Source organism: Pelobates fuscus, chromosome 12 (genome assembly GCF_036172605.1).
Source record: "Pelobates fuscus isolate aPelFus1 chromosome 12, aPelFus1.pri, whole genome shotgun sequence".
In the NCBI taxonomy this organism is placed as follows: domain Eukaryota; kingdom Metazoa; phylum Chordata; class Amphibia; order Anura; family Pelobatidae; genus Pelobates; species Pelobates fuscus.
Window position 1 is genome coordinate 120,041,522 of NC_086328.1, and position 144,179 is coordinate 120,185,700.

A 144,179-nucleotide genomic window follows, 5' to 3' on the forward strand; every position below is an offset into this window, starting at 1 on the left:
TACAAAAATTCCCTTAGCCATTAACGGTGACTTCTGTAGATAAATCATTTGAAACATTTTTATAATTTTCTGTAATCATGTGAAAAGCTTACTCAAAATAATTAAATCAAGGCCTGAATTTCGATTTGGTGTTTACAGAATAAACCCTGATTGCTGAGTTTGCAGCGAGTGCCTGAATTTGTTGCCCTGATAGCAGCTGTTATTGGACTTTCCACAGAATTTTGTATGAAGTGACAATGCAGGCTGTACCGTAAATGTATCCCATGGGTTGTAGTTTAGCAGGTTTAGCTTTTTTACTGGGAGGTATAATCACCATGAACTCCTTAAGGACACATGACGGAAATGTTCTGTCACGCTGGCCATTTACTGAAGCTGTGTCTTTAAGGGGTTAATTAGTTAATTACAAATTGTGAAAGGCTTAATAGCTGATTGTACATTATACCACAATAAAATAGGAAGCTAATTCCCCTAAACTCTCTGGACATTACCCTTCCTTTGATTCAAATGATGCATATATGGATTATGGCTTTGCCCCAACAGAAAATTTGCATTAATATTTTTAAGGTTCCAAACCACCACAGTTGATACATTTTCGCCTCTTTGTTGTACTTTGCAATTATGAAAAAGAGAGTTTTGGAGATTTAAGGTGGAATGTTTAGAGATCATCTCCTGTGGTGGTTGTGCCAAGTCTTACTTTTGATGACAGCTCAGCCAAACACTGAGAACTTTGAAATATGACATCAATGAGAGTCTTTGTTAAAAAGATAAATAAATAGCAAAGTAGTGAGTTATACATCCTTCTTAAAGAGGATGAATTTGTGCTTTAGCCTTGGCCAACAGTTTCAGATTTTTCTGAACCATTTGAGACATATTTATACACATAACAGTGGAATTGTATCATTAAAAAGGGAGAACCTGACGGGATAAAGTGATAACAATTGTTAAATTAGAAAATATTTTGACATGTTCCTAATAGTCAAGAAATTCATAGATCACTGGTATGCTTTCAAACTGTTATCCCCTCAACATTGCACTAGGGGTCAGCAGAGCACCAGAAATGCCATTCCCACCTAATTCCCTGAATATTTATGTTAACATTGTCTATCAGTGTAGTTTATTAAATTACTTAACAAGATTAGCGGAACCTTGTAGATTCTAATCGTGTCTCTCTCTCCGCCACATCAATATCAGAATAATTTTTGGCTAGGAATGTGTTTTGGTCCTTGACTGAGAGCTTGTTTCTCTGCTTGTCACAGTAAAGTACTGACAAACCAGTATTGCAATCCAGGAGAGAAAAGGTTAAATTAGATTAACTTCAAAATTATTTATTTTTAAAATAAATTAATTTGCTAAACAGTGAAAAGTCATGAGTTCACAACAGCTGAGCTGGGGATTTTTTCTTTACATACATTTTTCACATTGCTGATTGTAGTTATGGCACCATAACTACAATGATCTGATTGTAGTTATGGTGTCATTGGTGGCATTGGTTACTGGGTTACTCCAACCACCATAACCATAGCCGATCACTGTGTCACTGATCTTGGGAAAAACTCTGTAATCAAGGTGTCGGACCTGAAAGTAGTGCTGGGGAAATTCTACCGAGATGACGACCGAGAGGAGAAAAGCCAGCAGCATCTACGTGTCAGTAACTATGGCAACTGGGATTATAGATGCATAGAAGATGGGTACCAGTTATATTTCCCATAGGATGATCTGATTGTAGTTATGGTGTCATTGGTGGCATTGGTTACTGGGTTACTCCAACCACCATAACCATAGCCGCTCACTGTGTCACTGATCTTGGGAAAAACGTTGTAATCAAGGTGTCGGACCTGAAAGTAGTGCTGGGGAAATTCTACCGAGATGACGACCGAGAGGAGATAGGAATCAGTGTCTGCAGCGTTTTGGCGGCAAGGCTCATTTTCCTATCTGCCCGCCCACACCTCTCACGCCTTCCCACTTTGTCAGTCCCTACATTGGCTTCCAGTTAGATATAGGGCTCAATTTAAGATTCTGGTGCTTGTCTATAAGTCCCCACATAATGGTGCTCCAACTTACCTATCCTCCCTAATACACAAATACGTCCCGTCCAGGCCCCTGCGCTCTGCCGAAGGCCTACGTCTATCCTCCGTACTCCAACCTCTGATGCTCGCCTTCAAGACTTCTCCAGGGCTGCACCTTTTCTGTGGAACTCCCTTCCCTTCTCTGTTAGACTTTCACCCAGTCTCCACTCCTTCAAAAAAATCTTTGAAAACACACTTCTTCAGGAAAGCATAGAATTTAAACTGTTAGTGGGTTTTCATTCTCCCCGCGCCCCCCCATGACTCCTCTCCTGCAACTGTCAAAAATAACCTAAGTTCTCAGTGAATACCTATTTCATTACCCCTACTCATACCTTTTGTGTCCCTATACCTAATTCCCTCTAGCATGTAAGTTCATTGAGCAGGGCCCTTAACCCCTCTGTTCCTGTGCGTCCGTTTGTCTGGTTACAATTACGTGTGCAAGCATATGCTCTGAGAAGCATTTGCTTGGATTACAGTGAGGACGTCCGTGATGCAGTGTGATGTTGGGACGGGATGTGGAAGATCTTCACCTAGGGCTGGATTCTAGGTAAGTTTAAAGCTAACTTTATTGTTTGGTTTTTTTAACTAATAAGGGAGGTCCTATTAAATAGTGCCCAACTGGACACCATAAAGAAGAAAAAAGTGTTTGCAAAAAAGAATGGAGTAATCATTCAATTGGCAGAAATTCAGAGTAAAAGCAAAGTCGGACTCAAATTACAGGGAACAGCAAGCAGAGCTGACTTGGGGAATCTATTTCAAGTTCGACTGATGTAACGTAAAATGGGAAATTCACAAAATAACGCTATTAGTTAGAATATTGATACACGAAAAAATATGCACGTTTTCCTATCAAGTTCTAATTAGATAATAGAGGTGTTATAATTAGCTGTTCAATGAAAATCACACAATGTAAGCAATATGTGATAAACAGCTGATCTAATCTGAATACCTGCCACGTAGACTTCCATCCATATCTGAGTTCAGGGTAATTAAAGGAACACTATGTACAAACATGTATTCTCTATGCTATAGTGTTCTACTCCATATGTAGATTCAGGCCCCGTAAATTTAATCAAATAAACCGTTTTACTTACCCTTACTCACTCAATTCAGCCACCCTCTCACGTCTTCTCGGACGCTGTCTCCTCTTCATCTTCTTGTCCAATGAGAAATGAGAGGCACATGCACTGCAAGACCAATGCTCGTCCAATCAAAGGCTTCTGACAGGCAAGAATTGAGTTCATTGTTGACACGGTTATAGCATTGGAAGTATCCTTCCTCACAGCATCTAGAGGTGTGTTTAGCCCTGCAATGAAAACATTGCTGAATCTGCCAAACTCCAATATTTTATATTGCAGGACTAAAAGAACAGGCCCACTGCACCCAGACCACTTCATTGAGATAAAACGGTCTTGGTGCCTATAGAGATCCCTTAAAGGAAAACTGTCACCATTGTTTATTATTACTGAAAATAAAAGATTACCTGTAATATAGCCTCCATGTGTGTTATTTTGGACTGCATACAGATACACAAATACTTGATTTAGTGCATCTCTCGGCTTACGTCTGCACTTTGTGGGCAACCATATTTAAGTTCTCTTTTATCAAAGTGTTGTGTTCTGAAAACTGGTGCAAGGTACAAAAGGTGGAACAATTCTTGTGGAAAATTTAATTGAAAAACGAAAAAGATAATAGAAGATATTTGGTTTTAATGTTTTATTTAAAAACTGGGGGAAAAATAGGAGGAAGTTAGAAAAAATCTCCATCCATTCCTGATAAGAAATTTATATTCATATGAGGTACAGTGGATATACAAAATACACTACATTAGTATACAAGAATAAATGATGACAAACAAGTTATGGTAAATGGAAAAAAGAGGTTAGTAGGGCCCTACCCAAAGGAGCTCACAATCTATACCTCATAAATAAAAATACAGAGATCCTTCTCTGGACAGCTAGAAAGATCACACAAACTCACTGTCATAAAACATTTTATTGCCAGTACAGATCATGCTGAGCCCCCCCCCCTCCCCCCCTAATATGTTCCACACCAGCTGGTGGCTACTCACAGATTCACACCTTTTGCAGTGAAATGCGTCGGACTTCTCCCAGCTATAGACAGGTCACTAGTATCAGTTAGCTTTGCAATGATATAACGATCGTGATGATGATTGAATCTTCAACTAGGATCGAGACATAAAGAGAGTGAGAGATAATTAATCAATTAAACATGTATATATTAATAGAGTGCTGTTGAAGTTATACACAATGTGGGGTATCAGGAAGGTGTCAGCACACATCATGTTCCTCAGTATTGTATAATGTGGGAATTATTATATTAAATGTAATTTTGGTAATTTCACCACAGCTTGAAAAAAAAAAATAGCAGATGCCTTTATATACTCAAAGAATACATATGGTCTACTTATGATGGGATTTGCTGTCTAAAAGTCGACTACACTGCTAGCAGTGGTTCTATAGTCAAAGTAACTGACATGACACCCCTTCCTTGTTTCTGGCCAAGAGTGTAATGTGGTTTTATGACTGAGCCTGACGGGAGTTGCTATTTTGAGGTTGGCCAAACGGCACTGCATTTGGAAATGCAGTCCAGCAGACACAGGGTTAATTCTTAGCTTACATGATGGCAGTCATAATTAGGCGCTGGCACCCCAATGTTTTTTTGGTAGGGGTTCTGCTCATAAATATCTGGGGTGCCATGGTTATCCCTCACTGCCCCGTGATGATTCTGCCTCAGATTTGCTGATCTCTTAGATTGCAAGCTCTTTAGAACAGGGCATTCTCTTCTGGCTTCTATTGACATTATTTATCTCAGTCACTCGCTTTAAAGTTCCTTTGTAAATATAAACAATCTTTCCCTATCCCAATTTTATATCTCAATAAATGGCAATGGAATTCATATCCTCCAGCATGTCAAGGGTTACAGAGAGCACAGCTACAGGGACACGATCTATTTTAACACAGAATCCCTCTTGCAACAAAGAGAAACCCTCCCTTCCCCCTCCCTACAACTCTATTCATAACCCTAATTCTAAACAATGCTGGCAGCACAGCCTTCTGGGTAATGTAGTTTAATATGCCCTGTGGTGCCAAGGATGGCCATTACTGCTATACAGAGTAACTGATTAATAAGATACAAATTGAGCAAACCCTAAAACATACATTTAGAATTACATTTCTTTTCTGTTTCGTTATTTTACACAAGCACTAGCAATTCTATTAAAATATTTATTTTTTATTATTATTACTTTGTTATTATTATTATTTATTATTATTATGTATTATTATGTATTATTATTTAAATGGAACAAATCAGTTATAATAATACATCTTGTGGTTATTATGTTTAGAGAAAAAAAACAAAAAACGGAAAAACAAAACAAAAAACAATGCACTGGAGGGGCTGCAGCAAATAAAGGGTTAACAGAATAGTGGGGGTATTTCTATGTGAACCCCCATTTCAGGGCAGAAATCACCAGTTCAGAGTCAGAGCTCTATCTCTCTCTCCCTCTATTCCCTCTATTCCATGTCTGCTCTTAGCCAGTGATGTCAGCCCTGCCTAAAATAGTGAGGGATAGACTGCAAATCCACAGCTAGAAGCCTAAAACCCTCCAATCCTGCTCCAGTCAGCCGCAGGTCAGCACACACACAGCTCCTACAACAGGACACAGCAAGGGATCAAAGGCTATCTGCAGGTTTGCCTCCCTGAGCCATCAGCCAGAGCCCAGTCTCCACCAGGGGTGGCACTGCTGGCCCTTCTCACTTCAGGACTGAGTGCTGGAGAAATCCTGAACTGGGAGCAGGTGCAGCATCTCATTCCACTCTCATTTTTTGGGGGGAGATCCTGGGGATTACTGGGGGAATTCTATGTCACAAGTGAAGGGCTTCCTTGGCATCAACTGAAGTGACCCAGACCCAGGCAGCTCGTGGAGGACTCCAACATGACATCCACTGAAGGGTAAAGCATTCCTACCTTATCCCAGCTAGCAATGCTTGTTCTGGCAATCACCATCTCTCTCATTGTATGTATGTATGTATGTATCTATCTATCTATCTATCTATCTATCTATCTATCTATCTATCTATCTATCTATCTATCTATCTATCTCCCTGTCTACATGTCTGTCTGTATGTGTGTCTGTCTGGCTATTCTATCCTTTATATCTATCATCTATCCATTTTATTCCATAAATTGAGAAGTGTTCCATTCACAGACAAGGTACCATATAAACAAAGAGATGCATGTGTTTGTTTATACTGCTTCTGTTATCTGGTAAATGGCAACATTGTATCTATTTCAGTTCATTCAGCTAATGCTTTCTCTCAGCTGGGGTGATGGGGTTCCCCTAAATGAGAAACTGCTCTGACTTGTGAGTTTCAGCAGATCACAAAGCCCATGGTACTAAAAGGGAGCAGGATGCTTATATGATTTTGTTATGGTTTTGGACAGCTGTTCAGCATCGTTTTTAACAACAGACAATAGCCTTCCAACAGTGCAGGGCTCAGTCCCTAGACCTGGCTCTCTGATCCTTGATCTCTCAGTCTGGATGCTGAGAATCCTGTTTGAGATTTTGGTCAGGTTTTTGAGCCAGTAGCGGATGCTTGTCACATTTTCTTTCCTGTATCAGTCTATGCCAGGACCACTTGGATGAATTCTAGCAATCTCCATCTTAATGCCCCTTTGTCTATTCTTTTGCTCTGACATCTAAGGGGTAAACAAGCTTTGTGCAAAAAAAATAATAAAAAAAGACATCTTCTGTTCCTCCATTCCAAAAAAAACAACCCTTTCAACATCAAGGACCATCAATTATTTTAAATAAGGAACTCTCAGAGGAAAACAAACAACCAAATCATGAATTTGATAACAGTAAAATAAATATATATATATTTTCATTTTGCTACGTCTTTTATCCTTCTGAATCACCCAGCGCAGATACATCATATAACCGTCTATACAAGAATTTGCAATCACTTAATGTTTTTTACAACCTATACCACTGGCATTGAAACTCATTCATTGTCACCGAGCAGAGATTCCTCTGGAGTATAACCCACATATTGTACTTAGATTAAACTTTACTATTAAAATGACAATGGTTCAATTACTTTTTTTTTTATCAACGGATTGAACTGATCCCAAGGAATTTTCCTCCAGCCATAGTGAAGGGCCAAAGATGATTTGATTTTAAAGATCGTTGATGAGACTAGGTGTGAATGCGTGTGATCTATTTATTTAATCACAACTCATTTCCAAGTCTATCAAGTGATTTGAAAGTCCATGGGGCGATTGGTCAGCACGAAATCTCTGCTACGAACGAAACATATGCACCCCTGACAATTGTGTGATGGAGAAAAATGCACTTATAGAAATATAACTGAATTGGCAACCAGAGGTGTTGAACTTTGAACATTCCAAATGCTGTTGGACTACAAGTCCCATGATTCTCTTGCAGTCTGGACATCCATTCATTATGGGACTTGTAGTCCAATAGAGATGCAAAGACAGACCCAATTTAGCTACAAAACAATAATAGTCTTAGGTTTGCAAGCATTGTCTGCAGATTTTGTTTGTTTTATAATATGTGGTAACCCCAATTATATGCAATGTTGTTCTATTTTTTTCATAGAAGTAGATTTAAAAAAAAAAAATCTATGTTATGTAAAAAATAAAGGATCTTATTCAGTAAATCAAGAATTGTGGTGAACTGAGAATGGGAATGCCAATTTTAGAGACAAAATAAATGTAAAAAATTCTAAATTGTGTTTCTGCTACCATTTTGAAAATGTTGGCCTATATTTTGGAAGTATCATGTCACTTCCCCACAGGTCCCGGTTACATATAATAATAAACCCCAATGTTTATTTCCCTTCAATATGTTCGGCTATATTATATACAGTATATATATCTATACCTGAGCCGAATTCTGTCCTTTGGAATCATATATTATGCAGTACCTTTGGCCAGAAGAAATTCTTCAGTTGCTATAGTAACAGCCTTGGAAATATCCAAAGTCCAACATCGTTACAGTTTATATTGTAAGATTGTTGCTTTATTGCATGGAATGTTCCATGTTGTGCGATTGTAGAAAGGAAAAAATATCCCAAATTCGGTGTTTTGGGGCCGAAAGATAAGAGAAAGGATTGTGTGTGTGTGTGAAGATCAGTCAGACCTAATGAGAAGATTATAAATAAATTCACTGTCAAACCTCATATTGAATGGAAATTCATCCCAAAATGCAATTAGAGGAACAGTCCGCGCACCATAACCACTACAGCCGCCTTTTAGTGTAAGTAGTCAAAACGTTTTGGAACAGTTGAACAACTTGCCTTGGGTCCGCCAATAAAATCTAAATTATACTTTAACTTACCTTTTTCTGACAGCAACCTACCTCCTACTATGAAGTCATTAAGTTTTGATGACTTTTGTTCAATTAAATGCTTTTTGCGGACACGCCGGACACCTACAGCTATATTGATGGTCCACCAGTCCGATGCTTCTGTGTGAGAAGCATTGAATCCATAGAGAAGCATTGGGGACACACAGAGTTGCAAGTTGCAAGTGAACGTCAGAAATTATTGAATCGTTTTTTAGTCCAAAGCCTCTATTGGATGCCTGATTGACTACCACTAGAAGTATGGGGATTATAAAAAGACAATAGTGCATTTTCTCAGAAGTGGCGCTATTTTCAAATGCTGCAAGACTGCTGGGGCAGGATCTGTATCCCAAAATCATTTAATTAAGAAGTGGTTGTGGTGTTTAGACTGTCCCTTTAATATTCAATAATATGAATTAATAATTTGTTGGCCTTCCAAAATTCTTACCTTAGCGGGAGCCAATATGTGGCCTACCTAATAATATACTAATATAGGAAGACTAGAGGAAACTCATTTTTAGTATGGTGTGTAGCTTTTATGCACATATTCTACTTTTTAAAGTCTCAGTGGCCATAACCACCATTTAGCTAAAAAGATAATGAGATTTCTAGCTCTGGTTTATTGTACTCCATCCAGTGCGAGCTGTGTATTAACTGAATATTCTTAAGACAGCAGTTGGTCTGTCTAACAGCTGGGAATGAAGGCAGTTGCTTAGAGAGGAGTTACTGACCTGCGCTCGGTGTTTGTGATGTCATCATAAATGGACGAGGGAATAAAAATACAACAGAGTTTAATCACTCAGTGGTGAATTGTGGTGAATTGAAAATTCCGACCAAAACAATCAATCTGTCAGTCTCGTCTAGAGTCGATGGTGTAAATCTATATTATTTCATGGTTTTTGTGGTGAAGAGGTGTTGCAGACATTGCTTGTGATTTTAGGATATATGTTCCAGAACTCTTGACCATTCCATGCAAAAGCCATGGAGGTGTTGGTCCTTGTCATTTTCTGGGTTATTCACTAAGGTGAGAATTCAAAGGGAATTTCAAACTTAAGGCCAAGGTAGCTGAATGACAGCATGGCTGACATGAGTTCAGCGATTATGGTCTTACATTTTTAATTCCCTTTGAATTTGCTTCAATAAAATTCATACATTGAATAGCCGTGTTTCAGTCAATATTGTGTCAATTTTCCTCAGTGCGGCATGCTTTTTGCTACCAGGAAAAGTCAGTGGAGGACCTCCATGCTTTTTTTGAACAATCTGCACCATTGGCGTAAGAAATCAGTGAAAAATGTGTGCAGAAGAAAATTGCAATCCCACTTATAGATATTCCATGACATGGAGACACCACTAACTCTACATACCATTTTGCACAGAAAAAGCATCCAACCAACTTTTGCACGTTTTTTTCTTGACCCATACGTTTTGTAACTGACTTTAAATTCTTTTAATAGATGCTAAAATAGCCAAGAAGTGACGATAGCTGAGCTGAAGATCTCCAAATTCACTATTTTAGCCTAAATGCAAGCCTCCCAACAGTCCCAAATTAGGCAGGACAGTCCCACTCCCTATGCCCTTTGTGGCTATGTTGGCATTTCTTAAATATTACTGGATATTTACATATAGTTATTTAATACAACAGTTAGTTATAACTATTTACCAGATAATATTACTGGAAGGCAACAGGCATTTCAACAGACATGTCCCGATTTTGGTGGGACAGTCTCTATTTCTGAGTCCTGTCCCTGTTATTTTTCAAAAGTAGCAATGCCCTCTGCTTGGTCAGCCCTTCATGGGATCGGTCTGTGTGATTGCCAGTCAGCTTGGCATGCATTTGGATAGTGCCAGTGACCCAGTGTGTTTATATTGTAAGAAAACATGTTACAGCTTGGCCATTATCAGGTCAGTTCTTCCTGTGGATACTCTCTAGTCTAGTTGTCCTATAGAGACTATGGGTTATACATAATTATGTTAGTATTAAAATTTAATATATATTATGACGTCACCGTTTTTTTATATTTGAAGCTGCAATCTTTTGATGTATGTGAATAAAATCAGTACAGCAGGATGAAAGGCACAGGATTTTTATACATGATGACAGGGGTAGCGTGAGATCCATTCTTTAAAACTCAATTAAAAAATAAATTGACATTAAAAAAAACTTTGAATTTATGCAGCTTTAAGTCTCAGAGTTATTCATTAATGTGTGAATTATTAAGGAATTCAAAGTGATTTTCACATTTAACACCAAAGTAGCGAATCTGAAAATGGGATGGGGACTAGGAGAATCTGTCTAATTTGGCTATGTTGGCCTACATTTTGAAATTCACTTTGAAATCCCACCAATTCTCACTTTAGTGAACAAGCCTGCAGGATGGCTGAACCCACCGATTAAAAGGAATTACCCTGTAAGGAAAGGTATGGGGCTTTGTATGAGGAATTCCATATTTTAAAATAGTAAATAGGTCCTGAATGTTACACAATGGCAGGCCTCCCAACTATCTCAATTTAGTTCCCTGGTCTCCCACTTTTGGCGACACAAGGGAACTGACCCAAACAAGCATGGCGTCAGTGTTCATGCTATATTCAGTGCACCAGGACCCTGCAGGGAGCACTGTTTAAGTGCTCCCTACAGGGCCTGCCCTCAGTGGGCTGACCTTAGATGATAGACAGGCCCTTGGTGGGCTTGCCTTAGATGATAGACAGGCCCATGGCGGGCTGGCCTTAGATGATAGACAGGCCCATGGTGGGCTGACCTTAGATGATAGACAGGCCCATGGTGGGCTTGCCTTAGATGATAGACAGGCCCATGGTGGGCTGGCCTTAGCTGATAGACAGGCCCTCAATGGGCTTGCCTTAGATAATAGACAGGTCCTCAGTGGACTGACCCTAGATGATAGACAGGCACTTGGTGGGCTGACCTTAGATGATAGACAGACCCTTGATGGGCTGACCTTAGATGATTGACAGGCCCTCGATGGGCTGGCCTTAGATGATAGACAGGCCCTCGTTGGGCTGGCTTTAGATGATAGACAGGCCCTCAGTGGGCTGGCTTTAGATAATAGACAGGCCCTCAGTGGGCTGGCCTTAGATGATAGACAGGCCCTCAGTGGGCTGGCCTTAGATGATAGACAGGCCCTCAGTGGGCTGGCCTTAGATGACAAATTCACACCAGGCTGACCTGCCAGTAATTTGGCATCCCCTTTCTGGGTGGGTCTGCAGATCATGTCCCCTTTACCCCCTTCCTACCAGCGTCCCACTTCTCTGTCAAATGCCATCCCAAAGCTGGAAAATACCAGCATTCTACAAGGTTGGGCAGGGCTGCTTGCTATCCTCTGTCCAGTCCTGTATATTGTAGTGGTTGTGTTTATGGTACTAAGAGGGTGAGTGTTGTCCCACAATTTTTTGTCCAAACTGTAGCTAATTAAAGAAAACTTTGGATTTTAATTTGCTGTGATTCAAAGTTGAGTGAAACATCAGTGCTGAAAAAGGACTGCTTGCTCATCAACTATTCAATGTCATCCACCACTCAATGAGCAGATTAACCGTCACCCCAGTCTGTCCATGGCTGAACCCCAAGTTACTTCCCCAGCAAGTCGTATTATTATTATTATTTATATGTATAAAGCACCAACAAATTCCGTAGCGCTTTACAATGGGTGGACAAACAGACATGTAGTTGTAACCAGACAAGTTGGACACACAGGAACAGAGGGGCTGAGAGCCCTGATCAATGAGGTTACATGCTAGAGGGAGTGGGGTAAAGTGACACAAAAGGTAAGGGAAGTATTAGGGAAGTAAATTGGTATAATAGTATTCAATGAAGACTTAGTGTGAGTTTAATTGATATGTTTTTGTGAAAAAGTGAGTTTCTAAGGATTTTTTGAAGGAGTGGAGACTGGGTGAGCGTCTAACAGAAAAGGGAAGGGAGTTCCACAGGAATGATGCAGCCCTAGAGATTATCCCACGTGTGTGCAAGCTGGTAATGCACATGTTAGAGCAATCGAGAGCTGCCATTAAATTATTCTTACCAGAGCAATGTCTGATCCCTGACCATGGTTCAAACTGTAGCCTTATTTTGATTGGCTGAAAACAACAAGCAATTAGAACTCATCTTTTATCATGCCTTTTCTAAAACAAAGATACTTTCATAGCAGTAAAGTACATAATAGACATGATCAATACGGTTTGCACACACTTTTAATGATAAAATTATATCATTATATTAATGCAGAACTGATCCTTTAAGGGAGTAATTCCACCAAGGTTATTCACTATAATGAGAATTGAAAGTGAATTCACAGTAAATTTCAAATTTAAGGCCAAAGTAGCTGAATTGGAAGAATAAGGGACTCCGGGACTTTTTTATTAACCAAAATGTCACATACAGACTATGTTCCTTTAGCATACCTAGGCAATTTGCAATATGGGGTTTCCCTGAACCTCATAATATTATTAACCCTGTGAGCAAGAACTAGCAACCTCAAACATTTTGTGGTTAATTTACAAAAATACTGAATTGTAGTGAATTAAAAACGGATATAAAAATTGAGACAGCAAAGGCTGATTTGGAAAAAAATATCCAACTCTGCTATGGTTGCTACTTAGCCCTATTAACTGAAATTTGACAAAATCGATTGAAACACCCTTACATCTGCAAACTATGACTTTAATAATGATCGGTTGGATAAGAAGGTGGATCAGCACCAAATGAGACATGACCTCTCAGCATATGTCCAATAAAAAGTGAAGTGTGTTGGGCTGACTCATAGAGTGCCTGAGTCAGCCAAACTTCAATGCGACAATAATGCCTGTTCTGTCAGAATTATCATTTATAAAGTAATTCTGAAGTAGAGGTGAAGGAGATACCTTTTCGAAATCACCCGGGTTCAACCAGGGATTTCCTGAGTTACCTGAAAAAAACTGACAGAGAAACTCCAATGTCATTCTATCACTGAGGAATATGAAGGAAGTGCTGGGTACGATGTGAATTTGCCCCCGTGGCATTGAATCCTGAGATTGGTAAGAAAGCACTGAGGGCCCTGCAAGATATTTAACATTTGTATATCAGTAGTTTTCTAATTTTTTTACAGGTTTGCTTGTTGTTTTTAAGTGTCAAAACACAACCACTTTATTTAGTTTTTTTTATTTTGTGTATGTACTGTGTCAATATCTTTCTTGTATATACTGTGTATTGTCTCTGTGTCTCTCTTGTGTGTGCATAATTGTCTAGTTTCTCCAAAGTTTATATGGTGGCAATGTCTTCCTATGTTGATACTTCAGTAAAGTAAAAAAGAAGAACAGTTTATGCAAGCCACATATCTTGCAAGAAGCAGGTATATGGGCTGCAAGGTGTCTGGAAATCGTTTAGTAGTCAAAAAAATAATAATAGTAATAATAATAAATGATAATGATATCCCCTTAGGTCAAAGAAATGATATCTTTAAGGATAGATAGAGTAAATACTAATTCTTCCCCAATAGTATCCGTATAGAGTCTATCTTAGTATATCGTATAACCAATAGGCTGAGCTTTATTGTGTCAGGCTCAAAGGAGGTCCTTACTAGATATACTGACTCATAAATTAAACAAGGAGGAAGAAATGATGCAAGTTTGCCACTTGTTCTAGAGTTGCCAGAGTATATACCTCTATATGTGGAAGCAGATGTATATGCAAGAATATATGCCTCTATGGTTAGCAATAAAGCCGATTAGGGCGTGCATAAACGGAGTGCATACATATGCTATATACGTTCCACCTTGGACCTAGAGTATTTTAGCTGTATATATAAAGAAAGCGTATAAAGTAACAGGATATTGTGGATATCGTGATGCTTAGAGTGCCCACGGCATATCCATATAAAGTATAGCAATACTAAAGAAAAAGATATATATACAGATATGGTCCCTTAGGTAGCAAAATTAATAATGCAAGATACTATTTACAAAGGCAACACATTCTCTAAAGTCTATGAGTCTGCTTAATCAGACATCCTCAAGTGGCCAAAGTTGCTAATATCTATCGATACCAAACATAAAAAGAGAAAAACATAAGTGCCAAAATTATAATATCATACTGTGAATCAGTGCAAAAGAAGTGTATACTGTCTATAGGTAAGACAGACAATATTTATTCTTGTTTATCAAGAATGACCAGGTTTCCCCCCTTGTCAGATGGGATATTTGATATATTTACCGAGGTCTCACTATATCCCCCTAGGTTCTTGTGTGTTTTTTTCACTGTCTGCTCACCCATAAAGTACATAATTACCCCTACTATATAGGCTGTGGTATGGATACATAGTTACTATTTTCCAGGTATAGTTGAAACATATGTAGTTATGACAAGTTTGTCAAACATAATAACTTTTCTATTGAATACATGAAGCTGGTTCAATACACATATACCTGGATGCAACTTGATACCCAGAACGGATTAAATTCGCTAATACCATAGATATATATATAAAAATACAGTTGCACCTCCCATATGCATACACAATCTAATCCACATCTCGGCAAATGCCAATAACGTGGTAGAAGACAGCCCATATTGGGCTACGATCACGGAGAAAAATGGGAGGGATTTACTGTATGGTATGTAATTTACATTCTCCGCCTCCCCTCTTTGTATTTCCCGCAATGATAGGGCAGCGCAATTCGCGCCGAAAAATGGTCATGCCCCATAATGATAGAGGAAATCCATTGGTTGGCGGCATACACACACAGGGTATATAATCGACATTTGGAGCAGCAGCTCATTTGCCTCTGACGAAGGTGCTTGCTACAGCACTGAAACGCGCGTCAGGCGTTTTGTCTGTCTTACCTATAGACAGTATACACTTCTTTTGCACTGATTCACAGTATGATATTATAATTTTGGCACTTATGTTTTTCTCTTTTTATGTTTGGTATCGATAGATATTAGCAACTTTGGCCACTTGAGGATGTCTGATTAAGCAGACTCATAGACTTTAGAGAATGTGTTGCCTTTGTAAATAGTATCTTGCATTATTAATTTTGCTACCTAAGGGACCATATCTGTATATATATCTTTTTCTTTAGTATTGCTATACTTTATATGGATATGCCGTGGGCACTCTAAGCATCACGATATCCACAATATCCTGTTACTTTATACGCTTTCTTTATATATACAGCTAAAATACTCTAGGTCCAAGGTGGAACGTATATAGCATATGTATGCACTCCGTTTATGCACGCCCTAATCGGCTTTATTGCTAACCATAGAGGCATATATTCTTGCATATACATCTGCTTCCACATATAGAGGTATATACTCTGGCAACTCTAGAACAAGTGGCAAACTTGCATCATTTCTTCCTCCTTGTTTAATTTATGAGTCAGTATATCTAGTAAGGACCTCCTTTGAGCCTGACACAATAAAGCTCAGCCTATTGGTTATACGATATACTAAGATAGACTCTATACGGATACTATTGGGGAAGAATTAGTATTTACTCTATCTATCCTTAAAGATATCATTTCTTTGACCTAAGGGGATATCATTATCATTTATTATTATTACTATTATTATTTTTTTGACTACTAAACGATTTCCAGACACCTTGCAGCCCATATACCTGCTTCTTGCAAGATATGTGGCTTGCATAAACTGTTCTTCTTTTTTGTCTACAATCCGGGGTTAAGCCCCTTGAGACCCCTGGAGTCTCCAATAGGTACTATACAAGTACACTAACACCGGTAGAGCCAATTTTGTTAGGCACTACATGGTAGAAGTTTACTTGTTACATATTTGTTACTTCAGTAAAGTGTCTTCTGTTTATATATGGTCAGTGTCTGTCCTGTCTATATAATGTATTAGTGTCGCCTGTCTATATACTGTGTCCATAGCTACGCACTGTCTTCTGTCTGTATACTGTGTCTTTACTGTCTATATACTGTGTCAGTTTATTTCCTGTCTTCATACTGTCATTGCAACTCCTGTATATATATTGTGTCAATGTCTTCTGTTTATACACTGTATCAGTGTATATCCTAACTTTATACCGTGTTTGTCTTTTATGTCTATACACTGTATCAGTGTCTATATATCGTGACAGTGTCTTCTTTTTATACTGTGTCAGTGTCACTCCTCCCTGTATACTGTGTCAGTGTCTCTCCTGTCTGTATATAGTGTCAGTGTCTCACCTGTTTATATACTGTATCAGTGTATAATGTCTATATGTAGTATGTTTGTCTTTCCTGTCTATATACAGTGCCGATGTCTCTCCTCTCTACATACTGTGCCAGTGTCTCTCGTGCCTACATACCGTGTCTGTGTCTTTACTGTCTACATGCTGTGTCAGTGTCTTCTGTCTATACTGTTGTGTCTTTTCCATCTATATACAGTGTCAGTGTCTCTCCTCTCTATATACTGTGCCAGTGTCTTTCCTGTCTGTATACTGCGTCAGTGTCTCTTCTGTATTTATATTGTGTCATTGTCTTTTCTGTCTGTATATAGTGTGAGTGTCTCCTCTGTATATATACTGTATCAGTGTCTAATGTCTGTATATGGTATGTCTGTCTTTCCTGTCTATATACAGTGTCGATGTCTCTCCTCTCTACATACTGTGCCAGTGTCTCTCCTGCCTATATACTGTGTCTGTGTCTTTACTGTCTATATACTGTGCCAGTGTCCCTCCTGTCTGTATACTCTTCTGTATTTTTTCTGTGTCAATGTCTTTCCTATCGATATACTGTGCCAGTGTCTCTCCTATCTGCATACTGTGTCAGTATCTCTGCTGTCTATGTACTGTGTCAGTCTCTCCTGTTTATGTACAGTGTCAATGTCTCTCCTATCTGTATACTGTGTCAGTGTCTCTCCTGTCTCTATACTGTGTCAGTGTATTTCATGTCTATATACTGTGTCACTGTCTCTCCTGTCTCTATACTGTGTCACTGTCTCTCCTGTCTCTATACTGTGTCACTGTCTATTCTCTATTTATACTGTGTCACTGTCTCTCCTGTCTATATACTGTGTCTGTGTATTTCCTGTCTATATACTGTCTGTGTATTTTGTCTATATACAGTGTAAATGTATTTCCTGTCTGTATACTGTGTCACTGTCTCTCCTGTCTATATACTGTGTCAGTGTATTACCTGTCTGTATACTGTGTCACTGTCTCTCCTGTCCATATACTGTGTCAGTGTATTTCCTGTCTGTATACTGTGTCACTGTCTCTCCTGTCTATATACTGTGTCAGTGTATTTCCTGTCTGTATACTGTGTCACTGTCTCTCCTGTCTATATACTGTCAGTGTATTTCATGTCTATATACTGTGTCAGTGTATTTTATGTCTATTTACTGTGTCAGCGTATTCTCTCTACATACTGTGTCACTGTCTCTTCTGTCTATATACTGTGTCAGTGTATTCTCTCTATATACTGTGTCAGTGTATTTCCTGTCTGTATACTGTGTCACTGTCTCTCCTGTCTATATACTGTGTCAGTGTATTTCCTGTCTGTATACTGTGTCACTGTCTCTCCTGTCTATATACTGTGTCAGTGTATTTTTCTGTCTTTCATGGACAACTGCTGTTTCAGTATGTGACCATCTAGGGATGTAACATATTTGTATGTGCCCTTCTGTCACTGTCCTCCCGGTCTGTACTCCTTCCTTCTGTCCCTGCCTTCTGGGTCCCTGTGCCTTCTGTTCATATCCCACCCAGGTCTTTCCGACACTTCTCCCTATTTCCCCACGCTTGCCGTCTGTTGCTCCTGTCTGTGCTCTCTCAGGCCACATAGCCGCTAACTGTGTGTTATCTGGATGTTCTAAGTATATCTATCACTGCTTCCCAGCCATGGCAAGGGCTAGTGCAAATTATTTATAGACCCAAGGATCTTTAACACCTGTCGATGAACCAAAAAACCTAATTCTTTTCATTTGGCATCACTAGAGTCCAGCTCCTCTTATGGAGATTTGGATATTTGTGAGGACAATCACAGCTGCGTCGTGTTATAAATATGTTTAACACAGGTGATTCAACCCAATATTCCATAACAATACCCCTCCCCGGGGCTGCCTATGACTGTCTGTTACTGCAGCCAGCCAATGAGAGATCTGCGGTAAAACGTCCGAAGTACCATATTCAATAAAGTTTTTGACATGTTGCATTGTTTTTTAATAGTGCTGAAAACAAGGTAGCAGAATTGTGTTGCATGAAAAACTCAACAATAAAAGTGATAATAAATGTTCCTTTTATTTAACAAGTGTGTTTCTCACATTTTTTTGGTTCCTATGTTTTGGGAGATCCATAAGTGTCATGCCTGGCCAAATGGACCTCCTGCCCCAAACATGTGACCTTAAGTAGGTTTAGCATCAACTGGGTAGAGATAGAAATATCTCTTACTTTAGTACTGGTTAATCTTGGCATGACAGTCCAGAGGCTCATGGGAAATGTAGTTTCCAGACATCTGCATTTCCAAGATCATCCGTCACTGGATTGTAAATTAAGTGGGACTGTCTTTTCTTCTATTTAAGAGTAACAATCCATAAGCCTGTAGTTGCCATTTTTGTTGTGTGCCATTTCTTCTGTCTCCATTGCTGACTCTCCGAGATGGATTCTGGGTATTTTTCAATGAAATCTGCTATTTACTACAACTCTCACAATGCTCTGTCAACACAAAAACAGCGGATGGGTGTGATGTGACCTTACCTCCTCAGTGCATATCTGATATGTTTCTGATTTCTAGTAAAACGTGTGTTCAGGGTTCTGGGGATGATATTTAAAAACAATGCAGAAGGACAAGTATTTATAAATGTCTTCAGAATACACACTTCGCCGATATGTATTTTTCATATTACATTATATTTAATGGTTAGAGATAGTGTGAGTGTTAAAGCAGCTCTGCCGTCCCCATGTCCAAAATGAATATTTCAGAAAATAAAATTCTTTATGAAATACCTGCACAGTCAAAGACCCACTACGACAAAGTAAGGTTTACTTGCTCAGTATTTTTCCAACGCTTGACAAGTTTAAAGGGACACTATAGTCACCAAACAACTTTAGCTTAAAGGAACACCATTGGATCAGGAACACAAACATGTATTCCTGACCCTATAGTGTTAAAACCACCATTTAGGTGTCTTGCCCCCCCTTAGCCCCTTAGAAAGCATTAAAACCCGATCCACCTCTTTGGCTGACATCATCAGAATTGATGATCTCAGCCAATTCAATGCTTTCCCATGGGGAAAGCATTGAATTGTCTGAGATCGCCAAGGTGGGGGCAGGGCCAAATGCCTGCCAGGCCAATCAGCATCTCCTCATGCAGAGGGGGGCGACACTGAATGTCAGTCACATTGTTCAGCACTGCCCTAGGAAGCACCTCCAGTGGCCATTTAAGGAGCTTTAATGTAAAAACTGCCTTTTCTCTGAAAAGAAAGTGTTTACTGCAAAAACCCTGAAGGGAATGATTATACTCACCAGAATAAATACAATAGACCATAGTTGTTCTGGTGACTATAGTGTCCTTTTAATGAAGTAATTTTAGTGTATAGATAATGCCCCTGCAGTCTCACTGCGCAATCATATGCAATTTAGGAGTTAAGTCCCTTTGTTTCTGTTTATGCAGCCCTAGCCACACCTCCCCTGGCTGTGACTCACAGAGCCTGCATGAAAACAAAATGGTTTCATTCTCAATCAGATGATTTTAAAAAGTTTTTATCTCCAGCTCTGTAAATTGAACTTTACTCACACACAATAGGCTCCTGCAATTTCTTGCAAGCTATTAACAGAGCAGAAAATAAGAAATTCTAAATTAAATTTGCCATACAGGAAGTATAAACATTAGATGTCTCTTTACAGGAAGTGTTTAGTAAGGCTGTGCAAGTTACGTGCAAGGAGGTGGGGCTGGGGCTGCATAAACAAGGTGATATAACTCCTAAATGGCAGCGAATTGAGCAGTGAGACTGCAGAGGCATTATCTATACACCAAAACCTCTCCATTAAGTTGTTTTAGTGAGTCTAATGTCCCTTTAACTAAAAGGGAAGTTAAGTTTTGTCAAGGTTTGTCATTTCCTACAGCTGTCATTAGTGACTACTGTAAGGAAAACAAGCTCATTCTATGGAGGAACTTGCGGTCTTCCGGGATCCGCCATAGACCTCAATGTTGTACTCTCATGTATGCACAAGCATACAGTGCTGAAGTTGGCTCCTGGCTGCTGAAGCGCTAGGAGCTGAAGAGGACCAATTATGGCGGCAACTGCAAGGGACAGGTTTAGGTCAGTATAACCTATCTTCACCCAGTTCCATGGCCACCAGACCCCCAGCAGCAATGTCACCGTCGAAGGGTCTTTAAGTTAAAGGAACACTATTCCCCCAAGTAAAAGTTTGGCTCATTTCAGTTGGCATGGGGCAAAGGTGTCGGGCGCCATCTTACAGTCAGGAGTTAAATCGTTTTGCAACGATTGATTGTTAAATGTAAGGGAGATTACTCACTCATCCCACAGAAAATTATAAAAAAACTAAAATGGAATTGAAATATTTAGGCCACCTCAGCCAAGCTGGAACAGTAGTTTCACTGGATACGTTTTTCTTAAAATTTGCAGTCTGACAATTCAGGATTCATTCAAACTTCTTGGGTGCATGATTTATTCCCAGCAGGGACAACTCAGTGGTTCACACTTACAAAGTCAATAAAATAAACAATACACAAGATCCAGCACACTCTCCTATCTACTAAACAGCAACTTCAATTTGACAGATTTTATTAGTTTTTTTTTTAAAGTTTTTTCTAAAGTTTTTTTTTTTTTTTTTAAACACCTAATCTAAGCACAAAAAAATGGTGATTTAGTTACATTATATGATCATACATTGCATAAGCCTGCCACAACGTCAATGTACCCCGTCTTTGGCAGGTCCTACTCTAACAGTCTAATGTCTGCTCTTATGTGAATAACTCACTTACTTGGGGAAAAGATCTGAGGCTCTCTGCAGTACAAGGTCAAATAGGGACCTGAGATGAGGCACCTGTAACAGGGAGGGGTGCAAAACCAAGGAGTTGACTAGACTCCCAAATATATATATATATATATGAAACATGGGGGGTGGTTGCACTCTTACAAAGTCAATAAAAGAAGCCCTACACCTACTTGAAAGTTAGTTTAATGTACAGTATGGTCCTGGTTAAATAATTAGATATTATTATTCCTTTTTCCATCAAAGAAACATTAATTTTCGTGTCCATAATGGTCACTTGGGCCAAAATTCTCTTAAAAGGTTTTGCAGAATTTTCCTTTGAAAAAAAGAATATTTATTGTATGGAAAGAAAAAATTCCCCACCATTTCTTAATTGGGCTTAACCAACCATTCTGTTATACAGGACCCCTGCCATTCACTAATCAATTATAATTTGTCTTAATAACACACGGGCACATTCTGGGATATCCAACAGAGGGCAGTGCATGCTAAAGTTTCTAAAACTTTGATAGTACAAATGCATCAATACTGTGTTTGTTGGTGCTGATAGCCTTACAGTGAAGGAGGATAATACATAATAAGACCGTCACAGTAAAATACATTCAAATGGTTTGTTACATTAGTTACCTTAAAAAAACTAAAAAACACACAGTTTATGGAAGTGAAGTGCTCTGTTGGTGTACGTAATAAAATAAATATTTAATTATTTTTATAACATGGAAAATATTGCAAACATGCCTTGATATAGTTTTTGCCTTAGAATGTAATGTGGTTCATAACCAAATTGTAAAAATTAGGCAATAATTGATCTGTGGTTATTCCCACAGTTTGGCTATTTTTATTTGTTTATTCTTTTAAATTATTTTTATGGATGCAGTTGCAAGCAGGTACATTCACATACTTCACCCATAAGAATAGCGTTAGGTTAGCATATGGTCAGACATACATTAGTGTGACAGTTAGAAAGATTCACTAGTAAACTGAGAACGAGTGGTTGGAGAGAAGCCAAATCCTCAGTCTAAATCTATATCAAATGTCCTGGCACGCTCAGTCTTGTTAAGTCGAGAAGGATAGATATCCCAATACTTGCTGTTACAGAAGAAGTCTCTGAAGAACACCACAGACTAGAGGAGTTGGTCACTGGGTGGCAACTTACTGCCAGTCCTAGACATTGCAATAATCATCACTATTAACATTTATATAGCACCAATTTATCACACAGCGCGTTACCATTATAGAAAGGGGATATTAGAGAAGTTTCCTGGTTCAAATGCTGTGATGTTAAAATTGCTCTAACTAGCCAATATATAGTATGCAAGTAAATTAGGCACATTTTAGGTCATGCTAAGTGTTGGAAGAGAGGACCATAAAGTGTGGGATCATGTCCAATATTGGCACCCCTAGGGGGTACAACTCTCATAAACCTGTATTCACTGGGAGTGGGCGCCTGGTGCCTTCTCCAGCTTCCCAGGTATTTGCTGGTATATTAGGTTTCCTTCTGGAGTATATTGTTGCCCAGAAGTTTGCAAACAGCCTCTGCAAGACTTAATCTAGGCTGTGCAATCATCAAGAAGTGGGTATGCAGTCTACTTCCTTCTCCATGACCAACAGGTGTCATCTGGAGTTGCCAAGCAAGAAGACTGACCACTTACCCTGACAAGTACTCTGTTCACACCATGACCATGGTAGACCTCAGATCAGCTTGCCCCTACTAGAAGCTCTTATGAAGCAGTGTAAGTGTAAGAAAGTAGACATGTTAGTTCTCTCCTAGGGTTTTGTTCAGTATTTACAGATGAAAATGAAGGAAAGGGACCTCTGTTAACAAAAAGGATAAATGAGTCATTTATTACACGTGAGTTTACAGAGGAAGAGGTTCTATTTCAACTGTCAAAAGTAAAGACAAATAAGTCAATGGGACCTGATGGAATACACCCAAAGCTATTAAAAGAGCTTAGTGGTGTACTAGCAAAACCATTAACAGATTTATTTAACCAATCATTGATAACAGGAGTAGTCCCAGAAGATTGGAAGTTAGCGAATGTTGTTCCCATTCACAAGAAAGGTAATAGGGAGGAGTCGGGCAACTATAGGCCAGTAAGCCTTACTTCAGTAGTGGGGAAAGTGATGGAAACCATGTTAAAGGATAGGATTGTTGAACATCTAAAAACACATGGATTTCAAGACCAGAGACAACATGGGTTTACTTCAGGGAGATCATGCCAAACTAATCTTATTGATTTTTTTGATTGGGTAACTAAAATTATAGATCAGGGTGGTGCAGTAGACATTGCTTACCTAGATTTCAGTAAGGCTTTTGACACTGTTGCACATAGAAGGCTTATCAATAAACTACAATCTTTGAGTTTGGATTCGAATATTGTTGAATGGGTAAGGCAGTGGCTGAGTGACAGGCAACAGAGGGTTGTAGTCAATGGAGTATATTCGAAGCTTGGGCTTGTCACCAGTGGGGTACCTCAGGGATCTGTACTTGGACCCATTCTCTTTAATATTTTTATTAGTGATATTGCAGAAGGTCTTGATGGTAAGGTGTGTCTTTTTGCAGATGATACTAAGATATGTAACAGGGTTGATGTTCCAGGAGGGATAAGCCAAATGGAAAATGATTTAGGTAAACTAGAAAAATGGTCAGAGTTGTGGCAACTGACATTTAATGTGGATAAGTGCAAGATAATGCATCTTGGACGTAAAAACCCAAGGGTAGAGTACAAAATATTTGATAGAGTCCTAACCTCAACATCTGAGGAAAGGGATTTAGGGGTGATTATTTCTGATGACTTAAAGGTAGGCAGACAATGTAATAGAGCAGCAGGAAATGCTAGCAGAATGCTTGGTTGTATAGGGAGAGGTATTAGCAGTAGAAAGAGGGAAGTGCTCATGCCATTGTACAGAACACTGGTGAGACCTCACTTGGAGTACTGTACACAGTACTGGAGACCCTATCTTCAGAAGGATATTGATACCTTAGAGAGAGTTCAAAGAAGGGCTACTAAACTGGTTCATGGATTGCAGGATAAAACTTACCAGGAAAGGTTGAAGGATCTTAACATGTATAGCTTGGAGGAAAGACGAGACAGGGGGGATATGATAGAAACATTTAAATACATAAAGGGAATCAACACAGTAAAGGAGGAGACTATATTTAAAAGAAGAAAAACTACCACAACAAGAGGACATAGTCTTAAATTAGAGGGACAAAGGTTTAAAAATAATACCAGGAAGTATTACTTTACTGAGAGGGTAGTGGATGCATGGAATAGCCTTCCAGCTGAAGTGGTAGAGGTTAACACAGTAAAGGAGTTTAAGCATGCGTGGGATAGGCATAAGGCTATCCTAACTATAAGATAAGGCCAGGGACTAATGAAAGTATTTAGAAAACTGGGCAGACTAGATGGGCCGAATGGTTCTTATCTGCCGTCACATTCTATGTTTCTATGTTTCTATGTTATCCACAGCATTACCTTGTCGATTGTGTACATTAGTTTAAGAAGCCACAAAGATATGTTTTTCAATTTGCAACACAAAATCTAAAGAGAGATGCATCTGTAAGGCTCGGCAGTCAATCCCTGCACCATGCTTTGGCCTAATTTTTGCTATTAAGGCCTCAGTTCTCTACCATTCATTATTTAGTTAATTATTTCATGTATAATCCGCAGACGGAGTTTAAAAAAACCATTAGCAAAAATTAATATATTAATTCTAAACTTTCATTTAAGGGAAGAAAAGTAGGCTGATCTGTATTATTATTTCATCAAGACTTCAAATCAATAAGAATAAATAAATAGAAAGAGCTGAATTTCTAACATTGTGATAAATGTTTATCACAAGTGATAACAAATGCATACCTCCCATGAAACATTGCTTGGGACAGTCTAAAGATGGACTTGCTTTGCAGTTATGGGACCTGTCCTGGTGTCCCCAAAAATAGCACACCAGAAAATAAACTAGAGACAGCAGAACAGGAGCTTAAATATAGGACTGACTTTCCAAATCTGGGACTGTTGGGAGCTATTATAATGTCTCCTTTCATTTTTCTCAGAATTTTAAGTAAGCATGTAAAGTAAAAATGAATCTTTAAAGTGTATTATCTTTGAAATCCTTGTTATTGTCAAGCACCAGAATTCCAACAGGGAGTGTGTTTTGCAGTACAATAATTTGCGTGAATTTTGTAGAGAGCGAGGGACAAGCTGAAATGTCAACCGTGATAAACGTTTTATTATTTGTACCAAGATTGTATGTTGAGGGAGGGGGGGACAAACTTTATATTTCATTTATTGGAGAGTCTTATCTTGCAATATCCAGTGCAATCTGACAGCTACATGACATGCCTGAAATAAAAAATACATCATTCGTGCATTCATCGAAGAGTACCAGACGCGTTTCACCCATTCAGCAGCTTTCAACACATTCAGACAGTCATTCTGAACTGGTCAGATCTTGTTAATAACAACTGGACGTTTCGAGAAGTGACACTTAGTTTCCTTGCAGTGTTTTTACTGACTGTGGGGACCAGACATATATTGTTTTATTTCTTTCTTTTTGCAATTCATTTTCCATAAAGAGGTTTATCTAAACAGACAAGATAAACTTAAGCAGTCAGTAATCATATTCTTTAAAAAAATAAATAAAAAAACATTCTAACTCTCAATACAGCTCTATGTTTTTATTCTTATTTAAAAAAAAAAAAAAAGGAAATGTAACTGTATTTAATCCTCGTAATTTAAATGGAAAGTTTAGTTTAAAAAAAATGTCCCCTATTTTTAATGCATTTTGTAAATAATGCGATAAAAATAAATAAATTAAAAAATAAAGAATTTAAGAAAGTGGTGCCTTTCAAATGTCCTAATGGACCCCGGTATTTATAGCATTGCACCTCTTAGGCTAATCAGTGCTTTTGAAAAGTCCTTTTCTGCTTGTAGAAAACGACCTTCTTAAATAACTCTAAAACCATTGGGATCAGTTCCCCAGTGACATGATTGCAGTTTGTCTGCAACCGTTCACCCATCTGCATTTCTTAAAGGGCAAGTTCCAATAAACTCTAAAACCAGAGAGGTCAACGATGAGAATATACGTTAATACAAATATCAGAACGCAATAACGGAAAAATAAATAGCCTACAAAAAAATTCTAGAGTCATGACATCATCAAAGAAACAGAGAGAAAAAAAAGAGAAAAAATGATATTTCAAACTCAAACTGCTGCTTGGAAAAAATTTCTCTTAATTGTAGCTGTTTTTTTTTTTTTTTTTAATTAAAGAATGTTTTGGCACAGGCTCAAAACAATAATAAAGCAGCCTAAGATATCATTTTTCATTTATGTTTTTGCCTTTTTAAAATTTGTTATAGTGTAAATAGTTCTAAAGATAGGATTTAAAAACAAAGTATTTTTTTTGTAGAGCGTTGCTTTTAATTTATTCAGAGAGATCACGTCTAATTCTCTCATTATGTCATCGAAAACTAAAATATTAATATTTGTTCGGCAGCATTTAGCAGGTTACCTGGGAAACCCATTAGCAGGGACAGGGACCCCGGGGTGAGTTCCTCTGTGATAAATAAGATCTCAGCCACTAATAATTTGTTCTCATGGAGAAATGTGTTTAGCCAAATCGTTACCTCAAGGTTTGGATTGCTTATTTAACCTTCTGACCTCAGGATGCGATATATTTGTAATAAATAAAAGCAGGCTCATAACTCAGGGAACTATTGAATAACAGTCACAAATGGGATATAGAGTGGATATTAGCAGGCCGTGTTCGATATAGCATGTTAAGAGCGTTCTGCTCCACACCTTGAGCAATAATAGTTAATGTTGTTTTGAACATGTGGTCATGGAGGCTGGATGTTACTGTGTTACTTCCCAAAGGAATCATATGTCAAATAAATTGCTAACAGTTTAAATCCGCATCTAGGGATCCAGACTAAAACTCAACCAGAATGTATCATTATTAAATAACTGCAGGTTTTAGTAACTATCAGATAAAATTTGCATGCCTTGAAATGAATGAAAATATGAAATATGTTATAAAGGGTTACTCCAAGCACCATAACCACTTTGGTGTTTTGAAGTGGTTAAAGGTGTACGGAGCATGTGCAGCCTTTTGCTTTGAAAAACCACACACACAGAGGGTTGTTATTGGGTTGTCATTAGCCGGAACAAGAGTTCCCGGGTTGGATAAGGTCAATTCTATACATATTTCTATTCATTTCGAAAATTGGGCAGACAAGATGGGCCGAATGGTTCTTATCTGAGGTCACATTCTATGTTTCATTGCCTGAGCTGTCAGCAACTGGGTCAGCATTCGGCTTCCGCAGCTCTTCAGAAGCCCGATGTACTTTACCATAGCTGGAATAATCAATGTTTACCTGCAAACATTGGAAAATTGTTTGCCCCATCACTAAGAATTAGGGCCAGGATACTCCTGGAAACATTACTACTGGTATTATTGTCACAATAATCTTGTGCCATCTCAATGGTGTGAAAGGATCAGAGGCGATACACCTGTCTTTTAAGGGTTGTGTACATTGGGCCTGACTCACAAACTAGTGCACGCAGTCTCATTGCACACTGTGAGCACAGTCTATATTTGAACAAATAATGAAGTATAACATTGTTGTTTTGACCAACCAGCGGAGTGGGTGGTCATTGGGTGCTGGAGAGTCATCTTTATTTGGCCAAACTGCTTGAAAATGGTTTGTTAAAAAAAAAAAACAGGAAAACGTATTGTGAACAGCTTGTAACAATGTAGAGAAAACATGGGTTTTGATGTCTCTTTCTCCAATGCAATGCGTGCCCTGGCTGTGCCAGGACTCAAGTGGATTGTAATTAATGGATTGGGATATTTGGATTGTGATATGTGGATTGGGATATTTGGATTGTGATATGTGGATCGTGAAAGCAAAAGAAAATGAAGCGTGACATGGAAAATAGGTTAACACAAGTTCTAGGTGATTTTCAATGTTTCATTTAATGATGTCATTTCCAGAAAGTCATAATTCCCCTTTAACCCTTGCCCTGCTAATTTGTTAGGCTATGGTGATATTAATTGAATTCCTTTCAGTGGTGAATGTAATAGACTTTCCATTAAATAATTGATACATCGCATGCACAACCTACCTTTCGCTCATTACTCTTAGTGAGACTTTTTTCGTTTTTATTTATTCTCATGTGTATTTTGCACTACAACCAGGCCCCCTTTAACCCTCGGAGGACTGGAGTAGATCAAACTGGAGACCATCAATTGGTGGGTAATAATAACATCTATTGCTATTACTATTCAGCTGCTGATTTGGGTAATTCCTAGAGAGTGTGTGCTGAAAAGCGCTTTGTGTCCCACTGGGAGAAAGGCACTATATAAATACTAGTTATTATTATTATTATTATTATAAATTACTCCTTATTATGACTTATAAAGCTATCGAAGTGTTTGCCGCGGGCAGTAGTGCATCATGTTAGCTTGGTCGGTTCCTATTGGATAAAGCAGCTCTCCTAGCAAGTGTGACTTGAGTGTGACTTGCTTTCCCCACTACCATACAGGACAAAATAACTGGAGCCATAATATCCCCAGAGACAATGAAACTTTCCAAAGCTTTTTTTGGAGAAAAAATGGCACAACATTTACAGGGTTATTCACTAAAGTGACAATTCAAAGTGAATTCAATAATAATTTCTAATTTAAAGGGACACTATAGTCACCAGAACATCTACAGCTTAATGTAGTTGTTCTAGTGAGTATAGTTGGTCCCTGCAGTGTTTTTGCTGTAAACACTGTTTCCTGTGGGAAAGTACTGGATTGGCTGAGATCATCAATTATGATGATGTCAGCCAAAGAGGGGCATCAGGGACAGGGTCAACACCACCAGACTGGAAATAAAGTACGTTTTCTTCCCTTTTAAAGGGGATAAAAGGGGACAAGTCACCTAAATGGTGCTTTTAACACTATGGGGTCAGGAATGCATGTTTGTGTTCCTGTCCCTATTGTGTTCCTTTAAGGCCACATTAGCCAAAATGAAAGCATAGCTGACTTAGATATGTTTTTACCTTAAATTACACATTAACTTTGAATTCTTACTTTAGTAAATAATCCTGTTACTTTTTCTTATTTTTCATTGGCAGCTTTACGAGACTTGTACACTTCTAGCCAATTTAACTTATTAGCTTTAATGAATTGCCTGATAAGAATCCCAATGCCATTACTGGTATTTATTTATTTAAAAAAGAATTTAAAAAAAGCAAAGGCCTGTATTTAAACTGTTACAGTCCTGACATGAGTACGTCTGTGGAACCTTCAGGTGGCCTGAAATCCACTGATCTCGACACATGAATGTATCTCCCTCCTGTGTCGACAGCTGGCAGAGAGTTCTGGGAATTGCAATCCAACAACAGCTGTGGGGACATGGCTGAACAAACCCAATATAGAGTAATACATCCTTTACAAAGAGGAGCTCATGCGAGCCGGGATTTCTTTATATTAATTAGACTCCTGTCTCTATAATTCAGATTTCAGTGATTTTACACAGACAGCTGGCAGTCTTTATGTGCTGAACCTCGATTGCCATGGAAACCCTGTGCTTTCATTTACACTTTGATGACACAACGTGTTGGAAATTATGTTATTTTATTATTGTTCATTATTAAAGCCATTAACAGAAGGTCCATTGCCATTAACCATCACAAAATGAGCACTAAATGCCCCGCAATACATTGTTTAATATTTTCGTCTTTTTAACCGTTTGAGAAAGGAATGTGTCCTTGGTGGGAGTCCACCGTACACAGGATGTGACTCCAAACTTGGAACAGTGAGAATTGCCCAGATGTGCTTACATTTTGATTGGCCGTCCAAAAAGGCCAATCAGGTTGAAGGAGAGGACACATCAGAATGGCCATTGCCTATAAGTGCTGATAATAAACTCTTTGAACCCAGTGACGAGCCACGGCTGTGCACGCTTGCGGTTAGCGATTGCCGATCTCTGCACTTGGCTCAGTCCACAAAACTTACCAAACTGTGTATAACTGCAGTGTGGCTCCTATCAGTTTATACAGTCATACCACTTATCCTGTGGCAACCAGAACCTTTGCTGTGGATAAACTACTTTTCTCGTAAAGACCAGAATTCGGGACTTGTGGAACCTCTTGGTGGGGAGGGAGGAGTCAGCCTGTAGACAATAGTTTATCTTAAGTATAATTTTTAAATAAAACTGAATTGTAAGACAATTTAAATGCAAACAACAGACCTGCTGTAGTGGTTATGGTACAAATAGTCCTCCTGACACCATCCCATAGTAAGTAGTCTAACTGTTTTACCAAAAATTTATGACCAAGTGATAACACAGAAAAAAGAGAGGAATACTATGGAGTGGATCAAGTCCAAACCTGGATTCCTAAGGGGTTACTGAGATATCACGGGGCATGAACCCCAAATTGGTACAGAGAAAAAGACTGAAGTGGAATAGTGGCACCAATAGAGATGACACAGTTTGGCGTCTATTCCACAGATTGATATCTCAAAATTTTAGTTAAAAATAATCATGGGATATACCCTTTATTTAGCCGCTTACGGACAAAACATACACACAGTGAAATAATGGTGAAACACGCGTGTAAACTAAAGGTGAATTAAAACCTGGGTGGATGCAGTTTGGATATTCCCCTGCAGTAGTGAGGGTGGTGTGAGGCTCTTGACAAAGGCGTGTGAGCACGCCGAAACGCGCGTCGAGCGTTTTTTGCCGTACTTTATTTTAATACTGGGGGATGCTTTAGGCTCTACTTGATTATGGGGGAAGTCTATTATTCAGTTTGAATCTCTTGAGTCAGCTAGGTAGCATATGAGACAGACATTACGCTAGGCTGCCGTGAAGCAGCAGTTTACCCACTCAATATTCTTAGGAGTCAGATCTAAGTGTGATACTATTGTGGTCAACTGGACTACCCTCCTGCACTAGAGAATGGAGGGCTACCTTGAATTTGCAGTTAAACTAAGCTCTAATAAGTGCATTTAGGGACTAGACCGGCTGATCTACACTCTCAGTCTCCTGTATTATATAATGGCAGGCTACCTTAGAGTAACAGTCTTATCTAAGCTCTATTAAGCATATACAGCAACTGGACCGGTTGATTCACACATTTATATCCGGTATTGTGTGTTGACCTCCTGGGGAGACTCTCTATACAGGTGTGCTACGTACAAGTTCTACAGATATTTCTTGTACCATCAGCTGCCTAGCAGGGTACAATAAACTACATCCTGACTAAATCAATTTTAAAGATTAGTCGGGATGAGGTTACCCTTACTCTCTGTAGGTTACTAGACTATGACTCAGAGACAGTGTTTACCTGGCAACACCTGGTGAAAACGACCCTATTTTCTATCCACTAAAGCTGTGTATAGATTAATGGATACTGACTTCTGCCCTTACTGACTGAACAGTTTCGCATGCACTACCACGATACTGTACATATTGCGTGACACTTTTTAGTGTACAATCTTTCCTAACCCACTATAGACTCCATATAATTTAACCGTAAGTCGGACGGACTATCTACGATTATATAGAGATTGAGTGCATTTTGTCCTTCACTATTCTAATTTAATTTAGAGTCTATAGAAAGGAATTGACACGTTCAACAGCCGGGATATGTACCAAGCCCTCTATACATGTTAGTTTTGGGTGCCCAGCAGATTAAATATAGACTATACTATATACCGTATTATATATATTAATACTTTTTCTCAGATATATACTCTGTCTCTACCACCCTCACTACTGCAGGGGAATATCCAAACTGCATCCACCCAGGTTTTAATTCACCTTTAGTTTACACGCGTGTTTCACCATTATTTCACTGTGTGTATGTTTTGTCCGTAAGCGGCTAAATAAAGGGTATATCCCATGATTATTTTTAACTAAAATTTTGAGATATCAATCTGTGGAATAGACGCCAAACTGTGTCATCTCTATTGGTACCACTATTCCACTTCAGTCTTTTTCAAGTGATAACACTTTAACCAGCTTTTTCCAGTTGATATTGGGAAATTACCATGAATTAATCTACTGACAAATAAAGCATTCGCTAGCACAAAAGGAAATGTTCCAATCAGATCTGAAATTATATTATATTAAAAATTAGATTATTTTTTTTAAATGCAGTTTCTATTCTACTATACTGATGGTTTGGGTAGTGATTCAATAAGGTTTCTTGTAGAACCTAACCCGCATAAAATTGGGTACAGCTTGTAACAGTGGCTCCCCTTGTGACAAAGCGTTTACGGTATATTTCTTAATGAGTTAGCAAGCGTGGCATTGTGATTGCTTGTCACGATGAGTGATTTTCCTTAATATGTCTTATTAGATTTACAGCTTCCATCCGTCCCATGAAGGAGATGAGTAAACCCCAACTTAATCATGTTGATCTGAATCCATCAGGGGGTACTTTGTTAGGACAGGGACAGGGGACCTGACACTTTGACATATATATCGTACAACCTGCAAGAGTTCATTATAGAACAAGCTAGGACCCCTTTCCCAAAGCAGCCATTCTAAGCATAGAGAACATGGCAACTAATTACTTATGTATGATAACTGTTATAAATCTAAAAAAATGACTGCGCCGCTGCATGGACAGAGATACACTATATTATCATTACTTTGTGTATATTCGAATAACAAACACCTAAAAGTTAACTTTTAAAACTTGATCCACTAACTTCAAAACTAAGTTGCATTTTTTTTATTATGTTTTTGAAAACTCAGATTTACTAAATAGGATGTCTTCTAATTATAATTGGTAAATTACATAGGTGAACCTCCTACATAAATACTTGCACACAATATAAGAATGACCTGGCCACGTTTATTGATTTGCCTTGAAATAACCTTGCTTTTCACATTAAACTTTTTTTTAAAAATAAATAAAGGTGCATTATGGGAAATATAGTCCACAACATTTGGAGTGCCAAAGGTTACCTACCCCTGCCTTAGAGGGTATACCCCAGAGTAAAGACACCTCCTGTGGCTACGTGTGGAATTGCAAGTGAAATAAAAAGAGCTACAGCTTGCTGATTATTTTGTCATATCAGAGCAGACGAAGGGCAAATGTCATTCGGTCTGTTCCTGAAAATAAAGGGATGTCTGACATCATGTCTTAAAGAAAACATAAAAAACACGTAACTGACATGGATAAGATGTCAAACATTGGAACACATTATGATGTCTGATTGTGCTGTTTTGGTAAACGTCACGTATTCTTAAGTACCCCGGTCCCTTTAAGTCACATTTATTCATCCTTTAGGAAATGCCATTCACAGACAGCGCAGACAGTACATGCAAAAACTAACAAAATAGATGTGACAATGAGCTTAAAGACACCCTGTTTATCCAGCGACAGGAGATCGTTTAGAATGAAATGTTACAAAACACCATTAACAGATGAAAGGAGTGAGAGGCCAGCCTTGTAAAACTCAATGAAGAGCGAATGTAAATGCCATACTGGCACTCCTCCAGGGACACCTGGCAAAGGTCTGGGCACCAAACGAGGGCTTTGCGGGAAACTAAAAATAAACAGAAAACTATTCTATTCTTGTTAACCTAAAACCAAGCAGAAAATAGTCATGGTAGTTTATGTTAAAGCATTATTGAACTGGGCGACAGACAACAAATCACACCATATTGCAGAGCACATTATTCCAATTATTTGTAGTAATACCCCTTAAGTGTATGCACATGCAAGACTTGCTTTAACTTGCTTCAGTCCTTTAACTTAACTTCCCTTCTCTCTGGCACTGTCCTTTCAGAGATTTTTCTGCTGAGATTAGATTTAGTCTCTCTGCACAAAGACTGTGTGTGCTGTCTATCCCTCTTTTACTGAACAGGAGCCTAAACGGCACATGTGCTACAGGGCTTCATTCCAGCTGCATGGTAGGAGTCAGAGGAGTGAGGAGATTTTTTTTTTTTTATTGTACATGTACAGGCGGCAGTAGCAATCTCTCGTTCAGGGGTAGGCAACTTTCAGCACTCCTTATGTCGTGGACTACATTTCCCATGATGCTGTTGCAGCCATAATGCTGGCAAAGCATCAGATTAAATGTAGTCCACAACATCTGGAGTATTGCATATATAGATGTCAGATGCTGGATTTTAGCAAATCAACAGTAGAAGCTGTATGCATTCATTATTCTCACACAAAGGCTTATATACTAAACTGAGAATTATTATTAAGGGGATTTTACATTTCCATGCCAAGATAAATTATCTGGAAAATATAGATATTCTCCAAGTTTGTCAATTTTTTTATTTTTTTTTATTATTCCCGTTTTTTGTTTTTTTTGCAATTTTTGCAATTTTGTCAATTTTAGAATTTAGACATCTGTAAATAAGATTTACGGAAACGCCGTGGGCATTTGTCCAGACACCCATAAAGTAGGAAATTATTGATTTTTATTTATAGACCAAAATAAAGGTGTTTGCTTACAGACTAATATCTTGGAATCTGTCTGATGTGTAGCAAAATAAAGGACACAGTATAATCTCTAAATTCTTTCCCCCAATATTTGTGTAAAAAAATTCAAGCATAAAGTATAACATTAAAATATGTGTATTGAACAAAATTAATTTGGTAAAGAAGGGGTTAAGCACCCTAACATTTCCTTCCCAGGACTGGAATTGCTAGCACCTACATTCAAAAATATCCTGAGACTCAACACTCCCGAGTGACTTCAATTCATTTTTTTTTTATTTTGTGTCCTTCTGAAATGGCTCATTGTTCCAAGGGTCTGTGTGTGTTCTTTTAGAGCTACGTAGATTTCCTGCTCTTTATGCTTGCCCGAAAATCAGCTTTTGGCACTGCGGATGCAGAGTAAACGTCCGCTTGGGTGCAAAAGAGTCTGGGTAAAAGTTTAATGTATATACCGTAACCTGAATTTAGGTTATCATAAATAGGCAGCAATTGTGTGGAAAATATAATATGTCCAAGTGGTTTTAAAGAAAGCAGTAAAACTAAGAATTTATTGTATTTAGGTATTGGTAGTATTTAGGGCATTTTTTTTTTTAGAAAATTGACACATTTAATATACAGATTATGTTGTTGTTAATATTATGTAATTAAAGTTTCCTCTGTCCATTCTACCATCTTGATTCTAAAAAAAAAATATTCCTGGTTACTGTTGCTGATCCGTCATATCACAAGTCTTTATCTGTCCCTCCATATCTGCAGTTATCGCCAATAACCCAGCTGTTTATGTCATCAGGAAGCTTAGTAAAGATTTATGGGAATTGTAGTTAAGCTAAATGTATAAATTAAAAGCCGAAAATTAAACTACCATATCCAGAAAAATGTAAGGAATAAAAAAAAGTCAGGGCCGGTGTATTGACTACACAGGTGTAGATGCACAGACGAGAGCTGTGCCCTCTCCTTCTGCCGATCAAACCGACTGTCGGACATTGTGCCCCCCAGGCTGGTGCGTCCTAAGGGGGCAGCCTGTGCCTGTATATATATGTATATATATTATGCACAAGAAAAGAATCGTACCTGGCATGTCCCTTTAATTTTCCAGAGTTGCTCTTTCATTGTCAGGCAGTTGACGTTGATACCATGTTGCATCATGCGTTTTATGTAACCGTGCCAGCCTAAATAATATGCAATTATATATAGAAACATTCTAATTACGTAAACTGACTGGATACATTTCCACTAGTTGGATGGCTAAGAAAACTAGCAGACATGTAGACTTTTCTTTTTTATTTTTACAATGCCATGCCCCCCCACCCGTTTTAACACTGCAGCTGAAAACATTGACGTTTTGCAGGAATGGCCACTAGAGGCGCTTGACCGGAATTAGCAGAGTACAACTTGTCTACTTCTATCAGATGGTCATAGAGAGACCATCTAATTGGTGCAGCGTGACGTTTTGCACAAACCTCCCAATGCTTTTCTTAGTTTGATACAGGAATTCCCAGCCTCCCTTGCGAATATATATATATATATAGTTAATACAATGTTAAACAAAAATCTGCACACCAGTCCAGCCATAAGACTTGCTTTTCCCACAGAAATCACAAATTTGCAGTGATGTTACTACCGCAAAGGATTCTGGGTGGGCATATGCAAATGAGTTTAACAAAGAATCACATTTTTGCCTCATTCCATTTTAAACATGGATTCCTTTGAGTCTGTGTTTGCTGTATACAACAGCTTTGAAACACAACTTAGGAAAAGATGCAAAGCCAGTGAACCACTCATGGACAGCTGTTTCATTGTTAAAGGGACACTCCAGGAACCCAGACCACTTCTGACCATTGGAGTGGTCTTGGTGCCAACTCCCACTACCCTTAACCCTGCAACTGTAACTAGAAAAGCTACAATTTCTGGGGAAACTGTGTGAAGTGTTCTTGCCTCCACCAGTAGTCTACAACTGGAGTGGGCGGAGTAACTGGGTGCAGTGGCTTGAGTAACTGTTGTGTGGTTGGAGAGGCTGGAGTAACTGTGGAAAGGTTGGACTGGGCAGAGTAACTGTGTGGAGTGTTTGGAGTGAGTAAAGATAGTAAACATTACACTAACCAATTGATTGATCAAATTTAAAGAGTGCACATGGCAAGCTTGATAGAGTGAGAAATGCATTTCAACTTTTATTTATTTATTTATTTATTTATTTAGCACATATTATTGCAACGTTGTTGCCCAAAGTGCTTCACAGTTACATTAAAACATACATTTATAAAAACATTAGCAGGTGTACAAAAGGCCCTGTCTATGACATCACTTGCTGCTCCAGCCTGGCACAGGTCAGAGTATTTTGGCGGTTGCCATCTTCAAACTGTCGTATTTTAAAAACTATAAATCCTACAGTGAAGAGCTTTATATTGTGAGAATCACAAGACCCAGACCTACATTTTGGTGGATAGTATGTCTCTGAAATATTAAAAATGAAGGCTCTGTAGCAGTTTAGATATTGCCCTTGAAATTTTAGGTGGCTAGAGTGGAGTTTCAATGAATGTCAATGGACAGCATGAGTTGCAAACAAATGGTCATATTGTGAAAACTATCAGGACTATGACTATAGCAGTGGACATGTTTAGTGGCAGCAGGAATAGCTGAACGTTTTGATATAAGATTTGTGTAGGTGGGCTTGAAAATGAGGGAGTGGTGGCAGTTTAGAAATCATGTCCTGATTTTTCAGCTTTTGCCAGCTCCCGCTCTAGTTTTGAAAATTTTGCCATTCATTCCTATGGGACCAATTTCACCACAAGAACGACGATATTCAGTGAACCATTCGGCGAAACGTTCCACAAAGTAAAAGCAATCCGATCGTGAACAATCCGCACGTTTCGGTATATTACTGTCTATGTAGTGTAAAAACTGTGGGAGGAGTTAGGGTGATAAATTTGGCTATATTAATAATAAGAATAATATATATGTGAGATAACAGTAAGTGATCTTGCTATGCAAAAACACTTAATTATTGCAGTTTTCATAAACTGCAATAATTACATTCTCAAAAACTACAAAAAATACAAAACTCCTCCTCTAGTGGCTGTCTACTAGACAGCCACTAGAGGGCACTTCCTGATTCATAGCACAGGTTTTCTGTGCTAGAACGTCGCTGGACGTCCTCACGCTGTGTGAGGACCTCCAACGTCGCTCAATTCCCCATAGGAAAGCATTGAAAAGCATTTTCAATGCTTTCCTATGGAGAGCTCTAATGCGCGTGCGCGGCATTGCCTCGCATGCGCATTAGGTCTCCTCAGCCGGCGGGCGGGATCAGTTTCCCCCGCCGGCTGACATGATGAAGGGGAGGAGCGGCGGCAACCCGAAACCACCGCCGAGAGACATCAGCGGGGGTCTCAGGTAAGTCACTGAAGGGGTTTTCACCCCTTCAGCAACCGGGGATGGGAGGTGAGAGGGAGAGGGGACCTGCAGTGCCAGGAAAACTGATTGTTTTCCTGGCACTGGAGAGTCCCTTTAATGCAAATTATCAGCATGAGGTTGGTTACTGGTTTGCTTTATGAAGATGCATTTTGATAAAGACTGCTAGACGGTCGAAACGTTGATCGAACTTATGCTATTGTAAATACAGTCATCTGAATTGAATTTTAAAAATCCACAGAGTGCTCTAATTTCTTGGTTAATACATCTCACGCTGGGACAGCACCTTATAGAATGTAAGCTTGTTTGAGCAGGGTCCTCTTCAACCTATCGTTCCTGTAAGTTTTTTGTAATTGTCCTATTTATAGTTAAATCCCCCCTCTCATAATATTGTAAAGCGCTACGGAATCTGTTGGCGCTATATAAATGGCAATAATAATAATAATAAAAAGGTATTATTTTGTTCATATGGAATGAGTGCCAGAAACAGCTATTTTTGTATATATATACTTATATTTTTTATAGTAGGAGCAGAGACTGGCCTATTCACTAAAGTGAGAATTCAAGGTGGATTCAAAGTAAATTTCAAATTTAAGGTAAAAATATCTAAACTGGAAAAATGATCGAAGTCAGCTACTCCGGCCTTAAATTTGAAATTAATTTTGGATTCACTTTCGATTTTCACTTTTGTAAATAAACCCTGAATGATAAATGCCCCTTGAAGCAGGCATTCTTAAAAATATTTGCAATAAACTTAAACCTATTCCCATTATATAAAAATGGACCCAGGTAGCCAAAACCATTATCAGCATCAGAGCTAACTGTGAAATGACAATGCAGGCCACATTTCAGAGCATTTTTGAAAATTCTGGGTAAAAGCTGTAATCGCAGTACGATTGTGTGATTGTGTGACACATGGGTCTAAATTCTGCTATTTGAAATATGTAGGCCAGTATAATTGCTGATTTATTGGGTTTTTTTTGGGACCAGTCTAAAAATTGTCCGGTTAATGTCTGGGAATGTATCACTGCGCAACATGTTTTTTAATATAAAATGAATAAATAAATTGTTCAGGACTAGATAACCATGCAGTTTCCCAACAACTTTGCCCCATGGAAATCAGATAGATCTGTCAGTCTACGCTAGACCATATATATGTAGCCTTTTAAAGCAGAAGATATATTGTCAACTCTTATTGACAACATGGACAGCAGATTCTATAAATTAACTTTTACAAAGTCTGGAAAGAGTTAACACCGTTGGGATTGGCCATGTAATGATAATATGATTTTTGTTATTTAACCAGGAAGGACATGTTGCTTTTGCTAGTTTCTAAGTATCTCAATGGAGCTGGATGATGTTACTCAACTCAATAGCACTCTTGTTATTGACCTTGGAATGATGAAAGGCAGCACAGACTGGAATAAAAGATGCTTTAAAAATAATATCAGGAAATATTACTTTACTGAGAGGGTAGTGGATGCATGGAATAGCCTTCCAGCTGAAATGGTAGAGATTAACACAGTGAGGGAGTTTAGGCATGTGTGGGATAGGCATAAGGCTATCCTAACTATAAGATAAGGCCAGGGACTAATGAAAGTATTTAGAAAATTGGGCAGACTAGATGGGCCGTATGGTTCTTATTTGCCGTCAAATTCTATGTTTCTATGTTACTATGCGGGGCACCGAGGAACTGAAGCAAGACAGCGGGACAGAATCCTAAAATCTGGACTGTCTCGCCAAACGCAAGGCTGTTGGGAGGTGCGTTATTACGATTTTATTTAGCCAAAAAAATACGGAGTGTCTCTTTAAATCATCTACAAAGTAGCATTTTCAATGAATGTAATTTTTGATTTATGTATTATTAATCATAATCTTATTCAGGCGAAGATCGACAAGGCATATATTTGGAAAATACAATAACTAAACTGGAATTTAGTTGTTAAAACTAGAGAATGGCATGAAAGAGGAATATTTCTAAATTCAGGCTAGCTGAGGGTGCTGAGAATTGTTGTTTGACAAGTTAATTCACGAAAATATCTGCTGAAGATAAGTCTTTTTGGTTGATTAGTGTTAAATGAATCTCCCCCAAGGTCTGTTTGCTGTCGTCTTCTTGGAGTGCTGATTGGGTTAAGACATCGAAGTCAAGCCTTTATTTCTCAGAGTAATAAATACACTTTTCTCTAATTAGTTCATCAGCCAAAATGCCAACAAGCCTGAAAGGATCTGTTTATCTTGGCTGTATTTTAACTTACAGATCTGAAACACACCCTCAGGGATCAACTCCTACTGCCTTGCTCAAGGTGTGGATAGATCTTAAACCTGCTGCTAAATTTTGACTTGTTGGGGAAGGAGATTATGTTACGAAAACCATTGTACAGGTCCGGGGTGTACTTTGTATAAATTGATTTAACTATTCGTCAGTACAAAGAGGAGCGAACACAGGGAGGCCTGTTTATGGTAAATTATGATATTTTGTTTCTTATTACTGGATATATTTGTCACCACTTACTCTTGGGCAGAATGTATCATTCAAATCGTGCAACGGAGAGAGAAGTAAAATCAAACAAGTCAAGGACTCACTCTAAATGAGCTGTCTAGATTAAATTAATCACTTTCCCTCCTGAGCATATGATCTATACATATTGCATGGTAACACTTTTCCTGTACTGCCCATCACTATGAAGAGGTGAAATACGCCTTAGAAAGCATGGAGGATCTGGAGACCTTAACCTCTTTTCTGTTTGTCATTGACTACCAAAACCCAATAAAACATCCTTTGACCCTACCTAGAATAACCGTGTATTCAGTTTATATATATTATTATTATTTTATATATATATATTAGTTTTGTTGAATGATGAGTGAGGTACATGGCATTTGAAATACATGTTTCACCAGGTGTTTCATGTGATCCGATCCAAGCAACCAGTTTCTGTTGGCGGAGGTACAGTGGTGCCCATCCATCATTCACTATAGCATAATACAAACAATCCAATCCAGAATAAGAGAAGACTCTGCTACACCCACAACAAATATGTGTCTCAACATCAGGTAAGAGCAAAGAATTCCCCAAGGGGGTAATTACAGAAGTAGAAGATCGCGTTTTCCCAAAAGAACTGAACATACCCCTAGGCGAAAGAAAAAAATAGATTACAAAACAAGACATACATACATACAGCTACAGCATCTTCGGAGGTGTGATTGCACACACAGTCAGCCAGACTCGGATGTGGAAAGAGGAACACAGTGGTCTACAAACTCAACCATTGTAGGTTGACAATCGATTAAAGGAAGTCAAAGTCCATGGTGGAGCTGGCAGAGTGATTGGACTTGATCTCAATCTTTAAATGTTTCCATAACATTTTCAGTTGTCTTTGGTATCATGAGGGAGAGCCAGGTCTACAGTTCCAGGTCAGTACCAGTCTCCTTACTCCCAGATCTATAGAAATGTTTAGTAATAGCGCACTTTTTGACGTCGGTGGCTTATATGGAGAATCATCGAGGAACAACAGTTCAACATAGACCATTAAGTTGTTTTCCCTGTGGTGTAAAACTTCAATTGCCGTCATGATTGGTAGACCTGTGGTTCTCATAACATCATGGGAGCTGTACTTTCAAATAAGTGGGAGAGCTAAGTGTTGTATATCCTCCTAAGAAGGATTGCCATATGGCCTGCATTGTTCATGAGCTCTTGATATGTAATCAATTAATAATCATGACTGCGATCTCAAAGGAATCACTGTGATTACTTTAAACGGAACTATTACATCTGTGATTGTGCACAATCTAAACTAAACTAAACTAAAAGTTTGCTATCATTTGTGATATTTTTATTTGCCTATAATCTTTTTTTTTTTCTTTTAAAAAAAAAAAAGGCATTGACACTTTTCAGGGTTCGTAATATTAAGTTTCCTTATTCCCAATGTTTAACACGTTAAAAAAAATGTATGGGGTCTAAATGTAAAAACCAACCCTGCTGTGTTTACCTCCATCTTGAGAGTGGGTGCCTCCATCTTGGCTTCCTGTCAGTCATTGTTATAAGCTCTGCCATTTGCACCTATCAGTCAGGCTAGGCCCTAGAGAGAGGAAGAGGAATTGGGGATTATATATAAAAAGTATTTCACTCATCTTTTATACTGTTTTTATTTATTCCATTATTTGTGCCAAACTATTCCTTCCTGTGCCTCCTCCTTCATTAATTGTTCCTGTTCCATTTTGACTCTTTTTTTTTTCTGTTTACAAATGTGTCATTCCCAATGTATGAAGAAGAGGTGTAAGAATGTATTTTTTTCTGATACATTTTCTGTCAAAGTGGTGATTTTTCTAGACAGTAACCTGCTCTCATTGTTTTCGTTCAAGGAATAAAAATAATCCTTCAGATTGCAAATAAGTATTTTTTTCCTAGTAATATTAACAATTTCTCTTATTTTATAAATGAAATCTGTAGTAAAATCATCTTGAAAAAATGAGCCCATAATCGAAAAGAGAAATAAAAAGTGTCAAAAAGCTTTATTATTTTGGCACATTACAGAAATGGCGGACTGACATTTTTATACATGCGAAAATGATGCGCGCGCAAAAAAATGGCCCAAACAGGAAAGCATGGCATACACAGATCTTACGGCCTGATTGGTGTGTGAAGATCTGTGTTTAACAAAGTATTGACTATCCACTGACTTCAGGTGGAACGGGTTTTCAATCACTTTTTCCCCCACCATAACTTTCGTGGATTGTGCTCCCCAAGTAACGCTAAACCTCAATAGCAAGCCAGTAACCAACCTCATGCTTCAACGAAAAAGCTTCCTGAGTTGTGTTTCAAAGCTGATGTATGCAGCAAACATAAACTCCAAGGAATTAATGTATAAAGTGGAATAAATCGGGCAAAAATATGATTCTTTGTTGAACTCGTTTGCATTTACCCAACCAGACTGTGAGATATTGCCGTGGGAAAAACAATATATATATACACACACACACACGCATGCACGCACACACACTATAGTGGATCAGTCCATAAAATGCTGCAATGGACCAGGTAGATATATTCTAAGTAATTGTTACCAGTTGTAATGTGTTATCATCAGCCATTTGTCGTCCGACTAAATGCTGAATCTGAAATCTAACTCTTTGGAAGTTTTTATCCCAGATTATTAAATGGAATAGAATGGAATATTGCTTAAACAATCACAGGTGATAAATATAACCAATCACCACTACTAAATATAAATCGTGGTACACGGCCACGTATTTAGGTTTTTTTCTAATCGGCTATTTTGGCCTAGGTTTTAAAATTAGGTCTTCAGTTCCCTATAGTTTGCTATCTATTTAAAAACCCTCCACGTTAAAGGACCACTCTGGGCTCCATAACAATTTAATCACAATTAAGTTGTTATGGTGCTCGGAGGTTCTGGCAGCCATCTTACCAGAAAAAGTTAAACCCATTCAGAACAAAAAAATGAAACAGATACGTACCCTTTTCACTCAGCTGTCTGAAAGGGGAGCTAGTGACAGATTCCGAGCCCTAGCTGATACGCACAGCCTATTAGTGGCGCCCGGTCCGATGCTTCCTGATTGAAGCCTTCGATCTCTGAAGGAAGTTGATGGGCAGGGCTTACAGGCGTTATCTAGGGTTAAACCACTTGTTAAAGCTTTATCCCCTTATGATGGTGTCCATGAACTCCTGGAACCATAACAACTTTACTGACATGAGGTTTATATTGTGCGTAGTGATGAGTCACTGCCAGGGGAGGTGTGGCAAGTGCTGAATAAACAAACAAACGTGATTTAACTCCTAAATGGGAGAGAATTGAGCAGCGAGATGGCAGGGGCGTGATCTATACACCAAAACTGCTTCATTAAGCTAAAGTTGTTTTGGTGACTATAGTGTCCCTTTAAAGACATATTCAGATGTTCAAAGCACTCTGTTTTAATACATGTTAGAATAATCTGGCAGTCAAACATATGAATGACTCAAAACTGGACATGAAAAAAAAAATATATATATTTTATTTTATTTTTTTGCGTAGGCTATATATTTGCAAAGGGAGTTGATTTGTGGTGTCATAATAAGTGATATAATTGGGTAATTCATTCATGATTTTTTTAGAGAATTAAGTCAATTAATAGTATTTAGGAACATATGCAAATCATGGTAAATCTGGCAATCTTAGAAACCACTTCTCTTAGCTGATGGTCAATTAACCAACTCTACTGTTTGTTCCATGATTAGGTAATAATTATGGTAGTGAGGAATGGTCTTAATAATGATCCTATCCGAGAGTGATTACGGTAACGGTAGATTATACATGTGGGCTAATGCATGCAGTAGAAAACCCTTGGGTTGCAAGTTTGATCCCCGGCATGGTTGACTCAGTCCTTCATCATTCCAAGGTAGATAAAATGAGTACCATTAAATTCGGTAACAGTAATAACCCCTGGATTTTGGGCTAAGGCAACATCCCAAGGATGTATGTGAAATCCTGAGTAATGAGGCACTGAATGTGCCTTTCCTGGTTAATTAAATACTTTGTTATTAACATTATGTTTATATATCCCTATTTTTAACAGATATGTGTTTGTGAGATGCAAAAAATAAAATGTAGGAATTCACACCTCTCTCCCTGTCAATCATATTCATAAAAAAACCCGAGATTAAACAAGTATCTGGGGCGCTATATAAATTCTTTAAAATATGGGGTACATTGATAAATATTCTACTTAGCAGCACTTTAGAGTGTATTAGCTCTAAAAGCACTAACGGATCAAACAACAGAAAAATGAAACTGTGTCTGCAAACGTTTGTGCATTGAGATTCAGATTAAGGTGCTTAATGTCAAACTAGTGCTTGTGGAGAAACAGCAATAATCTGTGCAAATGTAAGAAAATCCAAAGTACAGATTTCATTCACAAGTGTTCACAAAATCAAAGTGCTTATTGTTCCAATTTACACACTGTATAAAGTATTAAGACTTCTCTTGTAATACTTGACCAGTGACCACAGTACGTGATTCAACATGTAAAAGAAAAATATAAAAACATATAGTGTAATATTGCAAATACATCAAATTAAGAAGAACCAGAAATGTATAAAGCACTCACAAATGTTGAACAGGCAAGAGACTGCTTGGGCTATGTGCGCTTTTATATATATATATACATCCAATATCCAGCTCTTGCTAAAGCAAACGATGGACAGCCGAAGTATAGTTGTACAATCTTTATTCCAATTTTAAAAACAAAGAAACGTCAACAAAACCACTATGCCTCACCAGTCCCTTGGTTAAGCAGGATAACAAGACCTCGGTATTGCCAGTCGCAGTCCGTATGATGTAAACGCGTAATAGTGTAGTTACGAACGGCGTGATGGCGCGTTTCGCCTCTATTGGCTTCCCCTGAACACCATCTGAGGAAGTCAATATAGGCGAAACGCGTCATCATGTCGTTCGTAACTGTTTTTCTTTTACAAGTTGCATTACGTACTGCGATCAAGTATTACAAGAGAAGTATTTATACTTTATACAGTGTGTAAATTGGCACAATAAGCACTGACTTTGTGAACACGTATGAATGAAAGTTGCACTTTGGATTTGCAGTATATTTGCACAGATTGTTGCTATTTTTGCACCTTGATCTGAATCTAAATGCACAAAGGTTGGCAGACACAGTTTTAAAGGCACAGCACACTTTATTTTTCTGTTGAATCGTATTTATCAGCTCTGCTCTTATCAGCACACAGAAAGAATACAGTAGAGAGGAGAAATGTAACTTTGGTATTCTCCATGGTAACCTTCCACTCATAACAATGCTTCAATACTCCTATCCGATAACCATCCTTTAAACTTGGTGCGTAATTAGAAATACAGCGCCCTGTTGTCGGTGAAGAGCCCTCCTTCTTATCCCCAGTGTTGTGTGTGGAGAGGCTGAGTGAATGAGATATGAGTGTCTGGAACTGGCTGAGTGGAAGTAGCATGCAAATAGTTGGCTGGGTGTAATGTGTGATGGGTTGGCTGAGTGTGATGTGTGTTGAGTTTGGATGTTGGGGAGGTTTGTATAGGGAGGCAGGCAGCCCAGTTGAGAACATCATTAGAAGAGCGTGTGCGGTGCAGAAGGCACTAGGACATTGTCCTAAAGGCTGGAGAAGGCCAGGCAGGCTGCCAGTGGGGAGGCCTCCCCCATTTCTAGATATAGGTGTCGCTAGTGATGTGGGTCGCCACACTGGTGATGCCCTGTCAGGCCACCCTGTTCTGGTTTTCCCCTCCCAGTTGTTGTGATTTATGCATAAAGACCAAAGGCACCATGACCACTTTAAATCACTAATGTGGTCATGGTGCTTGGAGCTCCCTGCCTATTCAAGAACTTTAATACCAGACAACTGTCTGGAACTCAGTGAGGCAGTCCTAATCTATGACTACTTTGCTACCATCCCAGTTTGGTCCTGCCATGGAAACCTTACACATTGTTATTATTATTATTATTATTATTATTATTATTATTGGTATTATTTGCAATGTATTTTTACATTTGAAACCAATCTTTTTATTTGCATCCAAATTGCATTTACTTAATACCAAAAGTTTATCCTCCTTATATTGAATTTCACATTTTCGAGAAGGTTTTGGGCTTAGCTGAATGTTTGATTGATGAAGTTTATATTTCATTCTTGTCACTCACCATAATGTTTATAGTCATGCTATAAATGGCTTGGAATGTTTCCTACCTGGGAGAATGGAAAAGGTTCAATATAAATATGTCAGTACTGGGAAACAGAAAATGGAAGGAATGTTTAATTTTGCAGGAAAACAATCATACGTTTGGTTATTATTCACCCAGATATTAAGCCCTATAGATTGCCCTGAACAGACCCATATTTCTTCAGGGGAAGGAGGGAGGGAAGAGTGAGAGAGAGAGAGAGAGAGAGAGAGAGAGAGAGAGTGTGTGTGCGTGTGTGTGTGTTAAATGGTTATGTACTACCAGTCACAATTTTAAAAAATTGCCAAATATGTTTAATTTGTCTTGTTTGTGCTTTAATCGTCTTAAAGCAAGATTAAGAATACAATTGTGCTACTGTAAATAATAAAAAATGGACACAGTAAATATCACTTCTACAATACAGCGTGTTAAAAAAAACAAAAAAAAAAGCATTACTATGTCGTTTTAAAGGGGATCTGTCTGTCATGCCTGAAACCACTCATTGCTCTTTTGAAAGATGATGACATTTCATCTATACATTGTGCTAGGAAGTTTGCAGACAAATGTATAGATTGAGAGAAAAACCTGTTTAAAAATAGGTATTTATACACCACTTCTCAGTCAAATATTGGGCATGTACTCTATGGCGACCATTTGGCTGACAAGGAGAGGACAAAAGACCACCCACAGGTGGTCCTTCTGCCCTCCCAAGTATTGCAGTCACAGCGCAGAGGTTGCAATGGAAACTTCGTACATGATACATTACATGTATCTTTGATATACGGTATGTTGATTGTATTAGGGATGATTTAAAAATTGTATTTGCCTGCCTTCCCTCTTTCTCCCCCCCTAGCCCCCTCTCCACCGCCCTCCCCCTCTGCAGCGCAGAAAGGGTTAAAAAACTTTTTGTCATTTACCTGAATCCAGCGCCAATGTCCCTCACCCAGGGCACCTAGACCACTTCAATGAGCTAAAGTGGTCTGGGTGCCTCTAGTGTCCCTTTAAGCCAAGGTAAGTTGATTTTTCAAGTTCGCAATAATGCTTGGTTACTAATACGGTAAATAGTTTAAACTTAAAGAGTCATGAAAAGTACTAACAACTCAATTTTTTATTTTTAAAGGTACACTATAGTTACCTGAACAACTTCAGCTTAATGAGGTTGTTCAGGTGTGAACTAATTCGCAGGAGGCAGGAGGCACTGTGAACACGTATCCTGTATCCTGTAGTAACCCGGAGCCTGTCAGCAATCAGAGCTGACAGTGTGGGATCTCCTGCACACAATGTCGGCTTGGGCTGTCATACTGACAGGCTAAAGGCAGAAGGCAGGAGCAGGAGGATGCAGAGATCTACTGACTTTAAACAGTAAAATAAGTACACTTATTTTAAAACTTGTGAGTAAAACTAGTGAGTGAGAGAGTGTGAGTGAGAGAGAGTGAGTGTAAGTGTGAGAGTGAGTGAGAGAGTGAGTGAGTGAAGGAGAGATTGAGTGTGAGAGAGAGTGAGTGAGAGAGTGTGAGATTGAGAGAGTGTGTGTGTGTGTGTGTGTGTGTGTGAGAGTGTGTGTGTGTGTGTGTGTGTGTGTGAGAGTGAGTGAGATTGAGAGAGTGAGAGTGTGGGAGAGAGTGAGTGAGATTGAAATTGAGTGTGAGAGAGTGAGAGAAATAGATGGAAGTAGATAGAGATATAGATAGATAGATAGATAGATAGATAGATTGAAATAAATATAGATAGAGAGATATAGATATATAGAAATAGATAGATAATTAGATAGATAATTAGATAGGTAGAAATAGAAATAGAGAGATAGATAGATAGAAAGAGATAAAAATAGATAGAAAAAGATAAATATATATAAATAGATATATAAATGGATAGAGATAGAGTGTGTGTGTGTATGTTTAACAATATTTATTTAAAATCTGTGTGTTTTATTTATAGTGTTTGTATACTTACTTTGGGCTGGAGGGTTGCCGTAGGAGGGGGGCAGGCATAGACAGTGAGCTGAGCTGTCTGTCAGCTCGTGAACGCGCGTACTGCATACATGCGCGGTAGAGCACTCAGTTCCTTCATAGAGAGGCATTCAATGCATGAAGAACCTCTATGAAGAACCTAAATGGTGCAGCGCGAAACACGCACACGGCTATAAAAGTTTAAAACTCACCTTATTACCAGCACCGCACGGGTCCGCCTGTTCTGGCTCTGCTTCCTTTGTGACATCATCAAAATGGATGATTTTTAGCCAATCCAATGCTTTCCTATAGGAATTTAGATTGACTGGAGTCAAGGAGTGGCCACTTGGAGGTGTCCCTAGAGGCAATGTAAACACTGCATTTAAAAAGCCTATAGGGGAACTATTATACTCACCAGAAGAACTGCATTGAGTGTCCATTTAATAGATTTAAATATTGTTGTTTATGCAGGCAAGGGACGTAATTCTTGTCAATGTTTGTCTTCCTCATCTCTTTATAAATATTGTATGATGTTATATGAGTGCCTGTATGATCCACCATTTAATTATGGTTTATGTATTGTTTGTGAGGTAATGTGGATAGGGACTAGTCCTGAGTCTAAATAAGGTATTGCCTGCTGGTTCAATTGGGAACTGTGTGTCCTGCTTGGATTGTTCGAGCAGTCCGGTAGCTGCTTCCTGGCTGCACTATTCTCAGGTTAAGGGGACATGTTAAGAAAGAACTGAGAGCTGAAAAAAACATCTTTGTAATGATGGTGGCAAAAGCTCGGCCAGAGTGCCGCAAGTGTCTATTTAAAGGTGGTAGGTGGAGTCAGCACAAGGATAGAGTATAATACCTGCTGGGAGAAGGAAGGACTTGATACCTGCCTAGGGCGAACAAGCCCCTATGAAAGCCAGCCCAGCTGGGGTAGATATAGTCGCAGGCTTGTCCCCGGGCTCAGTTACGGTCTCTTTCTGTTAGTAGTCCCACATCTCTGGTGGCCATATGTCACATTTGGTTGGTACTTGCCAAAGGATGCACAGATAAAGGGGTTGATACCTGGGAGGACATGACTGGGGTAGATATAGCTGTGGCTTGACCCCGGTCTTGGAAAAGATATCTTTTCACTGGTAGACTTCACTGTGGTGCCCAGGGACAGTTTTCTGGTGTCCCCAGATACGGGACACTAGGGAACTTGAGCGGGGAGGCGGGACAGGATCCCGATCTCGAGACTGTCCCACTGAAACCAGGACCTTTTTACATGGAAATGTTGGTGACTAAATGTTATAGCTACTGTTTCCATTAAAGCCATGTGTTTGAGTCCTACAAAGGCTTATAACAGGTAGAGACTTACAGAAAACTGGAAGAAATGTGATATTTGTATACATTGCACGCATTCCAGACCTCACAAGTTACAGGTTCTCAACAGGGGACTTTGTGAGGTCTGGTAGGATGGGGAAAAACGAGTGGATGTAAGAAGTCAGTAGTATTTAGAAGACTTTTGTTTGGTTCTGGTGATAAAATAGCTGAGAACAGATTCTCTCTCCATCCTTAATTCCCAGCCGTGCTGTTCTTTATTTTTATTTTTACTCTGCTTTTCCCAAATGTTGGAGATGGATTGGGGTCTGTCTCTGACCTAGAGCAACTCATATATCTTCAGTTTTAATGCATTCCTATGGTGACATTTGTGTATTTTACTATTTGCAAAGGGAAACAGTGGAAGGTTTATTCAGAGAGAACAAGCAGAGATTTTATAGCTTTGCAGACACATCAAGAGAATGGGCCGTGTCTGCTTTAGAATGATTTAATCCTTCAAACCAAAGAATTGTGAAGGTTATGGGCATAGAAAACGGTGTATGAATGAAACTAAAGAAAACTTGATTTATAAAAAAAAATAAATCTTATTAATTCCTAATGAGTTGTGATTTTTAATCAGCAAACAAAACAAATCTGCTTAGCCTTGTGGATTTGGCAAATTTCAATTAAAGAGACACTCTAAGCACTAAGACTACTTCATCTGATTGAAGTGGTCTGGGTGCAGTGTCCCTGTCCACTTAACCCTGCAATGTAAAACTTTGCCGTTTTAGAGAAACTGAAATGTTTACATTGCAGGATTAAGACTGCCTCTAGCGGCTTTCTACCAGACAGGAATAATCATAAGGCTACACTAAGCGACCACCTATGGCCCCGAGGTCAGACAGGGGCCCAGGAACCATGGTTTTGCTTGGCCCCATTAACCATCCATTTATGATGATTGAAAAGGGGGTTCTTAAATGGGTGAGTTGCCTAAGTACCCATTGGATCCTATTTATTCCCTGGGTGGGCCACAGATAAGTTGTGAAACTATTCACAATTGCCAGGGCACTTCCAGAGGTTTGTAGTGGTTATGGTGCTCTGATGTTCCTGCAATGTTGATGGTGAATATTCCTTTAGTTCCCAGCCCGTAAGAATGTAATTATAAATATAACTACTCAAGCCCAAATGTCTTCATAAGAGTAATGTTTCAGGACATGCAAAATTTGGTCAGATGTCAGTTCGGCTCGGCCAAATGTCAATTTTGAAACTGAATCAGGAGACCAAACCAAAATGCACAAAAATGGGCCGATCAATGTGCTGCAAAATATATACATAATATAATAATATGTACAGAGTGGCAAAAACTCAGAGTACGGTTTGAGGAGTCAATAACTTTTTACTAAATGAACCAATTTCAAATATATCACATACAATGCATGCTTAATGTGTGGGGATTTGTTTGACTAGGTACGGAAGATGACCTCTTTTAAATGACCTCCATTTGCCACCTCGCAAAGTCAGGCTCTATCGATTCCATTGATCTTCGCATTAGTTAATGTTTGAGTCTCTAGCCCTTAAATTCCTTCCTGTAAGGTAACCCCACAACAGACTGTTAATTTGGTAGGGTGCAATTGTCGCTGAAGAGTTATCCGTGGATTTTCTGTACCCCAGGCCCAGAAATGATAGTTTTGTTTATTGATGTAACCACTTAAATGAAAATTAGATTTGTCAGATATGAGTTGTCGAATTAATTCTTTTGTTTTCTTTGGCTAATTCGTCAAAATGACCCATGATGAGTCTCCTAAGACTCAGTTATAATATGTACATGCAACAAAAATGTTTAACTACTTACAAATAAGTTATTTACCTGTCAAATCCTACTCTGAACTTTGACCCAACCTTTATAAATTCACAGTGCACTGATTTAATTTCCCCACCATTTGGTGAGATAAATTAAACATTAGAGGGAGTGTGTATGTATGTGTGTGTACGTGTGTATCTGTCAGTGAGTGTGTTTGTGTGTCTATCAGTGAGTGTGTGTGTGTCTGTCAGTGAGTGTGTGTGTGTCTGTCAGTGAGTGTGTGTGTGTGTATCTGTCAGTGAGTGTGTGTGTGTCTATCCGTGACTGTTTGCATGCGTGTCTGTCAGTGAATGTGTAGCTGTCAGTGTGGGAGTGAAAGTGTGTGTGTCTGTAAGTGTGTCAAATCAGTGAAGATGTGTGTGTCAGTGTGTGTCAAAACAGTAAGTGTGTCTGTCAGTGAATGTGTGTCAAAACAGTAAGTGTGTCTGTCAGTGTATGTGTATCTGAGAGTGTCTGTCTGTCAGTGAGTGGGTGTGTCAGTGTGTGCCTGTCAGTGAAAGTGTGTGTTGGTTAAACACTGTGTGCGCGCCAATGATTGTGTATCTGTCCGTGAGTGTATGTCAGTGCATCTATCAAAGAGGGCGTGTGTCTTTCAGTCAAAAAAGTGCATGTTAGTCTTAATCAGGAAGAGATGCAGCCTTGAGAGGATTGGGTGGGACACATTTAGATTGGGGGTGCCAAGTTTAGTCATGCCTAGGGCAGCACAAATCCAAAATACACCACTGCTCCCTACACTTCAGATTGACAAAGAAGGACACTTTAATTTTAGGAGTGTGAATGGGGGTGTGGCCAGATGTTCTGAGAAATTTTAGGCGACTTACTAATAACAATTTATGCAACTAATATGTAATTTAGAACAATAACAATGTATCTTATATACACAGACTGATTTCTAAATACATTTAATGTAGTTTAAAGACATTACTGGGATAGAAAACAGGGACAGAGGGATTTAGCCCAAAATAGGGACTGTCTCTCTGTAATAGGGACACTTGGGAGGTATGCTATTGTTAAAACTTTGCTATATTAACCTGGCGTTTACAATTCGGTTTCCAACTCTTTACTATTCAGTGTTTATCAAAAAAACACCTTGTGTACGTAGTCTTAGGGTAAGTCTTGCATTACTAGCAAAAGGCTAAATTTTTTACCTTCCTTTATATATATATATATATATATATATATATATATATATATATATATATATATATATATATATATATTGTGTACTAGAGTAAAGTGCATCGGCTGTTGTTTTTAGTTACATATCCATCTGGGGTTAAGAGAGGGAATATTTAATCCCACTAAATAGACACCACATCCCGTATGACGGCGCAGACTGCCAATGTTGCTGCATATTGCTGGATATAGAGATTTCTTGATTAAACATCCCTTACCAGATGGCGTGAATCCTGTGCCCTGCTACACGCTGAAGCGAGCAGCTGCGAGGGAAGATAAAAAGGCACGCGCTAAGTCTTCAGACGCAAATAAAGTCCCCTTGAGATCCCATAACCCTGAGCACTACGTTGGTAATCTTTTCAGTATATTCCAAGATCGCCCTAGCACTCAGAGTCCTCGCTGTAATGGAATGGTGGAAGTAAAGATAGGTTTCTTTCTGGCTGATACAATATCCCGTTCTCACCGTATGATTCCGAATAGGATTGTAAAGGTGACCGGGTATGGCTTTTAGCTTGGAGGATCAAAAAAAGGGGATCACACAGAGCTGTAATATTTATGAGCCTGATATGCAGTATTTTTTTTAACTTATAAGGTGGGACCTGATTTGTGACTGGAGAAGTTAAAGAAACACTCCAAGCACCATAATCAAGGTAGCTCGCATTTGTGGTTGTGGTGCCAGGAGTGCATTGGCAATCTGTAAATCTGCTTTAGCAGGCTGTAGTGGTTATGGTGCTTTAAGCAAACAATGGTCTTTATTCACTTTCCATAATATAGGGATTCAATGCAATGTAATGTGCTAGCAGGGGGCTGTCTGGGAGTCTGCTGTGCTGGATGACAGGTTCACATACTCCCTTCAGTGGATGGGCACATCTTCTTCCCAAAGAAAATAAAAATTTACCTGTGCTCTCTCCTTAATCCCTATGTATATTTAGACAAATGAAGGTCATTTAGTTGCTCCAATGGCCATTGGAGGGAATGCCCGCCTGCCAACGTCAAGGCAGACCCCCCTAAGCGGGTCCTAACACTTCTTCTTCCCAGACGTGCGTCACTGGGGACACCCCCTTGAAGGCGTGTCTACCAGTCCCTATTACATACCCCCAATGTTGGAGGTATGCGTGACAGTAGAGGGAGGTGCAGTAAGTGCACCAGGTATACATTGTATGTATATTATATTTATATAGTGCTAACAGGTGTACTCAGCACTTTGCAGGTTAAATTACAGTAGAGGGCGGTACAGTAAGTGCAATAGGTATACATGGTATGTATATTTTATTTATATAGCACTAACAGGTGTACTCAGCACTTTACAGGCTACATTACAGTAGAGGGAGGCACAGTAGGTATACAGTGTATTTATATCATATTTATATAGAGCTAACAGGTATACTCAGCACTTTATAGGCTACATTACAGTAGAGGGCGTACCGTAAGTGCAGTAGGTATAGAGTGTATGTATATTTTACTTATATAGCGCTAACAGGTGTACTCAGCACTTTATAGGCTACATTACAGTAGAGGGCGTACCGTAAGTGCAGTAGGTATACAGTGTATGTATATTTTATTTATATAGCGCTAACAGGTGTACTCAGCACTTTACAGGTTACATTACAGTAGAGGGAGGTACAGTAAGTGCAGTAGGTATACAGTGTATGTATATTTTATTTATATAGCGCTAACAGGTGTACTCAGCACTTTACAGGTTACATTACAGTAGAGGGAGGTGCAGTAAGTGCAGTAGGTATACAGTGTATGTATATTTTATTTATATAGCGCTAACAGGTGTACTCAGCACTTTACAGGTTACATTACAGTAGAGGGAGGTGCAGTAAGTGCAGCAGGTATACAGTGCATGTATATTTTATTTATATAGCACTAACAGGTGTACTCAGCACTTTACAGGTTACATTACAGTAGAGGGAGGTGCAGTAAGTCCAGCAGGTATACAGTGCATGTATATTTTATTTATATAGCACTAATAGGTGTACTCAGCACTTTACAGGTTACATTACAGTAGAGGGAGGTGCAGTAAGTGCAGCAGGTATACAGTGCATGTATATTTTATTTATATAGCACTAACAGGTGTACTCAGCACTTTACAAGTTACATTACAGTAGAGGGAGGTGCAGTAAGTGCAGTAGGTATACATGGTATGTATATTTTATTTATATAGCACTAACAGGTGTACTCAGCACTTTATAGGCTACATTACAGTAGAGGGCGTACCGTAAGTGCAGTAGGTATACAGTGCATGTATATTTTATTTATATAGCCCTAACAGGTGTACTCAGCACTTTACAAGTTACATTACAGTAGAGGGAGGTACAGTAAGTGCAGTAGGTATACAGTGTATGTATATTTTATTTATATAGCACTAACAGGTGTACTCAGCACTTTACAGGCTACATTACAGTAGAGGGAGGCACAGTAGGTATACAGTGTATTTATATCATATTTATATAGAGCTAACAGGTATACTCAGCACTTTATAGGCTACATTACAGTAGAGGGCGTACCGTAAGTGCAGTAGGTATACAGTGTATGTATATTTTATTTATATAGCGCTAACAGGTGTACTCAGCACTTTACATGTTACATTACAGTAGAGGGAGGTGCAGTAAGTGCAGTAGGTATACAGTGTATGTATATTTTATTTATATAGCAATAACAGGTGTACTCAGCACTTTACAGGTTACATTACATATCTGTGCTATAAATACGTAAATGCATGTTTATATTTAAATAATAAATGTGTATATTCCCATTCTGAATCCATTGCAATTACTCTTGTAATAGAGGCCTTTTAAAACATTTGCAACTAAATGGGGGGGAAAAAAATCTGGAAAAATACCAGAATAAGGAAGAAATGTAAAGGCACCGGTTTTGCCTTGATACATCTCTCTAAATAACATTTTTGTAAAACAATGTGGCACAAGGTGTGTAACACTTGAAAACCCCAAATAAAATGCGTTTGGTACTAAGATTACCGCCTAACACCCAAGGGATCAAGGTGTCTCGTATTGTATTAGGGATGGCGTTTGTCTCGTACCAGCGCTCATTGCTATTTCCCAGACACGTCTCTTTTATTTGTTAATAGAACAGTGACCCTCCATTAGCCTCTGTTGGCTGTGTAATTCATAATAACTCGAATCAGCTCCCTAACGCTGCTCAGTCATACCCAGGAGACAGCAATGAATTCCGTTCATTCTAGCAGAAGAAGACTTGGAGAGGAACTGTATTCAGGCAAAAAAAAAAACGCTCAGAGAAACATAGAATGAAAACAGCTACTTATATATAATTTTCCTTCTATTTTTTTTATAAATAACATTTAATGTAAATCTATCTAAAAAAAAAAAAACTAAAACCAAAACAAAACTCAATGTGTTAGTAAGTATAAACAAGTTTTTTGTTTTTTTTCTACAGACTTAGCGTTAATGGTTAAATAAAGCATATATATAGTTTTGAGTCTAAAGTAACGTTTAAGATGTTTGCCTATTATTAAGAAGGTTGTAGACAGCTGAGAATTGATGATTTGTGCTCAAGTTTTTTTCACAAAATATAGACCTTGATCACAATCTATTGCTTGATAAATATCGTGTTAGCCAGTGCTACCAGCGAGCCTTTAATGATATTGATACCATCACAATCACACATTTTTTTTGGGGGGTGGCGGTTTTCTGCATTTTAAGTTTGGCAAAAAGGGCTATATACTTTACGTTAATCAGTCCATATTAAAGTGAATCTGCAGTGACAGATATAGGTTTGCAATTTTCTAACCATCTGGCTTCACACATTTTATGCAATTGAGTGTTTCTTCCCTTAATACTATTAAAAGCCCATATTTTTATTTCCATTATCTCTGTCTCCTGCTGAGAGCATCCATCAGTAGGTGCTACACTTGCTGCAAGATACACACCTCTCCTGCATAGTCCTATTTGGGAAACACAGACTTGCTGCCTAAAGCAGGTGAAAAGTCCCCACCTCTCTGTTCTCTGTCTCCATTTTCAGACTGCCTGCCCAAAGCTGCTGCAATAAGTAATTCTAGTTGTTTCTCTCTCTCTCTGTGCTGCTGCTGCTGGTGCTGCTCTCACACAGAGCCTGTCCCTCCTCCCAACTTCCCCTTTCTCTTAGGCTGAATTCAAGCAGTAGATACACCCAAAAAAGGGTTTCCCTTATAACACAGCCTTGTAATTTCTGTACTAATCGGCACAAGTTCCGCATAGACTGAACTGACCGGTGGGAAGGGGTATGGCTGTTTTATAAACTCTGATTTTAGAGAAATCTAAACGTTTGCTAGCAATATTGCAGAACAATGTACACATGATGTTTGATTCCCTGTCATTTACGATCAAGTAGTATTTTACATTACCCTTTTATTATGCATTTTTTATCTGTGTGGAGAGGACACCTGACATGAGATGGAAACTCAAAACTGCTTACTGCCACGAATTGGTCAGTTTTGTGTTAACAACGAATCAGTACTGTACTGACCATCTGTCTCAACAACTGTCCCAATTGTCCTCAGCTCTCTTTATACACATTTGCATGATGACAACAGTGCCAGGGCAGTGCATAAATTAACACAAAATGGGATATATGCAAATAAAGTTTTGTTATAATAATTTCAAAACAAGGACATGACATAACAGTGCAGTAATATAGCGTGAGCTGAACCTCTGTTATTATTATTATTATTATTATTATTAATATTATTGCCATTTATATAGCGCCAACAGATTCTGTAGCGCTTTACAATATTATGAGAGGGGGGATGTAACTATAAATAGGACAATTACAAGAAAACTTACAGGAACAATAGGTTGAAGAGGACCCTGCTCAAATGAGCTTACAGTCTATAGGAGGTGGGGTGCAAAAACACAATAGGACAGGGAATAGCAGTCAAAATAGGCAGGAGTGAAGCAGAGCTGGAGGAGAGAGTAGAGTGCTGCCCTTCAGGAGAGAGCAAGAGACCGGTATGTGAGGTAGAGGTAAGTCTTGGAGGCCATACGCTTTCCTAAAGAGACGGGTTTTAAGGCACTTCTTAAACGATTGAAGCCAAGGGAGAGTTTGATGGCCGTCAGCAGGCTATTCCATAGGAAGGGAGCTGCCCGCGAGAAGTCCTGCAAATGTGAGTTGGCCGTACGTGTGCGAGCAGCGGACAGGAGAAGGTCCCGGGCAGAGCGGAGAGACCGAGAAAGGGCATGCCTATGGATCTATGAGGAGATATAAGAGGGGCTAAGATTATTCAGTGCTTTATAGGTATGGGTTAGCACTTTGAATTGACTCCTTTAGGATACAGGAAGCCAATGTAAGGACTGACAGAGGGGTGAGGTGTGAGAGAACCGACTAGAGAGGAAAATCAGTGTGGCGGCAGCATTCATTACAGACTGTAGAGGGGCAATACAGCTTTTGGGAAGACCAGGAGAGGGTTACAATAAATAATCCATGCGAGAGATTACTAGAAATTACTAGAGCATGGACAAGCTCTTTGGTACGTAGAAACATAGAATGTGACGGCAGATAAGAACCATTCGGCCCATCTAGTCTGCCCAATTTTCTAAATACTTTCATTAGTCCCTGGCCTTATCTTATAGTTAGGATAGCCTTATGCCTATCCCACGCATGCTTAAACTCCTTTACTGTGTTTACCTCTACCACTTCAGCTGGAAGGCTATTCCATGCATCCACTACCCTCTCAGTAAAGGTACCATCTTTGTATGATGTCATCATACGCCATTAGTGAGCACACCACATTACGCCACCTGAACGTGCACCAACAGCAGACTTTTTTTTAAATACACGATCGTAAATAACTTTATTTTATTCCTTAAACTATAGCAGTTTTTTTATTTTGCCAACTATTCTTAAAAAGTGCAAAGTTACAAAAGCAATGCACAAAGTATCAAATATTTGGGCTGTGGATACGTTGCTATATTTCAATATGACCGATTTTTATTGAGAGAAATTCAACTAAGTTTTACTTCTGAAGAAAAAGAGAGGCATAGAGATCTCATCATGGTCCCTCATTATTTAGTTGCTTTGCACACTCTCTTTGCATTTACCAAACATTGGTAGGTATACCTCTCATCTGCGCACAATTAGCACATTAGTATGGGGTACCTGGCCAGATAACGAACATCTCTCATGCTAACCCTTAGCGAATGCTTTTTTTTTGGAGGGGGGAGGGGGTGTAGAGGGGAGGGGGAGCAATCTTTGCTTCTAAGAAAGAATATTTGAATATTTTACTATATAAAACCTTCACTTTCCTCTTAACCTGCAGTATAATTTATAAATAACAACAGCAATTTGTATATAACAACAGAGCCTTTTTATTCCTGGGATCAGTAAGTCGAACTACAATTCCTTTTAGCGCACGTTTTCTTTTCTATTTAAGTCCCACCTGGCGTTTTGTTTTTCTGACCGTAATCATTTTCTAATCTGCTGCGTTGTCAAAAGAGCTGACAGTCACAGCGTTTCCACAAAATGACACCTCCGTCTATAAATAGAACAACTGACAGAAGCTATAAATGTCCTGACGAATTTTTCCGTTTCCATGGTAATCGCTGAAATGCACGACAGATGTTATGTGCACACAAATTCAATTAAGCAAAATAACTCAAACTGTTGTTTTCTGGGCGAAATCTGTGTTTACAGGTCAGCTGTGTCCCTGCATTTCCTTAATAAATACATATTTGAGGCTTGTTTGATGTATAATATATTTTTACTGTGTTTCCTATACAGTTTTACTTCCCATAACTTTACCAAAGATGTGCTCTGGTTTTATGCTCATTATATACATTTACGTATGTCTTTCCCGTTAGTATTACTTATGCTTAACTCTCCACAAACTCTTCTATTTTATAAGACAGCTGCTAATTAGACTAAGTCAGATTGCATTAATTAACCGTGATGCCATATTCCACTTTCTGATTGTGTTTTGTCTAGATCACATCATTAATTACTTTATCCTGGGGAAAGAACCCTCATGTTGCATTGCAAATTGGGATTGGTTAAAGGCCCATACTTACTAAGTGGTTGCTACCATACAATATGCCTAACGTCATGGCACCATGAAAAAAGTGGAAATAACTGTCACTAGGTGGCAAGTTTGTAATTCATGTTTTGCATAGGGTTGGTAGGTAAAGGGTTTATCGATAGTGGGAAAGTCTTAATTAGTCCAATACCAGGGTCGGTACATCTCCTGTCCAATACCAGGGCCGGTACACCTCCTGTCCAATACCAAGGCTGGTGCAGCTCCTGTGCCAATTGGCACAGAATTCTAATTGCTTTTAAGGAAACCAGAGCATCATATGATAGAAAGGTTATCACAAGTTATTGGCGATTTCCAGGTTACAGTTTCCTATAGACTGTAAGCTCGTTTGAGCAGGGCCCTCTTCAACCTATCGTTCCTGTAAGTTTTCTTGTAATTGTCCTATTTATAGTTAAATCCCCCCCCCCTCTTAGTAAAGTGCTACGGAATCTGTTGGCGCTATATAAATGGCAATAATAATAATAATGATAATTTGTTTTGTTTTTATTTTTTATTTTTTTGTTGTTATTTTTTTGTTATCAAGTTGGGCAGACACAAAGATTCCTCCGAAATCCAGTTTCTCGCATAGTATTAACATGAAAGAGGCAGAATTCAGCAAATTACAGTTAACGAAGGCTTTTCATTTTCCGTATCCTGATAGGCTCTGGTGGGGGGAGCTGTGGGGATTCAAGTCATTTAAATGATTAGATGACTCACTTAGCGTACAAGTAAATTAGCATTGCCACGTTGCTATCTTAATAAGAGATGCAATTAAAAAACAAACACTAAAAAAACTGTATACTTCAGGGCTGTTTAAAATAAAAATACAGAGTAAACTCGTAAACTGTCCAATTTATATATTTTCATGTTTATTTGTATACATTTTTTTGAGAGGGGTTTTGTCATCTAACTCAGTGATGTCTTTCTCTGGCACTCCAAATATTTGTAAACTATATTTCCCATGATGCATCATCAGAATTGTAGCTGAAATAAATTGAGGGGCTATGTATAGTCATCAATGATCTAGCTAATATTGAAATACAATTCACGTAAACCCTTGCCTTAATTTTTTTTGTTTTTTTTTATTTTTATTATGAATGGCTATGGTTTATGATAGTGATGGTTAATCTTAAAAGTTTAGATGTTTTCACTATTTTAACAGGATGATCAGCTAGCCTTCAGGCTATTGTACTAGTCCAGCTAGCCACTTCTTTGCTATAATCTGGATACAATGTAGTTCTGCAGCAAGCATTTTGCTACGCATCCCCAACTAAGGCTTTAATTTAATAATATTGAATAAGCTTTTCAAATGATTTCGTATTTTTGAATACATTTTTTTTTCAAATTATAAAAAATGAAATTAAATCTATTTATCATCTATCCGTCTGCCTGTCTATCTATCTAATATCGACATAATTTTTTATACTATTAAAACATTTTTAAAGTTTTTTCAAAAATATAAAATCGTTTGAAAAATGTATCCACTAATATTAATTTGAGGCCTAAATCCATAACGCTGTAGATGATAAAAACTAAGGTTTTTAACGGATATCTTCTTGTGTGATGATGTAACGTGGTTAATCTTCTTACTTCTCAGTGCCAACAACACGCCCAAGCAGGTGGAAGTTCGAATGCATGAAAGCCACATAACGTCGGAAGAAACGAACCCCAGGTCTCCATGTCTGCGAATATGGGACAAACTGCGGGGGAACCTCCTGCTTACTCTCACAGTATTGGGTAAGTGTAATAAATTCTTTGTTTCTTCTGTGTTTCTTCTGTTGATTTATATATACGTCTTCTGTATATATAGTCTTGGGCCAAAGGCTCGCAACATTAATATACATCTATATTAATGAAAAGAACTAATACGCAATCTGACTTACGGTTTCTTCAGGTTAATTCTTAGTTACTGATACATAATAAAACAACAAAGGATGTTACATGATCATGGATGTTCGACAGCAGATGGTAATTGCTGGACTTCTGAAGGGAGAGTTACATTGTTACATCGAGGGAGAGACAGAGAGACCTCGTGTCTCTTTGTTCAGTTACTATATAGATGTGTAGAAAAAGGTGCAGGGAGGCAGCACCTGTGGTGTTGTTCTCAAATCCAAGGTAATATGTGAAATAAGCACAGAGAACGTAATATAGTGTAGCATGTCAGGAGTTTTGATATCTTAACAAGGACAAAGGTTGCACTTACAATTTTCTGGAGCTTATGTTCAGCTCCAGATTTATGCGCATGGACGGAATAATCCCCGTCTATGGATATGGTAGTGTCTCTGCCTCCCATCACCTTTTTCTACACATCAACCATATCACCAGAAAGAAGAGACTCTGGTTAGGGGAGTCAAAGCTGCCACACATCCAGAATACAAGCACAAAAAAACTCCACCTCCTCATACATCTCTACTATATAGATGTGCCCATACTGACGTCAGAGTATAACTCTAGCTATATAAGGACAAGACCCCCAATCCACATTCCAGACTTCTCATACAAGAAAACCCTGTGACTTATTGATATCATCTGTTACTTATGTCAATCCATACATCCATAAATAATCAATAGAAACATAGAATATGCAATATTCTACAGTAAGTTATGGACATTGTGGCTTTGACGTGTGTTTTATGTCCTAAATAGTAATAATCACCATCACTCCTTGTGTAGATACTATACATTTTATAAATTCTATACTAAACATTACAATAAATCTTGTTACATGTCCTTGTGTCTTCTTGTTTTGTTTCAAAGTGATCTAATTTGATGGCATCTGATAAAATGACTTGAAAGCCAATCTAATAACAGATCCAATTATCAACTTTTCATAAAACACTTTCACAATCTACAGGAGAAAATCAATGTAATGTCTCTTTCCCTGCGGTAGTAAATTGGAGGGAACCTACAGCTAACTTGCAATTTCGTACAACTTGCCTATTTTATCCTACATTTATGGAATTTAATTCTCAGTTCTTGAGAATTCACTGTTTATTGAATCAACCCTTAATTTTAATTTGGTTTTATAAAATTTAGAAATTGGACCATTTCTCCTGGGAACTCCCACGAGGGGGGCATTGCGGCCTTTTCAGACATACTTAGAAGAACTGCCTGTAAATAAATGGTTCCGTTACATTCTTTCCATCTATTGGGCCATTGCTGTTTTGCACTAAGCAATAAATCATTTTTATAGTCTATCTGTCTTTGTTTATCTGCAATTTCTCTATTAGTCATTTAGTCCACTAGAAAATATAACAAACTGTTTTTTAAAGTACTCTTACGAAGTACATTTCACGCTCTATATAAATATAGTAACTTCTCATTTAGCCAGATGGGTCAGGAACGTCACTCATCCTAAAGGGACAGGTTTTCTGACTGTTCTGGCTGTAACTTGTCCTGATAGGTTTCAAGCATACTTTATCTGACAGGGCAAATACCTATTATTTGGTGGCTTCTTAAGAATGTATTTTTGTCGAAGTTTAATATTGAAATTCTTCACAATTTTGACTCACCCTTTCATAGGGTTAATCTGGGATAATCAATAATTCTGGTAAACTGAAATCGACCCACAAAGGTAGCCCAAAATAGCTACATTGGAAAATGAGTTAAACTGTTCAACTTTTAACTTCACTGTTAAAGGGATTCTCTAGGCATCAAAACAGCTTTAGCTTTAAAGGGACACTGTAGGCACCACTTTAATGAACTTGCAAAGTTTACATTGCAGCACTAAGCCTGCCCTCAGTGCCTGTCTACCAGACAGCCACTAGAGGGCTTCCGAAATCCAAACGGACTTGTGGTCCGTTATCTGGCGCTGGACATCCTCACGCTCTGCATGAGGACCTCCAGCGTCAGATTTTTCCCCGTAGGAATGCATTGATTCAGTGCTTTCCTATAGGGAGGTTAGACCCACTCGTCCCGGGACGGAGGAGAGGGCAGAGCTTCGACCCAGCACCGAGGGACATCGGCACTGGGTCAAAGCTCCGCCCCCTCCTCTGCCCCGTAGTGCCAGGAATACAGCTTTGTATTCTTGGCACTACAGTATCCCTTTAACAAAGCAGGGGCATGATCTAGCTTCATTAAGCCAAAGTTGTTTTGGAGCCTATAGTATCGCTAGCCTATAACTGACTGTTTTACCCACATTTTGCAATTCAGGTTCTCAATGCACCCCAATCCAACCTTTCCTTATGACAAATATAGCTTACATTGACTGTGTTACCAAGAGACTGAACCGGACTTAGCTGGCTGTGCGTCATGGGAAATATCCACATTATTCTGGACTATGAACACTGAGCATCATGACAATAGCCCACCATATCAAAGTGCCAAGAATTATCCATTGATTATTTGGCCGATAATAAAGGCTGTGGATCATAGGAAATGGACTGTGAAGCATGCCAAACATTGACATCCCAGCAGCTGCGGACTAAGATTTCTTATCCATACATGAGGATATTTATATTGGGATTTAGAACGTGACTATGCAGAGACAATCTGTTTACTTTGTCTGCGTGTTAAGAACACACATGACTGCAAATATTATTTGTTGAGCTGCCTGGAGTTTTCTGAATGATAGTTTCATATTAGTGTCAAAGAATGTATGCATATTTATATTTAGGTTATGTTGCTTTAATTTAAATTGAATATATATACATTTGGTAGATGCATTATTGATGTTTAAAGATAGAAGTAAAATGTATTCTTCTGAAGGGACACAATTTATGGCACTGGCATAAAGCAGATATTATGCCCTCATTTAAAAAAGAAACAAAACAAAAAACAGATCAAAGTTTTTAATACGGAAACTACTGGCCAGTTGGCTTAATGTTTTTAGTGAGAAAAATATTTAAAATTACCCTCTAAGCAACAAAACAACTTTAGCTTAATACCTCTGCATAGAGATGTCGCGAACATAAAATTTTCCGTTCGCAAACAGCGAACTTCCGCAAATGTTCGCGAACGGGTGAACGGGGCGAACGCCATAGACTTCAATAGGCAGGCGAATTTTAAAACCCACAGGGACTCTTTCTGGCCACAATAGTGATGGAAAAGTTGTTTCAAGGGGACTAACACCTGGACTGTGGCATGCCGGAGGGGGATCCATGGCAAAACTCCCATGGAAAATGACTTAATCCATAAAGGGCATAAATCACCTAACATTCCTGAATTGTTTGGAATAATGTGCTTTAAAACATCAGGTGTGATGTTGTATCGATCAGGTAGTGTAAGAGTTACGCCCGCTTCACAGTGACAGACCAAACTCCCCGTTTAACGCACCGCAAACAACCGCAAACAGTCCATTTGCACAACCGCAAACTCCCCATTTGCACAAGGTTGGATACCAAGCTAGCCATGTCCCGTTCCTTGTCCTCACTGATGTCATTGAAGGTCTCTTCCTTCACCCAGCCACGTACAACATCAAGGGTCCCCGAAAGGTTCAGGGTACGTGGCCTCTGAACACTGGGCATTATTCTAGGGCCAAAGGGAATCACAGCACCACGACTACGATGGCCCCTGCGGGGTGGCCTGCCTCTGCCTGTCATTTTTTTTTCGATTAGTGGTACTATGCGTGCAAGCTACTGTGACAACAGATATGAGTGGCACTGTGCACTGGCAGAAGTTGGCAGAGTAGACGCTGTAGGCCTGACACACACGCTTGCAGACAACTAACTGCTATTCAATCTATTACAGTCAAAATTGTATTTTTTTTTTTAAATGTACACTACTGTTACACCAGATATGAGTTGCACTGGTGTGACACTGTGCCCTGGCAGGCCCTGAAACGCACACGTGTGAAGGAAACTGACTGCTATTATTTCACAGTCAAATTTCTAGGTTTTTTTTTAATGTACACTACTGTTACACCAGATATGAGTTGCACTGGTGTGACACTGTGCCCTGGCAGGCCCTGAAACGCACACGTGTGAAGGAAACTGACTGCTATTATTTCACAGTCAAATTTCTAGGTTTTTTTTTAATGTACACTACTGTTACACCAGATATGAGTTGCACTGGTGTGACACTGTGCCCTGGCAGGCCCTGAAACGCACACGTGTGAAGGAAACTGACTGCTATTATATTATAGTCAAAAAAATATATATTTTTTAAATGCAAGCTATTGTGACACCAGATATGAGTAGTGGCACTGGGCAAGTGGGCACAGTATACACTGTGAGCCTGACACACACGCTGGCAGGCAGGCAACTGCAATTAGATTACACAGAAAAAAAAAGCAGACTGATATTCTAGCCCTAAAAAGGGCTTTTTGGGGTGCTCGGGACTGTAGTGGACACTGAATACACTAGCCTAGCTATCGATTTCCCTATTAAATCAGCAGCAGCTACACTGTCCCTCCTCTCACTAAGAATGCAGCTTCCGGGGGGCGGGGCCTAGCTGTCATGGAGGAAAGACGCACTTCGTGTGAGCTCCCTCAATATCTCACTTTAAGCAGCTATCAACAAGTGAATTTCACCCCAGAAGGGGATGACCCAGCAATGTTGCTCCTACCTGACCGACCCGACATGCTTAATAGCGGTCAGCAACTCGACAGAGTCTTACTTACCTCCGCGTGGCAAGTGTGGCCTGGTGCTCACTGGGCGGGAGAGGTGGCTGATCTCCCGATCTCCCGATCCTGGGATGCCCAGGAGCAGCTACTTCCCGGCAGGACCTCTGTTACCCCCCCCCCCCCTCGGACCGGTGGGGGTTATCCCAGTCCATCCCTGAGAGGCTGTCTGGAGCTAATGGACGCACAGAGCACAGCCGCCCAGGCTGACATACTCATCTGCGACTCTCCCAATATGGCGGCAGCCGCATGTCCTCCTGGTACCAGCAAAGCATGGCAGGATATTGAGTCTAAGCTGGACAGATTCTTTAATCAATTTTGGAAGCAAATAACAAACAGTCCCAACAAGCTCCACCACAGCCCCAACAAGCTCCACCACAGCTAAGCGATTAAAATCCACCAACGCAAAAGGCGTTGAAGACGGGACTGGAGGCACAAACAGAAATGCAGAGCCTGCCCCACGTCAAGCACTCGCCTCCACCTTAAGCCACCACAATCCCGCACCGGACATGAAGGACCACCGGGACAGATCCGACCACCCGACAAAACAAGCTTCCACCACCTCAAGCCGCGAGGTTGTTCCTTTGTTGTTCCAGGTATCAGGGACTCCCAGGGTCTGCACCTGGTGCCCAGAAGGGATCGGATGAGCACAAGCAGTAAAAAGCAGCCTGCTAAGCATGTCCCACTATAGCCGATCCTCCACACCATGCCTTTGATCACATGAACTGCTCTCTGTACATTAACTAATCGTAAAGTAGCAAGCGTTTAAACATGTCATTATTTCACCTCCTAAAGAGTTTATTGTCGTAGTTCCTTACATGCCTTTACCTTAACCGTTCATGTATTATGTAATTCACTAGTCTCCAGTGGCTTACACACAACCCATGGGGCCCCGGTGCGAAAACTGATCTGGGGCCTACCCCTCCCCCTGCGCGAGCGCTTACTCTGCGCAGGCTGGGGCCGCAACACATGGCGGCAGGCACCTGGTCGCAGGGCTGCGACCCGTGCGACCGCGGTATGTATGCCAGTGCATGCATAAACACATACACTTAAAGGACCACTACAGACACCCAGATCACATCAGCTCAATGAAGTGGTCTGGGTGCCAGGTCTCTCTAGTTTTAACCCTGCAGCTGAAAACATAGCAGTTTCAGAGAAACTGCTATGTTTCACTGAGGGTTAATCCAGCCTCTAGTGGCTGTCTCATTGACAGCCGCTAGAGGATTTTCTGCGATTCTCACTGTGAAAATCACAGTGAGAAGACGCTGAACGTCCATAGGAAAGCATTGAGTAATGCTTTCCTATGGGCGGTTTGAATGCGCGCGTGGCTCTTGCCACGCATGTGCATTCGGAGCTGAGAGGCGGATGGGGACGGAGAGATCCCCAGCGTTAAGGGAGTCCGGCGCTGGAGAAAGGTAAGTGCTTAAGACACACACACACTCTCATGAACAGACGCACACATTTACTGACAGACACACACTCAGTGACAGACGCACACAAACATACTCAGTAACAGACACACACACAAACACACACACTCTAACACTAACACACACACTCACTAATACTAACACACACACTCACTAACACACTCACTAACACACACACTCTAACACTAACACACACACTCACTAACACTAACACACTCACTAACACACACACTCTAACACTAACACACACACTCATTAACACATTTACTAACACACACACTCTAACACACACACTCACTAACACTAACACACACACTCTAACACTAACACACTCACTAACACACACACTCACTAACACACACACACTCACTAACACTAACACACTCACTAACACACACACTCACTAACACACTCACTAACACACACACTCTAACACTAACACACACACTCACTAACACACACTCACTAACACACACACTCTAACACTAACACACTCACTAACACTAACACACACACTCACTAACACTAACACACACACTCACTAACACTAACACTAACACACACTCACTAACAATAACACACTCACTAACACACACACTCACTAACTAACACTAACACACACACTCACTAACACAATCACTAACACACACACTCACTAACACTAACACACACACTCACTAACACTAACACACTCACTAACACTAACACACTCAAACGTTTTTGTTTTTTTTTTTTTTGTATTTAATCCCCCCAGCCTCCTTACCTGTGGGAGAGCTGGGGGGATTCCCTGGGGTCCAGTGGTGTTGATGGCCCTGCTGTCACCCGGCTGGCGGGCGCGCGAGGGAGCACTGTCCCCTGGGTGCTCCCTCTTCAGCTCCCTCGCGCGCCGCGTACTGATGACGGAGCTGGAAGATGACGTCATCTTCCGGCTCCGGTTTCAGTGTGGTGCGCGAGGGAGCTGAAGAGGGAGCACCCAGGGGACAGTGCTCCCTCGCGCGCCTGCCAGCCGGGTGACAGCAGGGCCAGCCTCGGGGGGCCCGGAGGTGGCCGGCTCCTGGGCCCCCAGCAGAAGAGGCTGGCCATGTGGGTACATACCTGGGTATGTACGCCACTGCTAGTCTCATCTCATGGGGCGACTCACACTTGATTTATAACGAGTGGTGGAGCTGCTGATATAAATACACAGTTGATAACGTGCAAGCTACACCCTAAACATGATAGCCATCTTTCACAACAATGTACTGCTATATACTCATACCCTCAGTGCAACTAGCCATGATATACGCACGTTCAGCCTAGCATGCTCAAATATAACACACTTCTGTCTAAAATAAATAAATAAATAATACAAAAAATACATAAATAAAAGAATGCAGCTTCAGAATTAATCTAAATTGTATGCTGTCTAGGAGGTGGGGGATCTGGGAGGGAGGCTCTGCTGCTGATTGGCTGGAATGTGTCTGCTGACTGTGAGGTACAGGTTCAAAGTTTACTCAATGATGACGAATAGGGGGCGGACCGAACATCGCATATGTTCGCCATCCGTGGCGAACGCGAACAAGCTATGTTCGCCAGGAACTATTCGCCAGCGAACCGTTCGGGACATCTCTACCTCTGCAATCTCACTGCTCAATTATTGCCATATGGTAGTTAAATCACTGTGTTTATGCAGCCGTAGCCACTCCTCTGCTGGCTGTCAGTCACACAACCTCTCTACACACTTCCTAAAATAGTTTTTTTGCATTCCTTATTGCACAGTGTGTTTAAGTTAGAATTTATCATATTTCCTGCTCTGTTGATAGCCTGTTAAAGCTTGCAAAAGCCTCATGTATGTGATTTAAATGTAATATATATTCATATATATATATATATGTAAAAGTTAAACCATTTCTTTCATACAGGCTGTGTCAGTCATTGCCAGTATAGGGCAGCATAAACAGAAACAAAAGTGATTTAACTCTTAGATGGCAGAGAATTGAGCAGTGAGTGCAGGGGCATGATCTTTAACCAAAACTAAGCTAAAGTTGTTTTGGTTCTTAGAGCATCTCTTCAACTATGAGAGGGTGATATTGAGAAATACTTTGGGTCAATATATTGATGGATAATGTCATGCTTTATTGTATTCTGTGAGGACGTGAGCAATAATATAGATCAAGGATTTGTAGTAATCTCTTGAAAATGTTATTTTCTTGGGAAATGATTAGCAAAAGTCTAAAAGGAAGTGCCTGAAGGCACAAAAATTATAAAGATCCTTTAATACGTTTTTCTCCCATGTTTTTGTATTTTGGAATAAAAGTTGCAGCTTTGTACTGATTTGGTTGTATTTTTAGTGTTGCCACATGGGGTACGGCAGTTGCTTGCTATTTTTGAAAAAATATATAGTTCACAGAGTGAATGTTATTGATAAACTTATCAGGTATCTGTCCTGGGTCCATAATTTGTTTAGGAATCTTGCAGGGAGGGTGTCGGAATGTCACTGACCAGTTTTTATAGTAGATAGAAAATTAAATAATAAAGGCAATAGAGTAGGAACTTTGGCGACTGGTAGAGTAAGTGACATTTTTTATTTAATATAGATAAATACAAATATTTGCATTTTGGTAATAAAATTAATTACCTAATCATCTATATGGCAGTTATTGAGGAATTTGGAAAAGTAAGATTTGAGAATATTTTTAGATAAAAGTCTTGGTAACACACTGTATAGTATATTTTTCGGAGGCAGCAAAGAACCTAGTTTTATAAAATGCATATTAAGTCATAGAAAGAAAACATAATTATGCCTTTTTAGCAGTTCACTTTTGTAAAATGCAGTGTAATTGTAGGCAAACATCTCAGGAAAACATCTTGAAAGAGGAGATACAGAGGTGGAATAAAAAAAACTGATAAGGGGAATGGACGATCTCATTTGAAAAGAAAGGCTAAGAAAGTCGATTGTTTACATAAGAAAAAATTATGACTTAAAATGTTTACAAATATTTTAGAGAAGCTTATACAGTTAAACTCAATACATGCGTTTCAGAATATCACATCGCAATTTAGCAATATTGAAGCTTAATAATAATAATTTGTTTATATTTTGTTTGTTTGTGCCCTCTTCTGAATCAACTGCATGTACCATGTTACTATGATGCGGAATAATTCTTTCTCGGACTCAAACACATAAACTATCCTATATGTTATATTAAAACAGCTGACATTATATACCGTTCCGACAGGTGTTATTCTTGGAGCAGTGTTTGGAGGGGTCCTCCGACTCGCATCTCCAATCCATCCTGACATTGTTATGGTGATTGCCTTTCCGGGAGATATACTCATGAGGATGTTAAAGATGTTGATCCTACCCTTGATCATTTCCAGTTTAATCACAGGTATGGCTTAACGTCACAATAAATGTATTAATAGCACAAGCAAAGTCAAGCAGATCATTGGGTAATGATGACTTTAAATGACAAACAATGCAAGTTAAAATTCACAGAAATCCACAATTCATAGGAAAGAAATATTTAATCTTCATTGGGTGCTGGAAGTCTATATCAACACTCTTTTTAAAAAAAAATTTTTTTATTAAATAATATATTTTTAATTTAATTATTAATTGGTTATATTTTTATAAAAAGCACTGTGTAACCAGGTTTTACTAATCTGTAAACCTTCCATAGGTCATGATGGTCGGTAATAAATAACAGATCTCAATGCCCCATTATGCCCCATTACGTGAATTGTCAGAATGTCAAAGTGAATAAAAAAATGTAAGGCGATGTAACGAGTTCAGTGTAGATAATCGCGAAAGGCGACAAGAATACAATGTTGTAAGTAAAGGAACTAAATGGTTAACTGATTTACTGGATAACTGATTTGCTTGAAAAAAATATATTTCTAAGATAAAGGGGGTATTTCTAGTGGAATAGTATCCCATAGAAAGACTAATAGGAGGCAGAAGAATGCTAAAATATTTTCCTTTCTGCTCCAATCTGCCTTTCTCCGCTCACAATTATCTAGACTAAACCCATTCCAGTCTATTTTCTACAACTACTGTAATTGATGGATCAAGCCAGATTCGCTTTGTAATGTCACATGTTAAGAGTTCTGTCTGAAGCTTTGGCAGTTTTCCTGCCACTTAGCGGAACTGAAGCAGGAGAACATCTGTGTAAGTTCTGTCACACATGCTGCTAATCACAGAAAAGATACGAAAGAGTGAATCTGACACTCACCAGCAATTAAAAAAAAACGAACGCAATGAGCATGTGAAGCAGATGAAAACATCTGTACTCTGCTCATCAGCGCACAATGAAATCCCCTCGTGACTGCTGGAATTCAGCAATATATTAATCTGCAAAATAAAAGCATGAGCGCATAGAACGGATGCTTAAGAGATTCTGTAACCCGTGATATTCCGGAGGAACACGCAGTAAACGTGTAAATTTAAAGAATTATTGTGGCACAATGGATCACGTGAGCAGAGAATCGCTGAGATTTTTCTCATGATCTGAAGACTGAATTACATTTTTTTTGTGTGTGAATATTTAGAACAATGGATAAACGTATTTTGTTTATCACTTACTGATAGTGCGGTCTATGGATTCTCGTTTATTTGAGTCTCCATTGACATAATGCATACCGGTTCCTTCTCCCATATGGGTTCCTTCTTCCATTTTCCTATTTCATGATGTTGAACGGACATGGAAAATAAAATCAGCGGACGCATTAAATATACAGTTTCCGATGTTTCTAAGCTATGTATAAACACCGATCTCAAGTGAGAAATGTGTGTATTTGATTAGACAAAATACACCATGGACACCATGAAAATATACCCAAATGGTGTAGTGTGAGCATTATCTTTAGACGCACTTGTGCTGCACTCAGGGAACTAGGATCCTGAAACAGTGCTCCCTGCAAGTCCCGCCCTCAATGGGCTGGCCTATTTGATTGGTCATGTGATTGCATCACTGGCCCAACCTCTTTACTCCCTCCCACCAGCCTACCGCTTATCGGGACGCCAACGTTGGTTAATACGACATAAGGTGCTCTGGTTTGTAGGAAGAACAAGTACTCGGACCTGTAATTTGAAGCAGCATAGAAACTCTATAAAACTAATATAACGTTTAATCAGAAAAGAACTAGGTTTATAGTATCCAAGATATCCCTTGTTCCTGTATGTTTGGTGCCATTTTGAAATCACGACAGTTTAAGGGGTAATTGAATACCTGATTCTCAGGCTTGTCTACCCAACATTTCAGATTGCTAGAGGTGGCTCCCCTGGGCACATGGCAGGACATTAACAATAACAGAGTTATTAACGATAGTGCAACTTCAAGATCAAAATAGCAAACTAGCAAAATAGCAAAATAGTGGAAAAATTATCTACAGCAGCTATACTTTCATTTCGTATTCTCTAACCTTACATTTGAAATTCACTTTGAATTCACGTTTGTTAAATCCTGTCTGTGTTAGACTGCTTTTGACCTATTTTAGCTCTTTAATTGAGATACTTGTCTCAACTCGTCTCAACAAAGCCTTAAAAAAAGTAAAAAAAAAAGTAAAACATGAACTCATTTCTAAATATTAAATTCTCTTCCGTCTTCCTTCCTTAGGACTGTCTGGATTGGATGCCAAGTCTAGTGGTCGTCTTGGTACAAGGGCAATGGTTTATTATATGGTCACTACTATTATAGCTGCTATTTTGGGGGTTATCCTAGTCTTGGCCATTCATCCTGGCGACCCCAAACTAAAGCAACAGCTTGGAAAAGGACAAGAAAACGATGAGGTCTCCAGTCTTGATGCTTTTCTGGATCTGATCCGGAACCTTTTCCCTGAGAATCTTGTTCAGGCTTGCTTCCAGCAGGTAAGACATTGGAGCATAATGGAAAGAATGTTCACCAGTGAGGGGAACTTATAGGTTGTGCAGGAGAGACTTACATATGGGGGGTAACCCATTTACTCTGACAACGAAATTACACAAATGTCTTCCAACTGCCAACATGCATGTCAAACATAAGAAAACCCTCCAAATATAGAGAAAAAAACTAAAAAAGCTTTAATGGGATATTAATAAGAGAACTAAAATAAGGGGACTTATAACTAACAATTAAAATAGGCTGGGTATCAGAGAGAAGCAAGAATGTATCAGAATATATCTATAAATGGAACCACTGTTATAAAGGCTTAATTGCCTCCAGCCCGAGTGTAGTGCCACCTAGAGTAGTGGGTCAATAAACAGTGACATTACATGGAAGAAGCTATTCTGAGCTTCCCCTATGACCAATAAGAGCTAAATAAATGTCTCAGTTTGTAGTTTAAATCAATTACAACTAACAGATCTTCAGGTGATATCCAACCTGCAATATAATTAAGTCATACTAAGTGGACACTCAGACCTGTTGGATGCACCCACGCTCCAAGCTGGTAGTTTATCTCCACTGACCAGGAAGTAACAGGACTGATTGTCTGATTGACAGTCAATAGTGTGTAACAAGGCGTAACACACTCTTCACACATACAGCAGGTCAGGAAGCTAAACTACTTTAGATGTTTGGAGTGCCCCTTTAACAGACAGTAAATGTTGGTAACCACGGGAAATGCAGTACATTATCTGTACAGTCTCCAAGCATTGAAGGTTGTATGAAGAGTTGGAAATACAATTCAGTTACAGACTGCCATAATGTGGCAACTGGGCCTGAAAAGAGAGACCTCAGTAGATATCTAGTAAACGTGTGGGAACTGAGTGTGGAGGAAGAGCCAGAGGAAAAAAAAAACAATGGGGGGAAGAACGACTGAGAGTATTTCACTCAGTGAGAGAGAGCCTTCAAGGACCCTGTCCAATCCTACAAATTAAAATTCCACCACTACTACCAGTTCACCTCTCCCACAATCACAGGATAATCATCATTCACATGCACATTCTCTTTTAAAAGAACACTATAGTCACCAGAACCACTACACCTTAATGTATTGGTTCTGGTGTCTATAGCAAGTCCCTGCAGGCTGAGCACTGTCAACGCTGCCTTTTCAGGGAAAAGGCAGTATTTACATTAATGGCTACTAGCACTGCTAATGGGAGTCACTCAGACCGCCACTAGAGGTGCTTCCTATCTGCACTGACATTCAGCTGAAACCTTCCTGTAGAGATGCATTGGTTCATCAACGTATCTCTATGAGAGGATGTTGACTGGTGCAACGTTGCGTTTTGCCGCACATGCGCGACAGCCTTCCAATAGTTTCCTATGGAAAAGCATTCACAAGGCTGATAATTTAAAGATTGAGGATCTCAGTAATGGAGGCGGAGCCAGCCACAGCGAGACCGGATTGACAGTGGAGAAAAGGTAGATACAATAAACGTTTTACTCCGCAGAAAAGGGGGCCGGGGTCTTAACTAGCCACTCCAGCACATGTTTGTATTCCTGATACTATAGTGTTCCCTTAAGTTGTTTTTTTCTATGAAAATTAATTTGCATTTTTAAAGACAAAGCAATATGAAAATGAAACCCTTCGATTACAAGATAGTTATATTCTTACTTTGCATTTAAAGAGGGCAGTCTACAAGGTGCTTTGGATCTAAAAACAAATTAATTTATTGTAAAAGTAGACACAAGAAGCATCGATAAACTTTGGTGAAAAAGTTGATGCAAACCAGCAGGGGGCAATGTTATAAAGATAATCTTAAAATATTTTTTTGTCAGTTGACAATTTAAGCAAGGCGTGGATCCCCAGGGTACCCATTAATATTAATGTTTTATTATTTATATAGTGCCAGCAAATTCCGTAGCGCTGTACAATGGGGGGGACTAAGAGACACGCAATTGCAACCAGACAAATAGACACGCAGGAACAGAGGGGTTGAGGGCCCTTCTCAACGAGCTTACATGCCATTCTATTTCTTTGTCATTTTTAGTCTTCCCAAAAAAAAATAAAAAATGCCAGTTTAACTCAAGTATGTTTTAAGTGCGATTTTTTCATTTTCTATTTATTTCCTGCACAAACATATTTTAGTATTTTCAGATACTTCTCAACATCCTAGGGACCACCAGGAGGGCATCTGTGGACCACCTGTGCCAGTCACATCACAGCCTCAAAATATTTTAAGTCACCATTGAAGTGACTATATATAAGTGAGGTTATCTGAATGGCGTTAAAAGTTGGGAGAAGTGGTCTTGACTGCATAACAAAGGATCAAGCTTTAGAAATATACTTGTTTTCTCAGACATAAACAGTTTATTGTCTAAAAATGTATTAAATCTGCATTTTCTACTGAATAACGTGCTCTCGCATGAGTAGTCAATCTCTGATACTCTTACCGATGTCGATTGTAGTCTAATAAAGGCTTTGCAACGCATCGGGTAAAAAAAACAAACCGTGAGGAACTATCGGGAATTCAGTATTTTAAATTTAAGGCTCAAGTAGCTAAACTGTAAACATAGTTGACTTGAAGAATTTTTCAAGTTTGGCTATTTTGACTCTAAATATGGAATTAAAGGGACACTATAGTCACCCAGACCACTTTAGCTCAACGAAGAGGTCTGGGTGCCAGATCCCCCAGGTTTTAACCCTTCAGATGTAAACATAGCAGTTTCAGAGAAACTGCTATGTTTACATTGCAGGGTTAATCCAACCTCTAGTGGCTGTCTTCCTGACAGCCGCTAGAGGCGATTCGGTGACGCTGGATGCAAAATTTGCATCTAGCGTGCAGAACGTCCATAGGAAAGCATTGAGAAATGCTTTGCTATGGACTGTTTGAATGCGCGCTCGGCTCTTGCCGTGCATGCGCATCCCGCTCCACTCGGGAGCTGACGTTGGTGGGGGTGGAGAGGTCACCAGCGCCGAGGGAGCCCGACGCTGGATTAAGGATAAGTAGCTAAGGGGGTTTTAACCCCTTCAGCGCCAAGGGAGGAGGACCCTGAGGGAGGGGGGGAGGGTTCTTAGGATGCTATAGTGTCAGGATAACAAGTTTGTTTTCCTGACACTACAGTGATTTTTTAATTTTGAATTCCCGATAATTCTTATGTTGGTGAACATGTGAAGGACATCTTTTGTCTGTACTGCATCTTTTTGTCTGTAACCTCACACTTTCCTATCCTGGTCTACCATATTGAATCACTTGATCTGTGAATAAAATCAACAATTAATGGCTGTCCCCTAACCCAATGGCGAAATTACTGCCGGTGCAGCTGGTGAGGTTAGATCAAAGCCCGCAAGCTGAAATGCAGCAATCGGGTGGCCCACGCAATTAGGGCCACCCACTGTACATCTTTCAACAGGGGCCCGGTCAGGTGCTGTGACCCTTTGTGTGTGTTTTGTTGTGTGTGCAGCGCAATTTCTGTGCATACATCCCAGCAATAAATGCCAACTCTACATACAAACACATTCCAACACATAAACTACACACAAGCACGGAACTGCTTTCAAATAGCAACAGTACATAAAATAACACAGTGGCATTCAAATGAAGTTCCACACAAATACATACATACATGCACATACACATACTTTATAAAAACATGCTTACATTCAAACAGAAACAATGCTCACATATACAACTCTGCAAAGATGGTCACATGCATTTTGAGAGTTTTTCCCTTTAGTCACCTCTTTTTTTGGTGCCATTGACGGAACTCAAAATTACGAAACAAACTCATGCATTGTCGGTTTCGTTTGTTGCATGATTCGTCTGTGCAGCGTTTCAGAGATATTCAAGATCTGCCGATCCCCAAAGTTGAGACAAACACAATTTGTTTGAAACTGAATGTTAAACAACGATGAGAATGCTCAGAATCCATGTTCTAATTATTGGTCTTTTGAGGTGTCTAGTCTGTACCGAGAATGGCCAGTCTGCTCTTTGCCAAGTTTTGCTTGGCCTGGTCTCTCCTGCTAACTTACCTGCTCATGCTATCATATCTTTATATTTTAGATTCAAACCGTTAGTAAGAAGGTCACTGTTGAAACTCGCATCGAGGAACCTACAAACGTGACCGACTCTGTCTTCTCCCTAATGAACGACACCGTAGTTGTGGCACAGGAAGAAATTAAAAAGAAGTTGGAGTTTAAAGATGGAATGAATGTTCTAGGTACATTCCCCCTGTATATGTTACACTGATTTTGGTTGTGTCTAAAGCAGGCTGTCAATCATGCGCTCTGAGACTAATACTTTAAAATTACAATATCTCCCATGTAATGTCTGCTTTGTTGCTCAACCCATCAGTTATTTGTATCAGTAACAAAGGTGATACCTCAAGATTTTACTTTTTTTTTTATTTCTGCCCACAGGATTGATCGGTTTCTTCATTGCTTTTGGCATTGTCATGGGGAAGATGGGGGAGCAGGCCAAGCTGATGGTGGAATTCTTCAGTATCTTGAATGAGATTGTGATGAAGCTTGTGACTCTGATAATGTGGTAGGTTGAATTTGTTTCCAATGGTTTCCCAGCAATAACATTTTTTAATTCTAATTAAAGCAAGACAATTAAACTAATTTCATGAGAAAGTATTGTAGTTCAAGGATGTTTCTATTATGTTCTGGAATTAATGTATCGTCCTGTTCCTTTGCAATTCCGCCAATGTTCCACTGTCTAATGTTATAGATCACGTAAGTATCAGGTAGGTGGACGAAATAAAACGCAAAACACCAAAGTAGACATTTAAACTACCATGCCTGCTTCTACATAGAGTCTTTTTATTTCCGTTGTAGTTTGATATGTGTTCTGTAGCAGTATAGGCACGAGGCTGAGCATGTGATTTTGTGCTGGTTGAGTGTTGTTTGTGTCTGTGTGTGAAGGGAGTCTTGAATGAGGCTCAGTGGTTTGTGAGTGTATGTTCCCTCCCTCCCTTCCCACCTCCCCTCTTTTCGTTGTAGCCCAGTGGAGGGTATGCTGGGTTCCTGGTGTTCCATTGGATTGTAAACTGAGTTTCTGGTAGTTTAGTGGAGAGTGAGCTAGATCTATGGGTGTCAGGATCAAGACAGGGATCCAACACGCAATGTACTAAAACTATAAAGACGTATACCGGACCTTAGAGTGGCCGGACTTACGTCAAGCAAACAAGGAATGGTCAGGAACAAGACGAGGTTGAGGGAACGAGAAGACAGGTAAGCGTAAGTCGGGCTGAGTATAAGGATAGGAGAGGGAAGCAAAGTCAAGAAACAAGCCAAGTCAAAACCGTAGAACACTAAGAGAATATAAACGCACTGAAGGGACAGGCAAGCTGAAACCACGACAGGCAATGACTCACAGTAAGTGAGTACCTTTTATACCCTGTCTCTTTAATTGATATCCACGCCCCCAGAACGTCTTGGTTTGAGATTTCCAGTGGGTCATGACGTCATTGATGTCATGACGTCGGCGGAGTTGCGCCGCGTCATAAAAGGGGGCGGGGCTATCGCGGCCGCCGTCCAAAGTGCCGAAATTGCTGGAGAAGAAGGAGGTGTGAGTGGCAGGTACCATGACAGTACCCCCCTCTTAGGAATGCCCTTCAGGCGAAAATGACCAGGACGAGACGGAAAACGGGCATGAAATGCCCGAAGAAGGCGAGGAGCGCGGATATCCGCATGAGAAACCCAGGACCTTTCCTCAGGGCCATAACCTTTCCAGTCAGATACTGTAAGCCCCCACGAGAGATGCGGGAATCGAGAATAAAATTAACGTCAAATTCTTCCTGACCCTCAACCTGAACAGAAGAGGGAGGAGTCGGGGCAGAGGTGTATCTATTACAAACGAGAGGCTTCAGGAGCGAAACATGAAAAGAATCAGGAATGCGTAAACCAGGAGGAAGAGCAAGTTGATAAGCAGCTGGGTTAATCCTCCGTAAGACTTTGTAAGGTCCAATGTAACGAGGGGTGAATTTTCATGGAAGGAACTTTCAACCATGTGTCTGGTACTTAACCATACCTTATCTCCCGGGCAAAAAACAGGAGCAGGCCTTCTGCGTTTATCAGCATGTTGTTTAAATAAGGCTGAAGTGTGACCAAGAACGCGGTGAATCTGATCCCACAACTTCCTCAGATTGGCGACATGGACATCGACCAATGGTATACCCTGTGAAGAGGACACCAACGGAAGAATGGTAGGATGGAAGCCATAATTCATGAAGAAGGGGCTAATGAGTAGACTCGCAAACCAAGTTGTTGCGCGCAAACTCCGCCCAAGGAATCAAATCAACCCAATTATCTTGATGTCCAGACACAAAACAGCACAAATATTGTTCGATCTTCTGGTTGGTACGTTCGGCAGCCCGATTAGATTGGGGATGGAAGCCGAAGAGAAATTCAATTTAATACCCAACTGGGAACAGAAGGATCTCCAAAAAACGAGAGACAAACTGGGGACCTCTGTCAGAGACAATATCTGCAGGGATACCATGCAAGCGAAAGATTTCCCGAGCAAAAATTTCAGCTAATTCGGGTGCAGAAGGGAGTTTAGGTAAGGGGATAAAGTGAGAGATTTTAGTAAACCTGTCAACAACCGTGAGAATAACTGTTTGTTTATTGGATACTGGTAATTCAACAATAAAGTCCATAGCCAGACTGGACCATGGTGTTTTAGGAATTTCTAAAGGTTGAAGTAGACCACAAGGAAGGGCGTGAGGCTGTTTAATCTTAGCACAGACCACACAAGCCATAACATATTCCCTAACATCCTTACGCAAGGAAGGTCACCAAAAACTTTGGGAAATTAGAGAGTGGGCCTTATGAATGCCCGGATGTCCGGCAATCTTACTGTCGTGAAAGCATGAAAGTAATTCGCTCTGGAGATTGGGGGGTACAAAATACTTTCCCTCAGGAGTAGGCATAGGTGCTGTGCATTGAACCCCTTCAATCTTTAGTAGCAACGGAGAGTGCACTTTCAGACTGGTGTTATCTATAATATACTGTTTGGGAACAATAGACGACATAGGGACTTCCGCGAACGTGGCAGGTTCATGTTGGCGTGAGAGACCGTCAGCCTTGGTATTCTTGGAGCCCGGTCTGTAGGTAAGTATGTAATTAAAGTGGGCAAGGAACAGGGACCAACGAGCCTGTCTGGCGGACAATCTTTTGACATCTCCGATGAAAGATAGATTCTTATGATCAGTTAGAATAGCAACTGGATGTAGAGTTCCTTCTAACAGATGCCTCCATTCCTTTAAGGCCGATATTATAGCCAATAGTTCTCTATCTCCAATGTCATATCTTCTCTCCGTGTCAGACAATGTTTTAGAAAAAAAACCACAAGGATGCAAAGGTTTGTCCAAACCTTGTCTTTGCGACAGTACAGCCCCTATACCAGTCTCAGACGCATCAACCTCTAGCAAAAAAGGTAGAGAAGTGTCAGGGTGAACCAAAATCGGGACAGAAGCAAAAGTCTCCTTGAGAGTCTTGAAGGCAGCCAAAGCTTCCGTAGACCAAACTTTGGTATTGGCACCCTTCTTAGTCATGTTAGTAATGGGTGCTATTATGGAAGAAAACCCGTTAATGAAGCGCCTATAATAGTTGGAGAATCCGATAAACCTTTGTATGGCTTTGAGTCCAGTGGGCAAAGGCCAGTTTAAAATAGACTGAAGTTTACCAGGGTCCATCTTGAAACCTTCATCGGAAATGACATAACCCAGAAAATCTATCTGGGATTGGTCAAAACTACACTTCTCCAATTTGCAGTACAACCCGTGTTGTAAAAGTTTGCGCAACACCTTTCTAACTTGTCTGTGGTGAATCTCCTTGTCTCTGGAATGTATTAGTATATCGTCCAAGTATACTATACAGTCCTCTTGGAATTCTCTCAACACCTCATTGATTAGCTCCTGAAAGACAGCTGGGGCATTACATAGCCCTAATGGCATAACTGTGTATTCATAGTGACCGTAATGGGTATTGAATTCAGTTTTCCATTCATCACCCTGCCAGATTCTAACCAAGTGATGAGCTCCTCGTAAGTCCAACTTGGTAAAGACTTTGGAACCCTTGAGTCTATCGAATAACTCGGTAATCAGAGGAATAGGATAAGCATTTTTAATTGTTATTTTATTCAAACCCCGGTAGTCTATGCATGGCCTCAGAGTGCCATCCTTCTTAGTGACAAAGAAAAATCCAGCCCCCGCTGGTGATATAGACCTTCTGATAAAGCCCATGTCCACATTTTCCTTGATATAAGCCTCTAGTACTAGGTTCTCTTTAGTGGATAATGGATACAGAGTACCTCTGGGAGGCATCGTGCCAGGTAGAAGTTTAATAGTGCAGTCAAATGACCTATGGGGAGGTAAGGTGTCAGCTCTCCCCTTATCAAAGACTGTTTTAAGATCCTGGTATTGGAGAGGTATCTGTAAATCAGGGGTGTCTCTCTTAAATGTAAAGGAAGGAGTTGTTTCTTGGCAAAGGTGAGATCCATGAAACTTTCTGCTGCTCCAGAATCTATTAGGGCAAAAGTTTTAACTGAAGTCTTCTCCTAGATCAACGAGATAGGGACTAGAAGCCTATGGTCTTTCTGTTTATTTATAGAGGACGAGATCGCATCACCCAAGGCCTGTCCTCTGGAGGTACTTAGGTGCAAGCGTTTCCTGGCCTAGTGGGGCATGTAAGGCGTAGGTGACCCCTCTGTCCACAATATAAACAAAGACCCTCCCTTCTCCTGTATTGTCTCTCCTGTTCAGTTAAGCGAGTAACCCCTAACTGCATTGGCTCAGGTAGTGCTAGCGCCATATAATCAGAATTCTGGAATGAGGGAGCTAATCTAATGTATGGTCTACGGATTCTCTCTCTGGTGTTCTGTCTTTGTCTCATACGTTCGTCTATACGATAAATAAACGAAATCAGATCTTCCAAATTCTCAGGAAGTTCTCTAGTGGATACCTCATCTAAAATTTCATCAGATAAGCCATTTAGAAAAACGTCCATAAAGGCTTGTTCGTTCCATTTTACCTCAGAGGCCAAAGATCTGAATTCTAATGCGTAATTCACCAGAGTATTGTTTCCTTGCCTGAGACGTAGCAATGCTTTAGCAGCGTTAGCCCTTCTTCCTGGAGGATCGAAAGTTCTCCTAAATGCTTCCACGAAAGCATTATAATTATACACTAGTGGGCTATCATTTTCCCATAATGGATTAGCCCATCTAAGCGCCCTATCTATCAGTAAGGTTATGATAAATCCGACCTTAGCTCTGTCAGCAGGATAGGCCCCTGGTTGTAATTCAAAATGAATGCTAATCTGGTTAAAAAAAAACTGACAAGTCTCTGGTGAACCTCCATAACGTAGTGGTGAAGTAACCAGGGAGGAAGCCCCTACCGTAGCTACTTCTAGGCCTGTGTTAACCGGAGCAATAAAAGAAGTACGAGTCTCCTCAGGCTGCAGATTCGGCCGAGATAATAGTGACTGTAAAGCCATAGCCATTTGGTCCATTCTATGGTCCATGGCTTCAAATCTAGAGTCCTGAGAGGAGCCCTGGGAATTAGTACCTGCAGGATCCATGGCCCTGTTGTAATGTCAGGATCAAGACAGGGATCCAACACGCAGTGTACTAAAACTATAAAGACGTATACCGGACCTTAGAGTGGCCGGACTAACGTCAAGCAAACAAGGAATGGTCAGGGACAAGACGAGGTTGAGGGAACGAGAAGACAGGTAAGCGTAAGCCGGGCCGAGTATAAGGATAGGAGAGGGAAGCAAAGTCAAGAAACAAGCCAAGTCAAAACCGTAGAACACTAAGAGAATATAAATGCACTGAAGGGACAAGCAAGCTGAAACCACGACAGGGCAATGACTCACAGTAAGTGAGTACCTTTTATACCCTGTCTCTTTAATTGATATCCACACCCCCAGAACATCCTGGTTTGAGATTTCCCGGGGGTCGTGACGTCATTGACGTCATGACGTCGGCGGAGTTGCGCCGCGTCATAAAAGGGGGCAGGGCTATCGCGGCCGGTGTCCAAAGTGCCGAAATTGCTGGAGAAGAAGGAGATGTGAGTGGCAGGTACCATGACAATGGGGACCTCTATCGTCTGCACCAATATCCAATTCAGACCACTTTAAGAGTGCCCTTGCTGTTACGATTGTGGAGCTCAGAGTCATTGAGAAGTGCCAGTGAACTACAAGGGCACTCCTAAAGTGGTCTGTACCTGATATTGGTACAGATCATAGAGCCCCCTCAACTAAGTGAGGAGGGACAGGGACGATTAGGGAGATCTTTTGATTCCCCTGCCGGCTCGAGGGCGCCAGAACTTCCAGGCTTGGACAGAGCCCAGGTCCTTGGTTGCCTAAATGGTTATCTGGCTCTGGGCAGTAAATTTAAATATATTAATAAAAGGAAAAGATATATATATATATATTTTTTTGCTTTTGGTTTGGTATTTGGAGGTACAGTGAGAATTTGCAGTAAAGTATTGGGAAACAAGAAGATGCACTGTGAGACTTTGTAAAATAAGGTCGGAAGCTCAGGGCAGTTGTGTCAAGGAAACTGCAATTGAGATATTGGAGGCCATGTCAGTTACAGAAGAAGGTTAGGGTCCAGTGACATGAGCCATGAGAACGTACAGGTTGAGGCCAGCTACAGTGGACATTTGGGGTTGTATGATCTACACTATGAGATTTTGTAGGGGTTTCAGTTGCAGAAGGATGAGGTCTAAGCTGATAAACCTTGGAGATGTTGCAGGCTTAGGTCAGTTCCAGAAGACAGGTAAGATTCAGGGAGCTGCTAATGTTTGAAAGTAGGCTGTGGGGAGAGATATATATGGTAGGAATTTGTATGAGCATTTCCAAATGAAAGTGTGCAACTAGTAACTCAGACTGGCCCATATCCAAGGCAGAAGTATTTTAGTTTAAGATGCCAGTTTATGCTCAGCTTCCTGTTTCCTTCTTAAGATTCTCACTTTGGTTGATGTAAAAACCACACAAACCTACGTTGGGGAAGATAATGAACAGCTAGCGGAAAACTGGAAAAGAGGCAGGTGGATTGTAGCCACAATTTCAGTAGAAATATAACAAACTGGTTCTTATTCATGCTATGTTGTCCTTAGCGGGGAAATAAACAATACATTTTTTTTTTTCCTAATGAAACAAACATCTACACCTACGGATAATAATAACAAAGTATTTAACGGAATTTATTCTAGTAATTTATTCTATATTTCATCTTCTTACTTCAAGCGCTGTGCTGTTTCAACCTATAAACTGGCAAATGTAGTGTTGAGTTGTTACACTGCTGAAGGGCTCCCCAAGGACTACCAATGTTCTACAGAAAGTCTATTTAAAGTGAGTGTGATGGAGAAGGTTACAAACACCTGTTAGTCAGTAAAGAGTTCCCTATAAATTCTGGGGAAGATTTAATTTGTGAAATACAGTACTGTCTGGTATATGTACAGGAGTGTAGCTTCTGCCATAGCCATAGCGCCCAGAGGAATCCTTGATTTGTATCAGACCAATCAAGCCAAGGGACAGCACCAGGCGTATGATGGTACCATAGCTACAGCAGGCTCTAGTGGTTATGATTCCTAGAGCGTCCCTTACATTATTTAGAATACATTATACATGATCAATTTTCTAGTTAATGTGCAATATTATAAGAAATAATGTCTGCACAATCATATAAGAACTTAAAAACATTAACTTTATTGTGTTTAAATTTTAAAATAATTTTATTTAGAAAAAGTGGAAAAAAAAAACAGCTTTTATTTCCTAGGTAACTGTTAGTACTCAAAAGCTATTTTCGCTATCCTGTAAAGTGGGCTGGAAAGCTACGGACTAATCAGAAAATCAGATTTAAATCACACGCTCTCTATTTCCCTGGGTTTTTTCCTTTTACCAATTGAGGATTTGAAAGTTGAAATGCAATTCCTAAATGGTCGCCCCAACAGTGAAACATCTTACAGATCTCTAAGTAGTAATTCCAGTTAATCGCAGTATAAATTGGTTAATCGCAGTATAAATTGGTTTGGTCAAATAATGGTAATCTGTTAGGAATATTGCTTCAAAAGAGATTTGTGGAGAGTACGTTTAATGGCAGTGCCTCTTTAAAAGGACACTCAAAGTACCGAAATCACTTAATCTTAACGAAGTGATTTTAATGGATATATCCTGCCCCATGCAACCTTGTAGATGCCAACTGTGTCATTTCTGAGAAATGCCCATAGTTAATTTTTAAAATCCCACCTCTAGTGGCTATAGCTAGGCAATTTGAACTAAAAGAGTTTAAATGACTAAATCTGTTTTATGTTCAGCGTGAGCATGCAAAGTGTGCTGACACTGGGTATGCGTGCATGCGCAGTAAGTCCTTTCTGCTTCTCCATGAGGGGCATTTCATTGGACAAAGAGTGGGATTGAATCAGGCTGCCGTGACGAGTCTGTCTTGATGCTATGTTACGGGTAAGTTTACCAATTTTGAAAAAACTTTTTTTTTTTTTTTAAAGGGGCAGCATGGATTTAACCCAATAAAGCAACAGAGCAGAGAAAAACATATATATATATATACGGTATATATATATATTTTTTTATTATTATTATTTTTTTTTCTTTTCTTATTAGTGTTCCTTTAAGAACATGCTTATTGGTAGAACACTCTGCAAGAACAATAGCTTCCCGCTGTGTCAGTAATTGGCTGTTTGTTTGTTTTCCCTTCTGCAAGAACATCTGTTTCTTTGTTGTTTAGGAGTTTGATGTTTAGTCTCTGATACTTTCATCGTGAATCTTAAGCATTTACTTCAGTCTAGCACTTTGGCACTGAGTATAATAATTTCCAGTCTAGCTTTCATTGAGAACAATCAGCACGGTGGCTTAGCTCAAAGGAATTGCATATTATAAAAAAACATAAATTTTTCCCTTGGTGGGATTTCTGATGATGCACAAGTTACACATCATGATTTTGTGTATAGTATTTACTCTTTGTTAATCAGCTGAGTTCAGAACTGTCTGTAAAATACTGCAGGCATGGTGATGTTGACAGGGAGTATTGTACAGATCACATCCATGTTGCGCTGTCTGAGATTAGTGGGAGTTACACTCTTGAGGGCAGATCATGTCTTCTATCCCCCCTAGTGCACAGACAGTGACTTTATTTGTGGAATACCTATCCCGAAGTAATGAATTTATAGCAACCACTGAAATAGCTGTCACCCAGGAATGCAACTCCCACTAATCTTGGACAGCAGGGGAAATGTATAAGCTAACATTAAACACCTCACCTTACTCTAACCCTATTGTTAGCACGAATTACCACTCTAACATCAGTTCATATATAAAGTAATAGTAAATATACGTAATGGCAAATAATGGGTATGTAGGTGCCAGCAGTCTCGAATTTGCTGGTGCAGTCCCACAATTTGGGGTACTTTCCCAGAAAATATAGATCCCAGGGGCCTGTCCCATATTTTGAAATCTGCCAACAGATTTTAAAATGCAGGAGCTAACTGGGCACTAGCACCACGGATCACTTCTGTAGAGCTCCGTACATGGTCTGCTTGGGGGTGGTGGTAGGTTGTCATCCTTGCCACGCTTTTAGAGGCAGACGTCCTTGACCAGATGACCAGACCTACCTGAACACATGCTTTCATCTGTGCACACCTCTGTTCCATGTTATCAAGCATGCATTAGTGAAAAAAATAATGCCATCTTAAGATTCTGGAGACATTTATAAACCACTCAAACTACAGCCTTGTGGGTTATTATGATGTCTACAGAACCCCTGTATGTATGTATATATGAATATGTCTATCTCTCAGGTTTTTTTCTTTTTTTCTAAATGAACGGGGTGACCAGATAGCAGAATGGGCAATAACGCAAAAAATAGTGTTGCATTTTTTTGATAATGTAAGGCACATTATGGAGGAATCTGACTTTTGGGTGAGTGAAAATGGTGAGTCGGATGCATTCTATTCGTCAATACTTCGTGATATTAAAATGAAAGTAAATATGCGTATGTGCTTTCTTCCCTAGGTACTCTCCACTCGGTATCGCTTGCCTCATCTGTGGGAAAATCATCGCCATCAAGGATTTGGAGCTGGTGGCCAGGCAACTGGGAATGTACATGTTAACAGTCATTATAGGTCTAATCATTCACGGAGCCATCTTTCTGCCGTTAATTTATTTCGCAATAACTAGGAAGAGCCCATTCCCTTTCTTGGCTGGAATTTTCCAGGCTTGGATCACAGCGCTGGGAACAGCTTCCAGGTATTTCCTCCACTGTTTCGTGATTTAGATTACTCACGCCAGCCCAAACATCTTCTGCTACCGCATTTAAAAAAATTGTTCGTTTTTCCCCACCATATGTATAAGCATTCTTCTTCCAGAATGTAATGCAAATCAGACGGCTGTTTTTTTTTTTTTTTCAGACATCACGCAGGGACACATAGAAAATTTATATAGCTGCGAGCCTCATAAGTAAAGACAAATTTTGGAGAAATATTTCATCATAACATTCCTTTAAAATTGATCAGCAGGCAAGGATGGATCCTGTTCATAAATGTTCTCAGTAAACAGTGAGCCCTTTGTAAAAAGGGGGGAACTAGGGCAACATTCGAAATGTGTAGCAGGAATCTTCAACATTCCATTGGGTCCCGCTGGGATTGTCTCAACTCTTGGGAATTTGTTCCACATTTAATCATTCTAAATGACCCTCAACATCACCTGAATCCAGTAAAATGACATGGGTTCTGTAAATCACTGTATAGGAGACACAAAACTGGATACATGGAAAAAATTAATATAAACTAAGAATACCTTGGAATAAATATAATTCCATATATTCGTAACTTGTATACCATTCTAGAGATCAGGGGTAGGCAACCTTCGGCAGTTCAGATGTTGTGCACTACATTTACCCTGGTGCTTTGTAAACATTTTGGCTGTAAGACCAGTATGAGAGATATAGTTTACAGCATCTAGTGTGCCGAAGGTTGCCTGTCCCTGCTATAGATACCTCAGAGCACGAAAACGTTTATTTAGACATAAAATCGGTTTTCTTAGACTAGAATAGGAGGCTCCTGGTGAGAGAGGTGTCTGTGTGAAGCTGCAGTCAGTTTATCCTAGCAGTGCAGTTTCGGGAACTTGGACAGTAGGTATTTTACATTTTAAAAAAATGTATTTTTTAATTGTTAATTTTTTATGTATGTAATGCATTGCCTTTAAAGAAACAGTAAAACATTAGGAATACAAATCTGTCTTCGTAATGCTTTAGTATCCCTGTCCCTCCCTTGAATACATTTTCTCCTACCGCAATGTCACGGAGGAGGCATGGCCTCCTTCGGCGTGGTCCAATCTGATGCTCCCTGCGACTTGCGCGTCAATAGGGAAGCACTGAATCTAGTGTCTCTAGTGACTGTCAAGAAGGCCACCACGAGAGGTGGTTTTAATTAACCCGCCAATAATGTTTTACATTGCAGGATAGGGACCCCTGCACGAGGACAACTTAATTAAGATGAAAAGGTCTGACTTCAGTGGCCCTTTAAGTGCTTGTATATGACAATGCCTAATGTTTGTCAGATTCTGGGTTCTAAATATGCTAATGGCATCTGCCAATGTAGATTCTAATTTCAAAACAAGCTAATTTCCGTGTAAGCAGAAAGGACATCCCCACTGATATTTGGCACGCAATATATCAGAAGCTCCTGGCTAACAATTATGCTAAACTATGCTAAATAATTAGCGGATTCGGCACTTTACACCACATCTCTGCAACTGTTTACAGCACATCTATCAATATAGAAAATGATCTCCCTTATAAAACGTAATGAGGAGATGTAGCAACGTGCCCCGATCACCTAAGTGCTGCACAGTGTTAAAAGGTGAGCTATCACCATGGAAACCAGTGCATAGGTAAGTAAGTTCCATTGGTGATAACTGCACTTTTCCAACTCGGCAACACTTTTCTGATCATCTTTGATAAATCTTCCCCCAAAATATTCACCATAAAAAGATTTAACCATCATGAGTCTGGGACTTTCTAACCCCAGAGGGACAGAATGTCTCTTTTTGTTTAGGTTTAGATGTAAGGCATGCTTTTTTCCCCTTTATTACCTACACGTTGGTTTCCACTTTTGTTTTTCTTTTCCTATTTACGGTTTACCTGTGTTGTGTAATTACTGAACCTGTTTACTGAATCACTTTATAACAATAACTGGTACCATTGCCAAAAAACAAATTAATTAAAGTTTATGATTATGGTAGAAAAAAGTACAGCCCTGAAACGTGTGTGCAACATGTTTCTTGAGTTTTTGTTGCTGTTTAAACATTTACATTATTTTGCTTAATGAGTGGTTTTAGTGTATAGGTCATGACAAAAACAAATTTGTATTAATGAAGCAGTTTTAGTGCATAGATCATGCCCCTGCAGTCTCACTGCTCAATTATCTGCCATTTAGGAGTTAAATCATTTTGTTTGTAGAGCGCTAGTCACACCTTCCCTGAACTCCTTACAAACCTCCAGAAAAGGAGCTCAAATGTTTTAACTTCCCGTACTGCCCACTATGTTTATTTAGAAGTTCGTATCTCCTCTTGCTCTATTAATTGCTTGCTAGGGCCTCATGTGTGATTATAGTATAGTTGGCAGAGCAGGAGATTAGAAATTCTAAATTAAACACACTGTGCTGTAAAAGTAAAACTTTTTTTTAAACACACTGCGTTGTAAAAGTAAAACTTTTTTTTAAAGGGGGCTGTGTGAGTCACACCAGGGGAGGTGTATCTAGGGCTGCATAAACAGAATTATTATTTTTTTACAACAGTGATGGCTTCATGGGAAATGTAGTCCAGAAATATCCAGGGTACCACATTTAGTCATTACTGAACTAGCACCATAAAAAAAGGAGTTTATTGCACTGATTACTCAAGATTAAACTATTCCAATAGCATTATTATCTTGTGATTAGAGAGTGAAATTTACACTTTAAAAAAGTCCTGTATCCTCATACAAAATAAAATACTCTTAATCCATACTGTGGTGAAACTTAAATAGCCACAGAGGAAATAAGGAAACCCAATACGGCAAATACCTCTATCCACCACACAAGACGGGGGACATTCTTGCAGAGATCAGTGTGACCTTTTGCCATTAGATGATAGTATTTTGTAACTTGTGAAAGGCATTGGAAGTCCAAACTTAGTTCAGAAATGTTAGTACATACCTGGGTCTACCAACTGCAAAAACAAAACTAATTAATAATAACCAGTGGCCTGTGACTGAGCTAAGTATATCATCAATGCAGAGAAAAGACTCCCCGTTTAGAACACGTAGCACATGCCTGCTTTCTATACAGCTGACCTGACATTCTCTGGGCATTCTACATATAAGCAATGTAAAAGAACAAACAAATAACCACTTGCATGAATATATACCATAGTGTAATTTAAATTAATATTGGTCATTGGCACTTATCCAGGGGAATTGAATGTATCCCTGTTAATTGGGGAGTATGTCGATTTAGCCACTGAAAACATTGCAAAACGGGATGCTTATATTTAGCACTCAGATCTACAGCAGTTTCCAACTATTGGGAGTTTAGTTGATTCGGCAGTAATGCGAGGCTCGATCTCCAACCTTCCATGTTCTGTCACAGTAGAACCTAGTTTTTTTTTAACTTCTTTTTCCTCTCAGTAGTAATACGTTTTAATAGATGATGATCCTGACCTTTTTTCCCTAGCAAATTCTATATCGGATGACTACCACAATGCTCATCAAGCCTGGAGAATGTTTTTGTAAGCTAGTAGTTCCCAACCTTTTTGGACCAAGGCAAACATTTATATTGTCTATGAAAGCCACTAGTCCAGGTCATGGCTGTGCTTGGGTTCCTTAGTACTCTATCAGACAGAAATAGGCATTTATAGTTTGCCCACTCCATTAAAGTAAATATATTTTAATTATTGGCTCATGTCTATTTTAGTGCGGGGACTCTGCCAGTGACTTTCCGTTGCTTGGAGGAGAACTTGGGTATTGACAAGAGAGTGACAAGATTTGTTCTCCCAGTTGGAGCTACCATCAACATGGACGGGACAGCCCTCTATGAAGCGGTTGCTGCCATCTTCATTGCCCAGATGAATGGAATTATCTTAGATGGAGGACAGATTGTGACAGTGAGGTAAGTTTCTGGAAGTAACTCCAAAAATACGACACACTTAGAGTACATGATTGTTGTGTTTTGTTTTGTTTTTTGCTGGTGTTGTTAATCTTTTTTTCTACTTTTTCATAGAAAGTATATATACTATAATAAAACTATAAATACATAATCATGTAAGAAAAATCTAAGAAATTAGTTCAAGTCCACTTATTATGGACTGCTACATTTGTAGTGTAGTGTTACCACTAAAGATATTGTGTTCGGCCCATGTTTGTTAATCAATGCTATAGCTCTTGAAGGAATGATTAAACCTGGGCTGTATTCAAATCTCCAAAGCTTGATTTCTGCATCCTCTTGGGTGGGCTACTGATACATTCACTCTCTCTTCCACCTATTTCTTTCAAGCCTGACAGCCACACTGGCTAGTGTTGGAGCAGCGAGCATTCCCAGCGCCGGCCTGGTGACTATGCTTCTCATCCTGACTGCGGTGGGACTGCCCACTCAGGACATCAGCCTTCTTGTTGCCGTGGACTGGCTCTTGTAAGTACCTACTAACATTATCACATGTGCGCTTAACGCAACAGAAAAGCAGTCATATGGCGAACTACGGGGAAGCAACCTATAGGCTCCAAGATATTAATAAACAACACTTTTTCAACTGTTAATAAACTACAATTCCCATAATGCTACTGTTACAAAAGGGTCATGAGAGTTTTATTTCTTGAACAGGTGGAAAGCAACAGATAATGTAATGTTAATTGTAGAATGGAACCCAGTCATTCCACAATAATATGATACTGCCTGCAATATTATTACATAGTATTATATTGTAATATGGACTTACAGTATACAGAGAGTATAGCTAGTTTGACAGGGGTAGGGTATAGGGGGAATACACAATTGTATTTCTGACACTATAGTATTCCTTTAAGCTCCGCCAACATTTGCCAAGGTAACAGAGCTGCTTTAAAGCTAGCATTAGCAGAGCCTTGGGCTGTTTATAGGGGAATGTTGTAAAGTTTAGACCCGGTGAAGATGGAACATTGTTGATATATAGGCCATTATCACATTGTTAGAATACCTCAATCAAAATTTGCAAAGAGTTGCAAAATTGGTATTTTAGGGTACTTTCATACAGTAGAAATTCCTGACCTTTTCAATCACTTCTTCAAGGGACCGGATGAGGACTTCTGTCAATGTAGTGGGAGATTCCTTCGGAGCCGGCATTGTCTACCATCTGTCAAAAGCTGAACTTGAAAGTCTGGATAAACAGCATGCACAGCACGAAATGGAAATGGCCAAGACACAATCAATTTATGACGACATGAAGAATCACAGAGAGAATAATTCCAACCAGTGCATTTATGCAGCCCACAATTCAGTGGTAGTAGATGACTGCAAGGTACCATTCACTTTCATGGATATCGAGACCTGTATATAGACTGCATGCTCGTTCCTTGCATCTCTGCATGTACTGTAATATTCTGTTGTATTTTTGTAGTGTGGTTACAAGTACAACAGCCAATATCACCCCCAACGTATTGACCAATAGTTCTGGAGGATTGCGTATTTTGCCACCAGTGTTATTCAGCTTCATAACGCTACAGTGTATCATAGAATTGTTTCAATATGGTCTGCAAGGTGCAAAGAATCCTGGTAGTGACACCACACAGATACTATAGGGCAAGAGATTCTAAAATCAAATTCACCAAAAAACAGTATGAAGTAGAATTACTGGTTCATGTAAAGGGTCTTAGTAATTTGTGCGCCCAATTAAATGAATTATATCTCCTATATATATATATATATTGCATAGTAAGTTTATTTTCCAAGTCTTTCACTTAGTTGTGTTTTTTCCCTAATGTGTTCTGTTTTGAAGTATTTTTGTGTAAATGTATTGACAGTTTTACTTTACGGGTTTTTCTTCCTGATGGTCATATCCGAATAGTATTAGACTCCTCCCACTCTCTATTTTGATTGGTTGGAGTAGTATACCAATAATAAAGGTACATATTCGGAATTTGCATATGATTGTCTACAGGAACATAAGTCTATAAGGTAGTTAATATGTATACAGCATAATAACTTGGAAAATTAACATATTTTAAAAAATGAAAAATAAAACAAACTAATAGAATTAAAAAAGTAATATCGAAAAGATTTTATATATATATTTATAAATATATATATTTTAACTTAATTCAGAAGTTTGTTTTGTTAGAAATTTAGAAATTACTCGATATTGACTTTTTATAACAGTTTCTGGAGTTTGTCAGGGAATGTGCCTTTAGCATTACAGAGATCTCATGAAAAATATAATGAAAATCCACTTGCTTTAACTTTTGCCCTAGATTGGTCATCATAGAAAAAAAGCTCTGACATTGGAAGGAATTATTTTATTCCTAACATACAAAAAAAATGTTACTGTTCCTTTAAAACAAAAGAACCATTTTTGTGAGTGGAAAGCAGACCAATGATCAAGCAAATGATGGATCTCCAGCTGTTATGCCTTACGTCACATTCAGCCCATTTAGGGCAATGGGTGTTTTGTTGGGTAAGAGGTCTGGAGATGCTGGGACTTGTATCCCAACAAAATCCATCAGATGGAACTGTTCTACATATGATTATGTCTCTAATATGATCTAAAAACATGCATATCCATGCAGACTTCACAACCCAACATGAGAACTTCCACTTCTAACCCTGCAGGGCTTCACTTACATTTTTCAGTGTATTGTTTAACATATTGCCCAGTGATCCACAAAGCTAAATGAATAATTACTTATTAATCCGGCAAATGTATTAATCTTTTGCCAGGACATTGTCCTGAAGGGCAGAAATGGACAGTGGTGTTTAATTAGGGTCATCAGCTTATGAATTTCAAAAGCCGTATTAATGCTTGTGTTTGAGAATTAATCTAGTATTAATTCCAAAAATAAACATTGTGTCAATGATTAGTTAACTTAGTATTTTCTCGTGCTGTGTTTGCGGCCCTAAAAATTGGTGCTCAGCACTCCCAACCTTAGTTACTACCGTATGTGTGCCTTGTAGGCATATAGCAAATATATCAATCAATATGGAAACCCATGGAATGTTCTTTTGATTGTTCCATCACCAGGGAATGTTAATCAAAGTGCCATCCTCTGAAAGGGAAGGAAGGCTGTAAAATTGGAGTCATCATTAATGGAAAGTTCCTTCCGAATTCCATTGGGTTTCATGGTGAATCCCCCCACCTTTTTACCCAACCTTTCTGATGATAAGACTTTGATAAATCTCAATCATTGCCTCTGATTTGCTTCATAACTTCACAACATATAAGGGATTAAAATGCCAACGCTCTATCTTATATTGTGTGTAGAAAACAATTCTATGATACACCTCAGAAAAGCGATCTCTCAACCTTGCTGTGCTAAATTCTCTCTGGGCTGTGTATAATTACAGCGCATTAAGTACCTTCAATAATCCATTATTGTGTGTAGTTTTGCTGATAGAAGGATTTGCAGTATATAGAGGAGTCATGCAATGCAGGTCACTCTAACAGCAAATTGATGGACCTTACGAAACGCAGAGAGGTCTTCAAAGCATTTCTGGAGCTCAAAAATATATAAATGGATGCCAAGATAACAATGTACATATATATGTATTATAATATGGAAATTCTACAAATTCTGTACACGTAACCTTTTCATTGTTTACGTGACAATGTTTTTTTATTATATTTTGGGGTTGAGTGGCTGAAAATGCATGATATATATAGTATATATATTTTTTTGTATATATTTTTTTGTACAATCTTTTCACTTTTTTCGTCACTTTGTATCTTCTCTCATCTTGTAATGCATGCGTTTTCCTTCCAGTTCTCTTAAAGATAGGAGGGCTAATTTGAAATGTTGGTGCATTTTGTCATGTTTCCATGTTCCAATACTTTCATGTATGCAGTCTTTCCATCACATCGAGTACCAATCCTGTCTGTAAGTGTTACGTGCACACTACGAAGACCTAGCATGTAAGGTAAGAGGCAGACCTGATGGTTAACAGTTAAGGTTGGGTAGGGCTCTCTAGAGTTCCATAGAATCGCATTACTGATATTTAACTTCCAGGGTCCATTTACCAACTCTATATAAGGGATTAGACTGATCACAAGAGGTCTATTCATTAACCACTTAAGGACACAACTTCTGGAATAAAATGGAATCATGATGGAATATTTCCGTCATGTGTCATTAAGGGGTTAAACCATTGAATTGAATTGATACTCCTCAACTGATAATTGTTACAGTTTTTGCATTTGACTTTTTGGCTTTGTTAAATTCAATATTAAGCCCATAGATGACTTCAGGGTTAAAATGACCCTCGTAGGGACTTGGGGTCAATGGACACAAGCCGTAATAAAATAAAATTTATAGTGCTAAAAATCAACTTTTATAGATATTGTTGGATATGTTGAAAAATGCTGCTTTACAAAGTTCCAGTGAGCATACTTCTTTAATTTAATCAATAAACATTTGTCCCTTCCAGCTTCTCTTCTCTTGATGGTATCACTCATAGGGAGTGAGGATCTGTGTTCCTCCTCTAAGCAGTGGGTATCGGTCATGCAGCCCTCATTCCCAACAGTTAGACCAGGGGTCCCCAAACGGCAGCCCTCCAGATGTTGCTGAACTACAACTCCCATGATTCTTTGAATTACATAGATAGCCAGAGAATCATGGGAGTTGTAGTTCAGCAACATCTGGGGGGGCTGGAGTTTCAGGACCCCTGAGTTAGACAAACCAACTGCTGTCTGTAAAATACTCCACAAACACAGCAGCTCACACTGGACGGAGGACATTTAACCAAAACAAACAAATTCTGAATATTATTTCAACTTAGCAAAGCAGCAATTTTTAATATATATTACAACATATCAAACATTTATTTTTATAGCAGTTCGATGTTAAGTTGCAACGTGCCATTTTACTGAGCCGACCTGTTTAGAACTGCTAATGAGCTTTCCAAACTGTCTCCCCATCTGTCGACATTGTTACTGTTTTCGGAGGGACTAACTCCCGTTGTTGCTACCTTGAAAATTCACAAACTTGGTCGTAATGCGAGGGGATATATTCACCCTTACACTGAATCTCAAATTATAGTTTAGATCTTTATTTAAAGATAAATTATTTATCAAAATATGTGGCCGTGTTTTTTTTGGAGGAGTTGGTTGATTACCCGTTTTTGGTTATGCTGGTATATAGAGACAGATAGCCTTCTTCTGCATTAACATCCTCTTAAAACAATGCTGCAGTGTTAACCACATTTTACCTAAACTGAGGCTGCAAACCATGGTGCTAATTTCTGTGCCAATTGCTTGCTGGAAAAAGCATGCTTGATTATGTAAAATCAACATGTATTTCTTCTTTGTCTATTTTAATTCTCTCATTCTGGTTTTCTGCCAAGTGGAAATATATTGCCTCAACAAAACTGAAAAAGATTAAATTGTACAGAATTAAGTGTAAAAGATTAAATGATATACGTGGACTTCTCGGCAAACTTATAAATACAAAAAAGCTAAAATACACTGTGGGGTATTAACCCCTTAAGGACAAATGCCGGAAATGTTCCGTCATGCTGGCTTTTGCTTCTGAAGCCGTGTCCTTAGGGGATTAATCTCTACCACTGAATTTAAGGGTTACAGTTCAACAGCTGCTGTTAGCCTCCATGCTGTGCATGAGCAGTGATGACATACCTCTGCACCTTTAATGACTGTGAACTACATTAACCATGAAGCATCATGGGAAATGTAGTTTGCAAACATTGGGTAGCAGAGATTTTGCATACCTGTTATAGATCGTTTGTTGCCCACTGTCTGCTGCCTCTAGGGACCTGCTGTGCGCATGTGTGGAACCGTAATCCACCATTGCATGCGATCGACATTTGCTGCATGTGGCATGCTTGCTGCACCTGTGCATGTTTGTTTCATTTATAGTTTTTGTTTGCAGCTAAAGTATATCATTCATATTCTTAGTTTATATCCCTAACATCAGTCTCCTTTGAATTTGTGATTGAAGCTACTTCTAGACAGATTGTGTAGCTGAAATTAGAGGCCCACATTCATTCTCAAATCCAACTTCTCTCATAGAAAAATGATCTCCAGTATTAAATAATCACGGTTTTACACACCCTATTTAATGTAGTTCTTCATCCCTTTCCATGATAATTCAGAACAAAGTACTTAAGTTACCAAGATATAACCCTATCCTGCTGATAGTTCAGAGAGGTCAACCTTTGATTACAATCAGAGATTAATATCTGAATAGCTACTTTGCCAGACTTTATATGTTGTTTCTCTTGAATGGGATGTAACAGTAATCATTTTTAGGTAACGCTTGCAAACAATGGAAAAACTGCAGACTTCAATGCTGTAGTGGAGGAGCCACTGGACGCGTGAGATCCCACTGACCACAGCCTGTCCACGAGGAGAGCGTACACTAAGAAATGACTTCTCATAACCCCTTTTAACCTAGCACAACTTTTAGCGCCACACCACTGAAAACCTTCTGGCATCGCGTTTCACTTTATGCAAATAGAGGAAATTCTAAGACCATTTGGTTCGGAGGTGCAAAGAATGTACGAGGGGCAATGCATCTCCTCGTAGGGACTCAGGTAAACACATGCAGCATTTTGGGATGTTATGTTCAGAACAGTGTTCAAATATTCAGTTCAATGGCTGATGTTGTGTGACGTGTGACCTATTCTTCGGATTCCAGGATTTTCATTCCAATCTATAACGATGGTGTTAACTGTAATTATTGTCTACCAACTGACAGACATATTTATTCTGTGTTCTATATGTCGTGCTATACCTCCTCCCCATCTTATGGTCTTATATGAGTTATGTATTGTAGCGTAGATGTGGTTATCCGTCTTCCTTCTTTCTGATCAGGTGCAATATAAGTGTAATACAAAAAACACAAAGCATACAAAAACAAACCTCTATGACAAATCAGTGGATATTTTTGATATACCCGCAGTGATTTTATTTTCATACATTAGATTTGTTTAAGAATCTTTTTTTTCTGTGCCAGTTTCTCGTTGACACTCGCAATGGGTAAAGTTCTAGCCAACGCATTTCAAGACAACGAGCAGATCTTACAATAGAGAACATTTCACGTTCCTCTGAATTAAAAAAAAATGTTGGTAGTATTTTAGATAGCGTATTATTTAGACATTAACTGCAGACGAAATATGCTTATTAAAAGTAGATGGCATATATTTTCGAAATATTATTGTTATATATATATGTATTTGCGTACAGTGCATCAGCAGTTCTCGTTTGCACATAATTGTGTGTTTGAATCAGAATTTGAATTACGTCACTCATAGCACAAATGTACACGTTATTTACAGCACAAATGTAAAGAACTAGTTAGTATAATGTCGTTTTAGAATCTCAGAATATTGGATTTACTGATGCACAGGGCCACAGGGTGCTCACAAACCCATAGCACAAACCTGTGTATCCATACTTCTTGATGGATGCAGGATGAAAAATATTATTTGGTCCTAGCTACTATGGAAATGGTTGCTACGGTAACCTCTCTATTTTTTTTTACCTGCCGTGGAACACAGTGATACTGCATTTAGACACAGAATGTGATGCTATAAGCATTTAGTCTTCGAAACAACTCCGAAAAAGCACATACATTTCAGCTCAGCTTTTTCCATAGTCTCCTAAAATCTTTTACTTGAAATTTAAAGCCAAATCATCGCCATTCACTTAACCAAGCATTGTTGAAAACTCATCAGGGAGCTACAAAGCTCAGGCCATAACAGCTAATTTGATAGATATCCCAACTTAGACATTTTCAGATAACTTTTTTAAATTTTTTTTTACAAAAAGCACTGTCGGTAAAGATCACTAGCAATGGGAAAATGCCATTATTTTTCTTCTTAAAAAACGTGTTTCGGAATTCAGATCAACATTAATATTCTTAATCCTTGTAATGGATAAATGGCAGCTTTAAAAGACCATTGGTATGCGGATCTATAAATATTTTTAATGGAGAGAAATGGGTGTCCAGTACTCGCCAATCTGAATAAAGCACAATATGAATAAATGAGCACATGGCACAGAAAGCCGAATGTAACTATTTTCCTTTAAATCATTTCAATATTGTTATTTTCCCATGTTTAGCACGTTATATACATCACTTACGTCACTTGTAGCCATTACACTCTTCTTTGAATACAGTGGTCTCAGACAAAATTGTCCAAACATTTCAATAGTGTTGCCGGTGATCCCATCTCTTGTGAACTCTGAAATTGGGAAGCAATAGGATTTTGTTCGATGTGTTGATAATTCCCTTAATAAATTCAATACCTGATTTAAAGCACAAACAATCTGCTGCTAAAATAATAATAATAATAATAATTATATATATATATATATATATATATACACGCAGTAATACCTCCATGAAAACCGCAATATTCAGGGATTCTACATATATATATAGATGTACACATTATGTTATACAGGAAGCATGCCCAATCCTGTAATATATATCTCCTTTTTTCTAATCCCCGTTGCCCCTGTGAATGCTCACGTGTTCTCCTTTAAATCGTATCTTCTGTTTGGGAAATGACAGACAGTAGATAATCCCTGCCGTATCCTGCCGTTGAAAATCTAATGTTATTAAAACTCCCCTGGAAAAATCCTCATTTTGAAAGCTATCAATGGATATAATCAAGAACACTGTAGTGTCCTGAGCTCATGGCTTTATTGGCAGAGCACTGCGTTTACAACGGATTAAATTAACGCCAGTGTTGTCGCCTACCCTAGAAAAACGAAAAATTCAACTCCAAAACTCTATTTATTTTTCAGCTTCTCTTTGTAACTTAAATTGTGCCACTATTGTAAACCCACCACACCTTCTGGGCAACCTACCCATAATTATATATCTCTCTTAGTGGAGTGTGCTTGTTGTGATCAAATTAAATTAGTAAATGTTCTTAAATTATGTTCGCCGCGACAATGTAGGGAAAACTCAAATGCTATGGTATAGTTTGGCAACACATTTAGAACACACGCTGCAAACTGCCACATAGATTTATATCTAGAAATATATGCACTATGTGTTTTTTCATTCTTGCCTATTGACTCAGAAATTCAAAAGATCCGATATTTTCATCTTTGACCTTCTACAACATGTTTAACGTTCTAAGGATTAGCTCATCCTTGACAATATGTCCGTTCATTCTATGTATGACTTTTTCCATAGAAAAATAAGCAGTATATATAATATTGGAGAGTAATATTTCAGTCCTACCTCTATTTTAATTCCTTTTAGGCTGAAAATTGAATATTTTCACTGGTTGAAGGAAGGGATGTGTTACACATCTGTTACTAAAACTAGCAGTGTCCTACTGGGAAACTAGGGCCGTATCTTGGCCTCGATTTGATATTTTTGCAAAAGCAATTCAAATGATTTAATATTTATGGATAAACTTTTAAAACGTGTTTTTTTTTCAAAATATTCAAATATCGAAAAGCATATAAAAAAAAAACACATTCATATATATATAAATAAAATCTAAATATTTTTAATATTTTTAAAAATATTAAATAATAAGTTAATAATAATACGTTTATCCATAAATATGAAAATCAGTTTTTAAATATATTTTTTTAAGAACTACTACCTCAAACCGTTAATTTATTTATCCTGAGGTCAGGTCTTCCGGTCTATCAAACAAGCCAGTACACGATATGATCTATTCCGTTATTATCAGATTGGTTTTATTTACTAAATATGAATTGTAGACAGTTGATAAGGTTACTGTAAATTTTACACGAAAATAGCTGAGCCAGAGAAATCACAATTTTATTTTTGTCTGATATAACTAATTTGACTCAACATTTACAATATCCTTGTCTACTCGTAACAAATCCAAGTTTCGTTATTAAGCCCCATTTGTTTTCTTGAAATGCATGTATTCTATTTACGCAGTTGAACCCATTTCACCATAATTGGGACATCAATAAATTCAATTTTAATGTTTAACCCCATTAGGACAAAAAGAGGACCACAGACTAATCTCGAAGGACCAATCAGTATCCATCAATTAGCTGCAATATATTAAATACATTAAAACAGCAATAAGAATTTATTTACATTTGTGGAATAACCTCTTGTCTTCGGGGTTATGCATTATCTAATTTTTTGCTGATGAATTGCTCAGCTGAGTTCTAAATAACATAGTGGAGATTTTGGATTTTTATTTTTGTTTCTTTTTGGTGTAAAATGTAACGTTAAAAAGTCAGTTGTCAGCTCACCACAGATTCCTGGTTTGTGAATATGCCCAAAAAAGCAAGAACAAAGTTATGCTATATAAGATATGCAGAACTGAGCCAATCTAAAACAAATATGACTTAGGACATATTAAAGCACAAGTGGTCCCTTCAATGCAAGGGTTTATATCCTATTGCCCCTTTAATTTATGTGATTACAAGCATTCAGGCCAGTGAAACCTTGCAAAAAGGCCTGTTCACTTTGCCATCTTGGCTCCTGGAGTGTCCTAATCCATTGCTTGGCAACAGATTATCCCAGCAAGTCTTCAGAATAATAAAGAACATTTGTTAGCAAACACTATATGCAGCTATTTTTTTTTTTTAAAGGAGAAGTCACCCTAATGTGTTCAAATAAGTATTTGTTAGTTTAATATTAGCATAGTTTATAATGCTTTGTGGCAGCATGCAATTCTAAACGCCTAATGCACTTTGTGTTGATGATGTAGGTTCCAATGTGTCATTTTTGTGGATTAGGTGTGTTCCTACAATGCAGTAGAGATGACTCAGTGTCTTTTTATTATTATTTTTTGGATTGTTCTTTTTTTCTCCCTTCAGATACGAAAATGTTTTGTGAATATTAAAGGGTTTAAAATGTTAGATTTATTTTTGTAATACTTTAAATCATTGTCACAAGATTACCTTTAAAACCTGTTTGCGTGCGATCGTGTGTATGTGCATGCAAGAAATACTGACATATATCTAGATGAAGTAGTTTTGGTGTATAGCTCATGCTCCTGCAGTTTTACTGCTTAATTTTCTGACATTTAGAAGTTAAATCACTTTGTTTATGCAGCCCTAGTCACACCTCCCTACATGTGACTTACACAGCCTTCCTAAACACTTCCTGTAAAGAGTCATCTAATGTTTACACTTCCTTTATTGCAAATCCTGTATAATTTTGAATTTCTTATCTCCTGCTCTGTAAAAGCTTGCTCGATTCTGAAGGAGTCTCCTATATGTAATTAAAGTTCAATTTTCAGAGCATGAAATAAAAACTTTTTAAAGTAAGTTACATCTGATTCGAAACTAAACCTTTTTTTCATGCAGGCAGTCAAAGCTAGGGACGGTGTGGCTAGGACTTCATAAACAGAAACAAAAGTAATTTAACTCCTTAATGGCAATAAATTGAGCAGTGAAACTTCAGAGGCGTGATCTATACACCCAAACTGATTCATTAAGCTAAAGATGTTTTGGTGACTATAATGTCCCTTTAAACTTAAACTACACCGGTTAAAGACAACTTGCTGTATTTAACCCTGTTGGGTCTTCAGTAGCCTGGTTACAGTTATGAGAACAGGGATCTTGTTAGCACAGTATAGATTTAAATTATATACAAATTTCCACCAACATTTATAGGTTACAGAGATATTAAATACAATTATATTAATTTCGATGCAACCCTTTACTTAAAGAAACACGGCAGTAAAGGTGGGGAGCAGTTCCCAGTGGACTCCAGGTAAGAAGTCAGAACGTTAAAAAATTTTTTGACTACTTATAATACAGAGGGGGCGTAAGTGGACTCCCAGCACCATATTCACTGCGGCGAGCTGTAGTGGATATGGTGATTGTATTGTTCCTTTAATATTGCTCACGTGCACACTGCGTAGTAACCGAACACGTTCATTTCTTTCCAAGGGTCCTGTCTTTGTTTCTGCATTAAAACATTAACATATCTGTTCTTGGAATTAACGCCTCCCCGTCTCAAGACCCTGTTTTTCTTAATAGTTAAAAAAGAATGCTAAGCGATGAGCAATCTGTAAAAGTTAAGCATTTCTGTTAATCAAGCCACATGGAGATTCTCCAAATCAGATACACTTTAATTTCTGCTTTTTTGCAACAATTATGTCCCTAATCCAACGGAAATTAAATATTTGACATACTTTTTCTATGCAGTGCTTTCTCCATGGTCAGCCCCACCTCCACAGCTGAGATTATCAAGACTGATGATCTTAGCCAATTCAATGTTTTGCCATAGGAAACGCTACACTGCGCCTATCAGATGGACTGTATGAGCTCATCAGATAGAAATAGTTTTACTCGGCTAGTTTGGAAAAAGCATCTTTAGTGGCTGACAGAGGGACAGCCACTAGGGGCATTTAAACCCTGCTATGAAAACACTGCCATTTGACAATGTTATACATTGCAAGATTAAGCAGACAAAAACATGGCACCCAGACCTTCATCATCTCAATACATGCCTATAGGTAAAACTCCTCAAAGTTATAGGCAATATCTTAACAAATCCTCATTTTACAGTTTGGAGAATGATTTGCTTAGCAGTAAAAGCTAGAAGTACCAGATTGGAGAATTTCTTCAACTCTAATATTTAGCCTAAATTTTGTGAATTGGTTGTCCATTCTTTGCAATTCACTGTATAGCATGGGAACGCCATTACCGGAAAGGGATAGACATTCTCTGAAATGTCTGCGTTCCTTTCAAAATGTCTGGATTCTAAGTACTTTTCCTTCAAATGTGTGTATGCGTGTGTGTGTGTGCTCTGTATGTAGATATCGTGACGGTTACCCTTCCACATATCACCCACTATAATCTTTTCAAATGATGGGCTGCCGGTACATTTGTTTATATCCCTAACCCATAACAGTGAGGTTACCATGCTTTGTAAATATACCTGAATGTCAGTTATGGTCGTTTAGGCAGCAATACATGTGATTTCACAGTATAATGACAGTGAAATGGATTACGGCGTGTAATAGACGTTTCATAGAATTTATATACATTTTTATTTGTTAATATATGACTAGTGATTTTTGATGTGCAATAGAAATTTAAAAAAGTGTGTAGGCTTGGTAGAATTGTTATTATATAACTTGGCATGTTAGAGCCGTAGACAGATATGGTTAGTGAAAATAGCACAAGTAGTTGTAAAAACATGTTGACCTCAAGGCTATATGTCATTACCCTTCCCGCCCAGGGATGTGTCAAATTCCACTGGCCAGGGAGGGTCTACATGCAGTTCCAGGCAGTCTGTCACACCTGGGTGGCAATGGCAAGTTTAGTTCATTGGGTATTGAATATTTGGTGAATAGTTGTGCCCAAGATACATTTAAACTATTTGGAAGATATGCACATATGAAAAACATATAGCTTCACTTTCACAATGTAGAATGTTAACAGGCCGGTTTCTGTAGATGTCTTGAGTAGCCAAGGAATGTCTATGCTCAATGGATCCACTTTACACCTAAACTATGTATTACACTAATGCAGGCATTAGAGAAAAGCCCTTGACTCTGCCATCCAGCCCACCCTTGTATACTGGTAAATAAAGCTCAAATAACAAGCCTATTGGAGTCTGTAGCTACTTTACAGAATTCTGGCTCAGAATAGACTATAATAAAACCAATATAAGTTATATAGTGGAAGCCTGTCATTGGTCGCCAGAATTCTAAACTAGAATTTATTTGAGCCAGTGGGAAAGGAGAATCTCTCCTAAACAATTTAATAAATATTTGTTACCTGACTTTTCATATTTACGTTAATAACATATTAACACCGATACATTGAGTAGATCGACCCATTTTACCTACTGACCCGGATATAAAATAATGGACTATTATAAGCAGGCATAGACAACCTTCGGCACTCCAGATGTTTTGGACTACACCTCCCATGATGCTTTGCCAGCATTATAGGTGTGAGAGTATTATGGGGGATGTAGTCCACAACATCTGGAGTGCCAAAGGTTGCCTATCCCTATGTTAGAGTAACGGTATTTTTTTTTAAAGTAACAATCTTTTAGAAGCTTCCACGTTTATCAAGTCTAACAACCTCAAAAGCCTGTCGTTCAAATATAATGTTAGTCTGATCTAAACACACAACCTCAAGGGTAATGTCTTTTGAAGTATTTAGAAGGTAACTCGTAACGGAACAAATCAGCTAGTGACTAGCTTCTGCTTACATCTGTATGTTCTAAATGTCATATTTACAATATAACATGAACGAGGTAGTCTTTCGATCTGCATTTTTCTAGCAGCTATCGATCACTGCACAAGAACAGAACAAATGCTGTTTCTGTGTGCATTGCGTCAAACTACCTGAACATTACCACCTGGTGTTATTTGACTTCAGCATCCATAAATATTATACCCATACACTGCCAGGATAGTAGGAGTCGCAGTCCAACAATTAATATAGCAGGTTAGTCATACCGCCATCTGTTCGTAACATCAGAGCTTCCTTTAAAGGGACACTATAGTCACCTGAACAACTACAGCTTAATGTAGTTGTTCAGGTGAGATCTATAGCTCCCTGCAGGCAATCTAATGTAAACACTGTATTTTCAGAGAAAATACAGTGTTTACATTGATTGATAGGAATACCTCCAGTTGCCGTCACTCAGACGGCCACCAGAGGGACTTCCTATCATGCAGGGCCCTAAAAAGGCCCTGTATACGTCAGACGTATTAAAATACGTCTGACGTGTGCAGGAGAGAGAAGGCACTGTGTGCGCGCCTTCTCTCTCCTGCCTGTCAGCAGAGGAGGGGGGCGGGCAAAGACCGCGAGCTGAGCTGTCAGTCAGCTCCGCTCGCGGCCGCGCACCCCGTGCACATGCGCGGTAGTGTGCTCAGGACTTCAGAGGGCGGCATGAATGCCGCCCTCTGAAGTATGTGCGCATGTGCGGCGAAGCCGCGCATGCGCACAAGGGAGCAATGACGCTTCCAAATGGAAGCGTCTGATTGCTCCCTGCTCGCGCCCGCCTATTTCGTCATTTTGACGAAATAGGGGGCGCGGCTTCACGAGGCTCCCGGCGCTGGAACCAGGTGAGTAAAAGACTCTGCCTGGAGAGTCCCTTTAAATGAGAAAAAGAGATTGTACGTTTTATTTCTTGGGTGATGTCAACTGAAATCACGTGAAATATTACTCGCTGGGTTGATTCAGCCACCATATAAATATATCTTAGCTGTTGGTTTCTCTGATCTGTCCAAACTCAATAAATGGAGGTTGGATAAAAATATGATGTTCACTCAGTAAAACAGATCTGCCAAGCAATAACCCGATTCGATGCTAAAGTGTAAAAAATATCACCATCTTACATATACTTTTGTGAAACTGATATCATGTGACATCGAGAGTTTTTAAAATTTTAAATCTGCTCTGTTAGCACCAGAGTTCCCAACTGGTATTTAAAATTGTAGCAGAAAACAGGATCAATTGACTAAACGGGTATTGTGGACAATTGAGAAGAAAATTACATTTACATTTAAGGCCATAATAGTTCAGCTTACAAAATAGTTGAGTTGGGGCACATTCCAATTCCCTTTTTTTGGCCAGAAACTTGCAAAATGTGTTGATTATCCAAAACTCCTGGTTTAGTAAAGAAAACAAAAATAAAAAAAAAACAAAAAGCAACACGATGTTCAACTTTGCAAGAGACAGCAAAAACGCGTATTTTTTTTTATAAAGCATACTCTAATAATACAATAATGATTACTTAAAAATTAAGAGTTATCACACTTCTGTCAACCTCTATTTCGGAGTCAGATTTTTTTAAGTAACAGAATAAACTTGGAACTGGAAACTTGTACATTTTTAATCAAAAAACAATTAGTAAATTGTACCTGTGTAAAAAATATTGAAGTAATGTAAAATCTCCTAAATAGTCCTGTTGCTTAGCTAGAATAGCTTAATTAGAATGTGTATGGTTCGATATCGTTTGGATGACTAATCAGTGAGAATTTTCTCCTTAGCCCCATCATTTATGTTGTCATAGAGAATTCTTCCTTCGTGACGCGTGTGTTTTTTAATGTGACTTTTCTTCTATGTCTGACTTTCCTAGGGTGTTTCTATGATGCTTTATAACCATTCCATTATTTTCTGTATCTTATGTATAAAAACTGAAAATTATTTATACATGACAATGTGAATATAATATACTTTGCTAAGTGTTGTACCTCTTATGTACATATCAATAAATGTTGGAATATAAAACGAAACGTGTCTTTCTTTTTTAATTGTCTTACACAGAGACGTGTCTCTTCTGATAATGAAAAATACCAGTTTCTTTTTTCCACTTGTAAAGAAATCCATAGAAACTGCCAATATTACATGAGCATTTAGTTATTGTTATTTGTAGAGTGATCAAAAAATATTTTGCAGTGCTGAAAAAGTTAAACAAAACAGTAAATGTATCAAAACAAATTTGTCGTACATGATCAAGATCTGATGAAGTTCTGTAGGGACTAGCTATAGTCTAGCTTAGTGGATCCCAAACTTTTTGTGAACAAAGGCACACTTCAATTAAAGAATAAAATAGGAATGGACATCTACTTCTTTCTTTTACCTTAAAAGTGACACAAATGGTAAGGGAAGTATTAGGGAAGTAGATAGGTAGAATAGTATTCAATGAAGACTTAGTGTGGAGTTTTTTTGAAACCATTAGAAATTTCATTGATCTGCTTTTGTGAAAAGGTGAGTTTTTAATGATTTTTTTGAAGGAGTGGAAAATGGGTGAGCGCCTCATGTAAAAGGGAAGGGAGTCCCACAGGAGTTCCAAGTCAAGAGAGGACAGTGGCATGGACCAGCACCTTAGCCGCATCTGGCGTTAAGTAGGGGCGGATGCGTGCAATGTTTTTGAGATGGAAGCGGCAGGATTTGCGATAGACTGGACATGAGAGGTGAAGGAGAGGACGGAGTAAAAAAAAAAAAAAAAACTAGGCAGCGAGCCTGCGTGGTGGAGGTGATGGTAGCACCATTGACGTGGAGGGATACAAAAACCGGAGTACAACACTTGAGGTAGGAAAGAACAGAAGTTCTGTTTTGGACAGGTTGAGCTTAAGGAAGTGGGCTGCCATCCAGTTGGAAATAGCAGAGAGGCAGTCATAGACACTAGTCAAGAGGGGTGGGGAGAGATCAGGGGAGTACAGATAGATTTGCGTGTCATCCGCATAGAAATGATATTGGAAGCCAAAGGAGCTGATGAGTTTACCAAGGGAGCCAGTATAGATGGAGAACAGTAGGGGACCAAGGACTGAACCTTGAGGGACACTAACAGAGAGAGGTTGGTAGGAAGAGGCAGAGCCAGAGAAAGAAACACTTAAAGAGCGTTGGGTGAGGTAGGAGGAGCACCAGAAGAGAGCAATTTCAACTTTGTCTTTTCTAATTTGTTTAGACATTTTAATAAATATAATGAATAAATATTATGAATAAGTCTGAGTACACATACCTGTCAAAATCGTAATTCACAGTATTGGTGATAACAGAACCCCTTTTCTGGTCTTACATTTCATCCTGAAACCTTTATTCAACCAAACCAAGCACTGAAAACAAGTCTAAATTGAACTTGTTCTAAATCCAAATTCCATGGAAAGTGGTTTTGAAAGTATTGAATGTGTTTAATTTAAGTTAAGTGTATCCAGAGGCATTCTCATGGAACAGAATATAATATTTTTTGCCAAGTGAATATTCTCTTATTTGTGCTATACCAGATCCTAAAATGTCTAATTTCCCCTGCAGATAAAGTGTTGTATACACACACCAGAGGTCCAGTAAGTAGAAGGGTATTGTGGTTATACCTGGTAGTTTGGGAGTTAAAATTATAACTTTTTAGGATGCCAGTGGTACTTTTTGTTCCTTTCCAGAGTATTCAATAATTCCAGCACAGAGTGGTTTTTTTTTTTACTTGTTTTTCCAAAACCCCATTCTTCTTTTGGAAGGCCAGTTGGCATCTGGCCTGGAGAAGCCTTTTAATCATTTGATTTCAAGCTAAGACATGGCACCTACGTCAAGAGGTCCATCAAATGAGTCCTGAAGTTGCTATTGAGTCAATTCTCTTTAAAATGGGTCAATGTTTAGACAACGACCAACTGAGCAAAGTCATTTTAGTTGGAGTTTTCTGAGAACCACATTGTGGTTAAACACTCCAGCTAGATAGGGAACCTGACTCCGGTGAGTCATTGTTTACGCTCTGTTTGTGAATCTTGTGTATCAGACTTTATGCCATATTGACTGAGCACACACCAGTTGTTCCTATGCATTCAGGTAAAACATCACCAATTTACTTTCATTTTATTTAATAAAAATAAAATATAATGGTGCACTCACCATCAGAAATTGACACAATGTTCTTCTTCTTGTACATCACCCAAGTTGTTGAAGAATATCCATGAGGTATGAAGACTAGTAGTGCCAGAGTACATTAGTACTCAAAATCTGGGCCCCTGGAGCCCACCCAGATCCACCCACAGGAACGCAGTGTGTATGTATTTATATATAGTGAATGTTTGTGTAGTGGATGTAGTGTGTGTATAGTTAATGTAGTGTGTGTGTTTGTGTAGTGGATGTAGTGTGTGTATAGTGAACGCAGTGTGTGTTAATATAGTGGATGTAGTTTGTGTATAGTGAATGCAGTGTGTGTGTTTGTGAAGAGGATGTAGTGTGTGTATAGTTAATGTAGTGTGTGTGTTTGTGAAGAGGATGTAGTGTGTGTATAGTTAATGTAGTGTGTGTGTGTTTGTGAAGTGGATGTAGTGTGTGTATAGTTAATGTAGTATGTGTGTTTGTGTAGTGGATGTAGTGTGTGCATAGTGAATGCAGTGCATGTGTTTGCGTAGTGGATGTAGTGTGTGTATAGTGAATGCAGTGTGTGTGTGTTTTTGTAGTGGATGTAGTGTGTTTATAGTGAATGCAGTGTGTGTTTGTGTATGTAGTGTGTATATAATGCATGCTGAGTGTGTGCTTGTGTAGTGGATGTAGTGTGTATAGTGAATGCAGTGTGTGTGTTTGTGTAGGGATGTAGTGTGTATATAATGAATGCAGAGTGTGTGCTTGTGTAGTGGATGTAGTGTGTGTATAGTGAATGCATGGTGTGTGTTTGTGTAGGAATGTAGTGTGTGTAGTAATGCAGTGTGTGTGTTTGTGTAGGGATGTAGTGTGTATATAATGAATGCTGAGTGTATGCTTGTATAGTTGAGCTATTGTATATCGTGAATGCATGGAGTGTGTTTGTGTAGTGGAGGTATTGTGTGTGTATGTGTTGTGCCTAATCATTAAATTCATGAAGCACCAATATCCAAAAAGTAATAATCAATACCTAATAAGGTTTAAAGCGATATTGGCAGGCACACAACCCAGTTCGGGATGAGTATATTGAACTATATCAAAGAGAAATCACAGAGAGACCAAACTGAAAATAAGAATTCACATTACACGTTTTTGTCCAGAAAGGGACCCAATACAATATATGTGGTATTCTCGTTTAAGTTATTGCATGCATTCACATCAAACAGCTTAGCAGATAGATATCAGCTTACGTATACATCACCATTAGGGAAGCTTAGTTGTCACGTCTGGAGGAACTCAGACAGTCAGACTTGGAGGGACCCTCTCTACTGGGAAACAGCAAAGACCAGCGTCCGTATTACAGGTAGGTCATTCTCCAAACCGAGTGCCAAGTTTTTCCGTCTTTTATACCTTTTTACCAAGGGGATGGATAGTCTGTACTTTTCCACATTTTCTTATCAGTGCAGCCCAGCATGCATATTTCATGCGCATTAAGTAATCTTTATGGTTGATCAGGCCAGTCATGATCACCCAAAGCCCATGTCAAGCATATGCGGTACCTTTTTCTAAAGCTATGTCCCTATACTCAGTCTTATTAAACATTGCTGGCACCAAATCCCACTTTTAAAAACATAGGCCACTTTGGATATTGGCCAGACATGTTATAGAACATTCTATGCTGTGTCGTCTTGTTTTTCTTAGTTGGATTTCTTAGTGCGACACAGTTTAAGACAAGTGCCATTTTAGCTATATATAATAGTTTCATTTGCTCAATAGTGATCAATCAGTAATGCTTAATACATATGGAATATTATCACAGTATAGTCAATGCAGTGTGTGTGTTTGTGTAGTGGATGTAGTGTGTATAGTAAATGCATGGTGTGTTTGTGTAGTGGATGTAGTGTGTATATAATGAATGCAGAGTGTGTGTTTGTGTAGTGGATGTAGTGTGTATAGTAAATGCAGGGTGTGTGTAGTGGATGTAGTGTGTGTGTTTGTGTAGGGATGTAGTGTGTATAGTGGATGCAGTGTGTATGTTTGTGTAGCGATGTAGTGTGTATATAATGGATGCAGAGTGTGTGCTTGTGTAGTGGATGTAGTGTGTTATAGTGAATGCAGTGTGCGTGTTTGTGTATGTATGTAGTGTGTATATAATGCATGCTGAGTGTGTGTTTGTGTAGTGGATGTAGTGTGTATAGTGAATGCATGGTGTGTGTTTGTGTAGTGGAAGTAGTGTGTATAGTAATGCAGTGTGTGTGTTTGTGTAGGGATGTAGTGTGTATATAATGAATGCAGAGTGTGTGCTTGTGTAGTGGATGTAGTGTGTATAGTGAATGCATGGTGTGTTTATGTAGGGATGTAGTGTGTATAGTGGATGCAGTGGGTATGTTTGTGTAGGGATGTAGTGTGTATATAATGGATGCAGAGTGTGTGCTTGTGTAGTGGATGTAGTGTGTATAGTGAATGCATGGTGTGTTTGTGTAGTGGATGAAGAGTGTATATAATGAATACAGAGTGTGTGTTTGTGTAGGTGGTGTAGTGTGCATAGTAAATGCAGTGTGTGTATAGTGGAGGTAGTGTGTGTATAGAGAATGCAGTGTGTGTGCTTGTGAAGTGGAGGTAGTGTGTATAGTGGATGCAGTGTGTATGTTTGTGTAGGGATGTAGTGTGTATATAATGAATGCAGAGTGTGTGCTTGTGTTTAAGACAAGTGCCTTCTTAGCTATATACAATAGTTTCATTTGCTCAATAGTGATCAATCAGTAATGCTTAATACATATGGAATATTATCACAGTATAGTAAATGCAGAGTGTGTGTTTGTGTAGTGGGTGTAGTGTGTATAGTAAATGCAGGGTGTGTGTGTAGTGGATGTAGTGTGTGTGTATAGTGAATGTAGTGTGTGTGTGTTTGTGTAGGGATGTAGTGTGTATAGTGGATGCAATGTATATGTTTGTGTAGGGATGTAGTGTGTATATAGTGAATGCATGGTGTGTTTGTGTAGTGGATGTAGTGTGTATATAATGAATGCAGAGTGTGTGCTTGTGTAGTGGATGTTGTGTGTATAGTGAATGCATGGTGTGTGCTTGTGTAGTGGATGTAGTGTGTATAGTGAATGCATGGTGTGTGTTTGTGTAGTGGATGTAGTGTGTATAGTGAATGCATGGTGTGTGCTTGTGTAGTGGATGTAGTGTGTATAGAGAATGCATGGTGTGTGCTTGTGTAGTGGATTTAGTGTGTATAGTGAATGCATGGTGTGTGCTTGTGTAGTGGATGTAGTGTGTATAGTAAATGCATGGTGTGTGTTTGTGTAGTAGGTGTAGTGTGAATAGTAAATGCAGTGTGTGTATAGTGGAGGTAGTGTGTGTATAGAGAATGCAGTGTGTGTGCTTGTGAAGTGGAGGTAGTATGTATAGTGTGTGTTTGTGTAGGCAGGTAGTGTCTATAGTGAATGCAGTGTGTGTGTTTGTGTAGGGATGTAGTGTCTATAGTGAATGCAGTGTGTGTGTTTGTGTAGTGGATGTAGTGTGTATAGTGAATGCATGGTGTGTGCTTGTGTAGTGGATGTAGTGTGTATAGTGAATGCATGGTGTGTGTTTGTGTAGTGGATGTAGTGTGTGTAGTGAATGCATGGTGTGTGCTTGTGTAGTGGATGTAGTGTGTGTAGTGAATGCATGGTGTGTGCTTGTGTAGTGGATGTATTGTGTATAGTGAATGCATGGTGTGTGCTTGTGTAGTGGATGTAGTGTGTATAGTGAATGCATGGTGTGTGTTTGTGTAGTGGGTGTAGTGTGTATAGTAAATGCAGTGTGTGTATCGTGGAGGTAGTGTGTGTATAGAGAATGCAGTGTGTGTGTTTGTGTAGTGGGTGTAGTGTGTATAGTAAATGCAGGGTGTGTGTGTAGTGGATGTAGTGTGTGTGTATAGTGAATGTAGTGTGTGTGTGTTTGTGTAGGGATGTAGTGTGTATAGTGGATGCAATGTATATGTTTGTGTAGGGATGTAGTGTGTATATAGTGAATGCATGGTGTGTTTGTGTAGTGGATGTAGTGTGTATATAATGAATGCAGAGTGTGTGCTTGTGTAGTGGATGTTGTGTGTATAGTGAATGCATGGTGTGTGCTTGTGTAGTGGATGTAGTGTGTATAGTGAATGCATGGTGTGTGTTTGTGTAGTGGATGTAGTGTGTATAGTGAATGCATGGTGTGTGCTTGTGTAGTGGATGTAGTGTGTATAGAGAATGCATGGTGTGTGCTTGTGTAGTGGATTTAGTGTGTATAGTGAATGCATGGTGTGTGCTTGTGTAGTGGATGTAGTGTGTATAGTAAATGCATGGTGTGTGTTTGTGTAGTAGGTGTAGTGTGAATAGTAAATGCAGTGTGTGTATAGTGGAGGTAGTGTGTGTATAGAGAATGCAGTGTGTGTGCTTGTGAAGTGGAGGTAGTATGTATAGTGTGTGTTTGTGTAGGCAGGTAGTGTCTATAGTGAATGCAGTGTGTGTGTTTGTGTAGGGATGTAGTGTCTATAGTGAATGCAGTGTGTGTGTTTGTGTAGTGGATGTAGTGTGTATAGTGAATGCATGGTGTGTGCTTGTGTAGTGGATGTAGTGTGTATAGTGAATGCATGGTGTGTGTTTGTGTAGTGGATGTAGTGTGTGTAGTGAATGCATGGTGTGTGCTTGTGTAGTGGATGTAGTGTGTGTAGTGAATGCATGGTGTGTGCTTGTGTAGTGGATGTATTGTGTATAGTGAATGCATGGTGTGTGCTTGTGTAGTGGATGTAGTGTGTATAGTGAATGCATGGTGTGTGTTTGTGTAGTGGGTGTAGTGTGTATAGTAAATGCAGTGTGTGTATCGTGGAGGTAGTGTGTGTATAGAGAATGCAGTGTGTGTGTTTGTGTAGTGGATGTAGTGTGTATAGTGAATGCATGGTGTGTGCTTGTGTAGTGGATGTAGTGTGTATAGGGAATGCATGGTGTGTGCTTGTGTAGTGGATTTAGTGTGTATAGTGAATGCATGGTGTGTGCTTGTGTAGTGGATGTAGTGTGTATAGTAAATGCATGGTGTGTGTTTGTGTAGTAGGTGTAGTGTGAATAGTAAATGCAGTGTGTGTATAGTGGAGGTAGTGTGTGTATAGAGAATGCAGTGTGTGTGCTTGTGAAGTGGAGGTAGTATGTATAGTGTGTGTTTGTGTAGGCAGGTAGTGTCTATAGTGAATGCAGTGTGTGTGTTTGTGTAGGGATGTAGTGTCTATAGTGAATGCAGTGTGTGTGTTTGTGTAGTGGATGTAGTGTGTATAGTGAATGCATGGTGTGTGCTTGTGTAGTGGATGTAGTGTGTATAGTGAATGCATGGTGTGTGTTTGTGTAGTGGATGTAGTGTGTGTAGTGAATGCATGGTGTGTGCTTGTGTAGTGGATGTAGTGTGTGTAGTGAATGCATGGTGTGTGCTTGTGTAGTGGATGTATTGTGTATAGTGAATGCATGGTGTGTGCTTGTGTAGTGGATGTAGTGTGTATAGTGAATGCATGGTGTGTGTTTGTGTAGTGGGTGTAGTGTGTATAGTAAATGCAGTGTGTGTATCGTGGAGGTAGTGTGTGTTTGTGTAGGGATGTAGTGTGTATAGTGGATGCAGTATGTATGTTTGTGTAGGGATGTAGTGTGTATATAATGAATGCAGAGTGTGTGCTTGTGTAGTGGATGTAGTGTGTATAGTGAATGCATGGTGTGTGCTTGTGTAGTGGATGTATTGTGTATAGTGAATGCATGGTGTGTGCTTGTGTAGTGGATGTAGTGTGTATAGTGAATGCATGGTGTGTGTTTGTGTAGTGGGTGGAGTGTGTATAGTAAATGCAGTGTGTGTATCGTGGAGGGAGTGTGTGTTTGTGTAGGGATGTAGTGTGTATAGTGGATGCAGTATGTATGTTTGTGTAGGGATGTAGTGTGTATATAATGAATGCAGAGTGTGTGCTTGTGTAGTGGATGTAATGTGTATAGTGAATGCATGGTGTGTGCTTGTGTAGTGGATGTAGTGTGTATAGTGAATGCATGGTGTGTGCTTGTGTAGTGGATGTAGTGTGTATAGTGAATGCATGGTGTGTGCTTGTGTAGTGGATGTAGTGTGTATAGTGAATGCATGGTGTGTGTTTGTGTAGTAGGTGTAGTGTGAATAGTAAATGCAGTGTGTGTATAGTGGAGGTAGTGTGTGTATAGAGAATGCAGTGTGTGTGCTTGTGAAGTGGAGGTAGTATGTATAGTGTGTGTTTGTGTAGGCAGGTAGTGTCTATAGTGAATGCAGTGTGTGTGTTTGTGTAGGGATGTAGTGTCTATAGTGAATGCAGTGTGTGTGTTTGTGTAGTGGATGTAGGGTGTATAGAGAATGCAGTGTGTGTGCTTGTGAAGTGGAGGTAGTGTGTATAGTGTGTGTTTGTGTAGGGATGTAGTGTGTATATAGTGAATGCAGTGTGTGTGTTTGTGTAGTGGATGTCGTGTGTATAGTGAATGCAGTGTGTGTGTGTGTTTGTGTTGGCATGTATTGTTTAAAATCGGGGCTGCAGTCAGTGGGGGAAGGGGGAGAGCATTTTTTATTTGTTTTAACATACCTGTTTAACTACATAACTATTTTATTCCCCCCTCGCTGCTTCTTACCTGTGGCCAGGGAAAGGGGACATCACATCCAGAGGCGCTGTTCACAGTAGTGGGGGCCCGCAGCACACTCCATCTTCCCTTCCTAGCAGCTCCTCTGTCTCTAACTCTCGCGAGAGCGGCCTGCGTGCTGTGCGGAGCGTTGCCATGGTAACCCGTGGCAACGTTCTGACGACCGCGGTGCTCTTGAGAGTTAGACACAAAGAAGCTGCTGGGAAGGGAAGATGGACCGCAGGGCCCCCAGGGCCCATGACAACCATCGTGCTTGTCATGCCCTGATGACGACCCTGACTACCATTGTGGTATAACATATTTTAAATAACTAAAGCAAACAGCAGCTGCTCCTAGCTAACAGAGTACTTTCATTCATAGATTTTTTCATGAATTAAAATATTCATGACAGATAACATATGTAATGATGAATGCTACCGTCATGCAGATTTTTCTCTCACACCTCACCCCTCTGCCAATCATTATATAGAGTCCCTGTACCCTAGGAGTTAGGAGTCAATTCAAAATACGCAACCCTACCTATAAAGCTCTGAACATTAAACAATTCTAGCCCCTTCACTAATTCATAGTGCTCATTGGCTCCACTCTGACGATGACTTTCTCCCGTCTGCTGCTCGTACCCTTACTGCCTGCAGAACTTCTCAAGGGCACCTCCATTCCTTTGGATCAGCCTGCCTACCCTCAGACTCTCCCCTAGTCTTCAATCATTTAAGACATCCCTCAAAACCCATCTCTTCAAAATAGCTTTTGGCCTCCTAGGGTAACTTTTATTTTACAAATCTGTCTCTTGCTCTCTCTTAAAAGTCCACACTCCATTCTAACCTTCCAATTTAAATTATCACCTCACCAAAGGAGCTTTAATGAACGAATCTACCAACCTTGGAATAAGCTTTAGACTTTAGAAAAGTATGAATTTAAGATCAATGGATTCTTATTTGCACACTAAAGGTCTGTCATTTAGCATGTGTTTTCTTTCTACTGTGATGAAATCTGACATATCGACCTAAATTATCAGGAGTATGTATTGTATATTTAAAACAAAATTACTATACAAACATGCGTTTCTTCTTCACATGTCAACCGTAAAGAGCTCAATACATCTGTTTTCACTCTGTAAAAAAAAAAGAAAATATATATATTTTCACACTTCTACATTGTAATCTGATTGACCTCTCTCACCCACACGTGGGATTTCCACCACTTCACATTTTTCATTTTTACTGTTATCATATCTCTCATTTAAAAGAATTTGGAGCGAGTAGATGCTTTTAACACCTACCTCCGACTTCCTCCACCTTGTATACAGACACTCCTCACTTAGCCACCCTCCCCTCCCCCCCCCCCCCCCCCCAAACTCAAAGATTGCAGTTTATTGAAAAGCCTTCTATGTTGAACAGTGTCAAAAGCCTTACTGAAATCTAGGTAAGCAATGTCTACTGCAACACCCATATCTATTATTTTAGTTACCCAATCAAAAAAATCAATAAGGTTAGTTTGGCATGATCTCCCTGAAGTAAACCTCTGTCTCTGATCTTGAAATCAATGTGATTTTAGCTGAATCGAAGAATAATTCCCAGTTATGCCAAGGCTCCTAGTGATGAAATGGTCTATAAATGTTTTCCATACTTACTTTGAGACTTGGTTGGTATGCTGGTCTAAAAGGGCATAAATTATAGAAACAGGGTTATCCGGAAGGACTGATGGCAAACAGGTGGGGTGGCGAAGCTCGAAAAATCATCAAGCTGAATTTGGTGTAGGGGGTCACAATTTGTTTCTTGGACCAAGATAGCAAAATATCTAGAACCACCCTATGTCCACTTCTGATCTATTAATAGATGATCACACATAATAAAGGGAGCTCTCTTAACCTGGTATTATCCTCCCAATTTTCATGTTGGGATATATATAAACATTATGCTGGCAAGCCAGAAGTTATGTGCTTTTCCCATTTTATGGTGTGCTCCCTTTCCTGTTTTTATGACTTGTTTTCAGTTTTAAACTTTTTTTGCATTTTCTACCCACCCATCACAGGACAGACAGGCAGATTTCGGCATGCCATTAGGTTTCTATTCTGGGCTAGCTAGCTCATCCTCTCCATGATGATGTAAGGCATACGTCCAAACTATTTTCTGTAATGTTTTGGGGTTCGTAACCTTCATAATGGTTTGTTTTGACAGTTTCCATAACACAAACTGTACCCAGCCTCTTTATACCAGGTAGAATTCTCATGGGTTCTGGCTAGCTTTGCTAATTAGTAACATAACAGCCTTAACAGACCTCGAAGTTATTGCTATTATTTATTTTATTGTGAAATGTTGGTCAATATGTTTTACATGTAGGAAAAGGAACCTATGACATGGCTCAAGTGATGCACCACAAGCCAGTCGGATATTGGAAGTACCCATAACAGTGAAAATATAAAAATATATTTGTGGTGGGACCAGCTACATTAGAAGTTCATAAGAATATTTCTCAAATACATAGATTCTGTGTGGATTAACATTCAGAAGAGGGAAGTAAACTGTGAACACAGTCCTGATCAGAACGGAACTACAGTTAGCTAGATAGAGAAGTTAACTGTGTGTTATCCAAAAGCTTTTTGAAAATCAAACTGTACTGTTCTATGGGTAACTCTGTATTGAAAAGTGACTACCATTCGGTGTAGAGTAATGGAGGTAAAACAGACACATGCCACAGGTCAGAAGATGATGGCTACAGAGTTAAATGTTGGAGTCAAATTCTGGTGGCGCCCCACCATCTTAAAACTTCAGTTTTGGTGGCGCCCCAGCGTCTTAAAACTGCACCAGCTGCCAATGGACTAGTACTGCGTGGACCCCAGCTAAGAAGTCAAACCATTCTAAAATATAATTTTCATCTTCCTTATTTTGTTTAAAGAGGTGCCACAGTTCATTCCATGCTACTATGGGCCTGCACTCCCAAATCCACGCAAAATGATTTTTTTTGTGCTCTAATGGGTTCCAATAAAAATTCAGTAGAACCTCAGAACTCGAACCTGATCCGTTTCAGAAGGATGTTTGAGAACCAATTTGTTCAAAAACTGAAACAAAATTTTCCATAAGAATTAATGTAAATTAGATTAATCCGTTCCAGACCCCCAAAATTATAGCATTTAATACACATTTTACAGTTTAATAATACCTTACATGCATACATTTAAAAAGAAAATAATAAACACAACGTAAATGAAATGAAAATGTAACTTCACTTTACTGGTCAGCTCTCTTTACTGACAGCATGGAGCTGTTTGCTGGCAGAATGGAGCTCTGTTCGCTTTGGCTAGTACTAGGAGTGCAATGCGCCATACCGAGGATATTCCAAATCGGTACCAACAAGGTTAATGTTGTGTGATTTTGTTCGAATACAAAGTTTTGTTCAGGTATCAAGACATTTTTTTCTCTAATTTTATGTTTGAATACCGAACTGTCCGAGTAAGGGAGCGTTCCAGTTCCAAGGTTCCAGTGAATACCTCCTGCAATTACTTTGACTTTATAGCGTAATGTTTGTACACTGATAACGAAAATCCCCCTGGTTGCTGTGTTTTGAGATCTCGCTCACAACTGTGACTTTCTTTTGGTTTGACCTAGCTGTGACAGTGAGGTTAGAGATGAGGTTTATTTGTTGATGTTCACTTACCTAATTTATGACCAACAACTTTCTGAACTGCTAAGAAAATTCATCTGCATCCGGTTTGGTTACGAGAAGTACAGAATTTCCCCATTTGTATAATGCAGCAACCGTTGCTTACGTAAATTCTCTGAAAATTGTATAGTAACGCATTCGTGTTTTTTTTAAACCTACAGGATTATTCACAAACTCTGATCTGCAGAGAATTAAAATATATATCTAACGGCAAAATGGGTGATTTGGAAAAAATCTCCATCTCAAATATAGCAAGTTGCTTTTCAAATTTTATTTTGCTACAATTCAAGGTTTAGATAATAAACCAAGACATGGGTTTGTTCACTAAAATGGGATTGGTGAGTATCTGACATAAGAAATGCAACTTGTATGTCCGAAAATTGAATTTAACCTGTAGTCCAATTCTACTCTGGTGGCCTGCCCCGGGTGCCTCTCAATAGGGGGGGTGCCACGCTCTGCACCTCTTGCTGGTTCACATATAACATATCCTCTCCCTTGCGGCTACGGCACTCAGTTAGTGAGCCTGCCATTATACCCCCACCCTCCCTGCCCTATACCCCTACCCTCCCTGCCATTTTACCCCCACCCTCCCTGCCCTATACCCCTACCCTCCCTGCCATTATACCCCCACCCTCCCTGCCCTATACTCCTACCCTCCCTGCCATTTTACCCCCACCCTCCCTGCCCTATACTCCTTCCCTCCCTGCCATTATACCCCCACCCTCCCTGCCCTATACCCCTACCCTCCCTGCCATTATACCCCCACCCTCCCTGCCCTATACTCCTACCCTCCCTGCCATATATCCCCTACCCTCCCTGACCTATATCAACACCCTTCCTGCCATTATACCCCCACATTCCCTCCCAATATACCCCCAATCCCCACCTTGTCATAATACCCTCCCTACCATAAATCCCCCACCTGGTCATAATTCCCACCCTGGGATATACCCCTCAACATGTCATTTAATACTCACTCGGCTATAATACCCTCCCTGCCATATACCACCCTATCTTGTCATAATACCCGCCCTTTTATATACCCCCCACCTTGTCATAATACACTCCCTGCCATATACACCTACCCTATCATTACACACAACCTGCCATACACCCCCGCCTTGACATAATACCCTTTCTTCTATATAACACCCAATCCCATTGTTCCCATCAATGACATACAACACCCAATCCCATTGTTCCCACCCCTGACATATAACACCCATCCATGCCATATAAGACCATATACTCACCACCTCGCCTGCAGTCACCTCCTTTAATCCACTGTGTGCAATGGCACACACTGTTATAGTATCCACCACACTGTCCCACCCTGCCATATACCATTCTCCTGCTAGTAATACTCACCCACTTACACATACCTCCATGTTGTCACATTCACCCATGCAATATAACACTAAGTCCCAGACCCAGATCTACTCCGACCCACCAAGGCACATACAACTGTTCCCCCACTGTCACACATACACATTATACACAGGCTCACATTTACAGATTACATATGCAGCCACACACATTGCATGTAGCCCATGGATCAGCGCAGCTAAGAGGAATAGGCCTTGACAAAGCCAGGAGGTAGGCATAGCAGTCACAGGAAGTTAGTGACAGCTAGCATGCTGGGTAGGGCGGAGCCATAAGGGGAGTATTTATATCAGCCATTATATGAAGTGGCCATTTTAACTGAACCTAAGCTTACCTGTCAGTTGTCCCTCCCACCCTTCCTGTATTTGGTTAGGTTAGTTGATTTCCCATTTTTTCACAGCGGTGGGGAATGGCCTGGTTAAATCAGAGGGTAGATGGAGGAGAAAGTGGGCATCCTGAGGTTTAGTGTGGATTGGGCAGTGTTGCACGTGGTTGGTAGGTTCGAGCCCGTCGGTGGCTCCGAACCTGGGGGTGTGGTGGTGTCTTGGTACACCCTACACTGGAACTGATGGGTAGCGGTGTCTTGGTACACCCCTACAATGGATATGGTTGGTAGGTTCGAGCCCGTCGGTGGCTCTGAACCTGGGGGTGTGGTGGTGTCTTGGTACACCCCTACATGGGATATGGTGGGTTACGGTGTCTTGGTACACCCTTAACCCGGTGGAAATGTGGTCATATTGGGCAGCCAGTTTCTGTATTATCATGTTATTTAGATTGTTATCTATTGTTATTATTGTGGGGTCATTGCTAGCAGGGCCGGATTAACATAGGGGCTGATGGAGCTGCAGCTCCAGGCCCAGGCCCATGGAATAGGCCCATTGATTTTTAGTGCCTGCGAGACATGGGGACGGTGAGACATTGGGACACTGGGGAACATTGGGACCCTGAGACACTAGGGACACAGTGACCCCATGTCTTCCAGTGGCCCCTAGTCTCTGTGTCCCCATGTCTCCCAGCCAGTGTCCCTAGTGTCCCAGTGTCCCCATGTCTCCCAGTGTCCTGGTGTCTCTGTGTCCCCATGTCTCCCAGTGTCCCTACTAGTGTCTGTGTCCCTAGTCTCCCAGAGTCCCCATGTTTCTCCCAGTCTCTGAATGTCCCCATGTCTCACAGTGTCCCAATGTCTCTAAGTGTCCCCTAGTGCCCTAGTGACATCGGGACACTGGAAGACATGGGGACACAGACTCTAAGGGACACTAGGGATACAAACACTAGGGGACACTGGGCAACATGGGGACACTGAGAAACTAGGGGACACTGAGAGACATGGGGACACTGGGGGAGACATGGGGACACTGGGCGACTTTGAGACTTGGGAGATATGGGGCACTCGTAGTGTCCCCATGTCTCCCAGCCAGTGTCCCTAGTATCTTAGTATCCCCATGTCTCCCAGTGTCCCTGGTGTCTCTCAGTGTCCGTAGTGTGCCAGTGTCCCTAGTGCCTCAGTGTTTCCTAGTCTCCCAAAGTCCCGTAGTCTACCAGTGTCTCAGTGTCCCAATGTCTCCCAGTGCCTCAGTGTCCCAATGTCTCCCAGTGTCCCTAGTATAAAAGAAAAATCTCAGGCACTCAAGTCTCCAGTGTCCCCTATGTATCACAGTGTCCCCTATGTATCAGAGTGTCTTAGTGCCCCATGTCTCCCAGTGTCCCTGGTGTCTCTCAGTGTCCGTAGTGTCTCAGTGTCCTTAGTGTCTCAGTGTCAGAGGCGGCTCTAGACTTTATGAGGCATTAGGCGAAACTCAAACATGAGGCCCCACTAACAAAAAAGTGTCACATATACACATTGATGCACAGTTTACCTGTGTATGTGCCTGCGAGTGTGTCTGACAGAGTATCCTTGCGTGTGAATGTATGTCTCTGTGAACATGTTTGCGTTTTTGTCTGAGACCCTATGTGTATGGGGTAGCTGCTTGAAGTGTGTTGTGTGTATGGCAGGGTTATGGTGAGAAGGAGAGGCGGGTGATGGAGAGATGGGGTGATGGTGACAGGGAGGTGATGGTGTTGGGGGTGATGTGTGAGGGGTCATGGTAATGTGAGAGTAGGGGGGTTTATGTGAGAAGGAGGGGGGTTGATGTGAGAAGGAGGGGGTTGATGTGAGAATGGGGGGGTGATGTGAGAAGAAGGGGGGTGCTGTGAGAAGGAGGAGGGTGATGTGAGAGGGGGGTGATGTGAGGGGGGGTGATGTGAGAAGGAGGGGGTGATTTGAGGGGGTGTTGATGGTGAGGGGGGGTTGATGCTGAGGGTGGTGGGGGATGGTGAGGCTGAGGGTGGTGGGGGGTGGTGAGGCTGAGGGTGGTGGGGGGTGATGCCGAGGGTGGTGGGGGATGATGCTGAGGGTGGTGGGGGTGGTAAAGCTGAGGATGGTGGGGGTGATGCTGAGGGTGGTGGGGGTGGTGAGGCTGAGGGTGGTGGGGGGTGATGCTGAGGGTGGTGAGGCTGAGGGTGGTGATGCTGAGGGTGGTGGGGGGAGGTGATGCTGAGGGTGGTGGGGGGTGGTGAGGCTGAGGGTAGTGGGGGCTGATGCTGAGGGTGTTGGGGGTGGTGAGGCTGAGGGTGGTGGGGGTGATGATGAGGGTGTTGTGTGGGTGGTGAGGCTGAGGGTGGTAGGGGGTGATGCTGAGGGTGGTGGGGGTGGTGAGGCTGAGGGTGGTGGGGGGTGATGCTGAGGGTGGTGGGGGTGGTGAGGCTGAGGGTAGTGGGGGCTGTTGCTGAGGGTGGTGGGGGTGGTGAGGCTGAGGGTGGTTATTATTTTATTAATATTTTAATAAAGCTGTGGACTAATTATTTCCAACAGTATAACCTGTGTTCGTGTTTTAATGGGGGTTTGGGTAAGGTTAGCGCATATGCCGGCAAATCCGACTGTGCGCCTGTCATGTACATAGGCTATCACAACCACACATTTTCCCACAAGGGACAAGGATAGATATATACTGTGAAGCAGTGAGATTAAACATTTTTTATGGACCACATAGGAGATTGTGCGCGCCCTGCAGTGAGCCGGCAGGTGGGATATGACGTCATCCCTGCATCGGCATTACACTAAATGTGTGTGTAAGAATTTGATTTTTGTGTGTATATCAGTAATTATGTGTGTATGTGATTGTGTTTGTGTATGTCTGTGATTATGTGTATATCTGTTGTTACGTGTGTGTTTATTGTGATTGTATGTGTGTGTCTGTGATTATGTATATGTCTGTGGTTATGTGGGTGTATGTCTGTGATTGTTTGTGTGTTTATATACACATACAAAAACAGATGTACAAGTTTTTGTGTGTGTATATCTGTGGTTGTGTGTGTATATAAATGTGTATGTGTTCAGTAGATAGCTCCCTTTTTTGGGCCCTTGAATATGTCAATCCCACATAAGGATAACAAATAAGGGAGTTAGCTACTAAACAACCGAAAGATTAAAATTAAGAAAAAGGCTTTTTAAATTTTGCTCTCTAAGCAAATTCCCTAAATTGAGGCCCTTATATTAGATTCCATATGTAAAGATACCAAATTACGGTGCCGTTTAGCAGATAGCTACCTTTTTTGGTGTCCTTAAATATGGCAATCTCACATAAGGATAGCAAATAGGGGGGTTATCTGCTAAACAAAGATCGAAGTTCAGAGGTTTCAGCCAGCCCACAACAAGAAATCTGGGTGGCTAGTGTGAATTCTATTCAAATGTGATGAGCAGTAATACTTTGCCATCCTTTAATGCGGCCCAGGCGGTTATACCACGCAGGCCGTGGCCGCAACACATGGCGGCGGGCACCGTGGTCGCAGGGGTCTGCAGGGTGGCCGAGCCCCCTGGAGTGACGGCCCGGTCGCAGCTGCGACCCCTGCGATCCCTTCGACCCCTGCGACCGCGGTAGTTCCACCACTGTTCTAAGGTATGATAAAGAGCAGTGAATTCACAGGGGTTGGTGGTTAGTAATGAACCCCTCTGTATCACTCTTTCCACTTAGTGAATGCAGAAATCTTTTTCACACCAATTAAAAAGTACAGTTTAATATGAAATTCCCAGAAAGGTGTGTGAGTAGGTGTGAGACCGTAAAAGAGAAGAGTCATGTTCCAATTATTCATCGCTTGAAAAGAAAATGACTATTGAAATATTGCACAAATGTCCATTCATCGTACTATTTCACTGAGGGCCATATTTACTAAACGTCAAAAGGCAGTTGAAACGTGTTTATTTGCCCAAATGTGGCTGTTTCATCTATGGGAAATTACTTTGGCAATTTTGACAGATTTGGTTTTTTCGCACATATTTGTACCTTTATTCATCTACTGCTCAGTTAGAGGTTAAAGTTAGAAAATCTCTATTTAAATGAGAACCAATTTCTCTGGAATATACACAATAAAACACTGAAAAATCAACAATTACTTATTTTAGCCATTTTTCTTTATAAATTTATGGTAAAGATTTAGAAAAATTACATCATAATTCAGTTCAGACAAGGCCAGGGCAAACAATGCTCCCCGCACTTTCTATAACCCACACTACCAGAACTACCTGATCAGCTCGCTCACTGCAGCCCCCACACCTCCTATAACACACACTACCTGAGCAGCACACTTACTGCAGCTCCCCACACCTCCTATAACACACACTACCTGAGCAGCACGCTCACTGCAGCCCCCACACCTCCTATAACACACACTACCTGAGCAGCACACTTACTGCAGCTCCCCACACCTCCTATAACACACACTACCTGAGCAGCACACTTACTGCAGCTCCCCACACCTCCTATAACACACACTACCTGAGCAGCACACTTACTGCAGCCCCCACACCTCCTATAACACACACTACCTGAGCAGCACACTTACTGCAGCTCCCCACACCTCCTATAACACACACTACCTGAGCAGCACACTTACTGCAGCTCCCCACACCTCCTATAACCCACACTGCCTGAGCAGAACCCTCACTGCAGCTCCCCACACCTCCTATAACACACAATACCTGCGCAGCACACTCACTGCAGCTCCCCACACCTCCTATAACTCACACTACCTGCGCAGCACACTCACTGCAGCCCCCACACCTCCTATAACCCACACTACCTGATGAGCACACTCACTGCAGCCCCCACACCTCCTATAACCCACACTACCAGAGCAGCACTCTCCCTGCAGCTCCCCACACCTCCTATAACCCTCACTACCTGGGCAGCACACTCACTGCAGCTCCCTCCCCACACCTACTTTAACCCACACTACCTGAGCATCACCCTCACTGCAGCCCCGCACCTCCTATAACACACACTACCTGAGCATCACGCTCACTGCAGCCCCCACACCTCCTATAACCCACATTACCTGAGCAGCAAGCTCACTGCAGCTTCCCACACCTCCTATAACACACACTACCTGAGTATCACGCTCACTGCAGCTCCCCACACCTCCTATAACCCACACTACATGAGCAGCTTGCTCACTCCAGCTCCCCACACCTCCTATAACACATACTACCTGAGCAGCACACTCGCTGAAGCTCCGCACACCTTCTATTACACACACTACCTGAGCAGCACACTCACTGCAGCTCCCAACACCTCCTATAACCCACACTACCTGAGCAGCATGCTCACTGTAGTTCCCCACACCTTCTATAACCCTCACTACCTGAGCAGCACCCTCACTGCAGCTCCCCACACCTCCTATAACCCACACTACCTGAGCACCACGCTCACTGCAGCCCCCATACCTCCTATAACACACACTACCTGAGCAGCACACTTACTGCAGCTCCCCACGCTTCCTATAACCCACACTACCTGAGCAGCACGCTCACTGCAGCCCCCACACCTCCTATAACCCACACTACCTGAGCAGCACACTTACTGCAGCTCCCCACACCTCCTATAACACACACTACCTGAGCAGCACACTTACTGCAGCTCCCCACACCTCCTATAACACACACTACCTGAGCAGCACACTCACTGCAGCTCCCAACACCTCCTATAACCCACACTACCTGAGCAGCATGCTCACTGTAGTTCCCCACACCTTCTATAACCCTCACTACCTGAGCAGCACCCTCACTGCAGCTCCCCACACCTCCTATAACCCACACTACCTGAGCACCACGCTCACTGCAGCCCCCATACCTCCTATAACACACACTACCTGAGCAGCACACTTACTGCAGCTCCCCACGCTTCCTATAACCCACACTACCTGAGCAGCACGCTCACTGCAGCCCCCACACCTCCTATAACCCACACTACCTGAGCAGCACACTCACTGCAGCTCCCCACACCTCCTATAACACACACTACCTGAGCACCACGCTCACTGCAGCCCCCACACCTCCTATAACACACACTACCTGAGCAGCACACTTACTGCAGCTCCCCACACCTCCTATAACACACACTACCTGAGCAGCACACTTACTGCAGCTCCCCACACCTCCTATAACACACACTACCTGAGAAGCACACTTACTGCAGCCCCCACACCTCCTATAACACACACTACCTGAGCAGCACACTTACTGCAGCTCCCCACACCTCCTATAACACACACTACCTGAGCAGCACACTTACTGCAGCTCCCCACACCTCCTATAACCCACACTGCCTGAGCAGAACCCTCACTGCAGCTCCCCACACCTCCTATAACACACACTACCTGCGCAGCACACTCACTGCAGCTCCCCACACCTCCTATAACTCACACTACCTGCGCAGCACACTCACTGCAGCCCCCACACCTCCTATAACCCACACTGCCAGAGCAGCACTCTCCCTGCAGCTCCCCACACCTCCTATAACCCTCACTACCTGGGCAGCACACTCACTGCAGCTCCCTCCCCACACCTACTTTAACCCACACTACCTGAGCATCACCCTCACTGCAGCCCCGCACCTCCTATAACACACACTACCTGAGCATCACGCTCACTGCAGCCCCCACACCTCCTATAACCCACATTACCTGAGCAGCAAGCTCACTGCAGCTTCCCACACCTCCTATAACACACACTACCTGAGTATCACGCTCACTGCAGCTCCCCACACCTCCTATAACCCACACTACATGAGCAGCTCGCTCACTCCAGCTCCCCACACCTCCTATAACACATACTACCTGAGCAGCACACTCGCTGAAGCTCCGCACACCTTCTATTACACACACTACCTGAGCAGCACACTCACTGCAGCTCCCAACACCTCCTATAACCCACACTACCTGAGCAGCATGCTCACTGTAGTTCCCCACACCTTCTATAACCCTCACTACCTGAGCAGCACCCTCACTGCAGCTCCCCACACCTCCTATAACCCACACTACCTGAGCACCACGCTCACCGCAGCTCCCCACATCTCCTATAACCCACACTACCTGAGCAGCACACTCACTCCAGCTCCCCACATCTCCTATAACCCACACTACCTGAGCAGCACACTCACTCCAGCTCCCCACACCTTCTATAACACACACTACCTGAGCAGCATGCTATAAGCTCCAGCACTTTTCAGGCCCCCCTATTGTCCCCATATAGGCTGGACAGTCCCTATTTCAAGGTCCTGTCCTGCCATCCTGAGTTTATTCTCATTGTGTTTTCAAATAAAAAAAAACACCTCCAAAAACAGTTAAAGGGACACGATAGTCCCCAGAACAACTACAGCTTAATTCTCAATTGTTCTGGTGAGTATAGTCAGTTTTCCTATTGGAAAGCATTGTGATTGGCTCAGATCACCACTTCTGATGATGTCAGCCAAGGAGGAAAACCAGGGGCAGAACCAGCACCAGCATAATGGAATAAAGGTTTCATTTTACTATATATAGGTGAGGCAAAGGGGGAATCAGGCGGGACTAAATAGTCATTTTAACAATATAGAGTCCGGAATACATGGTTTTGTTCCTGACCCTATAGTGTTCCTTTAATGATTAAGCTCACTGTAGATGTTCTGTATAAAAATACAACATAGTATTGAACTTTCTCTTCCGACAATAACTGAAGAAACTTTAAAACATTCTCCTGTTTTTCTATACTTTGGGTTTTACTCACAAATAAGCAAATTGTCGTGTATTAAAATCTGAATGGTAAAATTTTCTCAACAATAGCGGTTTTGAATAAATTCTCTGACACACCTTATAGACACAGCTAAATTATGCAATTCAGTTTGCTATGCTCAACAAAATAGTGTTGAACACCTATAAAATAATTAATCAGAGCAGTGGGTGGGGGGGGGGGGGGGGCACAGTATGGCAACCAAGCTGTGCAGAGCTACAACTCCCATGATGCTTTGCAGCCTTTTGGACATTCCTAATATGAAGCTTTTGTGTTTTTGAATAATCTCATATTAATGATTGAAAAACAACTCAAAATGGAATTTCATTGGGATCAAACTAATCCAAAAGACATTACTAAATTTGCTTTTCCTTCACTAGTACCTAGTCGTTTAGAATGGAATTCTGCTGGATTTTGCAGGATACATCGATTTGAAATCTGTAAAACATTAGTAATTCTTTCCTCTTACCAACCCAAGAATGAAGGATTTTCACGCAGTAATGGCACATAATCTGGGCCTGTCCCCAGGCATTTCTTTTTGTTGGGGCACGTCATTACACTGTAATTCCTGGGCTTGGCAGCAGGATGGGTCCGCGTGATATTTTCATTCATACTCGAGGTGTGGCATTCTCATCATCAGATTCTATAAATGAAGGCCTTCCTGGCACTACATGATAAAGGGAAGACATAAATCTGTTTTGAAACTACTTTTCCCTGGCTCAGGAAGTCTGGAAAAGAGCCAGATTAAGTGTTTCAGAGTGGCTACGAGAAAACATCGTTATGACATTTAAGAATGATTTGCCACCAATAAAAATGTATTCGTACATCTAATTACATGTGATAAAATTAAATCAGATCATTTAAATTGAAACCCCAAACAGCATACCATCCTAAGCATTGTGCGTATGTTTTAGTACAAAGATTTTCCCAGTGCCGATTTCTCCGTACCTTATTGGACTAGAGATTTTAGCTGCTTCCTGATATGGGGGAGCACTTACTGCAGCTGCTGCAAATCTTGGGTATCTGCAGTAAATGCGGGTACTTTCAAGGTGAGTATCTTTTTCATTATTTTTTATATTTTCAACAGATTATGTACATAATATTTCATAAAAGGGTTCTACTAAAGCCTCGAGAGCTCCCTTCAATACATTTGCTTGTCTGGTTCCACTAGATCATATTATAATTCTGAATTCTGCATGTACATAAAACGTGTTCTCCAGAACAAAATATATACATTAGTTAAATATTAAGGAGTTAAGATATTTCATAATGATTCATAAATAGAGTCTGTTTGTCGGAGATCATCGGATTGCTCCACCACGATCCTCATTTAACCTTGGATAGAACAATTCCTGTAGGACAGCCCCACCCTCCTATATTTATTAAAATAATTTTAGGACTTTGTCTATTGGCTACTCTCCCCACCCTCTTACTGATATCCATTTCATCTCCTTTCCTCTGTTCTCACAAATTACTTATATTTTTAACAGTTTCCTACTGTATTTTCTGTATCTCAAATAAGATCTTCACACAGTATGTCTGAAACTAATTATTCAGGCTCCAAATTTCTGTGTCAAATATATATCTCACCTGAGGTATACATTACATCCTCCTGCAAATATTCACTAACAAATTAAATAAAATGTATGTTTACATAAAGCTTACAATCATTAATATGCAGTATAGGAGACTCTCGAGCCGAGGAACAATCTAAATGATTGAAATGTTTCGGGGATATTAACTAAAGTGTGAGCTATCAGTGAATTCAAATTAAAGTCTGAATTTTAAGACAAAGACACTCAATTGGAAACTTTTCTGACCTAAAATATGAAATTAATTTTGAATTCAATTTCAATTCCCAACAATTTCTCACATTAGCGAATAACCCGATTAGAGTCAAGGATAAATCGGATATCTAAAAATGGGTTCAAGTAGGAACAGTGGCATATATACAGAGGTATGTGGAGTGGTGTATCTGATGAACATGTGCCTGGTAATCTATATTACTTTGTCAATATGTAACTTTTTTTTTAACTTTAATGATGCGTGTTTTGTGCCTTAAACATTTCCCATCAGTCACTGCTCCTTTTTTTTCCCAGCATTTACTTACTATTTTGTATATCGAAGTCTTCGCAACATGTTGCATAGCGGGTGTAGAAAATCAAGAGAAAAGAAAAATGCTGAATTGTCAGAATATTGTGAGCACAGAATAACATTTGAAATGTATTAAGAAAATATTGTTAAAGGTGCTGACCAAGTGGAATAAAAATTGTCTCAGTGGTGCTGAATACCTGAAAGTTAACAAGATGATCCTTTATAAAAAGCAATAAAACCAGACTAATAAGGGGGTGACAAAATAAGCCTATCTGAAAGTTTGATCGTCAAAAGACCATAGCCCTATCATGCAGATCAGAATGGAATGGGGAATGCCAGATGTATATGTTTTAGATTTAGTTATCATTTTGATTTAGATTTACATTGTATTATATATTTTTTTGAAACCATACAGTAATAGGCTATGAAGTACAGAAATCTTGCAAAATTTGATGCATTATAATAATTAGACTCCTGGAGGCATTAGAAATACAACCTATCTGAAACGTTGGAGGACCCAGCCAAACATGGTCGCACTAGTTTTAAAAGAAAAAGTGGGTAAGTCTGTTTGGGAATGGGTGCAGCGAAAGAAGGGTTATAACTGGAGGCCCAGTAAACATTGGGCAAAACCGTATGATTCCCACAAAGCATGGTGCTAGTCACTCTAACAATTTAACGAGAAAAATTACTGTTGTGCATCGGTCGCATACCTCAAGTTGGACTTTGGAAAGTCTCCTGTGAGCATAGAAACTCGGGAAATCATGTTTCTACAACTATCCCAGAGTTCCCTGCATGGACATACAAATGAGCACAGAGACATTCTGTTTGAGACTAGATACTGCATTGCTGCAGGAACCCTTATACAATGAAGAGGGATAGATATTCTAAGGGTCTATTTCTGTTTTCACAAAAAGTAAAGAAACTATTTTTAAAGATAGCTTTCAAACTTTGAAGCGTTTAAAAAAATAATAATAATAATAGCAAAAAAATAATATTTTAAGTGCTGTGTTTAATGTCCAGGTTATCTTAGGTGAGAGGTACACTTTAAATTTGCCTGCCTTTAGTATGGTGTCTAACACAAAGACATCGGTAAACAATGGCAAAAGCGACAGCAGAACTGGGTGCGGATAAGTTCATATTTCCAAAAACACAAACCCAAAGAGATGGGGAGGAAAAATGTGTTTTTACTAACAAATGTGGAGATTGCTCATTAACAGATTTATTACAGGGTGGAATCAATTCTGTTGCACGCAGAAAGTAAGTCCTATCAGCATACTGTAACTTGGTTCCTAGAAGGAAACTGGTTGCTCTAACAGCAACTATCTGTTAAATGTTGCTAGTCTTTTAGAACCATAAAATTGGCAAAAATTAACAGAATTTCCTCCTCCTGATTTCGGTAGGAGAGTGCAGATTTTTGATCCCAACTTTGTTCCTTTCAAAAAGTAGTTACACGCATGTTTAGATAAAGAAGTATACACCGACATATCTTGTGTACAGAAGTATAAAAGCAGATAATTATACATCGATATGGGCCTCCAGTATGGTGCCAAGCAGTGGAGAAGACAGTGAGAGGACAGTAGTAGCAATAATACACTCTGGTGGAATAATAGGAGATGTCACCTGTTCCGGAGCTGACTCATTATCAATTTGGCTGGACAAGGCACCAGCCTTGGTATTTTTAGAACCAGGTCTATAAGTAATGAGGAAGTTCAAACGTAAAACAATGGATTAGCCCAGGCAAGGGCTTTGCCCTTTAATTGATTCATTAGATAACCAATTTTTGCTCTGTCCGTGGGGAACGACCCTGGTGAGGCCTCAAAATGGTACTCCACCTGATTAAGAAAACCCCTGCATTCCTGGATATTGCCATCAAACTGTAGGGATGGCAATAAGAGATGCTAGGAGTCCTATTAACAGTGGGTGGAGGTACACAGGGTAGAGGTGCTAGAAGAGGAGACGCTGCAGGCTGCAGATGCGCCGTTCTAGCAAGAAGCGTACTGAAAGCCTGAGCGAATTGATCCATGCGGTGATCATTCTCCTCTAATTTCCTCTCGCAAGCAGCTATGTGCTGACACAGTTCTACAGGATCTATGGCCATGTCGTAATGTCAGGATTACTGTTTGATCCAGCACGTATAACTGTATAGCACGGATGACAAATAAGTAACGTATTACCGGTCCTTAAAATGGCCGGATTTAACGTACATAGAATCGTCAAAAATACTAGCCGAGGTCAGGGAACACAGAAAGGGATGCAACGATAAGGAAAGCCAGGAGTCAAGATACCAGAATATAGAGAAGTCAAATAAACAAAGCCAAAGTCAAAAACCAGGTAGAAAACTAATAACAGGAACGCGCTCTCGGACAACCACAAGGGAAAGCACGACAGGGCACTGAGCAGGATGAGAACTGGGCCTAAATACCCCTCCTTTAGTTCTGATAGGCTGTAACCAGCCTTTGACCCCAAAGTCAGTTACCAGGTTTCATTTGCATAATTGTTGCTCAGCATTAACCCTTCTGTGGATTAGGTTGCTGCTCGGCAAAACTTTTCCTGTGTGGACAGTAAATGTCATTAACCACATTTCTATAAGCGGATGAATACGTGACATAAGGGATTGTGTGAGAGTGAAAAGGGGGGAGGGAAAAGGCGAGATGTCGGCATTTTGTTTAAGTTAAAGTCACATTGTTATTGTTGGTGAGGCTTTAGGATGGTTCTGATGTATTAGTGACTGTGACTGAGTCACACCACACAAAAACAAAAGTTTTAGACTTTTCAGTTTTAGACTAGTCAGTATCAGTGACTGAGTCACACCACACAAAAACAAAAGTTTTAGACTTTAGAAACACAGACTTTTCTAAAATTAGAATATGTGTAAAGGAGTCATTATCAGACTGGAGCAATTTAAATGGAGTCCAAAAGAAATGGGATTATTTAAAAGTTGCACTACTGAAGGCAACAGAAAATTGCATTAGGCTTGTCAGTAAAAGCAAAAAATTCAAGAAACCACTGTGGTACTCCGCAGATGTGGCCAAAATAGTAAAAAACAAAAAGTTAGCATTTAGTAATTATAAAAAAAACCCAGAGTGAGGAAGACAGAATGACCTATAAGATTAGGCAGAAAGAGGCTAAACAAGTTATAAGAGCTTCCAAATCACACACAGAAGAGAAAATAGCACAGTCAGTAAAAAAGGGGGACAAAACTTTTTTTAGATATATAAATGAGAAAAGAAAAGTAAAACAAGGATTAGTCAGATTAAAAACAAAAGAAGGAAGGTATGTAGATGAGGATAAAGGTCTAGCTGACTGCCTCAATGAATATTTTTGTTCGGTATTTACAGATGAAAATGAAGGAAAGGGACCTCAGTTAAGAAAAAGGATAAATGAGTCATTTATTACACGTGGGTTTACAGAGGAAGAGGTTCTATTTCAACTGTCAAAAGTAAAAACAAATAAGTCAATGGGACCTGATGGAATACACCCAAAGCTATTAAAAGAGCTTAGTGGTGTACTAGCAAAACCATTAACAGATTTATTTAACCAATCATTGATAACAGGAGTAGTCCCAGAAGATTGGAAGTTAGCGAATGTTGTGCCCATTCACAAGAAAGGTAATAGGAAGGAGTCGGGCAACTATAGGCCAATAAGCCTTACTTCAGTAGTGGGGAAAGTGATGGAAACCATGTTAAAGGATAGGATTGTTGAACATCTAAAAACACATGGATTTCAAGATCAGAGACAACATGGGTTTACTTCAGGGAGATCATGCCAAACTAATCTTATTGATTTTTTTGATTGGGTAACTAAAATTATAGATCAGGGTGGTGCAGTAGACATTGCTTACCTAGATTTCAGTAAGGCTTTTGACACTGTTGCACATAGAAGGCTTATCAATAAACTACAATCTTTGAGTTTGGATTCCAATATTGTTGAATGGGTAAGGCAGTGGCTGAGTGACAGGCAACAGAGGGTTGTAGTCAATGGAGTATATTCGAAGCTTGGGCTTGTCACCAGTGGGGTACCTCAGGGATCTGTACTTGGACCCATTCTCTTTAATATTTTTATTAGTGATATTGCAGAAGGTCTTGATGGTAAGGTGTGTCTTTTTGCGGATGATACTAAGATATGTAACAGGGTTGATGTTCCAGGAGGGATAAGCCAAATGGAAAATGATTTAGGTAAACTAGAAAAATGGTCAGAGTTGTGGCAACTGACATTTAATGTGGATAAGTGCAAGATAATGCATCTTGGACGTAAAAACCCAAGGGCAGAGTACAGAATATTTGATAGAGTCCTAACCTCAACATCTGAGGAATGGGATTTAGGGGTGATTATTTCTGATGACTTAAAGGTAGGCAGACAATGTAATAGAGCAGCAGGAAATGCTAGCAGAATGCTTGGTTGTATAGGGAGAGGTATTAGCAGTAGAAAGAGGGAAGTGCTCATGCCATTGTACAGAACACTGGTGAGACCTCACTTGGAGTACTGTACACAGTACTGGAGACCCTATCTTCAAAAGGATATTGATACCTTAGAGAGAGTTCAAAGAAGGGCTACTAAACTGGTTCATGGATTGCAGGATAAAACTTACCAGGAAAGGTTAAAGGATCTTAACATGTATAGCTTGGAGGAAAGACGAGACAGGGGGGATATGATAGAAACATTTAAATACATAAAGGGAATCAACACAGTAAAGGAGGAGACTATATTTAAAAGAAGAAAAACTACCACAACAAGAGGACATAGTCTTAAATTAGAGGGACAAAGGTTTAAAAATAATATCAGGAAGTATTACTTTACTGAGAGGGTAGTGGATGCATGGAATAGCCTTCCTGCTGAAGTGGTAGAGGTTAACACAGTAAAGGAGTTTAAGCATGCGTGGGATAGGCATAAGGCTATCCTAACTATAAGATAAGCCCAGGGACTAATGAAAGTATTTAGAAAACTGGGCAGACTAGATGGGCCGAATGGTTCTTATCTGCCGTCACATTCTATGTTTCTATGTTTCTATGTTTCTATTAGGTAGGACCTTCCTGATTTGTGCCAGGGTATCATGTGAAGGGGTATCGTAAAGCACACATTATCGATGTGAAACCATTGTTTTTCATTGTGAGGTCGGGCCCATTTGTAAATCCTGTTTAGCATTACATTTAGGCTGGATAAAGGAGATTTCATCTAAGGCAAAGAAAATGTTTTTATACAGTAAGAGCAATAAGGATTTGGAATTCACTGCCTGAAGAGGTGGTTTTGTCAGAGTCACTACAGATGTTTAAACTGCAATTGGATAAATACTTACAAAAACATAACATACAGGGATATAATTTCTAATTAGTGGGATAATAGCTGCTTGATCCAAGGAAACATCTGGCTGCTATTTTGGGGTCAAGAAGGAATTTTTTCCTAATTTGTGGCAAAATTGGAAGCGCTTCAGACTGGGTTTTTTGCCTTCTTTTGGATCAACAGCAACAACATATGTGAGGAAGGCTGAACTTGATGGACGCAAGTCTCTTTTCAGCTATGTAACTATGTAACTATGTAATTGCCGCTTTATAGTAAAGCTCTATATTGGGTAATCCGAGTCCACCCTCCAACCTCGGTCTAGTAAAGAGCGAGTATGCTAGTCTCAGAAATCTGATTTTTTATTTCCAACAATCTGGCATTTAGTGAAAAACCCTGTAGGTCATTTTTGAGGTTGATCTTCAGATGCTTCAAGTATGTGACATGTAACTGAGTTTCTAGGATTAATGAAAACGAGATTTTAGTCTAAACTAAAGTATTGGAAGAAGAAATTATGAGGAAGGAGAGTTAGATAACTTGCAGATAAGAAGAACATTAAAATATGTGACTATGGGTCACATGGGAGATAAATTAGACATTATACCAACAAAATGTATGAGACAGGTTTCTATGGCCGGGTAAGCAGAATAGGTACCATTAAATATGAGACAAATTAACATAGAAACATAGCATGTGACAGCAGATAAGAACCATTCGGCCCATCTAGTCTGCCCAATTTTCTAAATACTTTCATTAGTCCCATTATCTTATAGCTAGGGTAGCCTTATGACTATCCCACGCATGCTTCAACTCCCTCACTGTGTTAACCCCTACCACTTCAGCTGGAAGGTGTCAGGGTCTTACCGGATGTAGAGTCCAGTATGCAGAGATATACGCTCACCCTTACAAATAAACACAGACCAAGGTGATAAGGGTTAGGTTTAGGGTTAGGGTTAGATTCCTGTCATTATTCCCGTAATTTTCCCTACCTCTCTTGTTTTGCCACTTTTCAGAAATCCGAAGCACTTCGGCACTTCCGAAATTTGGCACTTCGGCAATTCGCCACTTCCGAAATTCAGCACTCCGGAAATTCGGCACTTTGCCAATTCAGTTTGGTTCGGAATTCGGCACTTCGGAAATTCGACAATTCTGAAGCTTCCGAATGTCCAAATTGGCGAAATTCGTCTAAAATTAATACAGATTGAGTTCTAGAGCGGAGGGAGGAGCTTAAACTATGTTAAAAGATGAGGCTTGGGTTCTAGAGTTCTGGAAGGAGAAAATATGATGTCATTGTCAAAATATATTAGACTGAGGTTCTAGAGCTCAGCATGTACAGATGCAGTGTGTATTAACTACACCAAAGATTTAGGAAATTATAGTAAATGCTGAATACTACTGGTGGAACCAGTGTGGACGTTTAGATGTTACTAGGACACATGTGACTGAGTTTCTAGGACAAAGGTAGGCAACCTTCAGCATTCCAGATGCTGTGGACTACATCTCCCATAATGCTTTTACGGCCCTAATAATTAATTAATAATTTTGCAACAACTGCATTCATGCTAAAGTTGGGAGGCATGTGTTCATTCACCAAAATAACACAACTAGTACCTTAACAGTAAGTTTATTTAAAGGGAAACAATAGTCACAAAAACAACTTTAGCTTAATGAAGCAGTTTTGGTGTATAGATCATGCCCCTGGAGTCTCACTGCTCAATTATCTGCCATTTAGGAGTTAAATCACTTTGTCTATGCAGCCCCAACCGCACCTCCGTGCATGTGACTTACACAGCCTTCCTAAACACTTCCTGAAAAGAGTCATCTAATTTTTACACTTCCTGTATTGCAAATGATGTTTAATTTAGAATTCCTTATATCCTGCTCTGTTAATAGCTTTCTAGACCCTACAGCAACCTCCCGTGTGTGATTAAAGTTTAATTTACAGAGCAGGAGTTAAAACCTTTTAAAGCAAGTTAAATCTGATTAAAATTGAAGCCATTTTGTTTTCATGCAGGCTATGCCAGTCACAGCCAGTGGAGGTGTGGCTAGGACTGCATAAAAAGAAACAAAAGTGATTTAACTCCTGAATGGCAGATAATTAAGCCGTGAAACTATAAATGATCTATAAATAAAAACTGCTTCATTAAGCTAACGTAGTTTTTATGACTATAGTGTCCCTTTAAATTTGGGTTGGATTTTCTCTTTAAGAAGAAGTAATACCTTGGTACACAAGCAGTCCATGGTTAAAAAAGAAGCCGCGCTCATGAAGAAAACGCCTTCTAGGCAAATAATCCTTTATGGTCGGCAGATCAAAGGTATCTTCTTGGAGGAACAGAAATCAATTATAGAACACACAAATGTTACGGGGACAGTTTTTATGCCTCCGACTGTCGCACTGTGTTAATTATAGTGATGCTGATGGCAAACTGGAAAGGGAGGGTCCATTCCTTTTGAAGAATTCAAGATAACGAGGCACAGACTTACAGAATGATGCTTTGTACGTTACTGCAGATGGACTTCCATTCTCACCATCCGTCCTGCAATGTTTTATGAAAGGTGTTCCTCAAATGTAATATTGATATATTCATATACAAGCCATTTTGCATGACCTTTACAGTACTGAAGGAAGTTTGTCTAATTGTTCAAGGTCAAACACGTGGGTCATTAATCAGGTATATAGCCTGGGTGGGGGTGGGGCATGAATGTAGTTGTGTTGGTCATTTGTGCAAATGTCATTAAGTTCAAACATATTCACAACCTGCTGCTTGTTTCATTTTTTCCCCCTGAAAGCTACATTTACACATTTTGTTTCTGAGTTAACTATGTCTGTATAAATTACTCTTACCCGAGTAACTATGTCATTATTAATCTAGAATTTGTTACATTTGGTACAAAACAATAAACAATGTCCCTCTGATTTTTATGCATGGATTCTCTAACATCACAGGTATCCATTATACTAGCCCTCCTGCAGATGTTGCACTACATGTCCCATAATTCTTTGCCAGAGGGATAGGTAATGTTGAGCCCCCTTATATTATTTTTAGGTATAGAAAAAAAAAACAGGTGTGTAAGTGTAAAAAAAATTGCAGTGATACTCAAGACCATTATATTGTGTACAACATTTGAATCTTTATTGGGGAAATATTCAGCTAAAACCTGATTTACAAAACTCACATAAACTTGTGCGTTATATCCTCTCGCTATCGAGTTTGGGATATTATACAATGTAACAATATTATCAAGCATATCCATCTCTTTAACTTTTGGGGCATAAACACAATTTCAGATACCAGTCTTTTTTTTTTGTACGTCATAATAAAGGTCCCCCCTTCACAAGTGCTTCAGGATTCCCAGATTAACAAATATTCTCTGCTTCCCAGAAACCATTTATATACAAAAAAGAATACAACAGACTCTGTACAAATCATTCTGCGTGCTTCTCGATTTAACCCTTTGAGTGCCAGAAGTGTGAGGATTGCATTGCTCACCTCTTTAACACTCACAGGTATAACACCCATAAACCACCCAGGATATCGCCCCTGGAAATAAAAGGGTTAAATGTACATTCAAATTTACAAACAACTTCTAAAACCATCCACTTTAAAAAAAATACTCAGTTTTGAGTTATTAACCTAAAGCTTTTATTGCTTACAAAGTTTGCATGTTTTTGACCAAAATGGTCATTCAGACTGGACAACAGAACACAGGATTATGTGATATCTAGTCAAACTACTGAGGGAAAGCAAAATATGGACAACCCTGGTGTAAATGTTTCATTAGAACTCAGCACATATTTTAAGAACAATATATAACCTTGTCACAAATGTGAAAGGGTGGCTTTAACTCCTTAAGGACCAAACTTCTGGAATAAAAGGGAATCATGACATGCCACACATGTCATGTGTCCTTAAGGGGTTAAAAAACTTTTTTTTACATTTTCAGCGGGTTTTCATTACTTAACAGTAAATGGGAGATATCATGCAAGACAGCTCAAAAATATCCTGGAGTAAAAGTCTTAAAGTGGCACTGTCATCATCTAGGGACTTTGCGTAATTTGCATGACCCTCCGACTGTGACTTCGCCGCTGGGTGTCCAGAGACCGGGGGGAGAAGGGATAGATGTGTTCTAGTTCTGGAGGGTCTCCTTCTACTTTTGGAGCCTGAACTGCCAGGAGTCTACGTCATTGATGTTCTCTCGCGCATGCTGAGGAATTGACACTTCTTGACAGTGGTAGCTCCATCTCCTAATAATTAGGAAGTGTTAATCGGAGGAAAACTACTGAGACAAAGTAGTCCCTATTTTGTCTTTGTAGTTCAGTGACATTCCAAAGCAGTCAATATGAGTATTTCATAAAAATGATGTCTTTATGAAGTACTAATTTTACAAGGGGGGGAGGGAGTGGCGCTTTAAACACTGCTGAGCCATTTTAAGATCTGTTAACAGATTGTATTGACAGCTATACATTCTCTGTTACCGTGAGGTTTTTTTTTTTTTCAACTGACCTAAGTTTTTATTTGAGAAGACAAAAGCATTCAAAAACCTTATTAATGACACAGAAATTAACGTATTAAAATATAACAGATATATACATTTTTGGTGCCTGAATTCTATGCAAAATAACTAAATACACACCTGTCTTAAAGGATTTTGTGGTTTCACATAAGGCATGTTTTGCATATGAGCACAGTGCTTCAAGGGGAACAGGAGAGTTGGATAGAAGGATGAAGGGATACGGTTTAATATATGGCTGACTATGCTACTCCCAGTTTTATCAACTTTTATATAATTAAATTACTTTCGGAGTTGGCAGGAACCTGTGATATTTGGGTATTTTAGGTGACGTGTGTTAGTTAGATTAGAATATGAAGCAAAACGTATTGTTTTTTTAATGAAATATTTGAAAATTTATTGTGAAATTTCAGAACTGACGCTGCCAACCCCATAACTTACATGTTGCACTAAAAATGGACTTTTGTGATTTCAAAAACTTAGTGGTTTATTAGGTAAATAGAAAACTGTGGAGAAATTAAGTTCCAATAAACAGCTGAGATGGATATTTTTGTTTCTTTTTTTGTGTGTTAAATTCAGCTCCTTTAACCCCTTAAGGACACATGACATGTGTGACATGTCATGATTCCCTTTTATTCCAGAAGTTTGGTCCTTAAGGGGTTAACCTACAATGTGCACTTTTTTGTGTCCATTCTTGACAATTCCTTGTTTAGTAAAGGTACCTTCTCATCCAAGCGAATAGCCAATCGTTTCCCTGCCCTGGCAAAAAAAAAAAAAATGTGCAAACTGGAAAAAATACCCACTCCTATTTTTTTGTATTCATTTATTAAACAATCAGCGCTCATAAAAAAAAAAAAAAATGCAAAACTGAACTGAAAACAGGATGAGGCTTTGCAGGAAAACATAAAAACTAGCAATGCATGAAAATGATTAGATTAGAATTTTGTTCATATACAAAACATTACATTGCATCGGATTCTTATCTTTCCTCAATAAGAAAAATAAAAATTCAGATAGGATAGTTGTAACCCCTTTATTGGCAGAATATGGAGATTTTGCACATCTAGATAATATTTAGCTCTTTGACATTATCATGGACATACGAGGAGGAATACTGGATGAACGTTATTTTTATATCTTTATTTTCATGTTTTGGCACTTTGTGAGTGGTCTGACTTATGAATGTTATTAATGATTTGTTTCTTTAACTCTTTGCTATACTCTTATTTCAGGAATAAAACGAAAAAGAAGATTTTGAAAATAAGGGAAAATTTAAAGAAAAGAAAATTAATAAAAAAGGAAAGGTTTAAGAAAATATAAGATATTTAAGAAAAATACTTGGGGAAAAAAAAGGAAAAATGAAAGAAAAATGATTCTAACATTACAGGAAAGATCAAAGAAAAAGAAAAAGCGTTAAAAAAGAGAATGGAGGTAAAATGACTGAGGAGAAGGATATACCATCATCACATGCCTTAAGATAAATCAATAGATGTGTGAAAGCCGTTCTCAGAGAAGGATGACCATTACAGAACGCAATTGATAACGTGTAAAATAAATTACCAGAGAAGCTCAGCAGCAAAGAAAAATATCTCGGCCACGTGAAGCTAAACATTAAAATGAAAGCGAAAATAGCACATCTGGGAAAAAAAAAAAAAAAGAATAAATAAAAAGAATAAAGTTAATAAAAGTATAATCAGTCCTAAAAAAATGTATAAGGGAAATAGCAGCAAGCAAAAAAAGAAAATAAAATGTTAGGAGAAAGGGAACAAAAATAGTGCCAGAATAGTACATGCCTGCCATCATGTCTACATGGGTATGGGCAGCACATGAAAAGCATTGCCCTGTTGGTAACACTCGGGTGATGTAACAGGGAAATCAATCAGATATTGAAGAGCGTTTACTAGACTCTGCTTAACTGATGATTTCATTTT

General features: G+C 39.7%; 1 protein-coding gene across 1 annotated transcript; it reads left to right on the plus strand.

Annotated features, from left to right (window-relative positions):
• The first annotated feature begins 5,632 nt into the window (after positions 1 to 5,632).
• On the plus strand, positions 5,633 to 99,301 carry SLC1A2 (solute carrier family 1 member 2). The gene is made up of 11 exons (XM_063437891.1): positions 5,633 to 6,044; positions 61,871 to 62,010; positions 71,481 to 71,633; positions 73,860 to 74,110; positions 78,170 to 78,326; positions 78,526 to 78,652; positions 88,144 to 88,377; positions 92,082 to 92,276; positions 92,661 to 92,795; positions 93,429 to 93,657; positions 98,611 to 99,301. Exons 1-11 carry the CDS (start codon positions 6,028 to 6,030, stop codon positions 98,677 to 98,679), a joined length of 1,707 nt encoding a protein of 568 aa, XP_063293961.1. The 5' UTR covers positions 5,633 to 6,027; the 3' UTR covers positions 98,680 to 99,301.
• The last annotated feature ends 44,878 nt before the right edge of the window (positions 99,302 to 144,179 follow it).

Coding starts and splice junctions, on each gene's coding strand:
- SLC1A2 (XM_063437891.1), top strand. Junction 78,653..88,143: donor CTTGTGACTCTGATAATGTG/GTAGGTTGAATT, acceptor TTTCTTCCCTAG/GTACTCTCCACTCGGTATCG. Junction 88,378..92,081: donor GCGCTGGGAACAGCTTCCAG/GTATTTCCTCCA, acceptor TGTCTATTTTAG/TGCGGGGACTCTGCCAGTGA.